At 41.4% G+C, this 143303-nt stretch overlaps 4 protein-coding genes across 9 annotated transcripts; 1 reads left to right on the top strand and 3 right to left on the bottom strand.

Moving 5' to 3' along the window:
• Positions 1 to 81743: 81743 nt before the first annotated feature.
• UTP18 (UTP18 small subunit processome component) lies at positions 81744 to 91113 on the bottom strand. The gene is made up of 14 exons (XM_086473472.1): positions 90802 to 91113; positions 90456 to 90583; positions 90262 to 90357; positions 89524 to 89603; positions 89193 to 89278; positions 88454 to 88579; positions 87416 to 87590; positions 86971 to 87071; positions 86065 to 86155; positions 85623 to 85746; positions 84577 to 84751; positions 83799 to 83941; positions 82525 to 82584; positions 81744 to 81874 (listed from the first exon to the last, which is right to left on the bottom strand). Exons 1-13 carry the CDS (start codon positions 91111 to 91113, stop codon positions 82560 to 82562), a joined length of 1662 nt encoding a protein of 553 aa, XP_086329598.1. The 3' UTR covers positions 81744 to 81874; positions 82525 to 82559.
• A 707-nt stretch (positions 91114 to 91820) lies between these two features.
• Positions 91821 to 131029, top strand: MBTD1 (mbt domain containing 1). Of its 6 annotated transcripts, XM_086473385.1 has the most exons (17): positions 91833 to 91866; positions 93985 to 94173; positions 99619 to 99820; positions 100938 to 101077; positions 101911 to 102025; positions 102119 to 102204; positions 107913 to 108030; positions 108695 to 108829; positions 109302 to 109390; positions 110660 to 110894; positions 112198 to 112253; positions 112530 to 112634; positions 113482 to 113629; positions 116220 to 116302; positions 116619 to 116853; positions 117523 to 117600; positions 127080 to 131029. In XM_086473385.1, the coding sequence occupies exons 3-17, from the start codon at positions 99667 to 99669 to the stop codon at positions 127196 to 127198; spliced, it is 1896 nt and encodes a 631-aa protein (XP_086329511.1). In that variant the 5' UTR covers positions 91833 to 91866; positions 93985 to 94173; positions 99619 to 99666; the 3' UTR covers positions 127199 to 131029. The 6 variants fall into 6 exon arrangements, with proteins under 6 accessions (XP_086329508.1, XP_086329506.1, XP_086329507.1 ...); XM_086473382.1 differs by lacking the exon at positions 93985 to 94173 and having other exon boundaries at positions 91821 to 91866; positions 100938 to 101071; positions 102122 to 102204; XM_086473380.1 differs by lacking the exon at positions 93985 to 94173 and having other exon boundaries at positions 91821 to 91866.
• A 606-nt stretch (positions 131030 to 131635) lies between these two features.
• On the bottom strand, positions 131636 to 134320 carry LOC104346322 (nucleoside diphosphate kinase). The gene is made up of 5 exons (XM_086473809.1): positions 134296 to 134320; positions 133782 to 133914; positions 133095 to 133196; positions 132287 to 132399; positions 131636 to 131881 (listed from the first exon to the last, which is right to left on the bottom strand). The coding sequence occupies exons 2-5, from the start codon at positions 133908 to 133910 to the stop codon at positions 131764 to 131766; spliced, it is 462 nt and encodes a 153-aa protein (XP_086329935.1). The 5' UTR covers positions 133911 to 133914; positions 134296 to 134320; the 3' UTR covers positions 131636 to 131763.
• Positions 134321 to 136677: 2357 nt separating this feature from the next.
• LOC104340184 (nucleoside diphosphate kinase) lies at positions 136678 to 138759 on the bottom strand. The gene is made up of 4 exons (XM_009954328.2): positions 138631 to 138759; positions 137988 to 138089; positions 137136 to 137248; positions 136678 to 136801 (listed from the first exon to the last, which is right to left on the bottom strand). The coding sequence occupies exons 1-4, from the start codon at positions 138757 to 138759 to the stop codon at positions 136684 to 136686; spliced, it is 462 nt and encodes a 153-aa protein (XP_009952630.1). The 3' UTR covers positions 136678 to 136683.
• Between the last annotated feature and the right edge of the window lie 4544 nt (positions 138760 to 143303).

Genomic DNA, 143303 nt, shown 5'->3' with positions numbered 1-143303 from the left:
AAAGCTATGTTAAGACAACATAGAAAGTCATAAGCATAACAGCAGAAAACAGAATTCAGGAGAATCCCAAGGGGAAAAGATGGATCTTTTCCCTCTGTCCTGAATTTCTCCCTTATGACAGAGGAATACAGCAGCAGGCTGATTTCAGCTTTCTGCCTTCTTTCATGCATAATTTAAAATTTGACAGCAATACAAATAATAGTGACATTTTCAGACGTTCGCGCCAAAGTTTTGCCATACTGGAGGCCTCGTTCACTAAACATTTATATCTGTGTTCTGTGAGCTGCAGAAAAATTTACAGAAATGGAGCTCCATTGACAAACATTTCACCCAGACGCTGTCTGTGTTCCTCCAACACAGATGGCCAGCTGAAATGCTTGCGTTAAAACTGAATCACTGAAATGCTGCCATACTGTAAGCAGCGGCAAGATGGATTGTTCCACGCGGCCTCTCCTTAAAGCATGTGAGCTAACTAAAGCAAAATCTCCTGTTGGGATCTTAAATCATCTAGGTCAAGTTACAGAGCAATAGGATTTGGCTCTTAAAACTCCTGGTGAATTGCAGCATAATTCCGCATACAAATGATGAAGTAGGTACAGAATCATTCGAGCCTTCCACTTTTGGGAATTGACTCTTCCCCCACCTTCTTACATGCCATTTGTCTTTCAAATAGAGAGAAATTCTTCACAGGGGACAGTTTCCTGTAAGCATGAGAAGTGCCAGAGGACACAGTTGTTACCCTAGGTAAGATTTCTGTAGGGACTGTAAACTATCTGAACAGAAACAGAGATGCAGCTCTGCCTTTGGTGGGCTGATAAAGCCAAGAAAATATTAAAAAAAAAAAGAAGTGGGTGAAACTCCCCTAGTCTTCTAATAAACAGTTTATTTCTACTGAAGACCTATCATTCAACTCTTTTTCATCACACCGTGCCAAGGAGGTAATGCTTGAGGCTTTTGATGGCACTTGAGGTACAGCTTCACTGCGGACGTACAGCCCTGGTACTGGCTTTCAGCTCAGAGCCCACCTGCCTCCCTCCTCCTGCATCATCTTTGCTCTGGCAGCTCAGCCAGCAATTTGGGTTTTTAGTGTGTCTTTCAGATTCTACTATTCCCATGTACTTCCCATGCACAGCAAGATAATTATACCCAGGGCGGGGATATATTTCCCCACCAAACATTTAGAGCCCTATTTTCTCATCCTCTGTTTAAAGACTAATTTGCCGTACCTTTTAAAAATAAGAATTCTGAACTAGACGAGAGGTTGGCTCATAAAGCGGTTGTAGCGCTGTCTGGATTTCCACTGCACTTGCTAACCGTGGCTGCCTTCATGCTCAGGGCAAATTGCAAGCTCAATTCTCAGAGCAAGGATTGATATCGTTCGAGGGCAAGCTACCAGCCGACCCCGGTGACCAGCATTCAGGAGTGTTATGCTTTCGTGTGAGTTACATCTCACAAGAGGCTCAGCTGCCCAGACCAGTGCCTGAGGCTGCAAGCCTGAAAGCAAGCGAGTCTCCAGCAGCCTGACTGCACGGCCCACAGAAACACATCAAAAAGCCGATATGTGCGTACGCTGGTGTGATCCACCGTGCTGCTGCACGACAAATCAAGCAAAACAGAGAGCACCGACTGGTATTATGAGGGCACAACGCTACGGCGTGCCTTTTGCTCCCTGCCTCCGTGCCTCGATACAGCCGTGCAAGTTTTCATCACACAAATTGCAGTATCAGCTAGATGGGAGAGCAAAATACCTAAGCTAGTTAGGACCAGCCTGTCCTACTGCCCACACCTAAAACTGAAATTAGGGACAAGCCAATTATCTCGCCCTTCCTTACCTCTGTCAGTGTTTATATGCACATACAAATCTCTGTTTCCAACGCAGAAGTGTCTCTGCAGAAGTACAGGCTACGTATTCTGTTGTGGTACGTGATTTGCATTCACAAGCAGTGCATACAACCACGGAAACAAAAGAAACAGGGAATCTGTGGGCTGGTTCAAGTTTGGAGAAGCTGGGCTCGGTAATAACAAAACTGGGCTCTGTTTACACCTACTGGATGCTGCACTGTGATCTGGAAAGGGCTGTGATCTTGCTACCCCCATAAAATGGGTGAGAAAGGGAACAACTACCTTAAAGGCAGGAATGAGGTTAGATTGTTTGGACTATAACAGTTTGAGGCTTTATTTGTTTGCAGGGCTACTGTGTCTTATTACCTCTTCAATTTTAGTATCTCGGAATAATAGTATCATGTTTTTCCTTATATTTGTTATTCATTTGCAGTTTTAATATAAAGTTTCAAGAGTTAATGAGAAGCTTGCGTGTTTGAGGCATTTAGGGGAAGAATGTCCTACAAAACTGATATTAAGGTTCCTCACAAAAAGGATTCTTCAAAGTTAGACTGTGCAGGAAGAAGCTAATGTATTTGCTCTCGTCTTCATGCTTCTCAAAGCAAAAAACACTGAAGGAGACAAACACAAAGAAACTTCCCCAAACTTTACAGCCTTAAAAATATTCTCTTTTAATAGAGTTTACCTTTATTTTATTTACAAAACAGGACAGGAATAGCGTTCTCCACAAGCAGCTCCATAAATATTGTGGAATAACTAACAAGAGACACATGGCTATGGAATCCAGTTGCTTTTAGTCTAGGATTTGTCACTGTGAATCAGAAGGTATTGTGAAAGGGTAAAGTTTGGTGAGTGATTATGACAGGCTGGAGCTGAGCAAGATAAGCAACACCTTCACATTTCAGGAGTGGGCATCTTACATGATGGGGAGAAGAAAAAAGATTGACTTCAAGATGTTTCTCTAAATGAAAGTTTTCATGGCAACAGCCATTTCAGTGCTAATGTCAACTTTTTTTTGGAAGAAATAGTACCTTGTAACATTCATTAGGGATGTCATAAGCATCCCACAACATATGGTGTCTCAAATCCAATTACTTTTCTATTCAAACCATGACCTTGAATAGGTTTTTAAAGGAAGAAAGAACACAGAAACAAAGCCCCTTTTGCTTATGTTATGGCTTAGTGGCATACTACTGAAACTCACAATTACACCAAGATGGCTTTTTGTTTGTTTTGGGGTTTTTTTCCAAGTTTTAAAAAATATAAAGGCTTATTTAAAAAAAAAACTGGTGGCAACATCTGCTTCCCGGGTCTATTTGCACATTAAATGCACAATGTACATAGAAAAGGGCACTGTTAAATACTTTAACCAGCCATTGGCTGGATTTAGTTTAAAAGTATCTCTATCGGGAAGGCTAACATTGAAGTTCTCTATATCCTTCATAGCCTGAAGCTCAAATTCCTCCTTATGTTGCGATAACCTCATTCCCAGATATAGAAGAGGCTCACACTGACCAGGTTTTCCTCACTGCAGCTACCTGCTTTGTATCATTTCTGAACATCAGTCTTTCCAGTTCAATCCATGCAAAAAGAGGACAAAAATTTACAAAAGTGTTTCTAGGGCTGTTAGTTCAGCCCTACACCTGGCTAATTCAACCAACAAAAGAAACCCTTTCCTCTGTGTTTCACCTTTCGGAAGCACTAACTTCACACAATTATCTGGCAATTCTCGTCTGTCACTCAGAGCTTTTCTTCTGTGAAGAGCTTCCCCTACATGATTTTAACAAAACCTCCGAGGGTATTTTGCTTATGTGAAGATCTACAAATCTGACCCGTTCCCCATCAAACATGTTATGCCTCCAGAAAATAAGGTTTTTATAAATACAAATGATATCTTACTGGAACATCTCTGCTTGCCACAAGAATAGGGATATCGCTGTGCTGCTACACAGATACGTACAGAAATAATACTAGTTATAGAAAGCTCACAATTACTTGCTATCTTTTTGCAAGTTCTTCCTAAAACAGATTATGTTGTTACAATATAAACATCCATGTCTTTAATGGTACAATTAAATCTGGAGCAATTAGTGTAGATAGTTGTCATAGTTCTTTACTGATCTTTGCTGAAATATCCCACATCATTATTGCATTTTAATGTATTAAAATATGTAATTATGTTTAGCATATGTCCATTTATTATGCACAGTCACTAGAAATCAAGTTCACTTCGAATATATTTTCTAATTGATATTTAGAAACACTGGCAGACAAAATAAGCTCCGGAACTGCATTAACGCACAGATAAATACACTAACAGAAATCTCTGTTACCCTTTTCAATGGCGAGGAGAACATTAATTCAAGACATTCACTCACGAAAATATCTGTAATTTTCTTCTTAACTTTAAAGTAACCTAAAGATACGAAAAGATCAAATACAATATTTTAGAAAAAAAGAAATATTCATGAAACAAAAACCCCAGGAAAAAAGGAGAACCCAGGGTATATGCCATGCAAAAAAAAAATGAACTGAAAGGGCTGACTTGTCCCAGCAGCCATCAGTATTATTCATGGGAACAGAGCCCAAGAAGAGAAGCCGTCTTGTAAAATATTCTGAATTTGTGGTGTTATTTATAGCGTGGGCTGCACACAACGGGAAGCTGGCAGCACTGCAATCGGAAATACGGTCGCTCAAGACAAGTAGTAATCAGCTTTCTGGGATCTCCGCACAGGCTGGGGCTTGCGGGATGTTTGTCCCGCCAGAGGCTGTACTTGCAGCCTGCGACAAATCACTGCTCCCCCTCACGTCCCTGTTCACGCCTAAAAAAATGCTACAAAACCTTAGCACGAGGGAAGGGTTGGTGTAAGAACCACCACGTAAACCATTCGGATACTGCAATAATGGAAGCCCTTATGAAGTTTTGGGTAGATTCACAGCCCAGACACTGCCAGAACAGTGCAGTATTTCCCATTACTTTTTTTTTTGACACCACCAGAGATATGGAGAGAGAAACCTAGTCCCCATCCAGTGCCATGAGAAATTGCTAGATTGGCCTGACCAGCAGAAATTCAGCTATCAAATACAGCCAGCAGTGTTTAAATAACAATATTTAATTAATTATAATTTAGGTAATTATATTAACTTTCCAGATGCCTTGAAAATGAAATATCATCGTTCATAAACAAGGTAACAGAGGTAGACTTCAGTGGCTAGTACAGGGCTACTCAAAAAAGTGATTCCATCCAAGCACCAAGTTGTGTGCCCAGGCTGCACATTCAAATAATTGTTTCGCATTTCCAGTCCATTTCACTGCTTGTATATTTTTCTCTGCATCTTCCCACCACCCATAGTGAGAATAAAAACAAGAACACTGAAAAGCTTGCTGAGCAGGATCAGATAGGGTAAAATAAATAAGAAAAAAAAAAAATCAAAGCACAAAGTCTGTTTCAAAGCTCAGAACAGGCTTTCATAAAAATCCAGAAACAGCAAGATAAACAAAATATTGTAAGAAAAGGAAAATGTTACTTTAAAAACAAAAGTGTAAGGTTAAGGATAAAAAGAAAGAGGATAGTAAAATGAAACAAATGTAACAAAAACAGTAATAAATATTCTTGTGTCATGTTGTTCCGAATAACTTGAGTAAGATGGTAACAAACACTTCTATCAACATTCAATACTGTCCTTTCAGGATGCAGTTTAAAAATCAGCAAAATATGGGGAGGACAGCGGAACTAGATGTCTGACAGCAAACAGAAAAAGTATGCAAATTCCGTGCTTAATGAGAAGAGCAGTACAAGTTACATGATGAGCTTAATTAGCAATACAAAAAGAAATATTCATGTCTACACAATTTTTAGAGGTGGGGGACACTTTCCCGAGGGGAATTGGAATAAAAACCACGTACAGAGGAATATCCTATGTTTTGTGAAACAAAGGATTCTCCTGTTCAGACCTCTGCATCAGCTTCCCCTGTGCTGAAGGGCCGTTGCCATGAGACAAATGGTGCCAAATTTTTTCATGTATTTGAAGGCCAAAGTTCAGCAACAATCGATTTTTGATGGTGACTTTGCAGAGACCAGACAATATCCAAGTGTAATAACACACAAATTACAGAACATACTCACTGAAGAGTGAAAAGTATGAAGTACCACACTCATTAAAATGCATCCCTGTCAACAATTGCTTAATTAACGCTCTACAGCATGTGCATAATGTTATTCTAAAACTGAGCTAACCTACTGCATATAGTAACAACCCCCAAATGCCTAAGCACTTTCTTATTTTGTTCGTTATTTATCACATCCTTCACCTGGATGAGGCCAAGAAGGCCTTCTGTCATGAACTGTCCTAACTGCTTTGGCTTTTATTTGCTGTCAGCAGCTGCACAATGACCCTTGCGGTTCCAGGATGAAATTCGTGTCCAAGCATTTTGCTTCCCCTCTTTATAGCAGCAGATGAAGTACTCCTTTCTCCCAGATGCATTTCAACACCCCAGAAATATCTACATTTGATTCCACTGAGAAAATCCTATGTAATTGGTAAACAATTTTGAGCTTCTAGAGCACAGAAGCTGACACAGAAGTGCAAGGTGTCAGGGCTGTGGGCGAACACTCGCAGCCCAGCTGGACATGGTACTGAGAAAAACTGGCACTGAGACCCCAGGCACTGCACACCAACATACTGCATACCTACAAGTGCGTGAGAAACAAGCAGCTAAGAGTAATGCATCTCACCACAGACACTGCTGTCACTCCTGTTCACAAAAGAACAACCACCCAGGACCTTATCACTAGCACTGACATACCTGGTATCACTGAAACCTTGCCAGCTGATATCCAGGGCACTGCAGTGCCCCCTCCCTTCCCTCACATACCCAGTACATTCACAGACATGGAAAAGGACACGGAAGAACTGCGCTCCTCTACTAACAAATACCGAACTCAAGGGACACAACTCAGGCAAGACCTTCATTCGAGTTCACTCATTGGACACTTGAAACTGGGGCCCAAGCCAGCCCATTGCTCTCATCCATTTGGAAAGTATCATGGACAGATTCCTGAAGGAGCTTGCTGAGTCTAGGAAGAAAATATAAAAAGCATGTTGAGCTAGGACTACCCAGTGTTCACAGTGACTGCGTTACAGGCAACAATGCCTCAAATCTGATGTCACTTTCTTCCCTTGGATTGTCATGGAATATCTGGGCTCTCATCCCTGTAAGACAGCCAAACCCTGGGCCTGGTCTTTCTGGAGCAAAGACATAACCTCATCATTTCCTTTCAGAGAGCACTGTCCAATTCCCACCTAAAGGGCACAGCAGTGATGCCGATTTAACCAGAGACTCATGAATCCCAATTCAAACTGCTGAAAGATGCAGTGTCATCTGCAGGGAGATGAAACCTGATGAAGCAGCATTGTATCCTCAACTCCTTATGGCCTGGGCATGAAGTAGGATCTCTGCAGTTCCCTGGCACTTTGTCATGGGAAGCAGATGACCAGAAGTTCAAGTTCTAAAGGCAGAAATCAAAAATAAAGAAAGATCAGATAGAAACACAGTCTGAGCTGAAGTTGCATCACCCAGTTTTGATAAGAACCTTTTTTCTCCACCTTCATTGCGTCAGCCAAAACTCATTTCAAGAAACTCTCCTGGATGACAATTCCCAGGCACCTACAAACTCTGCGGAATTTGTGTCAAGACTTCGAGACTTGGTGAAATAGAACATTCCCACATAAACCCACACAGTATTATGTAGTGTAGTACATAAACCAAACAGACCATTTTTTAAAACAGAGTCGGATCAGTGTCGTGCCCTTACTAAAAATCCCTCAAGCCAGCATATTTGAAGCTCAGCCAGGCACTCCAAGTTACACGTATTCATTTCTTCTCCTTGTGTGTTTCAATTTGTTTCTTAATCCTTTCAAACTAAAGCAAGTTCCTTTCCACAATTTCGCATAACATTCTAAAGTACAAGCTGAACATGTTTGTAAAAAGCTCATTAAATTATTTCCTTGTGCATTACAGTCTCACGCAAGTTAAAATTTTTTGTATGTACCTGTGTGCTCATTTGCTAAGGAACCAGTGTTAAGAAAGAGACACCAATTCTTCTCTCCCCTACTCCTCAAAACTTTAGAGCTTTTATTTACATATAGTGTTTTATACACAACACACAGAAAGTGCCATATATGTGGCAGTCACTGATTATTCTATAAAAGTTAGGGAGATTCATATATCACAACTCTGGCACACAGATGCTCTCATCTTCATCTCGTGTTTTCAGAGCCCTGAGGATTTTCATTTTTTAGGTTGATACCATAATTTCTCATGTTGCCAGTTCCAAACACGTGTATTGACAAAACTGTCAAGAAGTTGCCTTTTGTGCATTTATTTTCTCTCCCTCAGTTAATATAAAGCTTTACAAATTATGAGAAATAATTTATCCTTTAAGGTGTGAATCAATTCAGTGGAGACAATGCATTTAAACTTAGTTCTGTTTAGCACAATTAGCTGTTCCTTTCCAATTAAGCTTTATTTGTATATGGCCCATCGGTATTCAACCAATATCCAGCTTTTTGGTCCAGGACTTAAGATGAGAACTCAATGATTGATTTTATTAGATAGCTTTCTACGTAGTTCCACACTACAGCAAAGTTATAATTATCTATTATAAATACCGATCTTAGCACTGTAAGGTTACTACTCCCATTCATAAGTATCACCATAATGAAAAATACTATGGGTGAATTTCTAGAGAAAGAATTATGCATTTTTTCTTCCTTTCAACAATCAATTAACAGAAATTTATGGGATACTTCCCACCTCTTCAGCCTAAGAATCTCTACAACATATAACCAGAGTCTAAATACCAGATTCACAAGAGATGAAAAACACGTCAGTAGGACGCTCAGGCAGCAGCAGGAGGTGCTAGTGCAAGATGATCAGTTGAGGAGGCAGGCTAACCCTCAAGAATAACAGCAGTAATTCAATAGCAAAATAGCTTTTTATTGAAACCGAACTGGTCATCACTACAAAACACTCACAATTTGTTAATAATCTGAATGTCAAATCAAGTTGATTATTGAGTAATATTAAAAGTCTCACTTGAGATGACCTGTCACACACAGTGAAGTCCTCCCATTTTCATTTCATTTATTTACAAAGGGGTGTGGTAGAGTACATCCAGATATGAAGCCATTTCTATGGATTAGGCTTTTCTTAACCTGAGAATAAATCTACTAAAGAAAAGGTTTCTTGAAATTTTATTTTTATTTTTGGTGATCACATGAATAAATGGCAGCTCTAGAGAACATTCATCACTTCCTGGTGGCTTCATCACTGTTGTTCTGGTAAAAGGAAAATCTGTAAAGCTACTGTGGATCATCTCTGACCATTTAACAACCAGCCACTGTAGGCTTGTACTCACATGCAAGGCAGATTCTACCACAGATGGCTGTGTTTGTAATGAACAGCTGCTGATATTTATGAAGAGACTTCCAAGCCATCATAACCCAGTGGTGACAATGTTTTGTTGGGGGGTTTTTTGGTTGTTTTTCTTTCTTTTTATAAGAAAAGACAGTGAACACCTTCTTGTGAGTTCCTTTAGACTAAAAGCATTAAATTCAATGGGAATTATTCTGTTCACACACTGTCCCAGCCCAAAATTGAAATGCCATCTCTGGAAAACCCCTAAAGGCCTTATTTTTCAAGCTTGAAAAAAGTATTTTGTACTAGCATTACCTGAGAAAGGACTCCAAGTTGACTATATTACTGTTAATAACCCGGACAGCTTAAAGAGGATGTAGCAAGAACTAAAAAGGCTAGAGCTCCCCCAAAACATATGAAGCATAAGTTTTAATCAAAAGATGTTGAACACATTATTTAAAAACATTTCCTCAAGCAACAACAAAACTTCCTAAAGACCTCCATCTCGTGCCAGCTGCGACATACATGGGAACATGCTGTGGGCTGCATGAAGGTAAAGTAGCAGCAGCAGATCCCATTACAGAAGGGAAGAGGGCCCAGCCCGGGCAGCTCACTAGGATCGACATCTGCCTGAATCTGATTTTTGATTAAAACAATCCCTCAGTCTAAGCTAACCCAAATGTGTCTTTAAAAAATAAGTTTAAATATTCCTTTAAAGTTACAGATGTTGACATCTAAATCTCTCCTTTCTTGAAGACATTATGCATATCCGTGAGAAGGATTTCCATGCTCTCAGTGTAGAGAAAAGGACTGGTGTTTCAATTAAGGCTTTTAAATCTTACGTCTCCAGAAAAGTTCAAATCTCTGCTGCCAATAGCTTTTTCTTTGCATACTCTGAAAGCACGATCAGGCTGACCTTCAATCTTCTTTGCCTTCTGCACTTATCTCCTTTTTCTCTTTGTGATTCTGTACATACTCCCTTTCAGAATAGTTCATGTCCTTAATTCCCCCTACAGATTTGATGCCCATAACCTTTTTAGAGTTAAGGTTTGAGCCTCATGGGATGCAAACTTGATTACCTGGCAAAATCAAGAATAGCATTCCTCAGTTTCTCTCAAGATAAACATTTACTCTGGGTTGTTTTTTTTTTTTTTACAGAGTAGGTCATATAATTTCTTAGAAACAGAGTCTATCAATTAATTTCATATCACTGAACTACAGTCACTCCATTATAGGAACAAATACAACCACCACAAAAGCATAGAAGGCACTTGGAGAGTAAATGGGGGAGGGGGGAAATCACTGTAGAAGATTATTTTTATTACTGCTTTTAAGCACACCAACATGTTGTGGAACAATCATTTTTCACTTGCTTTTCTAACGAAGATTAAGTTTTCAGACATCAAGCAGCAGCTAATTGTGTTGCCTTAGTTCAGCAGCTACACAATTCCTGTCGCAGACTCATTTTAATGAACGCTAAAAGCCAGTGATTTAATCCAGCTAGTTTTGATATTTCGGTAAGTAAGGAAAGAAACCCGAACACTTTGGGTTCTATATTCCTACTCACCAAACAGATCAGCTGAGTACAGGTGGCACATTTAACCTGTGGGGTATTTTACAAATTGTAGAAGTACTTTTGTTACAGAAAAGGTAATAAGAGTGTCATGTCCTACCAAACCAATTCTAACGGTATTTACGTTACCAAAATTAACGATTAAGTATTAATGTCTGAACAACATAGGTTATACATAAGGTGTGAGGACTAGATACTAATGTTCATTTTCTGAATGCATGTCCTGTGATATAAGGATCTGAAGCATGCCATAACTTCAATGTATTTTTGATTAGTACAGTTAAGTGTATCCAACTGTATGATATACTGAAGTTATGCTTGAGATACTAGCAAGTATACACAGTAATACTCAATATCACAACCCTGAAGCCAACATTTCTTGGTCACTGAAGGATTTGGTAAATATAGCTGCAAAGTGAATCAAACAGTGTTGTAACAAAACTGACACCTTAAAAGCGTATTTCAAAAGCACTAAGTATTGCTACAAACGATTACTGCAGAAAATAAAACATAGTTTGCAAGGATCTAGTTCTTCTCTTCAAACAGACGATGATGAAAGAAGAGTTTAGGGTGCCTATGCACCCTTTTAGAATAACTCTTTAAGTCATAAAATAATGATGTGTCCAAAGAGGTAAGCCAGCAGATGAATCATAACTACCATGACCAAGGAACTGCCAGCTAAGTCACCAAGCTTACCCCACCTGTCCTCTCTTTCAAAGCAGAGCAACATGGCAAACGCTTTTCAGAAAAAACGCCCATGCTAGAGGAACGCAAACCTCCCTGTTCTGTCTCAAAGCACTGAGATATTTAAGCACAGGACCTCATGGCCTGCTCACCTGTATATAACCACAAATCTTTATTTCAAGGACAATGGCAAAGTCAGAGTCACAGAAGACGGAGCCAGCTATTTGGAACACCAGAGCTGTGGTGGCTATGGCTAGTTGACCAAGATCCCAACTCTGACTCATCAGAAGGCTAACCCCAAACCCTGGTGTTTCTGCTCATCCACTGTCACCCCAAATACACTTCAAAAACAAACCAAAAGTCTGATGGATCCTGGGTGTGGATGGGCTGAGGTTACACAAAGGCTGCATTTTCATTTGCCAGAATTCTAGATGAGTCATGTTCGTTCCAGTGTGTTTGGAAACTCAAAACAAGAACAGAAAAAATCTGCAAATAGGAGAATCAGGTGGCTGCTGAGTTACGAGCATAGATGACAGAGTGAAGAGAAAGACAAATGGACGTTCTTAAAAGCCTAAATCTTGTTCTTCACTTAGAGTATCGACAGTGGCTGCCTCTGCCTGAACCACTAAACTACTAAAAAACTTTATTCATAGCATAGCAAAGACCTTGGAATATGATCATTTGAATATTTGTGAGCTGAATGGACTTCCAGGTACATGTTACTTTCAAGTCACTGTTCAGTTTGTTGTCTAATTCAGTATTCGAAAGGGCACTATCACTTCTTATCTGCATTCAGCAAGGATAGCTTTTCAAGTTTAGTATCCAAATTCACTGCTCAGGTTAAAGCCACAGCAAATAACCCCAAAGCAAATAACAGACATCGTTACATCTTCACTGCAGCTGACGGCTTGTTTTCAGGTTGGTGGTGTTTTCTTTTTTGTTCACTCTTTTATGAAAAAAATCATATGGGTTTGAATGAGTCTACTTTGTATTCATGGTAAAGAAAACCTTTTACTATTCCCTTTTAATTAAAATAAAAGCCAGCTGGATTGTGAAGTAAGAGAAAAGCTGGGGAATTCCTACAGAGCAAGAAGTAAGTTCACAAATGTAGCCTTGTTCATTGTTCCCTCGCTGTAAGTACATGATGTTGGTGGTGTTTGTAATTATACATCTATCGGCAGCAGCACAAAGCATTTAATTATATTTCTGACACATTTATTTCCATACCCTCTGCTTCCCTCAAGTGCTAGATATAATCACCCTGCTGGACTCCAATCTGCTATAAATCACTTACTCAAACATGGTTTATCACTTCGTTTATATTTGCCAGAAAACCCAGTAAAGCTGGAAGTTCCAAGCCACCCCCTCAGCAGCTACTTTATGCCCCCCTGCATACACTCAGGCACACACCTCGATGACATTAAAGCACCAAACATCCTGCTGCCAACAGTGCTAACCCAGGGCTTCCTTAGGGCTCGCTCACTCAGATTAGAGCTGAGCAACTTCACTCTCCCTCAGCATAAAACAGATTACTTTCATGAGCATAGAGTTTGGGTTTTTTTTAAAGGGCTTGGAGCCGATGCAGCACCAAGAACTTGAAGTCTTCATTTCTTTGAACCAAAATAGGGGAGGCTGTGTCCTCAAAGTTTCCATTGAAGATAAAATCTTCACTTTGTTGTAAATAAAATGTAAATATTTATCAGTTACTTAAGGGAGAACGTAAGGGCAAAAATACACAGCAGTTCTTTTAATACTTAGGAGTCTAGGGAAAGACACTACTTTCACATAATGTTTAGATGAGCAGTGACCTAAGAGAGACAGATGGTGGCTGCTGTTTTAGGATCTGTATAAACAATGTCTACTGCGCAAACAATAGATATAAATATTTTTCCTACTGCAGTCAAAACAGAATGTTATCCAGTGACAGCTTTAACAATTCTGAATTTTTAAGAGATAACAGTAACCATAATTATGTCCAGTATGGCAGGGGCTTAAAAAACCTCATTAAAAACAGTAAGCTATACCCTTGAAGTACATGCCCAAAACACATCACACTGTTCCTAGAATCGTGGTATTGTGTTTTATTGATACATAATGAACAAATGAGTAACTGAACAAGTAAGTGATCTCAGAAATTTAAATGCTAAATGGTTCATCACTTCACACAGTCATTTTATAGAACTCATACTGGCCAGTGAGATCAAACTCAAGACATCCCAAGGGGAAAATAAACGTATCTAGCATTCAAAAGTAGTAATTGTAGGAGATACACTGTGATTCAAACTGTGCAATATTACTTAATTAGCTACTTCAGAAGGGATTTCTTCACAGCAAGAAACAACTAAACAGGAATGGAAAGCTTCCGATCCATAAACAAAAGGCAAACAGCTCTTAAATTCAGGCATACCTAGATGCTAACACAATAAATTTTACTTTTGAACCCCGCTTCATTTCAGTATTGTAATCTGTTTCACTTGACACTCAGAATGTGTCATACAGGGTTCTCAATCACCAAAATATGGGTGAATTAAGTCTCAACACCCTGCAACATTCTGTACCAAGAGGGGATTTGATACTGCTCCAGCATTTACAAAATGTACGTGAAGATATCAACATGTTTCATTAACTAAAGAGGCCAATGCAGTAACGTATTCTCTGGTTTGCTGAAAGGCAATAATGGCTTAGTACGTGTTAATCTGACATTCAGCTGTTCCAAAAGCTAATAAAGGACCTTTTGTACTAACTTCTATACCATCTCGTTATACATAGTTACTGGCACAAATGTGATTGTACCTAGAATTACAGGGGAATAGAAGAATGAAGACTTGGGTGTCCCATGATCTACTTAAAGCTTCTTTCAGCGGCACAAACCCAGCCTTCATGCAGGGTGTGATACCAGAGCCCGTGGTGTACCTTAAATGAACAGAGAGCACCGAGCAGTGCAACACAGCCGTATGCATAACTCACCGTACCAGGCTGGAGAGTGTACTGTACCCACATCTGTCTCGGCAGTGTCAGATTAGACTCCCCATGTGGAAATATGACATGTCTCAAACTAAACAAACGTAGATATTTTCTACAGCGTTTTTCTGTTTTTAAGTATCCAGCATGATCATTTTCTAGAAAATAAGTCTTGCAAACGGGTGTTATGGTCTGCTAGGATTTTTGATAGCCAGCTGGCTTCAAAACAATTGCACTGGTACAGAAAATTGATTGTCAAACTATTGTCTGTAATCATCATTTAAGGAACATATGCTTGTGCATTCCCAGCCTCGTTTTCAGTTCACCATGAACAGCCAGAGGTTATATTTAGCACATACAGGAAAAAAAAGCTGCAAAAAAACCCCACAAACACCACATCAATTTGATAGAGCTGTAGAAACGTATTCAAATGAACTACTGCACTGCTATGATCCAAACAGGTCCCACAAAAACCCATAGCTGCATTCATACTTGATGAGTTATCCACAGCATTTCTAAATCACTGTGCTTAGTGTTGTTTATGAGCAAAACCAGGTATAGGAGAACAACAAACTTATACAAATCTGCATACTTTAATAAGGCAATTAATTTATAAAGTAGTTGATACAACAAGGGAAGTAAAAATATATTGATGCAAAGGGGAATTTAAATGTTTTGGAATAATTCAAGTCTAGTTTTCTATTGTGTGCAATAAGAATTTTCAGAGGTGTTTTTTTACAAAGAATATGCAGATTAGATTTCGAGTCAGTATATGTAGGCATTGATTTGGGAGTTCAAGAAACTTTTCTTACCACAGCAAAAAAAGCTTTGAAGAAGGAGGAATTGCTCATGCTCCAGTGTCGGTCATTAAGGTATCCTTTTAAAGCTTTGCTTAGCTCCATGCATAGAGCACATTTAACTTTTCTTCTCCTTTTTTATCACTTAAAGCTTTTCACTCTGCTCCTGTACGCAAGTATCACTGTAGCTACAGGACAGACCTGGCCCGTTCCGGCTCCTCTGGTTTCAAGGCAATAATTTTGGAAACACCATAAACTGCATAAGCCAACAGCCACTTTGGACTGCTGCTAAGCATTTGGTTCTTCCTCAAGTATTCAGGCTGAACTAACAGTATAGTCTGCATTGACACGAACAAAATAAGGAAGGCTAAGCATTGTGATCTAAATAAAATACAGGATTATTAAGACCTGTAAGGAATCCCCAATGATAGAGTCTTTTAGATCAACAAATGCTAGGAAAAGGCAAAACACTTCTGTTAAGGTCTAATCTACTATATCCTTCAGAATAGTCATTACATTTCCTTCAGCAAATACTAAAGTTGCTTCAAGTGCCATTTCAGGGGCATTTTAGTGCTTCTTGGCACCCCAGTATCAGTGCTGAAACAAGCTGAAGCGACAGCGTCTTTTAAATAGTACATGATTCTTCCTTGACCCTTTTCCTTGCTAACCACAGACCACTGTCAAACTAGACTACACCTAGAACACCCTGGGGGACAGTGGAGGGGATGCAAGATAAGAAATAAAGAGAAAAGTCAAGAGACTTCTTGGAAAGTGTCAGAACTTCTGCAGAATTTCCCATTTTGCATGTTTGTCAATGCTGATGTGCTCAGAAACCCGCTGCGTCAAGTGCTTGTGTTTGCTGCACTGGGGAACTTCTTTAAGACAGGGAGAATACCATGCAGCTGTACCACAGCGGGGTTGTGAGATTTTCTTAATATCTGTCAGGTGCTCTGAGCTTCTCAAATCAAAGACTCCACATAAGTGTTAAGTCACTTATAGTCACTTGTTTTTTCTTGAGTTTACTACAAGAAATCATGACCTTTTGTAGCGCTTCAAAGCAGTGCTGAAGATGGAGCCGCATCTTTTCCAGCAAGAATTTAGTCGCTGCTCTGCGGTTAAAGATCTTTCCCTGCAATTGCAAATTTTTTTGCAATTTAAATAGCTTTGTGCCTAAGGTCTCTTTCTGTTGTGTCACCCACCTACAGCACATACCCAGTAACAGAACCACAGCAGAGAAGGATGTGCTGAACACGTTTAAGTTAAGGAGTACCAAGCTTATTTTGCTGCTATGTTCAGCCCATTTTAAGAGATATAAAGGCATGAGGAGTTACAGAAGGGCAGGAAAAACGTTACAGGCACAGAAAGATCTACAACATTAGACTCCAGTTGCCTTCCTACCCCACCACTCCCGCAGAGAAACTTAACACTTGAAAGCATGATCTTGTCTAAAATACTAAATGCTGGAATGTCTCTTCTGCCATGTGTTAGAATCACAGCAGTAAGATTAGTGCCCTCTTTCAAAGCCTTGTAGTATTTAAGAGCTAGATGAGGAGTTTCAGGAAATCACTGCAGTTTTCCATGTGAACTCTGAATTTGTGTTGAGAATTGAGTAGTGTTATTTTCTCAGGTTTTTGCTCTGTGGTTTCATTTGTGTGACTATATTTAGAACACACATAATCAGAACTTTACAAAACTCCCTGCACACAAGATATAGCAGGTATACATAGTTAGGTATGACCACACGTATCACCTAGAGAGTTCATCGAAAAATAGATTAATTTTATCACTTCATTTCCTATCATTTTCTCCCACCCCCCACAAGGGCACACACGTATTTTCATGGCAGAGATTTTGTTAGATGCTTCTGCATTATCAGCAGCAACACTGAAGGCACCTTCATCCTACAGTATAGAACCAGTAGATAAGTCTTGTACAATATACAAGTTGCATAACTGAAGGGAGACAGGGGAAGGGGAAGTTAGAGCCTATAGCTGGAAACGTGTACGTGCTCACAAGAAAAATGAGCACTGCTAGACAGAAAAGCAGTATTGGTGTGGTCACTAGAGGCTCTAAATACCAGTCTGGAAGAGCAGTGGCTGTATCATCACCTAGGAGAGAGAGTAGCAGTCCAAGCAAGACTTGAACACAGGGCTCTGAATTATCCTAAAAATAGTTAATTCCAAAAAATGATGAAAACCAACCTACCTCAAGCTCCCCAAAACACTCAGCTTCAATTCTGCAAGACTACTTCCACAGCCTTCCCCCAAGCAGTTCATCTTTTCAACGTGGGCCTCAAGCTGACCCTGTCTTACTTCTACTTATCACCTCTTTCTCTCCCCAAACCCTCGGATGATCCACAAGATCATGTCTCCATTTCCTCAGCCTCCCCAAATCCTGTCCTTATTTCCTAACCTTCCTTGGAAAAACCAGATCCCAGTACTGTTTCTGGGTCTTGCAGAGCACGCACTCAGCTAATCCACTGGCTCACAACCTTCCTGTGCACAGTGCAGATCATGTGAAATAGTGATCAGCTTGATAAATTACTATCAGTGAAGATCATTAGCACTATGTTCATTACACTATGGTGCTGCAGAAAACTATTTGTTCACAATTTGCTTTAAAAATAATCCATATGGTTATTGCTAGTGTTCAAGCATTATTTTTATAAGCTTCCTAGTTCTTTTAGGGTTTACATTAGATTAGAATCAGATTTAAGCACCCTATAAAAGAACCTGTCCTCCACAGGGAATTACCAAATCACAGACAAGAACTGTAATGCAGAGGATAAAGAAATTACCCTCTTACCATATAAATTGAATTAGATAATCACATATTTATCACGCAGTCACAGATGTATCTTAGAATTTTAAAAGACTGAGATTCTTCAAAGTCCACAGAAGACGACAGAATGGAAATACACTTTGTTTTTTTTGCTTTGTGTAATTCTCACCGATATCTTCATGTTGGTTCTCCCTTCAGCACTGAAACAATGTCTTAGTTTAAAAATACAGCCTCTACTTTCAAGTCCAGTCTCACCTAAATCCACCTGTCATATGTATTAGTTTTGCCTCAATGACTACACAGTTCCCAATTATCTAGTAGATGGCTCCATGCACAACAATGAATCAGCAGGGGAGACAATGCAACGATCTTTGATAAAGTTCCATGTAAATGCAAAAATGCACACAACATAAAGAGCTGTTCGGGTTTAAGTTCAATTTCTCCCTTGACTATACAATAGCACTTTTCCTCAGAAATTTTTTTTACTCTCTTCACTAATTTAAAAAAGAAAAACAATCCACACCCAAAACCCCCAAACCAACAAACAAAAAACCCCACCCACCAAAGCACACACACAGTTACATGGCAGTTAAAATTATCTCACTGAAAAATTTTGCTGAGTATTGTCTTGGTCTTATTTACCATAAGAAAAGCAGCTCATGAACTGCCTGGATGACAACTGGCAACTAACCAGACTCACACGTATGATTTACAGAGGAATTCAAGTGGATAAAATAAATACACAGCAGCAGCAAAGCCAGCCCTCCCACATACTCAAGTAAATAAGCAAATGTTTTAGTCTTGCAGTGGAGTGAACCGAGAATTTACCTTTTCACAAAACAAGGAAATACACTATAATGTTCCTGACTTCAGAGGAATTGCTTCTGTGAATGAGGAGCCAGGGCCATGAATAAAACCTGAACAATCTGAACCACTGAGCAAAATCTACTCGCCAGGTGCTACCAGTGAGCCAAACAACTACCCGGCTCAGCTCCATTTTTGTGATAGGTTTCCTTTCATTCACAAATTCAAGTGAGTCTCATTCATGCTGGCTCCACTAGGTCTGCCCAACAGGCAAGAACTGAAGCCAACAGCACACCAGACAAACTCAGCACAGTATATGCAAAGGTATCTTCAGAAAAAAATACCCAAGGAGAATGCAGCCCACTTGACAGTTTTCCTCATCTCAAATGATCAAAATGTCAAGATGGAAAACAAATCCAGTTCCCAATGTAAAAATGGTTCAATTAAAACTGGTAGTGTATTTTATTGTGAAGGAACCAAAAGCCACCCAAATACAAGAAAGGGGCTCTGCTGTTTCTGATACTGTTACAACAGACATTCTATTGTTGTTTTTGCCAGCTTGTACACTACATAATCTAAGCTCTAGGAGCATTTCTGATGGTTCAACATTCTTAAAATCAAATGACAAATTATAATAGGTACTTGAATTATAATTTAGCTGTAGAATAACATGGATACAGAAAGATAAGTTAGATTTCTAGGCTCAGGAAGAAATTCTCACTCTAACTGAAGTTTTGGTCAGCAAGCAACATGAAAGCCAGCCACAGAGCTTAAAATCTTAACCTTTCTCTATTCATAAGGCTTCCAAGATTCATATGTTTACTCACGGAAGATGTTTGAGCCTATCCCCCCACCCAAAAAAACCCACCCCCAGATTTAATTACTTCTTCAGAAATTTATGAAGGAAGCTTGAAAAATAATGAATGCTGCTGGTAATTGCCCCCAAAGTTCCAGGCAGGTGACTAAATTCAAAGCTGTTTGGAGCATCCCTAATTGCAACTAATACTTTGCAAAAAGGAGTGAACTAAAATAGACATTTGCTCATTCCGGTGAGGACTTCTCCTCTCTTTAACATTCTAGTCAGTTTTACAACTGTGAATAAAAACACAGGCGGGTCAGAGGACAAGTACTGCAACACCCAAATAAAACTAACTTCTAACATATTTACCATTTTACTTGGAAGTGATAGCAATACTAGTATTCTTCACACTGCTGAAGAGCCAGAAAGCATCTGCTTTAAGCTCCTTAACAAAAAAGCTCCTTATGAAGGGTGAGTTTTTCTCAATGCCGACAGTCTTCCCAGTGACAGGAAACAGAGACAGCATCGTGCCCATCTGTGCAAGCAGCACCCTTCAGCAGCACCCCTTGAGCCCTTCTGGCTCTGCACTGATTCATCGAAAACAGGTACAAGTTTAAAGTATTTGTCAAATCAGCCTTTGGCTGCTTGCAGGCTCTGCTAATTGTTCTGAGCTGTTCATAATTGACCTATACTTCTGCTTCGCCTGTGTACATACACAAACAGATAATCATCTTCACATTTGCTGTACATACAATAGTAATGTACAGTACTGGGACATTTTACGGTAAAATAGACTGTGAGCCTAATAAAGACTGCATTAACGAGAACAACAACAAAAACCTGTCTCAAAAACCTCACTTTGAACAGATAAGTTTCAGAAAAAGAAAAATCTTGCCAGGAGTACAGTACTCCTTTTGGCATTATTTTAAAGCCTTCCTCGTAGTCTTGTCTATACATGGTGACCACTGCATGATTTCAAATATTTTAGTTACCAAGGGCATTACAGAGTTGTTCAAGGTAGTTTATTTCCAGTCTGAATATTCCAGTGGTTCCAGTAAAAGTCAACTATTCCAATTCCAGCTGATTTACAGGCAGAACCAACTCTTCATACAGCAGTAGTCATAATTACAGAAAAAAGTAAAAAAAACCAACACCAGGAGAGCAGCTATATCACAAGCTTTTGGTTAGGCTGGTGATCTATTTTCCCCTAAAACCCAAATTTTAGGATGCAGAGATGAGGCCAGATGCAAACTGAAAAAAAATCATAAATAACAAAGCTTAATAACGTTACCTCTTTACCAATTCTTAGCAATTCTTATCAATTGTTTAAGGGCCCAGAACACATATTTAAGACTTGCTCCTAGTTTTAAGTGCCCTTTAAATCACTGAAGACACCCTTTAGGACTAGGATCTCACAGGCGGTTCTTCCTTCATCAATCAGATCCTATGGTATTTGACAGCTATTGAATAGTGCATATAGTGGTTCTCCAAGTCTGAAGAAAATAAATAAAGTGTGCTGAGTTCAACACCGTAGCAGCTAGAAAGACTATAGCACATAGAAACAAGCAAACCCTTCAGCACAAAATGATCTATTATTTTGCAGTAAGTTCAAGAAGAAAGTAAGAAATAAAATTTAAAAAAGAACCGACCCTGGGAAATTATGGAAGGCCTAAAATTATGTCCCTTTGATATTCTTCATTAAATGCTGTCAGTACCACATTGACAGATGATGTATTGGATGGTAAATCACATTGTAAATGGACTATAAAACCCACTTGTTTGTGCAGTTATGGAAACCATGTATTTTGGAAGCGTCTTATTCTACTCCAAGGCATACAGGCAAAGTACAATTAGTAAATTTAAAGTTATATTGTAGCTGTTTGAAAAGAAAAACAGCTCAACATTCAGAGTATGAACAGTTTGCATGAAGTATATGGTGAACGTTTTTCCTCTTTCTTACCTCCACAGAAATGATTCTGATTTTGTAAATTAAAGAAGAATTGTGGGGGGAAGATATAAGCACAGAACTGCTTTTTTAGCAGAAAGTGTTATTAGGTGGTGGCATGCTGTGGGTTTGGGGCAAGGGGAGTTGTTCGTTTTGTTTGTCTTCAACAGTTACATTCAATATCGAGAAACAGACTTTCAGGAAGTTGGGTTGAGCACCAAAGCTGGAAATCACTGCACACACATGTGTACATGCACATATATATGAGAAGGTGTGTGTATGTATATACAGGTGGATGGAATGTCACTACAGAACCATTTCACTTGCTATTTGCAAGTACCAGGGAGACAAAAAAGCCACTGCTGTTCCTATATGCACCTATAGCATTGGTCCACTTTCCCAGAAGTATTCGTTGCCCCTCCTTTTCCCCCCCTCCTTTTTAAATCTTTTTCCTCCACAGGCAGCTATTTACATACAGCTTCCAGTTTGTTGGAAAACCTTAAAACAAACGTGTGCACAGCCTGCAAATTGAGAACAACCTCAGTGAAATAGAAGAATATGGTCTGGATGTACAGGCTGTTTTTAAAGCAAGTAACAAGGTCAGAATCATTTACCAAAGTGGTCTGTTTAATCATTCTCTCAAAGCACTTAACATTTTGTTTAACTTACAGCAGGAAAAAAAATATATAACTCAGGCATAGAAAAAATACATTGTGTATTGACTTAGAAGTGACTGACTGAACAGGGTTGCTTTATACTCTCTAAATAGGAAATCTGACTTCAATTCTTTGAGCTAGACACAGAAACCAAAGAATTAAAAATTCTATCCATAACAGTGGATGAGAGGAAACACAAAAGAAATTCAAGTCTTTGCTTCAGTAGCATGTGAGAATATCTGTGTCCACTCAGCCCATTTCATACATCAGTAAGGCACATATTTCTGGTGAGTCAGCCGCTGAGTTAGGGGATGCCGCTTCCTGAGAATCACCTGAGCCTCATAAAACATCATTTTGTTATTGTAGGTGTAAATAATCTAGAATTATGTAGTAACAACCTGATCCAAAGGATTATTCATCAGTTGCACAGTGGCATAAAGCTTAGCAGAATGATTGATTACAGACAATGAATTCTTCCAACACTTCCAGATTCCCAAAGTTTCACAGTTTCCAGATGGTTCATCAACAAAAGACGTCACAGAACTACTCAGGCTTGTAGACAGACTAAGAGAACAGCAAGCAGAACAGGGCAGTGCAAGCAGGGTTTAAAGAAAGCAAACCTAGACCTTTCAATAGTCACCAATATTACTACTCCAGTGTTTTAGAGCTTCAAGCAAAAGCCAGAAACACCCAATGACACGACACGAAGTTAACTAAGTCGGTTTTGCACGCTGCTGACATTTGTGTCAGTAGCTGTTCATCAAGGAAGGATGATACTTTCTTGGATAGCACTTACTATTTATCTCCATCAAATATACGTCTTACATTTGCCCATGTGAGAACAGAACCACCTGTGAGGACAGAGCAGCCACAATGTGAAAAACACAGCTTTCCTCTAAGTGGTAGGTGGCTTTGATTCACTTCGTGTTGTTTGTCCCCACAGACAGAAAACCTAAACAGGCATGTACTCAAGGAGAGCAGCATCATGTCTAGAGTTAAAGCTGGTTCTTGTCTTTTTTCCCCTAAGACACAGAGGAGCCAATCCTTTAAAAGTAAAGCAAACTCACTGTACTAAGCCTTTGCACGACCAGGCTGAGAACAGGCTGCAGGCATCACCGGCCGGGTGCTGGCCTACAGCACTTCCCTCTTTCCAGAAGTGACAAGCCTGGGAGAAAAGCACTCTTAACGAAAACGCCGGCACAGCCTAGACTATAGCAGCCCCCAGATGTGCTACTTTAATGCAGGAAATTACAGCATGCAAAAAAACCCCAGTGCACTGGGGAACCGGTAAAGATGATAAGTGAAGCTTGGCATGGGAAGTTAAGGCAGACACCCTTTTGGAGGAATCTACTCATCAGCAGATTTATTGTGACACTGTAGCCGTGTGCAGGTGGCATTAATTACAGCCTTATCAGCCACAGCAATTATACCATGGTTCACCATGGTGACATCCTGACCATGATGTATCAACGCTGCTGTGATGTCTGTCACATCACCTGTAATACCAGTACAACTGAGACCTTTTCACGAGATACTAATGACAAAATTAGGCAATTTATGTAAGTCAAAGTCTTCACCCAGTATTTTCTGGATTTCTACGATATAAACCTGTATTATAAAAGTGATTTTGACTAAAGTCATCAGCAAAAGATTTAAGTTGATTGCCTCTGAATGTGAAAAGCTGTCAGTCTATCCATTTCATTTTACAGGTGAATGACAAAGCAGTGAATCTGGCTGCTGGTTACATTGAGAAAGACAAATACAATGCAGATTACACTTTAAAAAGCACAAGATGTTGGCAAAATCATAATATGCCATTAAACTGTATTGTTTATTTTAGTTACCAAACATGACAGAGAACATACTTCATATTTCAGTCATCTGCATTTTGATAGGTATTTTGTGGGACCACGGCACTTTTTCTTCAAAAATTGTGAGCAGTGATACTGAACAAAAACGCTCTCAAAACAAAAAACATTTCTCTTTATAAACTGTAGCAAGAGAAAAAAAAGCTTTTTTAAACACCAGATATCCCACCTTATATCTCACTTTCTCTCAAGCTAACTTAAATATAATCTTTTTTAATTTCCAGGAATGGAACAGACAATTACCTAATCATGCATGAGGTGCCTAGCTTGTTTTTGGGGTACATGACAGATACCTCAGTGTCATCAGTCTGAACCACCCAGGATGGGTGTCTGGGTGGTATGGCATTAGCCATCAAAAAACTCCTTGCTTTCTACAGGTCGCTCTGGCGTACACCCAGGTGCCTTCATAAGGCAGCTCAGTACCGCGGCTTCTCTGGCATGAAGGGACAGGGAACACACACCACCTCCTGCAAACCCTACTACTGCTTTTACCTGAAGACACGCCAGTCTGAGGCGTGTGTCTAACATCCACCCCAACTGTCAGCAGCCAGTGAACAAAGATACAATAACGCACCTAGTTCTTCTCTCAGAGATACCCAAGTACATGCAGGCATTCCCTATGAGGGTAAGCACGGATACCCTCTGTTCACACGTTAGTGTCTGACTGAATGACGTTACCGAGCAATCCTCAGGACACAAGGGGTTCTTGAAGTTGTCTTCAGGGATGAATTTCTAATTCATTCCCACCACACTCCAGTCTGGCAGAACAGCTCCTCAGGGTTACAACTCACAGGTGAAATTCTTACCCCACAGACAACCAGGAAATCTTTGCTACTGGCTTCAGTAAGGGGCATGACTCCACAGCTGATAAAGTAGGATGTTCTTCCCTAAACTTCCTTAACCCACTGTGTGATTGTTTAGCTAGTTGCTTATACCATCCTCATGGATTTTCTGACTTCACTCCCCACCATTTGGGTTATTCACTGTATAGCTGCGTCAAGGAAACAACATATTTCTCTATCACACATTTTGAGATACATTGTGCTTAAAACCAAAAAAATAAAGAAAATTCAAAACAACAAAATCAGAAATTGAAAGGCTACCATATTGTGGGAAGCATTGGAAACCATCCATGCCATCCAGGACAAGATGCTGAATGTCTGAATAATGAGGAAGCACTGATATTGTCATAGATATTCCTGCCAATAAGAAAATACTGTCTTCCAGAACATTGTCCAAAAAATTATTCCATTCTTATAAGCCAACAAAACAACAATCAGCTACTCAGGCCACATTTTTAAGAAAAAGCATTTAGTTTCTTTGGACAAAGCATTTTATAAATCATGTTCTTGAAAAAGTCTTTCCTTAATCAAGTTGTACATCTAATCAAACGATTAATTGCTTTGAGACTGTTAAACAAAAATTAGTCCTTGTTACACACATGTAAATTTGGAACATCATAAACTACAGAAGTTTTAAATTAAAGAAAAAAACAAACCAAACAAAAAAACAAACCAACCAACCTACACTACTCCATTTACTTCAGGCAGCCAGACTGAAACAAACATTAAGACAAAGCAGGAAATTGCTCTAAGGACTCCACATAACTAAGTTCATAGGAAACCAAAGCAGGGGACAGGATTTGTCAGTTAAGCTTTATATTCAACTGATTTTTTTACAAGACTGATTAACATTGCCTTTTCAGATATAAACATAAAGCTCTGAACAGCAGGATACAGTGCCAATTCAAGAAATCCTTGCCAGCTGTATTTTTCCAGAATAAGTACTGAAGGACTCATTTCCTGGGAAATTAGTTTATGAAAAGCATAAACTCTTTCATACTCTAAACAAATATTAAAATTAAACAGTGACTTAGTGACTTGGTAATTTCTGTCCTGAAGGTTTATTTCTGTTTTCACAGAATGGTTTGGGTTGGAAGGACCTTAAAGATCATCCAGTTCCCACCCCCTGCCATGGGCAGGGACACCTCCCACCAGACCAGGTCGCTCCCAGCCCCATCCAGCCTGGCCTTGAGCCCTGCCAGGGAGGGGGCAGCCACAGCTGCTCTGGGCAACCTGTGCCAGTGTCTCAGCCTCACAGTGAATAATTTCTTCCCAATATCTAATCTCCATCTCCCCTCTTTCAGTTTGAAACCATTACCCCTCATCATACCACCACACTCCCTGATCAAAAGTCCCCCCCTGCAGCCCCCTTTCAGCACTGGAAGCCGCTGTAAGGTCTCCCTGGAGCCTTCCCTTCTCCAGGCTGAACAACCCCAATTCTCCCAGCCTGTCCTCACAGGGGAGGTGCTCCAGCCTCCTGAGCATCTTCACAGCCTCCTCTGGACCCACTCCAGCAGGTCTGTGTGTCTTGTGCTGGGGGTCTCAGAGCTGGATGCAGCACTGCAGGTGGGTTTTGAAGCTTAAAAAAATCATGAACTAAAAACCTAAAAGAATTAATCTGACAGCTATTGGTGCAAACACATCACGGATTATATTAAACAACACAACTTAGCATCTGCTAGTGTCTCTCTCTCTCTCTATATATATGTACTTTTGAAAGACTGATATAGCATACTGAATCGTTTCAGCAGCAATAGAATAGCCTCCTTTAGGGTTTGCTCTTACATTCATTGAAGTAAATGGCTAAGTCCCCATTGACTTAATCTGCAGCATCAGGAATTTAGAAAATAAACTATTGTAGCTCGTTCATTTTAGATTTCTGGATGCACTATTCACCACAAACATTAAAGACAGTTTAAAAGTGAGAAAAAAAAAGAAAAGATAAACTAGTAATCTGTTCTGTGGCAACACATTTCAATGAAGAACTTCGAGCCCTATCTGTTTTCACAGCTGTAAGTTGCTGGGGAAGCCCCAGTATGATCTGTCCTTAGCATCTCCACTCAGCTGCAAAGGGATTATTTTTGGAACGTACTGCTGCAGAAGCAGCTAATTAAAATAGAGTTCTGGTTAGGCGTTTTTGGCATAGATTAGAAAAACGCGATCAGAACACGATGCAGAATAGATTTTCCCATAAAACTCACTGATAGACCCATGACACAGAGATACAGACGTGTCTAATTCTGTAATGTCCATGGCCTCCAACCTTTTACCAAAAGGCAACTTTCTTGTCTTTATATTAAACTTCACCTCCTTCCCCCCACTCCCCACTAACTCTCATCATAACTGCAACTCGCATGCATTTTTTTTTCTTTTCACATCCTTCATTTTTGGGTCACTTACATAATCGTATGTACTGTCTTGTTTGCAATATTTTATTGAAATCCGTGTGCAACAACAGCAACAATGCTAGGCAAAACGTTAATCTGCTGTGGCTGGGCGTTTAGACAGGTGTGTAGGATTTTAAGTCAGCACTTTCACTAACACCCTATTGAATAGCAAGTGTTTGTCAAATATTTCTGAAAAACAAATCACAGCTTCTATCACATTAAGCTTAAAAAGAAAGTTGGTTGTGATTTTTGATTTCTGATAATTGCAGTGATTGACAAGAGTCTGAGAAACAAGAAGGAAGCTATGGCAGTTTATAATGCACTGACATTTACAGGCAAGGATGACTGTCACAATTGTCACAACTTTAATGAATGTTAACTTTCCAACTCCTGCAATAATAAGATCGCATCTACTCTGATATTTTGTTATCAAAACTCCATTATCTGTCCTTGCCAGCCCAACATGAAATAAAACATTCACAATGAGTCCCCTTTTTAAATGTGATCAAAAAAATCTGACATTTAAGACCTGACTCTAAGGTGGGCTGAGCACCAGAAATGCTTATTGAAGGGAATTCTCAAAAGCTTCAGACCTTCAATTCTGCCCCACTCTTCACAGGCGCATACATCCTGTGCCAGATCAGCAGGAATTCTGCGTGTAATAAAGCAGCACTTTCTTCTGCAAATCTAGGTTTGAATTTCCCCGAAGTTTGATCTATTTTTTGTTTTGGTCATCCCTCACTTACAATTAAAAGCCAGGAAATAAATCAGAAGCTTACAGGATCCCTAAAGTAGTTACTCTTTTCCAAGAACAAAGCAGGCAGCGCAGCACTCCAGAGGGCACTTTCCAGTTATAAACTGCTTTACATACAGCCGAGATAAGCTTAACTCTTCTCTCTACCTTCACACAAAACTGAGCCCTCCAAAGTTTAGTAGGTCTAACTCAACAGTTGTCAAAGACTGCAAAGTTATAAACACAGAAGTAAACAAGTTTCTACTCACGGACACACACAAGAGGGCCTGTAAAGTAGATGTAGTGACAGAACACAAAGAGTGTCTTGGTTTGAAAGACAGGTGTCTGCGGAGGAAGGCAGGAGCCTCCCTTGAAATGGAAAATGCAACCCCCTTCCCTCCAAATTATTATAATTTTGAAATTAACGGACCTTCAGGCAAAGATATGGGGAATAGGAATAACAGTTCTTTACTTATATATATATATAAATAGCACAAGGCAGGAAAAAAACCCCAACCCCCTGGTTTACACTGCCAGAGTCAGAAATACAACCTGACACCCTGTTAGGGGGGCAGTAGCAGTCTGATAAGATGCTGGCTGCAGTCCTCCTGAAGCGATGGATGTAGTTCTGTGGAAGCAGCAATCAGGTAAAAGAGTCTGGTCTTCCTCCGAAGGTCCAGTGGTAGGTAGGTAGCTCTTGTCCTCTGGAACTCCAGTGGGGAAAACACTCCTCTGGGAATCCAGTGGAAGCAGCCTGCTAGGGTGTTCAAAATCTCCGTTTTTATTTGGCATGGACTGCTTGGCTCCTTCCCCCCGGGCGGAGCATCTCACACTGGGATGGGGAGTCGTGAGGCAGTTCCTTGATGGGCCATTAACAGGAGATAGCCCAGGAGCGAGTTATCGATGGGTCAGGCGATAAGGCCTTGTTGTGCCCATTGACAGGAGATGGTCCAGAGGGGGGAGGCAGGGAGCACCGCCCCACCTGGTCTCAACAGCTCCTGAAGATGGAAATAGGATATTTTTTTTCCTTTTTTGGGCACATTTTACACTGTAACCTAGGACAAAGAGTCACTAGGAAGCTTTCAATTGAAGAGTGAGGATATCTGATGGAGAAAGAACTGAAGTGGGTACATGCCTTTTCAGAGCAACTTCCAGCTAGACCAGTTCTTCAAATCTGAAGGAAGAGGTGAACAGTCTAGAAGGCACAGTCGCACATCATAGCTTTGCACCTCGGCCAATTTAGCATAGAACTGTAAAACAAGACTACCCAAAGCAAGCTCCCACAACATACTAGCCACCAAGGATTAATTTGCAATAAACTAGATCATCTCTAAAACAATAGGAACGTTTTAGCTTTACAGATCATGCTACAAAAGAGGAAACGTTTGACACCAGCCAAGATCAAGGAGACCACAGCTTGCAAATCAAATGTGAAAGAATGTTTTTATGCAAGTTATGACTGCTGGTCATGCAGGACAACTAAAAGAGTGCAGCTGAAGTAGTGAGAAAACAGAAGTACTTCATGCACCCCCTGTTACACAAAGGGTCAACAAAAGAGTCTTCCCACCAGCTATTTCTTCTCATGCGTCAGAAAATACTGGGGTCTGGGACCTTGGGAGAAGGACTATTATGGTACCCTAGCACAATTTGGCCCTTGAAAGGCCTTGAGGTGTGTCACTGAGCTCACTATATGAATTTTCCCTTTGGCATCCAAATAAGATAATTTGGAAGTCATTCTTACTGAAACATCCAGGGAAACAACTTCAGAGAAACATTTTTAATTCCCCTCAAAAGGAAGAAAAAACCCCAGGTTTTAGAGTGTACATAAGTGAACAGAAGGGGAAGGTGCAAAGTCCAAGAGGCCATATAGGCTTTCCCTTGCCAAAACATCATCGTTCCTCTACTTAATGTAATAGACACATAAAATTTAAAACCAGAACCTGACCAGAGTGCGCAAATAAGATTTGAAGATTCAGGCAGGGGCTCAGGTTGCTGCTGCCTTGAGAATTGCTGTATTCACGCCATTGGGGAGTTTTGTTTTGCTTCAGGGTTTTTTGTGTTCTGGTTTGGGTTTTTTTATGAAAAATTCAGCATCAAATCAGTTTGCAAATATTTTTGATTCCCACTTCAGTATAAAAGAAAATGAAAGACAGAAGCACAGAACTTGCGTTAAGGAGGAAAAAAAGCATTTTGAAAAACAGTGCCCAGTATTTCTGGCGGGAAATGGGATTTGCATAAACTCTATTATGTTTTTAATATGTGGGGGGTTTATTTTGATTAACAACCTTCACAGGTATATAAATTAAATTACAGATTTGCTGTGTGTTATTAAACAGAAGTCTGGAGTGTGCTTGGAACTGAGCTACAGCGTTACCTGATGAGATTAAGGAAAAATACAGCATAATTCCTAAAACAGCAGGGTATGAGGCAGCTCACATAAGAATGACATTCCTATTTCCTTTCAAGGGGCAATTCCTTCCCATAAGCCCAAAGAGAACATTCATTTTCCTGAAGTCCCAGTAAGTGCAATGTTGTGCCAAGATGTTACAAAAGGCATTGGTTATCCTAGTGAGCTTTTGTCTACAGCATGGAGAGGAAGGAAAACCAAGGGGTCTCTCAAGGCAGTCAGAATTGCTTTTGCAGGTCGTGTGAGCCGCCAGGTATTCAGAGCTTAATGCAAAACATTCACCCAACCTTAACTCTTGACTACTTATTATCATTCCTAAGGTATCACAGTTTACAACTTGCCTCCCCCAATAATAATTTAAATCTAAATAAAAGCTGTAATTTAAATTATATTGAGGTCTCATCTATTTAAGAGCAAGTCTCATGAAGCCAATAAGAATATTAATTAGCTGTAAGCATATAGCATCACAACTTCATTGTTCAAGCACATTATACAGATATAACAATACACATTACCCAGGTTCCTTGTCTTTTAAATTGTCATTAAACATCAAACAATTTCTGTAATTAAGAAAATTACTTTGCTCACAAAACCAGTGCTGAGACATCACTAACCATACAAACAGTATAACAATAATTTAACTGGTTTGTTGGGTTTTTTCCCCCCAGTTGTCATAGGCCACATTCACTCATTTCTGAAATGCAGTTCTGTAGCAAGATAGAAGTCCTAGCAAAATCAGATATATTAGATCCTCCATTCATGAGACACTTGTATAAAACCAGTACATCTCCATAGCCCTTCGGTACATTTGTAAAGCACTACATCGCCCTAACATGCAGTATTAGTGACAACTTTTCGATCCTATATACTTGTGAATTTATGTTTTTACATGCAACAAACTTTCAGAACGTTCCACTAGCAAACAGTAGAACTTCCCTTGAAACAGCATCTACAGAGGTACCATTTCTGTAAAGTCTTCCTTTCAAAAGTTGAAAGGATGACAAAAGTCAGCAGGTTCTTGCAGTATTCTCTCATAAGCATCACTCAGTCTCAAAGCTCCTTTATGCTTTTATGTCAAGACTGTTATCTTCATGATGGCATAGCGAAAGGTCTTGCAGAACTAGGAATAATATGTCTTAACTTGCAAAAATTAAGAGACACGCGTAGTCATATTTTTAAATTCCAGATTAGATTGAGAATGTATTCTTCTGTGCTTAAAGCCTTGATCCTTCTGCCTCTAGCTCCAAGTATCTCAAAAGTGTAAGTCCCACTGGCCTAATTTCACCTTACCAGCTCATCTGTGCCTGTTAACAAGACAATTTTCCCAAGCATTTTTCAAGTGTATTCATTTAATAGCACTATCATTGTCTTGGAAATGTAGTAATGGACTCCACAAAAATAGACCTTTGTAATGAGCATGCCCGCTCTCACCTCAGTTTCTAAACTCTTTGAAGAATTAGTTTCTTAAATCTGAAGAGCAATTCATGCATCGAAGTTCTGCTACCATCGAGCTCAAGAGTCCTGATGGCCACAAGAGCCATCCAATGTAATCAAGAACCACGTTATAGCCAAAATTTGTGCTTTGTACTGCAATACATTTCTCATCTAATGAACATACAGCCTTCCGCCTGCTCAATGCACAATCCTCTGTGTGTTTGCATTCCACCAGTACAATATACCCTGACAGACCTCCCTGACTTACTCATTTACCACAACCCCTCCTTAAAAGTCAAGAGGGAAATATATGCTCTCTTGCCTGCTTGCTGCTTCTAAATCAATCCCTCAGATTGCAATTTATCTATTTGGGTATTTCATCAAAGCACAAAAGGAAATAAGTTACTGGCTACTCATGACTTATGATGCATCCTCAGATAAAGCAATCATACTGAATATTTCATCCAATTATAGTTCACATACTTCAGTGATTTGTACTAAACAGCAGATGGGGATAGACTTCGTCTTTTAATGAAATGTCTGAATATTTGATACACAGTGTACTGCAACATCAAAACACATAATCAAATAGATATTGTACTGAACAGGCAGACTTATGGTTTCATGAAATCAATGCAATTGACCAAGACAGGATTTAACACGAAAGACCCAAATCACGTGGTGTTTGTAGTCCGATACTGAAGACATTTCCCTCAAATTAATGAGCATGACCTGTGTCTGCAGCTTGTTCTATACAGCGTCAGGACTAGAACATGGATTTCCCACATAAGGAAAGCAGTAGGATGGCCATGCTTAGAAATATTGCAAGTATTGTGGAACGCAAAATCCCTTTCCCTCCAAATTACAGGCATTATGTCTTGGTAGGTGGTGATACAACAGTAATGAAAGAGTTTGCAAGTACCCACATCTTGAACACAGAGTTACTGTAACATCTTACATTTACCAAATCAAATAATTTATTAGACTTACAGCCTTCCTGAATACCACCAACAGATGATGAAAAGCTCTAACAGCAGCAAGAAAAAAAAATTAGGGGGAAACAGATTCAGTCTACTCATCTTCCAGGTGTTCTTGAAGAAAAACAAAAAGAGGTCACCAAATTTATCACTATACCACTCAGCCAGCAGAAAGGCATTCTCCACACCGAGCTCCCATTGCTATCACTTCCTCTCCTAATGATCTGCCACAGCTGGTCCCAGCTGAACAGGACATTTCAGTCTAAGCTTCCCCCCACACCCCCCAAAACCTTGCCCAGAGCAAAGACTGTATTTTCACACAAGTTTTTTATGCAGCGCAAAAAACCCCTACATTTAAGCACCTGAAAAATAACAGCATGCCAAGGAGGGGTGGTTCTGACAAGAACAAAGTTTCTACTAATTATGGACTGTAGGGCTGGACTCACACCAGTATAGGGCAGCAGGATAAGGAGACCAGTGAAAGTAAATTCTTGGGAGACAGCAAAGGAAATCTCAAGTGCAGAAAGGTCTAACTGTAAAAGTCTTAATGAGAGAGCTATGATCCTTGTCATGGAAGTTTTCTCTATTTTCCTGGATTTTTCTTCCACTTCAGTAAACACACCATCCCACCTAGTCTGAAGAGACTAACGCACAGTTGGAAAGGACTCATTAACTGATAGCACCCAGATGCTTGACAGCATTACACAGAGTACTCAATAATGCATATTGTTGAGAGAAGGATGAAATTTAACAGCAATTCAGACCTTAAATAAAATTTTTCTATGCAGTTAGATGTTTTTCCTCGCTGAATTATGTCCAAAGATATTTTTAGCGAGCCCAGCTGCAAAGGCTGCTGCAAAATATCAATACAATCTGTAAAGCCAAATCTCCGCATGTCAACGGGTGCCCGACAGAAGGGGCTGCCCCCTCCATCAAGGCATGTTTTTTCATGAAAGGAAGAGAGCTTGCAAAGCAGAATTTTGTTTCCTTTAGAGAAAAGAAATAATGAGCACTTTCTACAGGACACTGGGGACCAGAATATGTACCAAGGTCTTTAAAAGCCCCGTCCACAGGGTCTGCATAGAGGAATTCTCCCAACAGCCACAGCAGGCCCAGCATGAGGGGGCTGCCATTGCTCAGAAACACCACACACACACAGCACCCCCCCCGAAGTTCCTCACAGCCTCCACCTGAGCTTCCCCAGTTGCCAGGCAGCCGCCACATGGGCATTTTCCCCACATAAAAAAAAATTATCAGAAAAATTAAGTGTAGTTATGTCGGTATGTAACTAGAGACAGATATACATACAGCTTCCAGCCACGGACAAGCAGGGAGCTGGCCCAGAGGAGGCAAGAGGAACTTGCAGTCTCTACCTCACCCCACAGCCCTGGAAACCTCTCTCTTCAAAAATAATTTTTTGGTGAAGGGCCACACCTTCCTGACAGGCCTCCCCTCCTTCTAGACCATCTTTTGGGGAAGGTGGAGGGTGGCTTTCGCTCTGCCATGAGGGTTCAAACCCTTCTTGGCCCAGGTAGCTCTGGAGCTGACAGGACACCGTGTGGATGCTGCCACAGGCGCTTTATGGCAGCAAAGAGGGTCAGTCCAACGGTCCCATAAGCGACTTCTTTGAACAGAGGTTGACAGTGTGGGAAGCACCAGAAAATATTTTAAAAACCCCAAACCAAAACCTGTCTTCCTATCCTAAACATACTGAGGTTTAGGCTGCTGTTTCAAAGCTAAACAGAGGCAGGCTACTCATGTCCCCTTTCTCTCCTTCTCCAGCCAGTCTGAGCTGGTGTGGGACCATTTCACCCACATGCCACAGGGGAGCGAGTTTTATGAATTCTTCATGAAAAGTGGACTGTAGAGCAATGTTACTCTGCAGTTATCACCATCTAGTTGTTGGGTAAACACACAGTTCTTTCAGTGATATGGAGAGGTTATGTGCCTGCACCAAAATCGCATAATTTCTTTCACATAATTTCCTCATAACAAGGAAGATAACACCCTTAATCAACGTCTGAAAATAAATTTGTGTGAAACCTGCAAACTTCTGCTGTGGACAAGTCCACCAGAATATAAGCCCTCAAACGATTTCAATATTTTGTTTGAAACAACATGCAATGTACTATATGACCTGCAGAGGAGAAAAAAAAGAGCCAGAAAAATCTCCCACACTTTTCTTGGCATTTCCTGCTGTAACAGGCCACAACACAACCAACAGGCTCGAACACAAGGAGCCCACTGAAGAGGCAACATCAGGGAGGGAAGCGCGAGTGCGGACCAGCTGCTAGGGCTGCGCTGGAGGCTCGCTGCCAGCACCACGGCCGGGTGGGCTACAGCTCCTGGTGGCACTGAGGGAACTCACCAGGCGAACACCGCCGCCTGAAACAAAGCGGGGTTTTGCTCAGAAAACAACATGGGCTTCTGTAATCGAGTATCCTGAACACGCATATAAATCAGCCTAAGAGTCACAGCTATTGCATTTGCAGCACGGGACAGAGGATGAACTTGTACTTTACTGGCAGTTCTCATCAACAGGATTTAATTTTTGTCTTAAAATCACATCCTTGGGAAACTTCCAAATACTTTATACTTGCTGTACCTCTGTTACTTTAAAGGTATTATTCTATTCTATCCACAATACACTTTCAAATGTGACGTTTAATGACATGTTGCCTCTTTTTGTTTTGGTGTCAGATATTTTCCTCATTTGTTTAAGATAAATAAGTGTACACAGGGAACCAAAGGCAGAAAATACCTGAAACCAAGAGATACCCATGCCGGGAGATCGCGGCATTGATGAAGAACTGACATGGGATTTTAAAATACTTTGAATTTTAGGGGAAAAAATTGCTCATACTGTCATTCAGGGACAATGAGGGAACATCAAGAGTCTAATAAGAGTTAAATACACCTATACCACAATTCAACAACCCTTTACGATGCTTTTTTATTATTGGTCATCTTGTTGAAGGGTAAGAAAATCTGATTGTTTGTTTTCAAAGGCCTCAAGTACCCACTTAATCGGTTATTTTCTTGCATTAAGAGACCATAAACAACAAAAACCAGCCTGGACACAAAACAAATCTGTAGGTTGATACCGCCGCTGTTGAAGAAATTCACATGTCTTTCACCTTGTTTAGGCACATCTACACAATTTCAGCCTCAAGCAAACCAGAAGCAGGAATACTAAAATATTTTCATAGTGTTTCCAACTCACTCAATAGGAAGGATTACTGAAAACTTTGGAAAAGTGGGCTGCAAATCTTTCAGCTTATTTATCATAGCTGGTTCAGAAGAAAAATTCTGGCTGAAACCCCCTTCCCTGTCACTCCACCCACTCATAAGATTTAGAAGAAGATTTTGCTAAGGCAGCCACAGAAAAAGGAAACTTTAAATAAGAGGGTTTCTAAACTTGGTCAGCTTTCTTTAAACATTTCTTTAAAATCTGTATTCCTATTTCAGCTGTCATTTCCGGCATTTACATAACAACGCTCATTAAAATACCATCAACTACATTTCCAGTGCAACAACAGATAGTTTAGTTTGTATAGAAGCACACTGCTAATTTCAGTTACTTCATTCATACCCACTCTAGAATTTGAATAAAATAACTTCATTAAGTGGAGCTTTGTGGCGTTGACAAGTCATTCCAAAAGAAAGCAAAGGTGCAAAGCAATGACAAGATGTTTTTTACATTCAGTAATATGTAAAGCTTGAATGAGAAATGCTCTAAAACTACACTACATCTGTATTTCCATAATTTCAATATAAGTATTTTGACAAGCATAGTGCTTAACTATTACCTTTTATTAGTAACAGAGATGAAGGAGGAGAAGCAGACTGCAGATACTGATCTGTGAAAACAATTAATTATGTACAGTTGCTAAATATTTCTGCCTTCTGGAGGTTTATCATACTATTATGTGAAACTTTCCCACAAAGGAGGAGGTACAGTGCAAGCCTGAACATCTGTGGGAAGTTCCAAGGTACCTGCCTCTATATTGCTTTTAATGAGAAACACAGCAGAACAGCTCAGGCTCAGAATATTGCATCTTCTGTTGCCCATAAATTCTGTGTATTTATTTAGGCTAGGAAGTACAAAGATAATAGGGTTGGTTAGAAACATATGCATTTTACCATTATGGGCTGAGGAGAGGACAGTCACCGACACATGCAATTTGTTTCTAATGGGCCTTGTGAAAAACAGAACTACAGCTCTGCAAGTCTCACCAGTCAGAGGTTTCTCCATTCTATTTTTGACCCAATTTACTAATGAAATGAGGCTTAAACAATTACTGGACCTCTGTGTCTATCAGTCCTTGTAATAACACCTTAACCTGTTGGCTAGCCTGAGTAAAGTCAGCAAAGTTCCCAGCAGTTTAATGAAATAATGGATAACTCCAGTTACAAGTCTGTTCTTCCCTTGCAAATCCTTCCAGGTATTTCAACAGAAGATGAGATGTAGTTTTACTTAGTTAGCAGCATTTATTTCCCTGCCTGAATAGAGTTACTGCATCAAAGCTGTCTGCAGAGGTGCTTGTTACTACTTCTTAGTTACAATCGACTAAAGGCGTATAAATTCCAGTCTTTTAACAGTGGCCTTGCCAGATGAATAACTACAGAGCATCAGCCTTAATAGCCATTGGGAGGGGCTTTGTGTGTACGGGTTTAGTTTTGGGAGGGGGTTTTCCACATTTGCTGAACTAGTCTTCATTTTTCAGCATTGTTTGAACTGGTATGTAAATTTTTAACAAATGTTTTTTAGAAGTGGTTTGTCCTCTTGGACAGCGTTATAGCAAGAAATTAAAGATGAAACCTTTTGACTCTGCAACTATGTGATAGTTTTGAAACAGTAAGTGTTCAAGGAGCACATAGTCCCTAGGCCACATTATTTTTGAGCTAAAGGCTGCAGAAAAATCAGACCTTTAGAAAACATAACGTACCTATAAACATTTTAGCTAGGACTAGACTGAGTGAGGGGAAGGTCAGGGGTATCCACCACTCCACTTCTGTCCTCTGATCTTTGTTAAATCACCTTTTAGTACTTCAAATATTTTTCAGTTACACGCTTCAAATCCAACTTTAGGTAGCTCATGCAACTCAACAACCCTATGTGGTCTACTCATTTAAAGTGCACACAAGGCTAATCTAGCTAGATAATCTACATGCTAGAATTCTTTAAGAGAAAAAAGTCAAGGACAGTGACATATACTAGCAAGTATTATTATTCAAAAGATTAACTGGGAATAGGAAAGAAGCAGTTTAGTGCTGCTAAGCAAGGAAACAAGAAGTTTCTCAGCCTGATATACCATGACTAGCAAAAAACGCACACATTTTGCATCATTTTTCTGATATTAAGTCTCCAGAGTCATCTGTACATGACATCTAAAATTGCTGTAACCATACAAGGCTGCTGGACCCCGACCAGAGCCAACCTAGCCCTAGCATTTTCTCCTAAATCTGTCTTCCCCTCAGACTTACTGTGCGCAGTTGAACTGACAGTTAATCCAAATTTGGGCAGGAAGCATTTGGCAGATTGCTTCTGCAGTGAGAGGCAAAACAAATTAACTCCATTTTCATAAGATCAAAGGTTTATATGTCGAAGGGAGACACGGGCACCTTGCTAACATGAAGAAGCAATGAAACATGAATTATTACTGTGACATATTTTGCTCTAGAACATTATATGATAGTTTGGGACTTCACAAGTTGCAACTCATGAATAGTGAACTGATTGATTTGTTTTCCCCACATAGCTTCAAATCATGATCATGTTATGAGCTCAAAGACTGCTTTTAACACAGTAAAAAACTGCACAGTGATTTCCCAAAGTAACATGGAATAGGAAATCCAGTACACTGCCGATATGCTGCTAATTATGCGATTAACATAAACATCCTTCTTAAATTATTGTGCTTTTTATAGGAGGTCTCTCTTAGTTTTTGATGTTAAACCTCACTTTCACTCCAATCATCAAAAAGGGCACTGTCCCCACTTCCTTTTTTGTACACCATCCACATCTGCAGGTACAGATTTTACTCACTATTATGAAAAGCAAAGCGGTAGAAGATGGTATCTCATCCTAGAGCAGTTAACAGTCCCATGCATTGCACAAGAGAGCCAGGACACCCAAGCCAGGGAGGCAGACCCCAGGCAGAGGGAGAAGGACGCCTAAACATTGGATATTACTGTGGAACATCCACTTTGTGTGACCTGATCTTGGTGATTTGCTTAAGGAAATCTGAGATCTGTGGCCCAGCAGAAGTCAAATTTGGCTATTTCAGACACTGCACTAGTGTGTGTAAGACAGCGGGCTCTCTTTCCTTAAGTACTGTGACAGTTATGAAAAGAAAGGAATATACATAGATGTAGTTATAAAAGAAAAGAACAAAGTCACAACAAAAATTCCTCACTGGAAAAGGCAAATAGTTTAAAAATCTCTTTATAAAGGAAACCTTATTCTTGAGCAGGCCTGAATTGTGAGAAAACACACTAGTCTGTGTGGGGTGACAGCTATCATCCCATTTGCAGATAAGAGATAGTGATAAATTCTTTTTTCTCATCAACATACAGTAACTCAGGAGTATCAAAGTATTTGCATCTCTCCTGCAGGAGTCCTATACAGGAGTTCTGAACTCTTAAGGAAGCACAATCATCTTTAAAGAGTATCTTTGCTTTTTTGTGCACACACACACACACCCCTCCTGCTTCTTCCAATCCCAAACAGCTTTGGATTTCTAATACTTCATTCACTATGCCAGTTAGAGAGTTATCATCCTGGATAGCTATTTACAGCTTTATCTGTGGTACTAACACTGCCTATTAGTTTTGTCTATGTTTGCTCGCACCATAGTTTGTCCTGCATGCCATATGCTGCAACTACAGTTTAACGGTAACTATTAGTTAGGTCTTCAACTATTCACCCTCTTGCTCTTCAACAGGATCTGAGCAAGGCTGGAACGAATCCATGAGTCTCTACAGTGGAACTGGGAGTGCTGCTCTGTCCTATTGCCTTTGAGGAGGTGACCTGCCATCATACAATCATGATGTGGACTAGGGAATGATGGTGTGCTCTATTTCTACACAAAGTCCAAAAAGTTTATTTTCCATGAGCATGGAGGTGGACAAAACCAACCTGCTGAGTACTTTGACAAAATAAAAGTTCTCCATGCGAAGGGGTTTAATCCAGAGAATGTGCTTGGGGGTTCTATTTCAGCCTCTCCCAGGGAAGGGTTATGAATTTTTTGTCTGTGGAAAAGTTTGACTTCAAACTGCAGAAGTTATGAAAATACAGCCTAAGAAACCAAAGTATTCAGTTTTTGCAACTATGAGGTTTGTCACTCAAATATAAAGCAAGCATATAAGGGGAGTTCAACATAGTACCCAGTGGAAAAACATAACGTTTTGGGGGCTAGCAGTGCTAGCACAGGAATGCTAAACCACTCAGTTCTCATCCTCTTTTACAAAAATCTTTCTGTGGCCTTAGTAAACAAGGATAAGTCACACGAAGATTTGTTCAGCATCTGCCAACAGCTTTAAGTACTCAGTATTTAAAAAAAAATAAATCAGACTCCGTCTACAAAGAGAGATCTGTTTAAGTGTCATTAATCTGGTGGTTGTTCTAACCTACTCTGCGAGGACTCGACAATAATAAACCAAGAAATGTCATAAGAAAGGGAAATACATGGTTATATAAACTCTCTCCCTCACTCCAAATGTGAAATGATACTGGAAAACACTCAGTTGTCACCCACCGCCCCTATAAACTGAGTGTTTTAATGGATTCATGCAAGAAATTAATGGAATTCTATCCACCATAAACAGCTCTTCCTGTTCTATCAAAGACTATTTCAACATCAAGCAGCACAGCCACCTCCCCTGGTGAATCCAATTTTGTATCTGCAATCACTGCTCCCAGATGGTGGATATTATCAGTCAAGAATCTGTTTTTAATAACAACTTGTTTGATCTGTACAGCCTATTGCAAAGAGCAGATCCCTCTGGCACAAAGTCCTTTTCACTAATATTTTGCAATTATCATAAGAGGGGACTGTGTAACCCCCGTCTTGAAAAGATTCTTCACAAGTTTTATTTTAAAAGAGCAGAAAACAAAACCAGATGCTAGATGAGGACCAGAAGAATTGAATTCCTTCCAAATCTTTTTAGCAACAGTTTAAGGGGGGTAAATCATATATCCACAAGTATATGCACACAACCCAAGCTATCTAAATTTTTGCCCTTCAGTTTTCTGACTATAGTGGGTTTTATCTACAGTCAGAAGAGCTGTAGTCCATTTTACAGTCTCTTGTTCAGAGTCAGGACTTGAAAGTCAGATAAATTTTTAACATCAGGTAAAAAAATTTACAGCACAAAATGCCATTAGCCTGAGCATGAAGAAATTCGTGATTCACTCTAGAGGAGTTTTACACACTTCTGCCAGAAGAGATGTGGTATGAACTTTTCCCACACACCGAAAAGTTTAAATAGCACAGAATCTCCTGTTCCGGCCAACCCACTCAGGAAAATACATGTAATAAGTAAAAGCAAACAGAACTTTGCTGCTTAAGACCTCATGGATTTATGGAAGAAAAAACTTTGTCTTTCTTCCTGTTTATTAGCAGCACCTCTTGAAGTACACAAGTCTATTAAAGCTTTTTTCCTGCAACATCACTATCCTTGTACACATTAAGTTTCAAATGGAAAACAAAGAGGAAAACTAAAATGCAATAAGACACAAATATAAATGAATGAAATTAACATTTATATATCTTCAACCACATTTTCACCAAGATAGAAACCACAATTTTTAAAACACGTTTGGTGTGTGGTCAGCATTTACAAATAAGCACAGTAACTTTTGCAGCAGCAAGAAACAGAATGAGTGTCAATGTTATTTCATATTTTCCAATATTTGGTCAATACATGGGGTCTTTTAAACTTTTTTTTGCAATATACCGTTTAATAGTAGAAACAGATTCAGATTAAATCTCTTCCTGTGACATGTCTGAAGGCATTCAGAAAAAATTATTATAGAAGAATAATAGAAAATTATGTTCAAGGTTTGAAGCTAGTCTGGCTCTTGGATTTACAGCTGGGTGGTAACACTACTTCATCAACACCGCTGACAAACGTTGAATTCTGGACGTCTGGATTTCCAGCCAACATATCGCCTGAACCTCTTTTTACCTGAAATGGGATAACTTTTTGTGCTAGCATCAATTCAGAGCACATTTGCAGCTATCAGGAGAAGGAGGGCTCCACTACTAGTCATAATCAGTCACACCTACAACTGAAATCTGCATATTTCTCAAACTCTAAAACTATAAAGACACTCCAAATTAAAAAAAAAAAAATCGGTTGGTCCTTGTTTGTCTCCAGGTTTATGATTCTGTATGAACACAAGTCTTATTCTATTGGGAGCAGTGTAAATGAATGCATCTTCATACACCAAACTGCATTGTGATGTTTAGGTTTTGTATTTGTATATATGCATATATTTTATATGTTCATTTATACATAAATAAAATCAAAGCCGGTTCCCAATTTTATGTCTAAAAGCAAGCAGTCTGGGATCGGCACACTGAATTTCAATAAATCCCTTCAGGGCAATTGCAGGTTATGAATACAGAAGACAAGTTCTGTGCACACATTTCCAGGCCTATATTCCTATTTAAGCATCCTTTATTTCCTGCCCTTCAATTTAAGCATAAAAAGTCTTTCTGCTCTCATTTTAGATCAAACTCTTGATCAAAAACCAATGACCAGTAAAACAATGCAAACATATTTTACCCTGCTATGAATCAACTGCCTATATTAAAGCATATCATGTCAATACACAGTAATGTCTAGTGCAAAACAGATAGCATGATAAGAATTGAAAGAAATCAAGTTTCAAAAACATCTCACGAAAAGCAGTGTTCACAGGCCAGGTGTTTCTGGACTGTTGTTACCAACCTAAAGGGAAAGGTGTGTGGGGAGTGACAAGAAAGAAATTTAAAGTACCTTCTTAATACCAAGAATTGTCAGCTAAAAGCTTGTAAGCAGGATTTTTAAAAGAAAAAAAAGTTCCAAGAGTCAAGGGGTTGTGATTTAGCCAGCAACCATGAAAAACAGTGCCCCTAGGATACACACAACTTCACAGAGCAGTGTGGGGTAGGTGAAAGGCCTAATTGTAGAGAAGAAAAAAGTCTACTCAATGTTATATACCTTCCCCATGGTGACATACATCAATGTGTTTTATTTGTGAGCCCTGGGTGGACACTTCAGAACCCTGTCATGATGGGTTCGGACAGCAAGACGTGTGCATTACAAGGTCCATATTTCTGCCTTGATAATACAGGGCATTGCACAGAGCTCAGCAATCATCATCCCGTGCAGTTTCCTCATGTTCTTCTGTACCCATGCTACAGTAAAAATTAAGTACTTGCAAATGCAGAACACATGGATTCTGCATCACTACCAATAAATTTGGAACAGAAAAGAGAACCAGGTTTTGGGATACACAGCTTCATTACCAGTTACCTTTGCTAGTTCCAAGGGACACCATTTCCTCCACTTTGCAAAGACATGCAGTTTGTGGGACGAACAGGGAACTTGCGCAACTTTCCATCACACAGCCCTGCTGACCAGCTCCCTCAGTCACCCCTACCCTGGGAAAGGCACTTAGGAAAGCAAGAAAGCTGCTTTACCGAGGACTTCCCAGCGGCCATAGCATTGGGTAATCCTAATGTTCAAATGGTAACACCACTCATCTTTCCAGGAGCTTATCAATGCATGTGAATCCTTGAAATAATGTTGTGTTTCTATTACAGACTTCTAACGAAAGACCTTTAGGTGAAATCCAGCCAACTCATTTCCCAGTACTATAAAAGCTTATGAAATGCTCAGTTTTTATTATGTGATACCTTTTATAAAAGCTTAGCAAAACAACAGTAACCACTAAAAAAGCCCCTTAAGAGAGGCTCAAATCTGTGCCTAGCAAAAGGGCTTATAATTATTGCCATATTCATCAAAACCAATCAATTAAGCGAATGGATTACAAGCACAGAAGGTTCAGCTCTTATGGAGTTTTTCTTCACAGTTAGCCTGGCAGTGGCAGAATTGGACACATTAAAACTCTTCCAAACAGTGATGGATAAATTCCTCTCATGAATGAAGTCATGCAGACAATTCTCAGCTGGATAGTTTCCATTTCTCATATTGATATTTGTTGTGCTCGCGGGACATTAGCAGCACAGCATGCAACGACGGAAAAAAGCTGAGATCACCACCACTAATAGTCCAACTGCTTTAAAAAAACTGGATGCAGGTCATGTGTATATATATTATTTATATATGTGTATATAGAATAAATAACAAGATGGCTTTGGGTGATCCCTATTTGTTAAAGGGGAGGGGAGGTGCAAGGACTCACAGATGCCACAGCATACAAGGAAGATGAGGAACTATGCTCCTAAAGCTCAGTAGAAGCCTTTGCTGCAGAACTTGCTCGCACGTAAATTATCTGACCAGCCTCGTCCACAATTTATTAAGGAGAACAAACTGACCCACAAGGAGAAAGATTCTGAGACACAGTAAGAGAGAAGAGAGTTTCACTGCCTCCTCCAGCATGTGTATTTATTCAGGGAAAATTAAACACCACCACCCACCCCCCACCCCCCCATTAAAAGCTTACTGGGTTCAGATTTCATGTACCATTCTCCTTTTAAATTTCTTGAACAAGTGGTCACAATAAGAAGCCAAGAAATAAGAATAAGAAATTGATAAAGTGGCCCTTGATTGCAGGTAAGAAAAATATTTCTCCAATACTTTCATTTAAAGAACTGAGCAGCAACACCGAAACAAGCATAAAGGGAGCTGCAGATCTCTGTGCTTACAGGTTTCTGGAGTTATTTCTGCAACTCAAACACTCAAATGTGGTCTTTGGATTAGAGGACAGAAATGGGATCAAGAACTGGAGAGTCATTTTCATGGCTCAGTGAATTTGCTGTGCACGACTGGTCAAATCTCTTAATCACTTTGGGCCTCACTTACTTGTATAATGGGGTTGACAACACTCCATAACCCTTACTACAATGGGGGTAAAGTATAATTAAGGCACTTGAAAAATCCCCATAGTAAGGCACTCATAGGAAATGCAAGCTATAGGATTACTTGCCTAATGGCATTGTAGTCCTCGGCATTTACTGTCATTATCCATGGCTGTTAAGAATGTAACCCCTCAGACGTAGGTTTTCAGAGCTCTAAAGTCACCTAGACACGGTGACAGGTTTCATAGTGGTGACTTGCCCGATCTCAGCAATGAAGCAGTAAATTTTTGGTGCAGAGCAACAGAAATTAGTTACAGGTCACCATCATAGGATTTGGGTCTAATTCTCTAGCTGAAAACATACCACAGCTGTCCTGTATCAGCAGAGTCCCGATGCTTTACTGGGCACAACACAACTCAAGGTAACTTTGACAAAGCCTTGCACAATGCACACTTTCAATCAAATTCTATTTCTTTGTTTTAAATAGAACAGTCTGAGTCAACATGCTTCAAAGTCTTATAAGCCTCTTCAGAAAAGTCACAATTATGAACCCAAAAGACAAACTTCCAAATGTGTTATTGCACTGTAACAGGTACCTAAAAAAGCATAAGAGGACTCCTGTACTAGTTGAGCTTAAAAATTGCTGGTAAGTTGGCAAAAGAAAGCTAAATATGAAAACAATAATTTCTCTCAATGTATAGTGACACAGTTCTGACCTTGATAAAGCAGCAGGAAGAGTAGAAATACTGGGACCCTTTTGGACCGATATCACCTGGTTGATCTGCAAGCTGTACTTGGATTTTTTTAGTTGCTATCATGGACGAAACATTCAGTAGTTTTGTTGTGCCTCCTATAAAAAAATACTCAAAAAAATACCGCCAGAGAGAGCATGCCAGATCAATAAACTCAGCAACTATTAAATCTCAAGTAGCAGCTGACCATTCGTTTCTTACAATATCACTTTTCTGTTTGGTGAGAAAGAACAAATAATTCCGGTATAAAGACACAAACACCTAAACGTTATCTTTGGGGGGTGGGGGGCAGGGACAGGAGCTGTGCAGTCTGATGCTGTGGCATGTTTGTTTTCCAACATACAAGATTGGTTAGTTCCGAGTTTTCTCCAAAATTCAAGGGTATTCAGACTTCACAAAGTTTGACTTCTACCTCCACAAAACAATGAAGAGGACTACGAGCTGGTGTAGGTCAGAAGCATTTCCCAGCCTGCCATCATCCCTTCCCTGATCAACCAGCCTGTCCTAGGATTGCTACCAACCAAGCATCTGAAGGACAGCAGACCTAGAGCACTCCTGGAGTAGGTTCATTCTCCATCACAGGTGTCTGAGCAACTAAGCTATTTTCCCTTCTTCAAAAAAATACCAGTTCTTCTCAGCTGACAGCACAAAGAAAGGCTGCCTACATTTTTCTGACAGTTTTTAAGAAGGAATTCACAGTTTAGGGTCCCAAAATAACTTTAATCCCATGCACATTAAAAAAAATCCCAATGCTATGACAACACAGCAGAGTTCACAACAGATAAGCAAATTTTGTTTAATACAGTTTCACGAGGGCACATTTCTACACCAAATTCAATATAGCCAGCTCCACACATTTATAAACCATGAGTGAAGTCATGAAGATTAGATTATTTTTTCCCCTTTTATTTAAAACAGAGATTCCCATGGTTCCAGGAGCTTGGATTTTCGTAAAAAACAGCAAGCACTGCTAGACTCCCACCACTGCAATCAGCTTAACTGCCAAGGAACGTAAAGCAATGCAGTCCCGGACTCCTTCCCCTCTGTTCAGTTAAGTTCATTTCTGTGACTGCCTGCTGCCCCTTTTTTTTTTTTTTAAGTTGAGTTATTGCACCAAGTCCTGAGCTGGCTCCCTGCTATCAGTGTAAAAATAGCAATCGTGTTTCCTAGGTACTGACAGTTATAACCCAACACTCATTTCTTCGAGAAAAGAAAGCGTTATGCCCATTTGCAGGAGACCAGGTAATGCACCACTAGTTTAAATAACACCTTCAAGGTCACCTAAAGAAATTAGCAAGTCAGTTTGAATCTACTACTTCTGTGACCCAGCCCAGTGCTTCTATTAGATGATCATCTCTGCTCTGCTGACACTGGTGTCTCAGTTAGAACTTGTATCAATTTGGCTGTATGCTTTCTCTAACCGCTGTTTTGACTATTATTTTGAAATACATGTAGTTATAAAAATATCTAAAACAAGAAAACATGCAGCATTAAAATTCATTGCTTTAGACCAGAAGCATCAATACCCATTTTACTGCAGTGGTGATCCCACTAGATCCCACATAATAGTCATTGTCACTGACTGCCATTTTAAATCCCTTTTGCTAGCAGAGCCCATCAGTTTAGCCGTTGATGTATGGCTGGTGGAGATTATTTGACATTCACTGCTTCAACCTTGGCTCCTTAAATAAAACAATAATTCTTTTAATACCACTGAGATGATTCCTCCACATAGTACAGGAATAGGTAAAGCTATCTAAATCAGATCATGCCAAGACTGAAGAATGTCTTTAACCACATTTGCTCAAAAGAAGAAATAAAAGAAAAGAAATAAATTACAAGGCTGATTCCTTAGCCAGGAAAACACACGTTGATTTATTTTATGACTGTAGGCTAAAGTCATACTAATTTTTTTTCAAATTGTAGTATATGCTGGTACTGGAAAGAATTACTGCAAAAGGTTCAAATCCTAGAAATCAAACACTGCTTCTAATGAGGTCATTGGTGAGAGGAGGAAATGCTATGAAGATGTGTAACCCTGACTGATACTCACACATAACAGAAGAGGGTTGGACCTGCACCAGCATGGCAGAGGTGACCAGTACTAAATTGCCTGCAACAATGTCATTGTCAACTAATATTTCTCAGGTTTTAAAGCAGAGCATGCTGAAACTTCACAATTTTTCACATTTCATGAGCTGCACTGAAGTCTTTGTTCGCTGTAATGAATTCTGTTCATAGTGTCAAGTCTGACCTTCTGTTCCTCTTCCATCTCTTTTTGTATACGTTATGTCATTATTCTCTAAAACAGCACCTACACTCCACATCTGTTATTTAACATCACTACAATTTTGCAGAGCACTTAGTTTCATCATCCCAGCATCACTGAAATTTTCAACTGCTCGAAGACCTTTTGATTTAGTAATATTAATTTTTCAGTCACAGTTGAGATATTACATTGAAGAGTTAGATTTTTTTTTTCCTCCCAGAAACCCACAGGAACACTCTGAATTTACAATATTACAGCAAAGCCTAAACAAACAAATACACAACCCCAAACCCATTTACTTTCAGGGCAAGTTTGACAGTTTCATATATCCAGAATTCAAGACTAAGATAACCACAACAGCTTCATTTACTGTATGCTAGATGACAATCAAGTAGACCATGCTTCTCAAACTGAAATCAGTCTTTACTAGAAGGACTCCTAGATGCGCCACAGTCTCAACAGCTCACTCAATCCATACCTACACAGATTGACATCCTAGGGACTACATAGCCTGATGCATCGGGTCAGTCTGAATTGTTGAGTTCACTGGAAAACATTTTACTCTGAAACAACCACACAGTAAGTATCTACTGAGACTGTCCAATCAGCCCTTAAACTTACTTTTATTTCAAAGTGAGAGACATTTGGAATTTTACATGAAGAAAAAAAAATAGAAATCGCTCCTCTGAACTCAATTTCTGGCTATGCTGAGACAATAAGACATCTCTGGTCTCAAGAGGTAGCTCAATATCTACAGAGAGCTAAGACCACCAACTAAAGACTTTCATACATTGCTACAAAACATATAAAGGTACTTTCTGGAGTCTGAGATTTGGTTGATCTGTCCAGGCAGACATAACTAATGTTTCATGGAATACAGTTGTCTTCAATTTTAGAGTTATAAAGACTGATTTTAAAAAAATTGTACTGACATCAGTAGAGTATCACATTTCAGCTCTGTGTACCTGAGGATCCTCCCTGTGATTTATTGAATCCAAGATCAAAGTTGTTATCCTCCAGCAAGGAAAGGAAGTGAAATAGATAATATGTAAGAATTTCCTAGTGTTGTACCAAAGACCTTTATTTCAGTAAAGAGAGTTTTGAAGTCTTCTGAAGTTTCTGAAGGAAACATAAGCAACATCTCACCAGACAAAGTCCACGTTGTCATCAGTATTACACAAACTAATAGCATCCTGCTACTCTTTTCCACTTAATTCATAAAGTTGCTACAGTGAAGTACAACATTATTTAAAATTAGACTCTTGATATCCTGTTCCCAATTTTAAGATTTCAGAGTTGAAAATGCTCTTGAAGACATTTTTTATTGGGTAGATGAAAATGTGTTGTTCGGGGTTAATAAGGACAATAAACCCCGGCTGCCTGGACACTTTTTACGGCCATCTTCCCTACTAATGAACAGGGGCAAGAAATTTAAATCTTAAGTAATTACATTTACACAAACAAAAGCATCCTGAGCTACAAAAAACAAAGTTTGACCTAAGTACAAGTCTCTTTCTGAGAAAGATTTCTTTCGGAAAAATTCAGAAATTACTTCTGCGGCTGGTGAAGGTGGTTTTTTTGACCAATGAAGTAATTGTAAGTCCATGAGGGAAAAGGCAGGCACAGCCAACATTGCCAGGTTGCCAAACTTCAGTGAAGTGGTTGAAAAACTCTGTTTTGTGGTCTTCTGGGGATCAGTTTCTCACATGGAAGGACTAATGTCTTCTGAAGAGAGCTCCAATTTCCTTCAACTTCACTCTATGTACAAGTAAAAGCCACTTGGCCAGAGTGTGGTCCAGACCCCAGGACACAGTCCATCCACTGCTGGAGGGCATCATATGGAGCATAACGTTTTGGAAGCAAGCCAGATCTTCTCTGAAGTTATCCACTACAGAAATTTAGTTTGATTGTCTTTCAGTGGAGATTTGCATCTTATTTAGCTCCAGACTAAAACTCTATTCTTGACACTAAATAATAGTTCAAAACGTAGTTGCTTTTCTAGAAGCAATACACAGCTGTATGCTGTTAGCTCTGGGGAGTAAAACACATGAAATTCAGGAAGCTGTGCTCAGCTTAGCCTCAGATGAACTTAGATTGTATGTTGGACAATAAGAGAAGATGGCTAAGCTAACGCAGAAGGACAGGTGCAGTATCCAAAGCAACCTCAAATAATTTGGGCCAATTTTCATACTTAAAAAAAAGCTTTTTAAGGACTCTCAAGAGAACTCTAATTGCTATTGCAAATGTAAGTCCTTATGGTGAAGGAACAAATTCCAACAGACCTCTCAGACAACATTTAACATTTGTATTTCAAATGGACGTGCTGCAGAATAGGTAAAGTCCTTAATGGCACCTAAACAGCAGTACTGGCAGAAGACTGAGGAAACACTCAAAATGTTTTCAGGGCAGGGAAAAAAGTGTGGCTGCTCATTTAAAAATCACTTTTATAGCTACATTTATTGCCATTCTTACTGTAATGTCTAAGCTTGCTCTACTGCATGAGCCTCAGGCCTCTCTTCCCATCAACTTCAAACAGGGAATTTATTACAGAAATAAGTATGGCTTTGGCCGAAAAAAGCACACACAGAACACAGCTAACTGCAAGCAGCCCTGAATAAAAAATACTCACAGTCTAGCCCTTTAAAAAGCCAACCCAACCCAACAGAGCTACTAAGCAACCATGTTCATTGTTGAAAACACTTAACAGTATATTTCTTCTTTACAAAGCTGCAGGTTGTTTTCAAATCACCAATGTCAGAATGTGGCAAAAACAATCTGATAGTCCAACAGAGGTCAGATGTTTTGCTGGTGTAAACAGGTCCTTAACCCTTTCTATGCATCTGGTAGAGCCCTTAGTAGGAGATGGAATGGACTTTGAGTCCACAGGATCAGAAAGACAAACAGGAACAAATGATAGAGCGTGTCTAGGGATCAGGCTTCCTTTCAAGCCAGTGACAGATGAAGCAGGCTGGCTTTAGTATCTTAAAGGGTCAGGGATAAAATGAGCCCTTAGCAGCTGGAGAAGAGTCCCGGCGCAGATGATGTTTTTAACCTCTGCTGTAAGCTTCCAATAGAATAAAGCAGGAGATGATAAAAATGTGTGTGACGAGCCACCAGGCCTTGATGGCTCAAGATAGACTTGACACTGCCAGGACAGCCATATCAGCCTGAAATTGTGCCAGCTCTATTAGGGACCACAAGCCATATTACATTCAATGTCAAAAAGGAAACAAAACAGAGATGTGCTCTGGGTAGCCGCTATGAGCAGAGATGGGAGACAGGGAGTGTTCTGTGTTCAGCTTTAAATCTGAGCTTTTCACTTTTCCTAGCTTGGTTACAATTTGTAACACAAAACTGAGATGATTTAATGCAATATCTTATTCCTATAATTCCTTTTAATCAAAGCAGTGAAACATAACACTAGTTCTCTAAAAAACCTGATCTTTTCATACCTGCCATATTCCAATCAAGAGAAAATTATTTCTTAAAGATCTTCATGTCTGCTATGCCTTGACCTCTATTCTACAGGACTAAACTCAAGACATCTACTAAATAAGATGGAGATACTAGCACTATTACTGCTCATATTTAGGCTTTGCAGAGTTCAGAGTTTGTTTACTGAGAAAAAAAGAAAAGCCCAGTATTTAGAACTGACACTTACTTGGGCTGCTGATCTTTATTGTCTATTACTAACTTACTGTTAGATTCAACTTCTCCCCAGTGTCCATTGGTGCTTCTTTGTCATCCCACCCTATCATCCTACCTCTTGAGATCTGGTTTCTCCCTCTAACTCTCTTTATTACACTCCTGCCTTGCCAGAAGATCACCTCTACCTCTGTACTCCACTACATAATCTTTCTGGCTGCTCTCCGTACACACCTGGACCAGACCCTCCAACAAAACTGGCTGGGTCTAGTGAAAGAAAGCAGAAGGCAGCGCTGCAAGTTTCTAGCTGCAGAGGAGAGGCTGAAACCAGATGAAAGGGAGATACCTACACAGGGAATAAAAAGCCAGCAAGCACATCAATAGATTCTTTTCTCCAGTTATTGATTAAACTATGCGTATATTTAGCCTACCAATATCACACAAGCTCCACATACAACCAGAAAATGTCATTTTCTGATTTCAGTCTGGCACAAGTTTCAACTCATGCAAATTAATCACCCCAGAAATAACAATACCATGACAGCAGTTAAAGGAGAGTAGTCAGAAGCCCTCTGTATGGTGTTCCACCACAGCACAAGCTCAAAACCAATGGAAATACCAGAAAAACAAGTTGGGCTTCCTCCTGCTGTTGTTTATTTGTATAATTAACTGTTTTCCCAGACTCACACAATTATGGACATATTTACAAACACAGTGCTTGAGAGCAGAGAACCCTCCCGCCCTGCTTGGATTCTGGGCCCAGTTTACAGCTGCCTGAAGTACACCTGCTGCAGCAGCAGCTAATTCGTGCACACTCAGTCATGTCCTCACTATCCTGCCATGCCAGCTTGCATCAGACACACAGACTAGCCACCTTATTAGATGCTTTGTGTTTTAATAGTGTCATAGGTAACTCGGGCTATTCTCCAAGTTTTAGAAGTCACCCAATAAAATCCCCTTGTCAGTACATTAGAAGGGAGCAACGAGCTGCGCTGTTAAACATTTAGAGTTACATCAGGACTCCCAGGGATCTCTCCTGGTACTCCATCTATTGAAGTTACTTTTTATATCGTTATCTTCCCTCAGGACATGATAGGAGGAAAGTACAGCCTGTTGCCCCTGTGCTCCTTGGGCTTTCTCAAACTTCGTTTGCAACCGTTTCTTCTAGTAGGTGACACAGGGCAACCACTGAGTGTCAGGTGCTCCATTCATCTCCATTCAGAGGACACATGTGTCTTCTACGGGAAGTGAAGCTGAGTTACATAAGGTGCTTACGGAAGACTGAATCCCATCTTTAGAGGGCAACAAGCCTGTGGGCAGGCACAGCATCATCCAACAAGACGGGCACAAGCATGGGCAGCCAAGAGGCTCCGTCTGTACATCAAGTCTGACGGCTGCAAGCAGGATTTCCAGCCAAGCTCAACAGTAAGGCTGCCCTCTCCGAAGCGGCATGCCTCTGCTTCTGAGGGTATTGTGCTCTGTAACATATCCTTAATGTCATTCCTGCAGCCACGTGAAGCAACGCCTGACCTTTGCCAAGTAAGAGAAGCAGTCTCAGATAGAGAGAGGTGTTTTAATGCAGCTATCACACCGTGTGGGCTCTCTGCTCAAATCCCTACAGAAGAGGCTAACACTAACTGTTGTTTCTGTAATAGTTTCATCAAAAGCAGCACACAGCACCGCAGCCAACTTCGGTAACACTTCCATGTGTATTCACACAGCAAGAAAAATGAGGAGAAAGGAGAGGAGCTATTTTGCAGGATGTGAAAATGGAGCCTATAGCAGTGACGTACTGTAGAACTTGTTATTTGCTCTGTGGAAATATTTCACATCATGCCTCTGACCCGTGAAAATAGTTTAACAGGGAACATTCCAAGCAGATTTTTACAGTGATCTTTTCCCCCCTCAGGGCTGAAGTATGAAAGTAACCAGACAATTTGTGCAGCTTCTGGTAAAAGAGCTGAAATAAAAAGGCCACTATTAAACAGCTTCATAGTAACTACAGTATGTTGGAGTCGTCATACATATATTAGTAAAAACCTGCTGCCTTCCACTTGCCCCAATTCTAAAGTAATGGCAATAAACTGGAAGAATTTACTCCAGCAACTGCTTGAGTCAAACAAACAGTATATCTGCATATGCCACCATGCATTTGTGGGGTTTAGTGAAGAAATATCATTTAAACCAGCACATACATACATTGCACAGTACGTTTTTCTACCTGCTGTATCATTTTTATTCTACAGGTATCTTTGCAGTGCAAGAAGCACAGTGTTAGTACGTGATCCATCCTGCAGAAAAGCGTCAGTTGGAAGTTTGTTCTGTGATTGCCATCTTGTGGCCACAGAAACCTGTCTTCCTCGGTGTCTACCACTCCAAAACAAATCCATCTTGGAAAAGGTAACCTTTTTGCTATTCCTTGAGCTGCAAGGGATAATTTAGGGCTTTGGCTGTCAAAACGCAGGTTGTGGTGTCCTAGTGAACAGCTCAACCAAAGCTCCCAGCCCTGTGCACCTTAAGAGTGACAAGAAAGGATTCAAGTGAGCTATTCTCAAGCTTCAGCACACAGGCAGCAGGGGCAGGAGCTTACTCTGCTTTCCCAAGGACATGGGAGCTGCCTCCAGTTATCATCAGTGATACCATGAAAGTCATCCTTTGACGACACATGAAATACAGCTCAGGTCACATGGCAAGTCACTAAGACAAGAATTTAGCAATTCTGACAATAAGACCCTTTAACCTTATTTCAACCTGCCCAGGAAAACACACATATTGTTTTAAGTGGCATTTAGCATCTGTTGATTGATAAACACACTAAATACTCACCATGTTTGATGAACATGTTTATTGTTTTTTAAAATATGTATCTCCAAATATATACATTTCAGGATATATTGACTGGGATCCACACACTGCTACACAGCATAACCACAAAAATATATATATTTTTATTAAAATTACTACCCACAGAATGTCTTGCCATGAGTTTAGGGTCTTTCATATAGTGACACACCACAAATTTGAAACCAAATGAGACTTTTGTGCTGTGGTTATAAAATTCATCATACAAAAAATCATTTTAGCTATGCCACCGAGTGTTTTGATCCCTGCTCTCAGACTTATTGTGTAGTTTAGCAGATCTCCAGCATGAAATATGAATATATTGCAATTCTGACAACCACAAAACCCAGAGGCAGAAGCTTGGAAGGATTCCCAGTAAGATCTACGAGGGAAAGAAATCACCCGAACTCTTTAATGTTCATTAAAGGGACAAGAGTAATTCAGTCTTAAGTTTCACTAACAGGTTTCAACAGAAAGGAAGCCTTAAGGCCTCCTATAGAAGAGTTGAAAGGTTAAACAAACAAAAAAACCCCACAAACCCAGCAACAACTTCTCCCTTAGAAATCGCCCTTTAGATCGGTATCCAGAATGGTGTCCAAAGTTTGCAAATCCCTTTTATGGAGTTCTGGTCTTTTCTGAAAGCATCCACCTTACCCACCCACAAGAGATTATTTATTTTAAGAGCACCCGTGCTGCCAGGTGCTATACAGAAAGAATAGTTAACAAAGCAACACATCTACATCTTAATGACTCATTATATGAAGAGGCCCCCACACAGATAACATGCCTGTTATCTTTCTTCCTCAGCTCTCCTAAGATCTGCTCTTACACAGTTCTTGTATTCTCTGATTTTGTCCAACTATGCTACTTCTTGTAAAAAGCTACAGCACTTACATGTCTTACCCAGTCTATGTCCTTATACCACTATGGCTATAGTGAAACACTTCAAGACACTTCTCATTTCATTCTCATCCTGGGGCCTTCCAGACAGCCTTTTTTAGCTTCTTTGGAAAAGAAGTTACTGGAGAAGGAGAAACATCTTTCAATGGTAACAAACCCTTTCAACCAGGGAACGGCATTTGCAATCTCACAGCACAGATCAATATACAAGTGCTTTCAGAAAGAAAAACACCCAATTACTCCATCCAAGGCTCACATACAAAGAACAGACTCATTGGTTTAATTATTTTGGGGAAGACCAGTTATTATAAAAAAAAAAACAAACCTCCACACATTAGGTAGAGCTTCTTCTCCTGAGATCAGCACTAATCCACCAAGTACAAGCCAGGAGGGCATTCGTTCTCCAGGCTCACCCTGCTTTATCTGCTTCATAACTGTTGATTTTGTTCCCTCCTGGTTAAGTCTATTGCAAAGTGCAAACAGAGCAAGGACTCCATACGCACACACAAAACCACACACACTTTTCCTTTCAGGAACTGCCTCACTGTCTCTCAGCCTCCCCTTCCCAAACAATCCTGTTCTCACTACTGAGATGAGCAGAGGACATGGAGACTGCAGGTTCCCTCCTCTTTCTCAGCACACATCCAGAAAACAGCAGTCAATACAAAGTTCACAAAGGAGAAACACAAAGCTTCAGTCTGACAGTATTTCCCATCTTTTTCTAAAGCTCCTGTGTAAGTGATGAGAACACCTAGCTTGGTTTCCAATGCAAGCTGGTCTGTATTCATCTTCCTTATGACTTTTATATCTTCAACGCCCAGCCAAACCCACCCAATTAGTACATCTTTTTCCTACAGCACAAACACTCTGTAACTTCCAGATCAGACTAAATTTGTTTGCAGACTAAAGACAGCAGAACATTACGTGTTAATTTGGCTCATTGTGAATAAAGGAACTTCAACTGTAATAAAAATATAAAAGCTTTGCAGTACATTAGAGAAACATGAAGAAAAGCTGTGTTAAGAAAGGCAGCTAGTGACAGATGTCATCAGAAAAGCCTGCCACAACTCTACACCAGATCCATCTACAGCTGTGTCTCAGAAATACAGAGGCAAAGCGGCAAAGGATAGGGGGGTGACCAGGGCTGTCCCCATTCTCCAGTTCCCTGCACTCCCTCAACCCCCAGCTCTGCACAAGCAGCCAGCAGCTGCTCTCTCTGCTGCTGTAATTCCTCAAAAAACAATGTGGGGTGTTGTTTTCACCTTTAAAGCTTTCTTTTAAGTGACCTAAAACAAAGAACTTCTTACGGTAGTCAGAACTCTGATCCACCAGCTGCCAAGAGAATGAAATTAAAAGGGGTCTGTAAACACCCCCCACACACTTGCATCCTTGCACCACAGGCTCTTTCCTCCAGCCTTGGACATTTCCAGAGCCCCTCCTCAGCTATTCTAGTTCTTCAGAAGAAAAACCCAACTTCTTTCAGTCCCCTAAGAGGATAAGCAGCACCCTACCCCTCCCAGCATCAGGGGTCCCTACAGAGTCCCTTTCCCTCCCCAGGAAGGCAGCAGCTCCCAAGGATCAGGCTGCTCCCACTCCCCTCTGGCACAACCAGGGGAAGGCCAAGAATATCTTCCCCTCTGCTGCCCAGTCACTCCCTTCTGAAGGAAAATAAACACACCAACTGCAAAGCAAATAAAGCAGGTATCTTCCATCAAAGCCTTATTCAGAAAGGTCACCTCAGTTCAAGAAAACTGAGGGCTCCAAGTAGAAAGTCTTAATTAAAATGTAAAGTCAAACTTTGGAGGCTGTGGACAGCTGGAACCAGAGCAAACACCACCCTCCAGCCTCACATCCACTTTATCCCCAAGGAACAGAGGTCTTGCAGTTATATCTCAGCCTTTTAGCAACAGAGCATCAAGGGTCCAGGAACAGAGCAGTGCGACAGAGCAGCACTTTGGTGAATCCCTAGCCCAAATTCCAGTCGTGACAATACAGCATTGAAGGATTTATCCTGATGAACACAATAACGATTCAAGCAACGGGCATTGTTTAAACAAGATAAGACTAAGGTTTCCCTCTGGGGGCCTACATAAATCATAAGCTGCCTTTCTCAAGGACACTCAAAATGTAATAATATAACTTCTATCAAAGTTAAACACTAAAATAGGAATAGCAATGTCCAGTACTCTGACACATGATGTGTTCCGAAACCAATGCAAGCAGCAGGAACAGTAAAAGTAGTCCTGAATACGGTTATAAATACGAATTTTCCTTGTAATTTCAAGAGGTCCAGAAACAGAAGAAATTAGTCTTTTCACCTAGATCTCCCCTTCCAAGTGTGACCTCAGAGACATATTAGAAAGAAGTTAATGGGGTACATTTTGTGTATGGTTTCCTTGGAAGTTTTATTCCTCTCTTGCAAGAGTCAGAACAGCAGCTCCGCACAGGTTTTCAGCAGTTACTGGGATCCAGAGCAAAGACTGTTCACAAACATCTTGCACAGCCAATCGCCCAGACTGTCATTTAGCATCTGCTGCTTGCAGGGAGCACACTTCCATCCCCAGCTGTGCAGACACAAGCAAAGCTGCACGTGGTGAAGTCTCAGTGACCTGGTCATGTACATTTAATGTAATTCTAGTAAACACAGTGAACCCTCACACGTAAAAATTTACAAGAGATTTCACTGAAGATGCAATTAAATTGTCCTGTAGGCACCTCAATGGCATCCTTTAAGCCAGATTTGCCAGCTAGCCAAACTGACTAGTCCTAGTGCAGTTACTCAGATAGAGGAGGACAGCTCAAATGGGGTTGGTTCAGATAAAGACACTCAGGCTACACAATCCAGCAGCTAAGGTAGATAAAACGAATTGCCCTCTACAGCTGTCAGTATCTCTATTGAATGCAGAAGCAGTCTAGGCAGCTGCCTTGCACTAGACACCTAAAGTTGGGTTAGATGAATCTCAGCTTACGTGCCTCAGTATAATTGAAAATCTTCAAGGAAAAAAAGCACCAAATTATTTACTATTAGTTTGGTTTGAAGGGGAAAACAGAAACTAAACATCTTCATAATGATCTTCAAGTATTCTGTCGGTGCTGTTACTACTAGCAACACATACCATCAAACATAGCATTTTTCAACTGGCTTTTTGTGTGTGACCAGTTTGTTTCTGCAGGTCTTTGATACATCAACATAAGACAAAAACTGCAATGCTTGAAAGCCAGGTGCTTGCCATTGTAAGTCACCAAAAGTGACAAAGAGTCTTCTTGAAATCACTTAAATGACTTTTTTCTGATCCCAGCATCCCTAATACCACCTGTTAAGGTTCTCTTCCATCAGCTTTTTGACTGCCACCACTTCATCTTAGTTCAAATTCAGAATTGGTGTAGGATCAGGGTCTATGCTGAGTTTGGCTGGCCAGTTTAAGTTCGAACTACCTTGTCATGACTACACTGAATTTCAAAGACTGAGCTGTTACTGGTTTCACTTACATAGCCCTGCAGTAACTAAAACATTTTTCCTCTCAGGTATAAGCTTCTTTATAAACAGTAAATGCCATTCTTAGACCCAAATTAACACAGCTAAAGCTTACATATTCTTGGAGATACGGCTAATCCATCGATGTCTAATGTGGTGAAAGTGAACCACCACATGCACTTCCTACAAGAGTTAAATATTCAGAATTGAAAACCATGAAAGCAGATAGTATGATGCAGCAGACAAAATGGGAAAGAGCAAACAATGCAATCACAAACACCAGCAGAAATGAGAAAAAGTGAAATGAAAAAAGAAATCAAAGGAAAATAATTAACTGTCTCTTATCAGGCTCAATTTACAGCCTGACTCTCTTCCTTACACTGTCTGCAGGATTCATGTTTAGGGGCACCATGTTACTTATATCATATTTGACAATGTCTCAAACATTATTTGCTATTAAATTGTTATCAACATGTAAAGGAGTCTGGACAGTTTTCTCATTATGAAATTACTTTGGGAGCACAATACTATCTCAAATACTCCAAGCAGCCATAAAAGGACCATTATTTGTTCCAAAAAAAGAACTTAACCAAAATTTCTCTAAAACAGCAGAATAGCTTCCACTTTTATTTTTAGGGGCAGGGGAGAAGTGGGACACAATACCAAGAGGGACATGACAACACAGTATGTTGGAAGGGACCTCTGGAGATCACCTAGTCCAACCCCCTGCTAAAGCAGGTTCACCTACAGCAGGTTGCCCCAGACTGCATCCAGGCAGGGTTTTGATTTCTCCAGAGGAGACCACAGCCTTCCTGGGCAGCCTCTTCCAGTGCTCTGACACCCTTAAAGCAAAGAATTTTTTTCCTCATGTTCAGGTTGAACTTCTTGCATTCTAATTCATCTCTGTGGACCATTCATGGGGAGAATTAGTAGTCCATGCTCAAATAGAAATAGTGCTTCACTGGACAGCGGTGCACTACTGAAGGGGGGTGAGGGAAGACAACTGAAGGGCATCACAAGACCATTCCCACACAACATAAGGGGAAGCTGCCTTAGAGCAGACTCCACGTTTCTGATGGGAGAGGTCCATCAAGGGCGGTGCCTCAAAAACACATTACTAGAAATTAATGCAGAAAATACCATATGGGGGGGAATAGCAAAATGCACCAGGGTCTTGTCAGTTATTATATCCCAGGACAGCTCAACCCTGAAGGAGGTGATGCTGCCTCCTGTTTAATGACTATCAACGAGGAGAGTTATAGGGTCAGGTGGGCTCTTCACAGGATTAAGGTATGCCTCACTAGAGAGAAGTAGCTTCCATCAGTGCTATGCACACACTAATGACTAGTTTATAGGTACTTATTAACCTCAAAATCTACCAAAACGAGAATCTTTTTGTTTAATGAATAGCCATTTCTTAACAGCTGACAACACCCACGGCCCCTTATATCCTATTTCTTAAAGAAAAAAAAGTCAAAGGAAGAATGTCTGCCAGTTCAAAATTTAACATCTTGGCCCTGTTTGTGTTCATGTTCAATAAACTCCTTCAGCCCCACCCAGGCACACGCATAGCAGGAGGAGACTATGGCACCATGGCAATGGGAGATTTCATTCTTTTTCTCCCAAGCGGGTCCGTGTCCTCTGCCTCGAGCAGCATCACCCCTGCAGGAGCTACAGACACATCCAGAGTTGTGCAAAGGTCTTGATTGGAGAAATGCATCTAAGCTGAAAAGAAACATGCAGGTTTTTCCTGCAGCATTAGAGATGGATGCACTATAAATACAGACTCCGAGTACTCGCTTCAACATTAGCAAGAAACCAGGAGTGCTGCCCACAGGCTAAACTGGGAATGAACCTCCAAGTTGCTTTTGTAGGCCGTGTGTGGCATTTTCAAGGAAGATTACTCCACATAAACAGAAGAAACAGGGATTTACAATTCCTAGTTCTATTTCTGCCTGTGATAGAATTACTTTAAATGAGCCTCCCCAACTCCCCTCTGCTTTTATTTGTCAAGCTGAAAAATGCTGAATGCAAAGTGTTACAGAACTGTAGTGTAGCACCACTCTATCACCGGCTTCAGAATATTTCATTTTAACATGCAATTTTTTTCCTGAAGATTTTTATCCAGAGATAATCCAGCAACTGTGCTGAATGGGTGCCTCTTTAGACACTAGAAAGCCTCACTCGGTTATGTGCATAACTACGAGCAATTCAAACTTTGAAGAGACTTAAAATGAGGAAAATATAGCATCAAATAAAAGTAAAGGAAAAAAAACATTTCAAATTTATTTTCTTTTAGGTTTTTTCCCATCCACTGCTCAACAGGCTTTGTATTCCTATTGAAACCCCTCCTGTGACAGTAAACCACAGCATAATTATCCCTTTTCTAAACCACCGAGATTAATCATAAAACCGGTTAAGATTTCTTCCTTCCGCCTCTCCAACAGGAAGGTCATTTCAAACTTCATTGCATCGACTATTACGAGTGTCCGTCTTCTTCCATTGTAAATTTGTCTATAAACAGTGACACAGATAAATACCTCTTTCTTCGCACCACTGTTGTCCCTCTGTTTGGATACCGTGTTTCCAAGAGCATTTTACAACAGGGTGCCCAGGACAGCACCAGTCCATCTAGATGTCGCGATACCAGAGGTCCCCTGCAATCCTTTATGGACACGAGCCACTTGGGCTCCATTTCCTTGCCCAAATTCTCAACCTTAATACATAGATATTGCTGGGTAGTCACTTTTCCCTGACCTTCACCAGAACATAGCCAGATTATGCACTGTACTCTTACTGAATCTGTAGCCTAACAATTTATTCTTTTTAGTGGTTTAAGCACCTACTCTTCACTCACAACTCTATTGCTACCCACCAGAAGAGTACTGAAGGCAGTACTACTGGTGCAGTCAAATTACATTCATGGTATCCATTTCTGGAAGTACCTATCGATGCTAGTTTGGAATGGCACTGTTCTCTTCTCTCTCTCCCTGAAGAGGAGAGCTGCTCAACAGCCACCAAAGATTAGGGAACCTCTTTCATTATTGAATTACCATCCCATAAAGACACAAAACTGAAAGACTCTCCCAAGGCAGTAAGGTATCGTACATAAGAGCGTAAAAAATGGATACAGGTATATGGAGCAGAAGTCTGCAACAGTAACAAACACATAGTGATTGATCGATTTTCTAGGCAGATGATATTTGGAGCAATTAAAATTAACTGCAAGAAACAAGAAAAGGTGCTAATTGAAAGCATTAAAATATTGTTCACCTGTTTACTTTCATGATCTATTTTTCCATTATCTAAAAAGAAACTGATACATTTCATTTACAGCTTCCAATTTATACACTAATAATGTCAACACGTACACAGATTGCCAGAAATCTTTGCTTCTTTCCAGACTGCCAAGCAAGCTCTGAATCCCAGCTCACAAAACAAGGCTGACCTCAGCACCCAGCTCGATCAGCTCTTTAACATTCAGCAATGTGAGTCCCCATAACTCAAAGCTGAAAGCTTTGAAAGAGCATGTTCGTTGTAGAGCACACACAGCCCAAAGTCTCCACGGCGTCCAACAGGCTACAAGCCATTTGCAACCTGCGAGGACAACCTGTCTGCTCTAGAGCACAGGCTCTTTCACACCCACATCATCCCCCAGAGACAGGTTTCAGTATATGCTCCTCCCGCAGCAGCCGCCCGTATCTGGGTACCGAGGGGGTCGATATGAGAAGTCTGGGAACTACCTGTGCAGATGTGTTTGATGCTGTGTGTGCACAAGCCTGATGAAGCACTGGGCAACATTATGAGCATGCACAGAGCAACTCTGGGATTCTCTTCTGGGTGGATATTTCTTGTGCTGAATTAATAAAATCCTCCTCCCCTTTTCTAAGCTTTACTGGTTTGGGGGTTTTTTTAGTTGTTTGCAATATTAGTGTACTGTGTGTATAAACAGTGTATGAAGAGAATAATTAGTCCTATTTCTATGTGTGTGAAAACACATTTCTAGAACTTTAAGCCAGATTGCATTTGATATGGCATCTCAGGCATTAGCCAGCTTTTATTTACAAGCACAAACCCATAATTAGATTTTTCTAAATGCATTTTTGCCTATCTTTAAAGGGCTTACGTACAACATTGCAAAAACCAGACTCGATTTTATCTATGTCATTCAAAACGAAGAGGCTGGTGTGAAGACTTTCGATGGGAGTTTTGTTTTGGAAAAGACTGGAAGAACAAAACAAACAGCTTTTACTAGTGAAAGATGCTGCTATTTCAAAACAGAAGCCTCATGGAAAAAAGTAGACTGCAGAAATAGCAGCACGCTGCCCAGTGTTTGAAGATACTTGTAGGGATAACTAAATAATGTCATTAATTTTGTTTTACTAACCTGTATTTATGCTGGTGCTGAAAGTGCCAGTGTTTTCCCAGATGTGCTGCCCTTTTCAAAGGCTCTATCATTATTAGCTTGTTACACCCCAGTGATTTCAAAGCCTTAACTTTTTGTTCCTGTCATATTTTCTATTTTATAATCTTTAAAAGAAAAAGGAAAGAAAGTCTATAGAAGCCTATAAAAATATTATTTACTCAAAAGGTGGATGGTTTCTTTCAAGCAGCCACTACCCATCTTCCATATAGATGGAAGTGACAAAGTATAAGAAACCTTCACACAATTCTTCTGGAAAAGGCAGCATTTCTGTGAACAATAACTACCTCCAATGTCACTTTTCTTATTCCCATAAAAACTTTGATTACCTTTTTTCTTTCTCCAAGAAGATGGGAGAGCGCATGTGCCAGTGGCTGTGCACTGTGTATCGGTACAAGAATATGATACAGCACCAAAGCCCGTACACTTAATTTCAGACTTAACCAACTGTGACACAAAACAACAAATAAAACCAACAAATGACGCTGAGGATAAAAAAAAATAAAGGTGAAAGACAGAGACCCCAATCCTACAGGTAATGGGCTAGCACACAAGAAAGAGGAAAGATCGCATAGCATCTTTTCCCATCCATACAAAAACATACTTAGCACTAGTCACAAAAAATACAGCAAATAAGACGCTATCTAGACAGCATTTTCCTGTGAGGTTTGGTCTGGAGCACAGGGGTACAGACAGTATCTGCAGACATCCTGCAATAAAATATACAGGGGAGTTACTCCTGCCCCGTACTCCTGCAACCCCCACCATCCCTACGCACTCTGCGCTATGGGGAGGTGAGGAGCTCCAGGCACCAGCCTGTGGCAGCCGAGTCCTGTCCTTAGGCAAGTCTGCGTCGCCGGCAAGCTGGGCCGCTAGAACCCTGACAGTGTTTCTGTGGCCACACGCCCCACTCTTCTGAACTCGGTCACAACCAAGACGACTTTGGATACTGGAGTTATGAAGCTGATCTTTGTCCCATTACTCAAACATTCATTGTTTTGTATCAGTCACACAGCTCTTCACACAGATGCAGATACAAACATCTCCTGTTTACATACAGTCCCTATGTCCTGCCCACCACTGCAAACTAAGTTCAACCCAGAACTCTCTCAACAGCTTTTTTTTTTAATGGCAGTTAATGCTCTCAGGTTAACTGGGGCAAGGTAAAGCACCCAATTTCAGCCTCATTATGTGTGAAAAAGGAGCAACCAGACAGGTAATGAGGCACAACTACATACAGGAGAGATACAATAGGTGAAAAAAAAACATCTTCTGGTACAGTTATGTACGCTTTCATATCTTGTTCCTTTGGAGTCCTTAAGCCTTTTCCCCAACAGGGGCCACTCAGCTTTGCTGAATTTAACCACCTTACTCCAGTAGAGGAATTCTCTAACACACTGATGAGTTACTACTTTTTCCTCAACAAGTATACACCAGACCCACTAAGGATACCAGTTTATCAAAATACTTAGTTCAACCACTGGCTTCTCTGTATTAAGTTTGAGATACAAGCTCTAGGAAGTCTCCATCTCAACAATAAACATCAACCAGAATACAAGCAAACAACTTGCAGCAATATCTGACAGCCAGATGTAACGTGGAGAATCCCTTACCCCCTGGATAACACAACACGTGATCACTGGATGCTCAGTGTGGCTTTAATATTACACACAAATACCAGCAAAACTTTTAAGTTCTGGCCATCCTAAAAAAAAAAACCACCACAAACTAAACAAACTTAAAGGAGCAACTGAACATAAGAGCAGCCACAGCACAGGCAGCCCTTTTTCACACAGCATAGACAAAGACAGGCCACATTTAAGGAAGGAAAGCTGGGATGAGGGGCACCTTAAGGAGGTACGAGCATGCTGTGCTGCCACCTGCCAGCCATGTGCAGCGCCCTTCAGAAGAGCTTGGTACTTTCATTCATAACTGCAAAACACTGACATCTACAGCTGGAAGGTTCAAAACAGTATTACTCTATTAGTAATAAATTAGAAGTCAAACACTTGCCAGGTCTGGGGCTTTAGATGAGGAACATTAAGTTATTTTATCAAACTAATTTCTTTCTTCAATGAATGAAGATTCCTAAGTTCTGTGCGTTTGGAATCATGCTCTTACAGTTTTATCTTTAAGAAGTAAAAAAGATGATTGCAATGGGCTAAAGTAGGTTTACTTTCCCGGTGTTCTTCAGAATGGATATCTTGCATGATTGAGCAGAGCTTTGTTCAATTCTCAAAGCAATTTACTAGAATTGAGAAAAGAACGTTTGGTAGAGCAAGTTGTTCAGTCCTGGATGATTACTTCTTATTCCAAAACAATTACAATAAAGGGAAAATGGGTTATGTTCCTGTAAAAATATGACTCTTCCCAAATAGCAGCAGAGAAACACATGGATACACAATTGCAGCCACAGAACCCACTAAAGAAAAGAGAGTAAGTCCATATTACACCAAGAAATACCTAATTAAAGCTCACTGAGTTCTTAATTTTTTATATTTTTCAGAGCTATATACAGTAGGATATATGCCCTATGGCAGTAGGAAATGCACTTTCTCCCATTCTGTATTATTAGCTCCAGCTCCATACAGGTTAGAAGCAGCTGGTGCAGTGCTGAACCGTGATACAAGCAGTGCAAGGGTACTGCCTGGGACTACACCTCTGGTAAGTTATTGGATCAAAGAAAATGAAAAGCCATTGCTTTTCACCGCACTTGTTCCATTGACAGAGGACTTCCCCCAGCTCTGCAAACAGGGACTTTTAATTGAGAAGTTCTTCATACCACTGCTTACTATTCGCTCTCCAGAACTGCAAACGGGGGAAGGAAATAGTTTTCAGAGGTTTCTGAAACTGTAAATGAAGCCTATTTAGAAAATTAAGACCTCATCAACTTCTGCCTGAGGAAGAAAAGCAAGGGATAAATTCATTTCAGTCTGCGATAAGGTTATCACATAAACCGAGATACAATAAAAATCATTAAGCAGCCAGAGAAAATGTAAAGAGAGACAGAGATGTTTGAACTCAAGATTTTCATTCAGCCAGTCAAATAGTCAGCAGAGTTTTAATCTTTACAAAAATAGCTTGCTTCCGAAAATTTACTAAGCCAACAGAACATCTGTAATGGGCCTGCCTGAGCTGCAGCCCTCACCGGGCTGCGCAGTGGCAGCTGGATAACACACCAGTGTTCTGACTAGTGCTGAGCAAGGCTCACCCAGCACCAAGGCTGTTTCCCCAACCTTTCCCCAGTAGGCTGGGAGTGGGTAAAAACTTGGGAGGGGCTGTAGCCAGGAGAGCTGCCCCAGACTGACCAGAGGGATATTCCATCCCACATGGCATCTGCTCAGCAATATAAACTGCGGAAAACAGGAAGAAGGGGGGACTTGGATTTTGCGTTTGTCTTCTGGAGCAACCGCTACACACACTGCAGCCCTACTTCCCAGAAAGGGGCTGGACATCACCTGCTGATGGGGAGTAGAGAATAAGATCTTTTGTTTTGCTTCTGCTTCCGCGCATGGCTTTTGCTTCGTTACACTGTCTTTACCTGACCTACCTGCCTGTTCTGTTTTCCCTCCCCTGTCCAGCTGAGGGGGTGAGAGTGATAGAGTGGCTTTGGTGGGCATCTGGCCAGGGCCAAACCACCACAACATCATATATACGTGATGAAGTCACACGACCAACACACCAAGACCGAAATCCTGTTCTGCACCACAGGGACTTGGTACAACTCCTGAAGCCCACAGAGCCCTGTGTTTCCCCAACACACTCGCCTGGAGAATCCGTATCTACATGGAGCACTTGTAACAGCATAGGGAAAGCAAGATTTGAAAAAACAGTTTGCAATACTTACAGATTTATAAGGATCAAGGAGAACTAGAGATTTACCTGTGTATGGATCTGTCATTGAATGCCACAGATGGATTCCAACACTCAGGTGTCTGCCAACACCAGATTACTTCAACAGAAGGTGTTCATACACCGCAGCAGGATTACAAACAAGCTTGTGGAGGGATACATTGAATTTGCCCCTTTTCACAAAGGTCTTCTGCATAACAGTCTCTTCAACAGAAGTCAACAGAGCCTTCAGAAATCATCCACACCTGTGGCTTCAGCCCAAAGACACCTCACCTGCAAGCAATTGACCCAAGAGCATTTTGGCCCACTGGGCACTACCTGTTCTCAAGGCTCCATAAAAATACTGAATGTTTGCAAAAAAAAAAAAAAAAAATCACTTCACTGAAAGACAAATGGCCACGTTCTTTAACCTTCACAGTGCACAGACATAAATGACAGAGTACAAAAGAAAGTACCTCAAAGAACAAGACAGACAGAAAAGGAGCAAACTCTGAGGATAAATGGATATTTTAACATCTGTGTTCCCTCACATTTACATCTCTGGGCAAAGACTGCCAGCAAGGCAGCTAATTAGTGCTAAATCTGGTGAGCGTTTTCCAGATGAGTATACCCATCTACTAAAGAACAAAACGAGACCAACAGCTTATGTTGCAAACTGGAATGAGCAGCCATCAGGTGGTGATTGGTTTCTAGTTAGTAGACAGGCAATATCTTCGAGAATTAAAAATACTTGGAGTCCATGCCTTCCCTCTTCAGCCAGTTTTGGACTGCCTGCCCTTCCTTGGCATGTCTAGTCCAGCAATAAACTCACACTTTACAAGTCAGGAAAAGTTGCAGACCAGTACTTGTAGAAACATTCCAGCTTTACAGTGGCTTTCTCTCTTGAATAGATATATCTACATATAAATTAATTAGGTGCCATTGAAATGCTGCTAGTTGAATATTAAACTAAAACATCTGCTTTCACTGCCCATTTGTACTGAGGAGCACGTTGTAATGTCAGGTTATCGTAGTTTATATGCTAGCCATGTACAAAAACAATTACTTTCAGATGAAGCTGACATCATTTGCCCTCCTGTACTGGAGCTGTTCATCAGATGTCTTACCTCTGCCATGTATCACTTGATTCTCTCTGAATTAATCTGCTGGGTCGCAAAACCTGCTTATTTTAAATTTTTAGAAGATTGATACATTTTTTTAACCCTCTTCCATACTCTTCAAATGACTTTCGAGTCTTACTCACGGCTAAACAGCAGAATAGATTAATTTACCACCTCAGAATGAAAAACAAAGTTGGAGAAACTGGATTTACTTTTGCAAAAACATAACCTTGCAAGCCTTTTTGAGGCAAACAACATCCTTTTGCTTTGTGCTTGCCTACTGCCTACAGCGAAAGGACTCTGGTCTATGGCTGGACTTGAAGATGCCATTTTAACACACAGTAAAAATATAAAAGGGAAATGAATTCAGGCTTTACTTCGGGGAAGCTGAAAATGGATTTAGGTATGTGTGCAGACAAACAAGATAAGCCCCATGTAAAACAGAAGGCAGAACAAAAGAGAAAAGGGAGAAATCCAGCCACATAACAAGTCCCTTGAACGCCCTCCCTTTCCCAGCCTCACCAAGCGGTCATTCTGAGGTCTCCCACCCCTTCCTCAAAGCATCCATCACTCCTGCTCTCCCCCACCTACATCACCATTGCAAGATTAAATTTTGCTTGAACACTGGAAAAGTCTGGAGACAGCCCTAGTACATATATGCATTCCTGAGACTACTTTTAGCATCTAGAAAAAATCCAACTTTTGTGCCATCACTAAAACTGCTGCAGAGACATTACAGTGATATGTTTAAGGGAAGAGACTGTTCAGTCTTTTTCCTTTCCAGCAGCAGCGCATGAGGTTATTAAAGATTTACTTCTTCAAGCTCCAGTCCCAGGTTGCAATTAACATCCTGAGCCATAGGAGCTTTTCAAAAGCTGTACTTTACCTTGGGTGCACCCACTTACTCTTCGCCTTCATCCCACTTCAGCTAGTTATATTAAAAAGAAATTAGGTCGGAATGCAAAGACATGGGGGGGTGGGGGGGCGGGCAGGGAATACAATTTATCACTATGATATATATCTAGCCCTGCAAATGAGTTTTCCCCAGCAGTTATCAGAAGCAGGAATGGCAGAGCCAGCACCCCTCAGTAGAGCTACTAGACCAGGGAAGCCCAACAGCACAACCCTACAGGGAGCTGTAGACCAGAACAGTATGTACGATCATAACCTCACATGACAGCGGGGATGGTACGTCAAAGGAGAGCCCCATGCAGCCTCGCCAGCTGTTTCACCCCTGCATGTTCTCACACTGATCAAAAGAGCTGCACCATGGCAAAAATTCTGACACATGGACTAAAAACTACTTCCCCCCCGCCTTTTTTTTTTTAATTCATTTTTTCATTCAGTTGGAGAAAGATTTACCAGAATAAGAACCCTTCTGCCTGAGCAGAGAAATAGAGGGGGACAGGACCAACCCCACACTCGTATCAGGGCTGTGTGTTTTTACATACTATTAGACAAACAGAACATATGAAAGACTTAAATTCTGATTTGAACTTTAAAGAACATCCTGTTCTCTTGGGTAGCAGAGTTCAGCCAAGGGAACATTCATCCACACTAACTACTCTGCATCTGGCTCTTCTGAGTAAGAGCACCAGAAGGCTCTTTTATAAAAAAGCTTGATGTCTTTTTTTTCTCCCCTGAAGTTTTCCAAGACATTTACACATAAAAACATGAAGTTTCTCTGCAGAGCTAGTACAAGTTTTTTTCCAACCAAATCAGAGGCCTTTTTTCACACTTATAAATCATCCGTTGCACTTTTAGCTTTAGAAGGAACATATCAGTAAAATGCTGCCAAACAGCTTACCCAGAAGTGCACCCAGCAGCTCATTGTCACCTTTGTAAGGGACATACCCCCAATCAGCCTGCTCCTCCTCAAACTGGTGACGGGAGGTGCTAAGCACCAGTAGGCACCTTTGTCAGCATAACTCATGGAGATGCATCTAACACAGTTAAGAACCACTACACAGCGAGACCTTGTGGTAGCTTTACACACACCGAGAGCGATTGAATGGCTTTATACACAGAAAGCAAGTTACAATAACCTGTGGGAAGGGGGCACAGGGGATGCACCTCTGCTCCAACACAAGTTTCTGCAGCAGCACTGCCTCCCTCCTCACCCCTGCTGATTTTAAAGGGTCACACAGCAGGCACAACAGGGCTAACACCAAGCTGCAGGTCCTCCAGGTTAACTGGCTACCTGCAGTGTCACCAGATTTAACACATTTAACATGATAAAAGTCCCTGCACAGGTGGACTCCAAGTAGGACTAGTCGGGATACTCATTTCAGGGATGCTCACCACTAAAAGCTGAGGATCTCTGAACTTCCCAGTCACAGAAATACATTAACATTCTTTCATTTGTTCTTTTTTTTACTTTTATAAGTGCAGATCATCAATGAGCAGACAGATATTTCAGCAGATGACACTGTGGAAAGCTAATCCGAGCAGAGGGGAGGGGATGAAGAAGCACAGCAGCTGCTCCCTCCTCTGCAAACTGGCAATCCACAGTGCTCTGGGGACAGCAGGCAGACCCAAAACCATCAGTGAGAAGCTGGGAAATAGGGAAGAGACCGAGAAAGAAGTAAGCAGTCTCCTGCCCTAAAAGTAATTCCTTTTGGCTGCAACCCCACAGCATTCCTGCTACAAATCTGTGAATGCAAACAGATCCCTCAGGAAAGGGATCCTGCCTCAATCCATCCCTGAGCAAACAGTTTCCATGATGATATTAGTAATATCGCACTCCAGATATCTCACCATGTTTAGATTAACTGGTCTCTCTCTAGGGCTTTCAAGAGAGCCCTTTAAATTCCCTCAGGGAACACCCTTCACCAGAACTCAATTATTGTCAAAATAACAAAACTAAATCTTCTAGAGAAACAACTGGTCAGAGCCGTTCTCTGGAACTTCAGCTCCGAGCTGCACCAAAGGACCTTACCAGTATTGCAGAAGTACACCAACAGGCAAAACTTTGACCTCTAGGACAAGAACCCAGACAAAACTTTATATTTTAGAGAAACCTCTTACCTGCTTTCCCCAATTCAGCCACATCTCAACCCAAGGTGAATTTGTCCACACAGGAGCCTCGAGCTCTGGTCTGACCCTGCTCAAATAGAGCTTCCTGCTACATAGCTGCCCCATCACACACCAGTAACCACAGGCTTGTCCATTTAACCTGATAATGTGCTAGCATTAACAAGTTCAACCTGTTGTTGTTCTTGGCACAAATCCATTTGGGTAGCCCTTTCTAAAACACCTCGAATGGCCACAGCTCTTAGTGATGAGTAAGAGATGAGTTTTTGCCCAGTATGGTGAAAAATCTGGTGCTGTAGTTAAAAAATAGCCTAAAATGAAGAAATATGTACTTGCTTCTTCTGAATTCTGTGGGAACAAGACTCAGCCTCGTAATTTTGAAGGTTTTTTTCCTTTTTTTGAAAGGGCTTGCTGAATCTATGCTCCATTTTCAAGGCTTGGAGGTGAATAATTAATATTAAGCAGGGCTTAAGTGTTTAACCCCACGACTGCTCCACTCAGTGAGTGCAGGAAGAGAAGGAATGAACCCCAGGCCCTCTGTAACACCACATGATGAAAGTTCCTCCTACTGACTCCAGCCAGAGCACGGCTGGTCAGCATTTCAAAAATCAAGGGTTTCTGCAGTCAGAGACCAGGACCCGATAAACCTTCATCCAGCCAGCAACACCTGAGTTACCCAGCTGATATTTTGCTGGGTAAAAACTTCAGAATAAGGTGTAAGTACAAATGATTAATAAAATGCAGAACTCCTTGAAATATTTTTTTAAATCCCACACATTTATGAAATTGTTTGACAGAAGGTAAACATACATGCCTGAATTCTTTAGGGTGATCTCTCTTCTGCTACAACACACGTGTGCAAGCGTATGCTCTAGCAATTAATGATGCTTATAAATGATACGATAGCACTCTGTGCAGGTACTAGCATTTGATGTTTATGAAGTCTTAAGTAATTTTGCCTAATGAATTTAATGAATCATACATTAGTAGTTGGAGTATAACAAACTCTTTGCTTTTATCACCACTGTACATATGTATATAAAATCATTGCCATAAACATCTACTAACTCACTTAATTTTTGCAAGTTTTCTTCCCTAACCCTCCTCACTATGCTGATCTCTGGAAGTGGCATGGCCCTTTCCATAGTAAAATGCACTGGTGTGGTATTGCCACCGCACAGAAACATGTGCTCTGGCTATGTCCTTGAAAGCAAAGGATCATTTGCTATCAAAATGCAGGAAAAATATGAAGGGAGAAAACTAATGAAGCAACGACATACTCATCAGGAACATAATCTAACTGCGAAGTAGCCCCATTAAAAATACTGGCTAACTTTGCACAGGCTTAAAACAGCTACGAGTGTTAACAGCAATTACGTGCCTCATATTTCTCGATTAAGAGTGCTGGCTGAGCTACCCACATACTGCAGTCTTTTTTTCTAGGGTCTCCTCTCGGGCTGCCTGAAAGCAAGAAAGACGTTCCCAGAGGATAGATTAGGGAAAAGGCAGAAAAGCTCAGAAGAAAAAGAGCAGCTTGAGAATTTTGGGGCTCCCTAAAGCGTTGGACTAGGGCAGCAATAGGCCTCACTGTTTTTACTGAAGTAGTAACCTGGACCTGTACCCAGAAGCACACCAGACCTGTAATATCAGCTTTCTATCACTCATTAGCCAGATGGCTAAAATCTAATTACTAGAGACTCCTAGTGCCTGGAAATCTTGTGACCTATAAGCAGTAGAAGAAAAATGGGGTTTCCCCTCCCCTTGAGCATCTTCCCCAAACTGAGCTTCTGCCTTGAGGTACAAGGCGTCAATGGCCAAGCATTAACCTTCTCCGTGTCTCACCAGTCCCTCACTAGACCTTCTGGGGCCTCATTGCAGCAAAAAGTCTCCAAATAACATCCCCTTCCATCCAACCAGGATAACAGAAGCTCTTTCACGGCGAGAGCGAAGGCTGCTTGTACTTGTTGAGCCGCGTGAGGAGCGCTTGGCTGGGCCACCAGGGACCGCCTGCCAGGCAGCCGTGCCCCACATTGGGCCCGGAGGGCAGGGGGGCCTGGGGCAGGGGTTCAACTTCTCGAGGAGACTTGCAGCAGAAACATGTTAATTACTATAGTTAAAAGTTAGTGAAATCTTCCAGAGCTGGGAAAGTGGGATAGCAGAGACCTGACCTGTTCATTAATTTACAATATGTGCTTCACCTTCATTTGTTCTTGGCAATGTTTTGCATAAGCACACACAGGTTTCTGAGCCGAAAACATGCCTGAAAATGTTGGATTTACTCTATGCAACTAAAATACCAAATCAGCTAAGCCAGTTTCAGAGATTCATATTCTTACAGAGCTCAAACGCTCACTCGTTTATTATTCTATTTGGAAAATCTTACATGGTACTCGGATTTTCTCCCTCTGGGGGAAATCAGCATATGGTAAAGGCGGGAATGAAGCATTAAACGCATTCAAGTGAAGTTCTGTTCCACTGTTTTAATTGCTCTGAGGTGAAGACATGATTTGCTGCAGGATATATTCAAATAAATCAGTGAATTACTATGGCTGTTACATTTAAAGGTATGCCCCCAAAAAAGCAGTTTCCAGAGGTCTCTCTCAACTTCTTTCTGGAGGGAGGTAGGAGTACACGAATGTACTGCACGATTCTGTATGTACTGTAATGAGACATTTGTTTACTAAGATGCCCTGAGTTTAGATAACCAATATCGCACTAATTAATTACTTCAGCAATAGATACAATGCTGACTGCATGTTACCGAACACTTTTTTCAGTTTCTCATTTGAGTCTCATGCAGTGCACCAGTGCAGCCTGTAGAAGTCATCACAGATTAAACCTCCCATAGATGGTTCCCTCTAAACTTTTTGCTAACTGGTGGGTAATCTTTCTACTGTTAAGTATGTCATGGCCCCTAAATATCAGACCTACCCCTAACATCACTGGAATTTACTTTACTGACAAGAAACCAGACAGCTGATATAAAAGGTAGCCTCCTTCAGGCTTTGTGTAAGAATTTTCTTCTCAGGGATCTGGGGATGGGGTTTATTCCATCTCTCTTAAAGGCTTTATTTAGTGTCTCTCATACAGAGTGAAGACAGATGGCGACACAAAAAGTTTAGGACCTTAGACAAAATTCACAGTGGAAAAGCAGCTCTGGCATTATTAGCCGTGCAGGCAGCAGGATATTTATGTAAGTTTATAATAAACATAGTTATTTTTACATGGCCCTGACCACAGCCAGCTTTATTGCATCTATTTTTTTCCACAAGCCTCCCTTCCTTCCACATTGCTGGACTGCATCTTCATATGTATCCAAAAGAGCCACAGGAACCCATGAACTTTTCTGCAAGGTTGAATTTCCTGCAACAATCTGAACCTTTCTAAGGCGAGTATCTTTGCAGAAACCTGCCAAAGCTGACAGCTTAGTTAGAAATACTGATACGAATGTCAGTTCCCACAGAACCAGTATTGTTCACAAAAATCTAAATACCATATTCATCAGCAGAGTCACTTTAAAGTGTCTGGGGAAGGAGAACAGATTGGAGAATGAATGAAACACCTGAAGTATCATTCAAGAACTGCAAGCCAGTAAAAAGGGAAATAGCAGGCGTGAATGCAAGAACAGAACAAGACAGAATCTTCAATGAGAGGAACTAACCTAGTGTTGGGGGGGGGGGGGGGGGGGGGGGGGGGGAAGTGACAGGAAACCAAGAAACTAAGCTAAAATTCCCAGTTGTGACTCAGCATGTAATTCATTCCATCTCTGTACCTCTTTCCCCCACCCATGAGATGAGCCTAATATTTTACTGGCTATGCATGGTTCCTTGCCTTAATAAAGCCCTTCTGGATCTTCAACTTGCAGAGGCTGCAGGTACAGAGGGTTGCACTCAGAGTACATCAACGTTTTTCCATGACTTTGCCCTGCTGGGCTTCAGGACATTGATGGGAGTTACACGGTGTCTTCACTAAGACTGTCAAGTGGACATTGTCCCCGCAGTAAGTACAAATTGCTGTTACGTTAAGCACAACAGGATGAGTTTCAAGCAGAACACTTGTTTCTTTTCTGACCGCAGCAATCTGCGCCTTTGCTCGTCTGTGCCTATCATGTCTTTTATTCAAACACCTTGAGGAACGTTAGAAACAAATTCAGCTTCACAACAGTCCTTGGGGATAAGCATGAAGCTGCCGCACTTCTTCAAAAGCTAGAAGACAGACACCTAATCCCCACCCTACAATGGGAAAGGGTATTGCTTGTAGTCCTGAAATTCAAAAAGGCTTTCAAATCTCCCACAGCTTGGACTTAACCCAAAGTTACACAGGTCTGTTTGGGAAGTTTAACCATGCCATTTAAAACTTTTGATTGACCCCATTATTATCTGTGTGTTACTGAATTCCTCGGTATCTTCAGCGCAAGCCATTTGCTATCAGAGCTGATGTCACACATCACTTAAACCAGAAATAAGTCACCAAAAAAAAAAAAAAAAGATTTTTCCACTCAACTGGAAACAGCATTCAACCTTGGCTTTTTCTGTAACTGAAACCTGCACACTTGAGGGATCCCAAGTGCAGCCTCTATTCGTTTCCACAATTACGCTAGAATAAGTCATTACATCCAGTTACGGTAGGTCAAGACAAATTCAAGGATACAAAATCAGCATTGTTCAGTCGATCTTTCTTCAAGAAAGAAAACTTTAATTGGAGATTTGCTCAATTTTGGTCAGGTATCTCTCCATAATACTCAGTCTTTTACAGTAATCAATCTTAATTGGCACACATCACTTTATTCTACAGCTTCACCTCAGTGTGTGGTATAATACATAGCTGAAATACTCCAGCACAAAGTGGCTTGAGAACTGACAGCCCATCAATTCCTCTGTAGTTATTACAAGCAGCTTGGGGGCCTGACTTTGCTGGATAAATTTATGCAGATGAAAGACTAGTTTGTGTCAATATAGACATAAGTATTTTTACAAGCAATAATGGCTGTTACGTACAAAATTAACTTACACAAATTTGTCTCTTATTCATGAATCCCATGTCATTTTCCTGTTGTATTTACCCAACCACTTCTTGGATGTCCTCAATTAAATGTAACCTTGAATTTCCTATTATCAAAGACCTTTCCATTCATTTCCAAACTACAATTGCTTCATCCCACCGTACAGTGATCTTCCCTCTAGCTTACCCTTACTGCACTCAAGCATACTGCAGTGGGACAGAGTGGTAAAAACCATCCCACAACATAACAGATACTTGTAGACTGTTAAGAATGACCTTAGCAGTACAAATTCAACACCCTGCAGAATTCACACAAGGAATCGGTGCAAAGTGTTAGCGATCATGGGGCACGTATTTTTCTTCTGTAATCTAGTTTGTATCTTCCAACCTACAAAGAAACTTCTCCTTCAGCAAGCTGAGCTGTTATCTCCAGAGGCTAATGCCTGTGTGCAGAAAAAGGTAGTTCGCATGGTCTCCCAGACCCACTGAAGCCTGTTAGAGCACACGTAGGCACGGCTGTGACTGCAGTCACGTGTAACACGTTTGTTCAAATGAAGGACAACATTCTCCAAGGAAGGACAATGCAGCTACGGAGCACAGTGAGGCTCAGAACAAGCTGTTGCTGCTGCAATGCATCCAGCAGAGAAGCTACAGGGGAAGAAAAAAAGAAAAGGCTTAATTATTCCTTTCTTAATGCAATATCTCCCAGTAGATCAGGGCTAATTGTTTCAGTTACTTGGTGAAAAACTATCTCATGAACAGCAGGATGGTGGGGTTCTGAGTGTCTACACAAGTTTTTGACCAATTGTCTTTGAATTGTAAATAATCAAACCCCCTTTTCTCTTCCTTTTCTCTTCCAGTAACTGAAAAATCCGCATCCAAAGCTTAAAACAAAGATGAAAGAGGAATAAAGAAGCTTTGTGTTTAAGCATGTTTATTTCAGCATGTGCCAGAGCCTTAGCTAAACACTACAGTGCAGCAGGATTTACAGACAGCAGCTACTCAGTCTTCATAAAATGGATGCGTCTTCAAAGATCCTGAATTGAAGCTGAACTCCCCCCAGTTCCCAGACATGTAAATCAGTTAGCAGTATCTCGCTAGGCTTAATTTCTTGTCAGTCTCAATTCAGTAGAAAGTGACTGAAAACACAATAGAACACATATTGAACACAGGGTAAATACAGATCCCTGATCTTCTGACAAGGCAGAAGACTAGCAATGGGTAGCAATGATGTGTGAGGGCTCCAGCGTCACGTTCCCAAACTCCCCTTCGCTTCAACTCTTCCTCCCATCTGTTCAAGCATAATAAAACATTCAATATTGCACACACAAAATGCAAGTCTCATATGGCAGGCAATCTTATCTGCAAAATATAACACTATGAAGACTGAGATCTCAGGCACACTTCACAATATCTATCATGAAAACCAAATCATATTGCAGCCATTTCAAAGCGTCTGATCAGCTTACAGGATTTCCTTCAGGTTAAGGGGTCCCAAAGTAATTTAATAAGATGTATAACTCGCATAGTTTTAATCATTGGAAGAAGATACACAGGTGCCGACCGCCTCTATGAAAGTGTCCCAAAACAGGTTAGACTATATTGCCATCTCACCGTGACGCCAACGTGGGACAACAACATCCGAGTACCCGAGAGATGTTTCGTTGCAGGAAAAAACATTCCTTGTTCCATAGTTCCAACGAAGAAACTCAAACGATGACAGTCACGTGCCATTCAGCGCCCAGCACGTTGCTGCTGCTAGTTGTCCAAAAGGAAACGCAGCATAAATACAGCGAAGAGTAAGTGCTGGTGTGGTGCAGTGGATACCAGCCGGACTCCTGCAGGTACCGGACACCACTAACTGGGGATTTTACCCTGTATAGACTTATTTCAGGTGCCCTGCAGAGGAGCTCTGTATCCTCCCCGTAGATCTTACAAATTGTAGAAAAAAAAAAGAAAAAAGGGATTTAGAGAATCACCAGCGGCCTTGAAACACTTTGAGAAACATCCTTAGGTGAGAAACCAGCTTCTGCTCAAGGTGTGCTATGACTGCCACATCCACTAGATGGGTTCAGCACTACAGCCAAAGAGAATCCAATCTGCTGTCAGATCACCGAGCATTTGGAAAAATCATGTAGCAGTTGAAACAGTTCCACATGGAAGAGATTTACAGAACTGTAAGTTTCCAAATAAATTTGAGAGCCGCAATCCTGGATATCGCATGAGACACAGGAGAAAAAAAAATCATTCAGTCCTTTAAGAATTTGGTAAACTACCTGCACCACAAACACAGCTCTCAAACAGGAGCATGTTCAAACAGCAGATTCAAGGCAGACTTAGTAGCAAACCCAATAATCTTCTAAATAACCAGTGTTACTTCAACATCTAGTCAGGTTTTTTTTTCCTTTGGAGGTTTCCTTCCTAAGCACTAACCAGACTAATTCTCTTTAGCTTGCAAAATCAGACAAGATCACAGCCTGAAGGGGAAAGGCTGCGGTGATAAATATTTAATGGACTACATCAATAAAATTTATTTTGCCAAGGAGAATGGAAGGAGAGGAAAAGCAGAGAAATAATTCATTAAAAGAACTTCATCTTAGCAATGCCAGAAAAAAAAAAAAAGCCACGCTAGGAAAAAAGGAATTAAACACAAAGAGGTTTTAAATAGGTCAGAAGCTTAAGTACTCTTAACACATGGCAAACTGAGATGAGTTTTCTGAGTGACAGTACAGCAGTCTGTACACTTTACAGTAATTCACAGCATTCCAAATAAATATCCCTGGACACACGAGTGACAGTCTCAGCTCCTCGCAGCAGTCCAGTCCAAGAGAGACAGGGAACTACTGGAGAGTCCAGCGGAGGGCCATGAAGATGAGGCGGAGATGAGGAAAGCCTGAGACCTGGGGCTCTTTAGCCTGGAGAAGGCTGAGAGGGGACCTCACCAATGCTTATACCTAAAGGACGAGTGCCAAGAGGTCGGGGCCGGGCTCTTTTCAGTGGTGCCCAGTGACAGGGCAAGGGGCAACGGGCACAAACTGGAGCACAGGGAGTTCCACCTGAACATGAGGAAAAACCTCTTTACTTTTAGGGGGACTGGAACAGGCTGCCCAGGGAGGCTGTGGAGTCTCCTTCCCCAGAGATATCCAGAACCTGCCTGGACATGGTCCTGGGCAACCTGCTGTAGGTGAACCTGCTTCAGCAGGGCGTTGGACTAGATGATCTCCAGAGGTCCCTTCCAACCCCCACCGTCCTGCGATTCATCTCATTCAACCTTTACGACCTGTTTAGTACATGAAAGCGTCTCTGCTCAAAACCCATTAAGAAATGCAACAAGCACCTTGAGGTTTCCTTTATTTCTCAAGGCAAAAAGTCTTCCCCATTTTGTACTGGATGAGGCAGTAAGTTCTGTTTTCCAGAAGACAAAAATGCAACAGGAAGAATTAAGGTATTTAGCATAAGGCTTAAACCTTCTTGTACTGCAGTGCTCCCCATAACTCAGTGCAGAGCTGCTTATTTGCAACGCACATCACAGAATTTGCAAAACAAAATGTTTAAACTCTCCTTCCTGCCGCTATCCGAAATCAGTTGCGGTGATACAGGAGTACACAGCACCTCAGAATGTCTCGTAACACCTTTTCCATTCACGCTCCTGCTCCTTCCAATCTGGACCTCTTACAAGCAGAAGTCAGCAGGGGATGGGCAAGGAAGAACACCAGAAACTGTGGTGTTCATGCCAACGAAACAAGTCGAGCAACCTATTAATCCTCAAGTTCTAATTCTGGATCTGCTAATGACTAATATGGCTTTCAATCATGGGATTTGGGATATTTATTTTTTTTAAGGCTAAAGTGGAAAACCACATACTGTGCAAAGAGGGGCACAGTCTTAGGACAAGCGGATTAAACGGTATTAAAATACTTCACAGCTACTTCAGTGAGATTTGGCAAAAGACTTAATATATTTAAAAACCTACCTTTTTAGTAGTCTTTGATTTAAAATGATTTAACAGTTTTGTGGATGAAATCACACTACTTAACACCTTCCTAATAGCGGAATGCAGAGATGATTAAGAAAAGGCAAATTGTGTCGATAACCATGACCAAAACCTCACTGATCAGCAGTGCTGTCACAGGACAAACTGTTCAGCAACGTGTTTCCAAACAGTGATTAAGTGCTGCCCTCTAGTGAGGTCATAAACCAGTTTCAGCATCTAGATTTCTGTAATGTAACAAAATCTCAGTCCCAGATTTTAGCTAGATTCGTTCGTAAGAGAAGCAGCCTACAGCAAGCACCTTAATAAAGTGTGCTTATGACTTAATTTTACCCTTTCATACTAGGGCCTTCAGTCCAGGTTTAGCACCGCAATAAGGTAGTCAATTTAACACCTCCAGAGCATATTCTGCTTTTTTTTGTGACATCAAGTTCTCACCTCACAATGAATCACTGGCAAAGCCATTTTAAAAACCCATTCCATCAGGAAACACAGGATTAAACCAGTAATTAAACACAAAACCAGTATGACAAGAATTTAACAACAGGCTCATAGCACTGAATCAGGGTGAGATGGAGTTAATTTTCCCCCTAACAGCCCCCATCCTGCTGCGCTTTGTATCAGCAGTTAGAAAGGTGCTGGTCGCACCCGTTTTGGCCACTGCCGAGCAGGGCTCACGCAGCATCACGGCCGTCCCTCCAACACCTCCCCCTGCTCACCCGCAGGCTGGGGGTGGGCAAGACCTCGTGAGGGGCCACAGCCAGGACAAGCCGACCTCCACCGACCAAAGGGATACTCCATCCCACGGGACATCTGCCCAGCAGTATAAACCAGGCGCAAAGAGGAGGAAGGGGGCGGGGGGATTCGGTTTTACGTCTGTTTTCCAGAGCAACCGCTACACACACTGAAGTCCCGCTTCCCGGGAAGTGGCTGGGCATCACCTGCTGATGGGAAGTAGAGAACAAAATCTTTTGGTTTCCTTTGCTTCCGCCCACAGCCTGTGCTTTATTAACCTGTCCCTATCTTGAAAGCATGAGACTCTTAATCTCAGGGTCATGGGGTCGTGCTCCACGTTGGGTGCCCAAAAGGACTGCGGTGGGTTGACCCTGGCTGGACACCACATGCCCAAAGCTGCTCTATCAACTCTTCCTTCTCAGCTGCACAGGGGAGAGAAAATCGAACAGGCAGCACGTGTGTCTTGAAGTTGGGCTGAACTGAACACCTGCATCAACGTGCTCCTCCAGGCAGCAAAATGCCATTTCCAACTCAGCTTCCAATGAACCTGGCTGATGGAAAAGCTCAAGCTAAACACACGGAGCAGAGGTTACAGTTCACGCAAAAGTAGTTTTCTGTTTCAGCCCTGGAATACTTCGTATATTACCAATACTTAGTGCTCGGAATAACTAAAGACACTTAAGCATTTCTTGAAGACACGAGCTCGAATCCCAACCATCGAAATCTACTTAGTCACTCGCTTACACAAAGCATTGGAAAGAGTTGAAACAACTTGTCTAGAAACTTATCAGGTACATTTATTAAGGAACAACACGAAGAACACAGATGTCATTAGTATTTTTGAATTTCCATATAAAACAAAAAAAACTTGTTTGATTTTGTCAGCAAACTTGTACCTGCAGGTTACACCACCTGGGGAAAGATCAGTACAGAGAATTTTGTTAGTATCTTCCAAACACTTAGCTATCACAAAACTTTATGCGAGCTTAACATGCAGGAAACCTATTTGCCGCCAGTCTGAACGAGTTCTGCTTCCAATCATTACATATTCTGGGTCAAACAGAACTACCGTATTACTGTCAAGGCTACAGGTCGTTCCAGTTTTCCCTGAAGAGGCTGAAGCGTACAATAAAATCATATCTGCACACAAGCTATGCTTCAAACCAGTAATTTACATAACCTGAATCTGAAATCACGCAGACTCGTGTGGGCTCACTTACATGACTTCATAACAGGACCAAGCCAAGTATCTGCCAGCCTACAGCTGTTTTTAACAACACTGCCTATGAGTTTCATTTAAATATATTCCGATTTTTAAAACTGCTGTCAACAGGGCTAAGCAGAAGTCTCTTTGAACTACCAGCTCCCTGTTAGAGTATTATTAGAGAAGCTGAGATGGACAAGACAAGCCTGACTCTTGCCCATCACGCAGAGCCTACAGCACGAGTGACCCAAACACAAGAGTTTCGGATTACTGAGTTAAGAACTTCTTATTGCCATCTATAAAGAGGCAGCAAAATGAAAATAAGACAACGATGTCAACAGTCCTAGTAATATTTTACCTCAGCTACTGGTCCATTTTCTGCTGCATCTTCTTTTAAAAATCTGAATAATGTTTCAGCCTGAAGAAAAAAAAAAGTTGAGACCGATTTAAAACTTTTCAGCAATCTGTTGAGTGAACAGCATAAAGAAGCAACTATTGAGTAGTGTGACTTCCAGTATTCTCAGGTAATCTGAAACACAGGTGTAGCAAAGGACAGCAACCATCCACATGCTAGACCTATCTGAAGTGTCACTATAATTTGTAGCTCAATTTCAAATAAAGGACAAGTCATAAGATTTATTCACATTTTCGCAGACTTGCTTGGGAGTCTTTTTGTAAATCCTCCCTGTCTGCCCTTGAATTCATTGAAATCTCACATTAAAAATACAGTTTTTCAAGTATCACCTGAAGTTACTTAGTTTAAAAAAAGAGAAATATTCCTGCTCTGAGCTATTACCCTGACTATCCCTGACCACACCAGCACAAGAAACCCCAACAAAACCCACCAACACAGCACTTCTCCCTTCTCACAAAAAGGCTGGTTAAGCTTATCCTAGTCAGACACTGACTACCGAGTTACAGTTCCACATTAAAACCAGGATTTTAGAATCTAACTGCAAGCTGGCAAGGGAACGCATCTCTTCCTGTGTCCCCACACCAAACCTTGAAGCCTTGCCCCACGCGCTGCCCAGCCTGCGCAGCAAGCCTCCGAACTCCACTGAGCCTGAGCGCTGCCACAGGATCACGGCAGGGCTGAGGCTGGAAGGGATCTCTGGAGGTCACCTGGTCCAACCCCCCTGCTCAAAGCAGGGCCCCCCAGAGCCAGCTGCCCCAGACCACATCCCCACGGCTTCTGAGTCTCTCCAAGGCCGGAGCCTCCCCAACCCACGTCGGTGCTCACCCACTCTCCCTCCAAAGACCCTGTTCACCCTGCCCTTGCAGCTAGACCAAACCCACGGCAGGCAGGGGTGTCAACGCTGAAGCGCGGATCTTTTAATTCTCTGAACTACTACTTGAACGGGCAGAGCATCCAGCATCTGGCCTTTCACATCCTAGTTATTTCCGAAAAGGCCAATGACAGTTTCGACAGGGATGTCTGCAGCAAAGTCTACTTTATAATCAGACAACAAACAAGGCTCACTCTCCAGAAGGGAAAGCCGGCCATGCACTTCTTGAAGTCATCAGGTGAAATTCAGAATACAAAGTCAAACCTTACCACGAACCAGTCATCTGCCCTGTCTTACAGAATAAAAACATGTTATCTGGGATTAATGAACCTAATTTTGTACATACCTAAATAACAAAGCTTTGCCTTTGTTATTTCCTACGGAGAAAAAACCACTTCTGGGAGAAAAGTCCATAGACTGAGCAAGATAAATCTGTTTTCGTCTGAACACCGGGAAGTTCGAGAATACAGTATATGAAGGAATGTGCACCTATTGAGAAATACATTCATTATAAAAATTAGGAAAAAGCTATTAAAATCCAAATTAAAGTACAAATTTAAAATGGAAGATCAATGTTAAGTTCAAATGTCTAGTTATATTCCCGTCCTACACCACTCTATATATAGAATTCTGCTGGAGAAAAGGTGCAGGGAACACACTACAAAGCCACTTCTTGCAACTCATTTTTAAGTAATCACATCTAAGCAGTAAAAATAGGCTTCCAAACCCTCAGATCAATTCAGTGGTTCAACTGTTGGCCACAATTTGACAAGGCTGGCAAAATTTTGAATGAGCTAGGAAAAAGATCACATTATAAGAATGTCACAGTTAACAGCTGCTGAAAATTCACATTTGTTGCTGAATTATATTCAGAGTAGTGACATAAGGTCATTTTAAATAGGGAAAAACAAAAGGTAAACTAGACTGTAAGACGTTATTGTCAGAACAACTTCCCTGAAGAAAGAAATATTTCCTTAGAAATGTACAGTATGTTGTACATGTCCTGATCTGCTCAGTCTAGAAAATTTTGCAGTATATGTACCTGCTCACTATCAGTTTTATTATGTCACCAGGAACATTTTCGATGAAGACAAAAACGCTTAGTACTAAGAAGCTGAACGTACCAATTTGACAGCTTCATCGGTTTCACGGGAAGCCACTGCCAAAATTTCCGTGGTGGGATTGAAGGCCACACATGTAGCAGATGTAACGAGGTTCATTATGGCTTTAACTGGTTTAGGACGGTTTTCTTTGAGACAGACATCAGTAGTATATAAATTTACAACTCCAGAAGCTGAACTAAAAAAAGAAATTACAAAGACTAGACCAAGAAGTAACATTTACAGAACATATTACCTTGTCATCCATAGCCACCATTCAACTAAAAATGTAGTTTCCAATTATTTACTAGGGTCTGTAACGACACTTTGTTCAAAGCTTGATTTTGCTTTGGAGTTTAGAACAGTATTTAGTGGAGGAGTTTGTTTAGGGTTTTTTTATTTATATATAGAGACACACTTAACCGTGGAGAGCTTTGATAAGCCATCTCTTACATAGGATGGATTCAAAGCAATGAGAGCTTGGTATCAAAAGATTCTGAAGTAGTTTCAAGCTTTTTGATGTTTTTTTATACCCTGTAGAGTAAGACCACTTCAAAATCCTCTTCTACAGTGAGCTAAGAAAATGCATGCTGTACGTCAGGACTTGCTAGTCTCACTTAAGAGAGCTGACGGGCTCGCTGAAGCTGCATCTCACAAGTACATCTGGAGAAACACTTTCAAGCTTGTGGCTTTGAGTTGAAGCATCTTTTCAAACACTAGCCTGCTACCTCGCAGGAGCCAAATTAGGAGTGTAGGGAAGAGAACTAGAAAAGGGGAAAGACCCTGAATTGGCATTTGTACAAGAGAATTTCTGATTTCAGTCAGTATGATTTCATGCATGGCAACAGTAATACATCAGGAGTGATACCAGTATTAAGCATGTTACAGTATTTTAGATTTGCATGGAACAAACTAAATTATCACCATAAAACAGGCAATATGCATCTATTCACCTCTACTCGAAGCTTATTAAAACCAAACTTATTCCATGGTCCTGCACTCTCACCAGCAAGTTTACTGAAGAGCTTCAAAACGAGATAGGAAGAAGTTGCCAAATCCAAGTCACTTACCCACATGCCACATACTGGTTATTTTTTGAAACAGCGATGCACTTCCCTTCCAAAGAACCTTCATCTTCAAATTTGTGCAGACACTTTCTGCTTCTCACATCCCAAATGAAAACTTCGCCTTCCTCTGGTTGCAGTATAAAGCAGAAGATTTATAGAAACATTATATACAAAACATACTGTTTGTCTATTTTTTAAAAATAAATGTCATCAGATGACAACTATTAAGTCATTTACCACTATCAAATACAGGGTACTAAAAAACCCAAACAACTAAAGGCATACCAAAATAGTTAACTTCATTCTTTAATGATTGATCACTTGGCTGCATTTCTAGGCCACACACTGGCATAAAGTCTTTTAATCATCTCTGTAAAATAATCGGCTTGTAAAATCATGCAATTTAAATGGAATTATGATTAGTGCTGCTAAAGAGAACACTTACTTGAATAGCTATATATTTTACTGCTGTCTGGAGTGAAAGCAGATGCTGTACATCTTCCATTTACTTTCATAGTGCTAACCAGCTCCTTTGTCTACAGATGAAGAACAAAAATGGCAACAATGATTCTACCAAAAATCTGTAGGAAAGTTGTTTCCATGTTCCTGTCCCACAAAAACCTTAAGTTGGCTACACTGACATTAAAACAGCATCAACATTTTCAGTGCCTACAAACCAGAGCACAAGCCAACGCTCCTAAGTCCACGATCAATTTATTATTGCACAACTACAGCTCGTTCAAAAAAAGCTCATTTGCTCCCTCGCTGAAGGGTCTTCCTTGTATAACAGAACTGAACTTGCTTTTTTAGAAGTATTTTTCCTAGTAAAAGTTTAAAACAAACCCAGCTGCCATCATATGACATTTTAAAATGTAACTGAACAAATTCTACATGCATTATGAATCACAGGAGACGGCATGATTCATGAACACGGCACGCCAGCAGGCACTAGCGCTATTCCCAGAAAAGCAGTCCTGTATTTCTTCCGCCCTCGGAGGCCTGTTGCCATGCTGAGGCCATTCCTTTTGCCAGCACAGGATTCCTGCAGCCAGCTGAAATACGACATTGATGGGCAACTTTTTCCAGTGACAGCTTAAAAACCCGTAAAACTCTGGCCTTAGCTCCAGCAGCCCCAAAGAGAAAAAAATTCTCATGCACCTCACAGAAAATAGTTTTCTAAAGCTACAGCTAGTTATTCAGCAGCTCATTTTTGAAGGCTGTCACAGCATGTGTCATACTTCTGTTTTAACTGAAAGCTGGACTGCTTTTTGGATTAAATATAAGCAAGCATATTCAAAAGGAAAAAGGTACCAAGAAGGTGAAGCTACATGAACCATGAAGAGAAAACTACCTTCATTGACAACAAGTGAAGGTAACCTGAAGTTCCAGTTAGAAGCATAAGTGATCCATCTGGAGAGAGTTCAAAATCTCTGAGAAATCTTTCCTCCACACCTTTAAAGAGAGATTCAGAACTTGAAATTGGCAGCATTTATTCTTTTTCCTCAACATTCAGAGGTATGATGAACATGAATAAGACAGTGAGTCTACTTCAGCTTGTAATTTCTGTAATAGTGTCGCAGTAAAGCCACATCTCAACCTTGTTTCTGTGTGACAATTAACTTTTCATATCCCAGCCAAACTCAAGCTAAAGGTAGTCCAGTACAGACCCTTGAAGACTACTTAAAAGTACGACCTCCAACAATTCACTGCACCTCCTTTTAAAGCAAGTTCCTATGCCGTCTCTATTCAGGACAGCTTCAACTACGCCCAGACACTTACAGCACAATAAAACATACCTCTTACTTTCTGTATAGGAATAATACTTCCACTCATCATGTCATACACAAAGAACATTTTATGGTGAGTACCAGTCGCTATAACTTGTTCTCCATCAACACTGAAACGAGCCTTGTAAATTGGAAAGCTCTCTAAATAGATGCTCTGTATTCTGGGATTCCTTATACCATCAACCTTCAAAAAAAACCAGATTATCATATTAAGGAACATACCAAATACTTTTACACAGAAAATTCCTAGCAACTAACCAGCACAAGAGACTTAGGCAGTAAGAGGTACCCCAGGTTGAAGCATTAATCTCTTCCTCTCTTCTCAATCTACAAATACCTTGGCTCTTGGCTCCCCACCCTATGCATCAGGCACTCCCAGCCTTCCCAGATGTACCTCACACCTCTTACCCTTCCCTGGCTTGCCCATACTTCCTTCAAATCATCACTTCTACTGCGCTTTTCTAAATGGAAACGTTCACTTCGCATCGTTCCTTCCCGCAGCGCTGCGGGAGCGTCAAATTCAACTTGAGTCTTTGACCATTTCACTGATACTGGGCGATGGTGAAAGTTCCTAAACAGAGCAATGATCTCTAGTTTTCAGAGGAGCAGGGCAGGAGTGTCCCAGGATGAGCAGCTTTCTGTGCAGGACAGTATCTCCACACCCAAAATGATTTTGCAGCAATATTACAGTTTTAAATGGAAGTGGACTGCTCCCCACGCTGCAGGCTTTACAAATGACTTAAAAAAAAAGTCTCATTTATCCTCATCACTGCAAACTTTAAAAGCAAGTATTTTTAAAAACAAACCTTCAACTAAAAACTCTGATACAACTAAGCTTGCCTATACCCTGTAAGTGGTTGGTATAAAGTCACAGATGGAAATTTCTTCCAACAAAATGCCTTCAAGCAAGCAAATCCCATTGCAACCACAGACACTACAACCCCTGTTGCAATGCACACCATCACAGGCAGAGAGGAAAGGAAGTCTATCATTCCAGGTTATCTCAGGTATGCTTATAACAGAAGATTCCTGAGGGAAATTCTTTACCTGAAAGAGTGACACAGATCGATCATGTCCAGCAGTCATGACCACTTGAGCAGACGGGTGAAACTGCACAGTTACCAGTTTTCCATCAGCAAAACGTTCCTGATTAGCAGGCACACAGGTCCTCAGCTAGAACAGATTAAGCAGTTTAAAGAAATCCTTTTGCTTATGCTGATGAACAGTCAATTTAATTGCTCTCTACAAGAGCAAGATCTCAAACCCTACGATGAACTTTCAGACAGTATGACATAAGCAGAACACAGTGAGTGTGCTAAGTTGCTTCAATGCAGCAGTGTAGATGTTAAGATAGAACAGGTAGCATCTCTGCTGACTTCTAAATGAACAGTCTATGTAAAACTAGTTGCATTCTGACTCATCTGAAATAGCTGTAGAAGACAATGTACGCTCATTTAAGGCTGTCTCTTCTCAAAGATCATTTCAGTAGCCGGAAAATTGTAGGAGAATTCCATCCTTCCTATGCAGAAATTAAAATCCTACTACAAGAGGCTACTTTAGAGCACATAAAATAATGCTTACATCAAACAATACATCTCAATTTATTGTTTCATGCTTTCACAATGTGAACTACCCAATTTGTCCAATTGTTTACTCTTCAGAGCTTCCACTTAGAGAAACAAAGAAGAAATTCATCCGCTCACAGATTTTACTGCCTGAACAGCAACAAAGAAGTCAAAGTGTGCATGTGGGTCAAACTGAGGCGGAAAGTTAGCCTTGCTGTTACCTTCAAAATACCTCTTGGTAAGGTCTCTGAGTTTGAGACGAAATTGCCAGTCCTGCATAGCAGATCATCATCTTCATCACTGTCACCTAATTTGGACAAAGCACATTGAAAAGCCTAATTCTACAAACACTCCCACAGTGAAACCTACAAATCCCTTACAGAAACAAATTAATTAAAACAAAGCACACGCAAGGGAGTGAGGGAGCAAGCTGACTTATCCAGCTTATTATCATAGTACCGAAACTAAGAAAATATGAAAACCCATTATTTTCTAAAAGACTGAACAGGTAAACACAGAAACACCTATTAGAATAGTAGTGGATTTACTTACTATCACTTGCAGTCCTTTTGGATTTTTTCCTGTTTTCTAAATCAGCCCAGGCAGGAACACCTCCCATGGCTCGCTGAAACCTAGCAAGAGAAGGGGGGGGGGGCAGGGAGAGAGGGGTTAAAAAACAAGTTTTTTGAGAAATTTCCTTCTGTGCATTAAGTACTTACAAGACATACAGACACAGTTTTGCAAGACTACTTGCACTTCGAACGCTACGTAAGTTTTTTAAAATTTCACTCAGCTTTCTGTGTTTTGTTGACCTCCTGAACGTGAAACCAAAGCAAAATTGATACCAAACGCTAAAGCCCTGTTCTTTGGAGCAATACATGCTACAGCAAGACAACCCAAACACATCCAAAGCTCTGCTTTGCTATTTGACTACATTCACATTTGAGCTCACTCTTCTATACCATACTAAGTTACATCTTCCAACATCTGTTTACAGAGCAATGTATCACCATAAGAGTATTCTGGTCTAACTCCCTAGATTACAAATTAGTTTGTGCACCTCTACTAAAACAAGTAGGAAACAAATTAGTCTAGACAATGCACATGTTAATTACTCAAGGCACCTTTTGTTTACTATTCTTAGTATCATTTTGGATTCGAAAATACTGCAAATGCTGTAAGAAGCACTAGTTTTAACAGGTCACATGAATACAGTGGGTAAAGGGGAAAGTGACTGAGTATCACACAAGCGTATCTCAAGTTAGCCACAAAAACATTAATGAAACTCACTCTTCTTCAAGTCTTCTTTTTAGCTTTTTCTTAGTAAGCACCTTCTCAGCATCACTTTTCATGAAATCTTTCCTATACCTATGGGTCATATCAACACTGGAAGGAAAAACACACAGCAAGTGAGGATCGTTCAAACTGACACCACTGACAGTCAAAGTGCAAGACATAACTCCTACATACAAACTTGAACTTACTTTTCCTCAGCTTCATCATCTTCGTCCACCCAAGCTGGCTTTTTAGACAATAATGTACCTTTTGCTTCATTTTCTACTTCCGAATCACTGGAGTCTTTCTGGAGGCTTCTCCTCTCTGCAGCACCGAGCTGAAAACAACCAAACAGCCCATTTTAGCCCAGCCGCGGATCGGTGCGGGGAGATGACAGACACGGCGGCGGGGAACAGGTAGAGCCGAGGAGCCGAGGCAAGCACCAGCCCCTGCTCGGGACGGCAGAAGGCGCCACCTCCCCGCGCTCCCTGCCGGCGGGGCCCGGCCTCAGGCCAGGCCGCGGGCCGGAGCTGCCCGCCAGGCCCCGAGCCCTACCCGCGGGGGACCGCCCAGGCGCTGCAGCAGCTCGTCCTCCTCCACGTTGAGGCTGTCGCCGAACACCAGCTCCTCCAGCTCCTGCTCGGCGCCCGACATGTGGCCCAGCGCCTCCAAGTGCCGGGCGCGGCGAGCCGCCTCAGCCGCCGCCTGCTCCGCCGCCGCCCGCTCAGCCGCCGCTGCTGCTGCCGCCGCCCCCGCGAGCGGCTGGAGCCGCTTCACCGTTTTCTTATTTTTCTGCATTTTCTTCGTTTTCTTCATTTTCTTCGTCGCCGTCGGGCCCGGGCGAGGCGCCCCCACCGCCGGCTGCATCGCTCCTCACGGGGCCGCTGCGCGCCGGAACCGGAACGCGTCCTCACGAGCCACGTGACCCTCCCCTACTTATTACGCCTTCCTGGACCCGCCCCCCCCGGGCGTGATAGGCTCGTGCCGCCGCCGCTCCTCAGCCCACGTGACGCAGCCACTTTCCCCGGCCTCAAGTCGCTGTCACGTGACCTCCTTTCTTTGCCTTCCTTCTCCCCCCCGCTCCCTCCCCCCCACCCCGCGTTCCACGTGACGCGGCCCACGGCCGGGCCGCTCCATTGCGCGCCCAGAGGGGTCCTCCACCCCGTGTGACAACAGCCGCCCCTCACCGGCGGCCTAGCGGCTGCCACGTGCGTGCCACCTTCCACCGGAAAACAAAACGAGCCCCGGCGGGGCTGCTTTTATCCCCCAGCCTCTGCCCGGGCGCTGAACCCCCCCGTTTCCGAATGGTTTCTCCCAGAGGGGGTACGGCGAGCGAGGAAGCCCCAAACAGCTGGGAGCCCAATGAGAGCACGCGGTGGGCCGGGCGCCGCGCCTGCGCAGAAGCGTTTATGCTAATGTTGTTGATATTCCGGCGCAGGGAGTTGGGCTCCTTTCTCCGGCTGAGGGAGAGGCTGAACTTTCCAGGCCGCCTCCTGCCCCGCCGGGCCCGGCCCCTCGCAGGGGGAGGCGGCAGGCGGAGGGGGCCGAGCCGAGGGGAGGGGGCAGAGGCAGCGGGCGTCTCCTGCCCATGAGGGCCTGATGGAAAACACAAAGGACCTGGTGAGTCCGGCAGCCCCGGGGAGGCGGCAGCCGCGGCGGGGGCTGCCCCGCTGAGGGGGGGGGGGGGGGCAAGCGCGGGACCCCCGGTGCCTGAGGGGAGCGGTGAGGCGCCCGCGGCGGGGGGGTGGGTGGTGGGGTTGGGGGGGCTGAGCCACCCCCCTCGGTGCCTGTGTCGGGGGAGGCCGGGCGCCGCACCTGTGTGGGAGGGGAACAGCCCCAGTGCCCTGCGGCTTTTGGGGGGGCGGGGCGGCTTTGCGAGGGGGGGGGGGGGGGGGGGGGGGTGTGCCAGCCCGGGGCAAGGGGGGCTCCGCCGTACCGGCCCCCCGCGGGGTGTGGAGCGGGGCTACCTTCGGGCCGGCTTTCTGCTGCCGCGAAAAGTTTCTTGCGGGCAGCCCCGCGGAGCCGAGCCGTCCCTTGGAGCGGGGGCAGCCCGAGGCGGGGGATCCCCCCGGGACCGGGGGTGGGGGGGGGCGGGGGGAGCCGCGGGGGGGTGCTGGCAGCGCTGCAGAGCCTGTCACCGGGGGAGCTGCGGGCACGTGGAGGCGGACAGCGGCGACTCCCCCTTTGTTGTGATCCCGGGGGCTGGCGGGACACCGCGCTCTCCCCCGGCCTTCTCGGGCTGGGCTGGGGTTCGCTCTTTTGGGTTTGGTTGGGTTTTGTTTGGGGTCTTTTTTGTTGTTGTTGTTCCTCCCCTTCTTTCTGCCGGCAGTCAGGGTCGGTAGTAAAAAGTTTCAGATTATCTCGTACTGAGCGATACAGGCGTGCTCGGGTACGCTTCTCTCAATGGTCCACTGAGGCGCTGGTTTTTCAGCAACTTCCTTTTGTAGTTAAAGCCTTTAAGGTTTAGTTTTCCAGTCGTGCTCACTTTAAGGGCTGTGGAGTATTCTTTAAAATTAGCACTTCAGAAGTTCTGGATTCTTTGCATCCAGTTCCCCCCTCTATGTAATTTTTATGACTGTTTATTTTGTGACTTTGTTCTTGATGTGAGGAGCAATAAACCCGTGAAACCAGTTTCACTTTCAGGTTGTTGCTGGAAATGTTTTAAAGTGTAGCAATTTCTGTCCAGTGTGCCTTTAAAAAAAAAAAATCCTACTACAAAGCATATGGTGATTATGGTAAAAACTACTGCGTGTGAAAAAGTAATTCATTTTAAAATAACGATTTAAAATGTGGGTGGCAGCCCTTGTGATAGTTCACATCTAAAACCAGTTAAAACTGAAAGCTGCAGGGCAGGCTTCTGTATTTTAAATTGAAATCATTTTGCAGGTTTGGGAACCTGCATTTACTTACTTGTTTGTTGTATTTGTTTATAACAGTCCGATTTTGACTTGTAAGAAATTAAGTAAAAAGGCTGTGAGAAGGTCTAACCTGGAACATTAAATGGGAACTAAACTGATATTTTCCTTTTTAAAAAGCAATCAAACTTTGTAGGCTAGTAGTTGTTACTCGTTGCTTCTGCCTAGGGATCGTTTTGAGGAAGTGTGTAATGTAAGCTATAGGGAAACATAGCAGAGGTATATCCTTTCCTATGTGGAAGTTACTGTTTATGCCACAAGAGTAGTTTTAGGTGTTGTTCCTGAGAGCGTGTAGGCTTGTGCATGTTCAAAAGGGTTGTAGGCTGAAAATAAGAATTCTCTTCATTCTTGTTCCCTAAAGAGCCAAGTGACTGTGCCAGTGATGATAATGTATACAAAAGTTCCCTCTCATTTGCTTTCATTTTTCTTACCTTCTAAAATTTGATTTAATTTTGCAAGGCTTTTGATACCTTCTGCAAACTACTACTGCATACCTTCATTTCTCAGGTAAGTCGGCACATTCTGGGCATGTGTGATGTTTTGCTGAATCTGGCTCTGAGCACATGGAATGAATTCAGGTGTTGAAGACTTTGGTTTTGGGTTGGTTTTGGTTGGGTTTTTTTTAATTTATTTTTTTTTAACGGTAACACAGTGTTTAAAATGAAGCGTTTGCCTCTTCCAGATACTGCTGTAAGGGCTTTGTAGAAACGTAATGCAGTTTGTAACAGATTTTCAGTTTTCGTAAAACTCAGATATTTCACGTATTAATCATCACACCCCCCTCCAAAATTGCCTGCTAATTTGATATATTTTTTTGTGAAAGAGTCTCCCCTCTTGTGTGAAACCCCCTGGGGAAGAGGCTATGGACAAAACCATTGGCAAACAGCAGAAACTGGCTTCAGACAAAATGCTGTCATACATAGCAAATGAAGAGACAGGAAAAAACATTTCTGTAATTTTCCAGCAGAGATTTTACTTATAATAAGAGTGGAAGGCACATTTCCAGATAGAGGTGAGTTGCTTATATAAAAAAGTAAGTTTGGTTGGTTGTGATTTCCAGGAATCCCAAGATGTTTAGCTTTGGGTTTTTTTGTTTGTTTGTTTGTTTTTAATGAAAGCTGAAGTATGTTTTCTTTAAATTGGTACCATGTTTGAATTTTCTTTTTCTTTGGTCATGCTATGAGGCACAATTAGACTTCAGTTCCACAGGGGGCAAGTTAGTATTGCTACAGTAAGTGATTTTGGCCAGCTTACATTCAGAAGAGTTTTAATAAATTAGTCCCATCGTCTGGTTTCCTTAGTGCTAACATTCAGAGCTAAAACTAAGCTTGTAGTATAAAGCATTAGTCAACTTTTGAAAACAAAAGCTGTGCATCAAATTTAATACCAACTTGGGAATACGCTATGGGAAATCCACGATCTGTTAAGGATATGTGATTAAAGTAAATGTGTCTCATCAGACCCGTGGCTTGAAGGTTGTGGTGACCTCCTTGTTGACCTTGGCCTCAAATACCATCTGTCCGTACTTCTGTCATGTTTCTGGGGATTAGATCTGAATTTAGAAAGTGATGCCTATCTGTATAGGTGCTGGTAGGCCTTTGTTAAGCTACAGCCCTTGTACTCAAAGCTCTAAATTCTGCCTTTCTGCATTCAAGCACCAAATTGATTCAGTAGTAACAGCCACCGTTTTGAGACCTTTCTGTGACTTTGGATCATCCTCCTTTGGCCAGGATGCACTTACTTTGGGGCAAGAAGTTTGGTTACTTAATAATGTGGTATTTCTTATAGCAAGTTTTCACCTTCAAAACACTTTCTCATAAATTTTGCCTATTCTTGAGCTTAGTCTTCATCAAGACACCAAAGCCATTTCCTGAGTAAGTATTTGATGTCTAATAAACGTTAAATGGTTTTATTTTGTGTTTTGGCCATGCATTGCACGCCCTTTGTGACCGATTTTTTTTATGCAGTGGTTATTATGCTCAAAGAATGTATGCTGTAATGTGCTGACCAAATTCAACTGTGTGTGTATATATATATAAAAGACTGTATGTTAAGAGAGTGAGAAACTAGTTGTTTTTCGTATTTGTTTAGAACTGCTTTCCTGCTTTTAGGGAAACCGGTTTCTTTAACTATATTCTTTTATCGTACCATTTGCCTTGTGTAATGGTTAATTAGGAGTATTTCTTAAAAATACATTGTTGCCAAGTATTCACAGGGAGGAGAGGAAGAACAGGAAAATGGGAAGTTGGGCAGAATATGAAAGCAGTTCTTAAGAGTTCCTTTCTCCACCCATCCCTTCAATAAAGAAAAGTATGCAAGAAAACCCCCAAGCAAATAGTCGTACAGGCTTTTTTGCCAGTCCCACTTGCCCTAAACTTTGTATTGCTCTGTCTAATAATCTTCTCTGTTGAGGAACTGGTAATCTCATTAGGAAAATAAGCCTTAGCCAGTATGCCTAAAAGTTTGTCTTGTTCTCTTGTGCGTTGCTTCTGCTTAATGTATTGGTAGACTTGCTGTTAGTGCTGGAATTATTTAAGCCACTGCTCTTCTGGTATTAACCAGCTACTAGGTTCTGTGTTTTAGAGTAAGCCAGACTCCTGCTCAAAGCACGTTCTGCAGATAGGCAGGATGGTATTCCCTCATTTATTAAAGGTGAAGAACACTATCTGGTTCAGTTTTGAGGAAAAGACAACCTCCTCAGCATGATTTTTAGTGCTAAATCCAGCTTCTAAGAGTAGGAATTTTTTTTACTTGTATGCCTATATTATGAAACATGGCTTGATCTTACTATGGTTGTAATAGTTAGATTAGGTTACTACTACTGTTAGTCTCTGGTAGCTTTTTTGAGTGAAGGACTGCATTCTCACGGACAGCATCTCAAAACTCAGTGTGAACACCTTGCAGTGTAATAAGCTGTTCTTTGAGGCTTCTGTTCGTAGAGGTCCTGTAGCTGCCATGGTTAGGTGCTGCTTTGTCAGGTATTGCTAGTCAGCTGGTAAGACAGGCTGCAAGAACTCAGCAGGAATTGCAGGCTGCTGCTCTTACTGCAGAGGCTGCGTTCTCAGTTGTCCCTCCGTTTGAGGCGTGTGTTGCCCTTTTTGTAAGGATGCCACTTTTGACCTTTGAGTTCAGAGTTGTGCCCCAACTCCTTTCTGTTTCAGATGCTGGAGGTTCTGTTCATTTGCAAACTCCATCCAAGTTCTGCAGGGAGGGTTGTCAGAGATACCACGTGTTGCTCCCTTGTTTCTACAAACGCTGTGTTTCAGCATGGGTTAAAAAGAACCTTAGTGGTGTTAATCGAAATAGAAATGTTTTGATCGGCTTTAGCAGAATTCCAGCATAGGTATTTGCATATCAGTGTCCCTAATTTCCACCTACTTCTGTGCACAAAGTACTTTGTATTTTTTGTTGCAAAACTGTACCTTTTCCAAGTCTTAACGTATTTTGAGTAGTTTCCCCAGAATTACAATCCAGATAATAAATATAAATTAGCATTAAGAGTATCCTACTTAAATTATCTGGCAAATGTGATCGTCTTCTGGCAAAAGCCTGGATAAAAATGTTTTATAAAAACTACAGTATTATTTTAAAACAATAAGCAAAGCTGCTGTTTTAAATCGCTCAACTTGAACTGGGACAATTTGGCCAAATACAAAATAAATGGAAGGGTGATATGAGACTCGTTCTGACAGTGTAGTTAAACTCAACAGACTTGATGATTGCTACTTAAGAACTTGTACGATGCTGAAGATTGATCTTCTTAGTAGAGGGCCCAACTTGCCGTATGCAAAACACTTTTACTTTCTCATCTGTGGATATTTTGGCAAAGAGGGCTTGGCAGTAACATTGAGGTTCTAAATATGCGTGATGGGAAAGAACCACCAAAAAAACCAAGAGGCAACTGTGCTGTTATGGTATCTGTGATTGTAATCTTGCACCGTGCTTCAACTTGCCTAGAGCAGCCCGTCTTCCCTTCTGTGCCGCTGGTCCTTCATCTCGCCACAATTTCCCATTTCTTCTTTCACCCTTCCTTGCAGTGGAGCCGTGCTGGCTGTAGAGTTTCTCTGCTGTAGCACTGGGAGTTGGAAGGACTGGGAATGGGCTGCACTTCTCTTCCTTCTGAGCTGCTACAGCATTTCAGCCCTCAAAGTACTGGGCAAAGCAGACTTGCCCTGTGAATCCAGAGTTCTTCAGTCTGGAATGGAAAAGGGATGTCCCCAGCCCACCTTGTGCTGCAGCCGCCACTAAAGGGTTGAAGTCCTTTATGTGGGATGAGGCCCTAATCTCTTAGTGAAATCAGATCAGCTGACTTAGGGAGGATGAGTGAGTGAGGAAGATCATCTGCCCGTGGGCTCAACCACCACTAGTGTCTATCCACCCTGCTAGAGAGCATCCCGGTGTTCTGGCGTTCCTGTTGTGGACGGTTGATGTGGGACTGTGTTACATTGCTTAGCAGAGAGCGGGGTCGAGGAAAGTAAAGTATTGTGAGACATTAAGGAGTTTATGAAATCTTGAGGTGGATGACTAGTTGTCATGTTCTGATCCATAAATTGCTGGCACTGTTCACAGAACACTGTATCCATGGCAACGTGGTGCTCAACTTCTGCCTTAATCTGCGTGCACGTGCACACACAAACAAATAACTGATCTTGCGTCTTGTTGGCTAATAGCATCAGTGCTAGTGTGCAGGTCAGACCTGGTACCAGTGCAGGTCAGCACTAGGCTTTGTTCTGCCATCGCTCAGTGTTTCCTCGAATGATTGTGGCTGTTACCCTGGCTACTTCAGGCAGATGTCAGTTCCTTCAAGGAGTTGTCAAGTTACGCCCTATCTTAAGTTTTGGTTGCTTTTAATATAATTTTGAATTGTTGGTTGAGGAATGTGTGCGTGATTATCATGACACTGATGGGTTTTTGTTGTTTTGTTTCAGAGCTGCTTTAAGTGTTTGAAATTTGTTTACCTTATTGCATAAGCTTTTGTGCTTACTGGATTTTGTTTGTTGTGGGTTTTTTTTTTAAATTGGATGCTAGGATTGGGTCAGTGTGGAAACCGGTTTTCCCTTTTAACTGTAAGGAAATCCTTCAGTAATAGGATTTAGTCAGATTGCAAAGGAGAATAGAGAATATTATAATAAAGGGATAGCATGGCAGAAGAAGGCTCGGATGGGATCCAACAATAAAGATGTTCAGGCATATACTCTCTAGGAAAGGGATTTGGGGGATTACTGTGATGAAATCTTAAAGCTATGACTCCAAATGCAATTTAAGAAGGAAAAGTCCAATCACATGTTGTTATTTTTTCAGTCTACAATGACTTCAAATAAAATTATCTCTTGGAAAAGGAAGTAGAGGCAAAGGCGTTCTTAATATTTTTTCTTTTCTATTGGCTGTGTTTCATTCTCCTAACTCATGCTTCTATTGTGGAATTTTTCTTTGTCTTCTCTTTATCTGTTATTTCTTCTCAAACTTAGTAGGTACTGTTAAGGATAATGGAAATACTTCGAAATTTTTTTTTTAGCTTAATGAGAGCAGCTGATATAGCAGTAGCCTTGTTTCAGTAGAGCTCTGAGATATTAATAAAGTGAAATTATCACTATTAAAATGCACGTGTTGGATCTGCATCAGAAAAAAAATCAGTTAATCTGTTGTTTATACTTCTTTAATGTCTTTGGAAATTGCTTAACTGTTATGCATTCTTCAAAATTGTGGGTTTTTTCTTGACCTGAGATTTTTTTGGTTATAGGAAAACTATTATGTAACAAGTTTTCATATGTGACAGTGGCAAATTAGTCACCTTTCTATCTTTTAGCATTTATACAGACCCTATTGCCATAGTAACTGAGCTCTTCGTAATTGTTAATGTATTAATCCTCAGAACATCCCTGTGAGGTAGAGGTATTCCTGTTTCATGTGAGAAACTGAATCAGAGGGAAGCAGGGATTTATCGATAGCCCCACAAGCCAATGAGAGCAGAGACATACTCACATTTCTGTTCCTCTGGTATAAGCGCCCTCTTGGTTGAACTGGCTTTTCTCTGCCCAGCTTTCTCAAATGAATGAATTTTAGAGAAATTGGCTGCAGCCATCTGGAATGTGCTCATTTGCATATAAGATCTGCGTGGCTGTCATTATTCAGCACGTCAGGTTTAATGAACTCTGAAGATACAAGAAAAAGAAATGTACGGACTGCAACTGTGTATTCTCAGTGGATTGTGAGAGATTTTTTTTTTTCTTCCTGTATATCACAATACCAAAAATTGGCTACTTTTGAGTATACCAGTACTAATTTAATTGACAATATATGGCTCTTGTCTCTGCTGACAGAGCATTTTGTTAGTACATCTACTTTTGAAGGCTGACTTTGACCTTTGAAACTTTTCAAGCTTGACTTTGAAATATTTGCATTGAGAATGCTCTGCTATTTGGGTTTTTTGTTGTTTGGGGTTTTTTTTTATTTTTAGACAGAACATACTTCACAAGCAGAAAGGAAAAGACGTGATTCATTCGGGATGTTTGACGGTTATGATAGTTGTAGTGAGGACACCAGCAGCAGCTCCAGTTCAGATGAGAGTGAAGAGGAGGTTGCTCCTTTGCCGTCCAGTCTCCCAATTATAAAGAACAATGGACAGGTCTATACTTACCCAGATGGCAAATCTGGCATGGGTAAGTATCTGGTACATGAGTGCAAAGAGTTCGATACTTATGTTTTACAGCCCGTGCTGTGAGTTGTGAGGGCCCAGTCCCAAATATTTGATCCCAGAGGGAGCAAAGCAGCTGAAGGGTTGGGGTTGGTTTGTTCTGGGAGGGGGGAATGGTTTGGCTTTTGCTAAACTGAAAAGATAGGTTTTGATCCCTGCTGTCAGGAAAGAAATAGTACAGGAACGTCTGCGCTCCCATCACCGTGTGTTGTGTATACGTGCACATGTGTGTTTTCGTGTACGTTGCTTTTATTCTTCAAGCTTTGAGGAAAAAGTCAGTGTGTTTTCTCTACGCCTGGGTGTATATTCTCTCTACCCTTTGTTATATGCACAATACATTAAAATACACTACTTCCTATACTAAGAAAACTTCATTACTGCTACTGTGTAAAGTATTAGTGTATACCTGTTTGTTACCCACTAGCTGTCAGCTAGAGTATGTTGGAAAAAATTTTTAAAAGGGAATATTGCGTTTATTTGGGGGGGGGGGTGTATTTTAGTGATTAGAGAGCTCTATCTGGGTAGAATCTTGGTATTGTCTATTGGCATACGTTGGTCACAAACTCTTAACTCATCATGGAACAAGTCTGTGGATGATGCCATCAACCTCTGAAGCAAATGATTCCAACTAGGAGAGAATATTGGTGGGCTGGTGTACTTAGGGTATACTAATTTATGATTCAAAAGAGAGATGTGGTTTTATTTCTGGTCGGAAGTATTAAATATTTAGAGGAAATCAAGATTGGCAGGCCCAGATTCAAAACAGATGTTTCCTTGAGAACCGTGAAAACACAGAAATCTACTTTAGCTGATTAAGCAGAGTCATTCACTTCTACCACTGGTAGGATTCTTGGGGAGCAGAAAGGAGGCACGCTTTCACCAATGAACTTGAGGTTCGCAGTGTTTCACTGACATTTGTGGTGGTATTCTTATTTCAAGTTGTTTTTCTGTGCTATTCCCTTCAGGGTCAAACCCTAAGAAGCTGTTTGGTGATGCCACCTACAGGACCTTCCTCATGTCATCTTTGTTCTGAGTTTTTACTTTACGCTTTTAACATTTGGCTCTTTCTCTCCTCTGGTTAGCTACATGTGAGATGTGTGGAATGGTTGGTGTCCGTGACGCTTTTTACTCTAAAACAAAACGTTTCTGCAGTGTGTCATGCTCTAGAAGCTATTCATCGAACTCCAAGAAGGCCAGCATTCTGGCCAGGCTTCAGGTAGCGGTACAGACACCATTTTCCTTATATACTTACTATAGTCTGTGTTTATAAAACTTGCATGATGTTTTAAGACAAATAAAAGTTTCTTAACACATTAGAATTTTCACAGAAGTGATTTTGTAAGCCAGAACTCAAAACTGTATTGGTAATGACTAAATTACTTTGCTCAGTGGAGCAAATTACGGAGAGTACTGCGTCCTAATTGCAGTTGTGCTGTAGTGGCCCTTCTGCAGGAAAAAGATTGGGAAAAATCTTCAGTCTACATATGTAGTGACTTGAATTTCCATGTATCTCATACCCAAGATACTCTCTGGCTTTAGCAAGCATAGAAGTTGATTTAGAATTGGGTTTTGGAGGCTTTCTTAACTATATAGATTTGCAAAATGGGTTTTGGTTTGTTCACTTAAATATTAATCAAAAAATCATGAAGGTATATTTGTCACGTGCGAGAAAAGAGGTAGAAATGTCAAGAAATATTATATCCTATTTCAAATTCATTGCAACAAATGCCAAGAAATTGCGTTGGTATAAATAAGATTAAAACTTCTTTCTTTTGACCTGCTTTTAAAAGATATCTTTTTTTCAGGTAAACAACAATGAATCTGTAATGCTGTTCAAGTTGGAGTACTAGTACAAAAGTCATCTTTTGGACATGCTTTGCTACTGGTTTTTAAATTTATTTAATACTACATGTAGCTTTGTGAAACTTGGTCAACTTCCATTCTGTGGTGTTGTTCTAATTTTAGTTAAATGTACCAGAGATATGCAACAGACCTAGGGAAATTTCCTGATGGGAGTTTGGAAAGACTTTATTGATTTAGCTTTTTTCGTTTTAGGGTAAACCTCCAACGAAGAAGGCTAAAGTTCTACAAAAACAACCCCTAGTGGCTAAATTAGCAGCCTATGCTCAGTACCAAGCAACTTTACAAAACCAGGCAAAGACTAAAGCAGGTAATGGCCTATAAACGGAGCTGAAACAAATTCTTGGTAATACAAGATTTGTGCCTCGTTAGCAGCTTCCTAAATAAAATAACTTTCTCTTAGCAGCTGTCCCTGTGGAAGGTTTCAGCTGGGGTAACTACATCAATAGCAATAGCTTTACAGCAGCTCCCGTTACCTGTTTTAAACATGTAAGTATTTTTCAATATGTGCTGTCCTTCCGTGTGCGTGCGTGGGAGCGCGAGGGGGCGGGCCGTGTTAATTCTTGAATGCGTTTTTGCAAAACATTCATATCCGAATATGTTTTGTGGCCTTGGACTATGAAACTTGCGTTGTAAGCTGTGTTAGTGTGACTGCTTTTAGGTGTGTTTGGTTTTTGTCTGTGCTTTAAAGCCACTCCGAACGCTATCGGTTACTCTCATCGTACGTGCTTTCTTTGTCGTAAACAAAGAAAGAAGTAAAAGGAGGACCCTTCAACCCCTGTGGAGTTGTGCCTTTCTCACATTCAAGGTGCAATATCACCGAATGTACCGCGGAGTATCAGACCAACCAGGTCAGGCAATATTAGAAAAAGTTACAGAAGGCTTTATAGATTGAACTTTATTATGTTGAACTGATCTTTTGGTTACATATTTGATTTGGGTTTTTTTGTTTTCTTAGTTTTTAGTCAGACTCTCCCTGTCAGTTGTGCTGGCAGGTAGCGTAGAAATAAAGGAAAAGGAAGGCTTTTTATAAATCTGAAATTGAAGATGTTTGCTTTCTTTCTATCAGAGTTACAAAAATTCCAAACAAAAAGTCTTCAGTCATTACAGAAGGTAATTGGGGGATGAGAAGAATATTTAGCAGCATCTGTCTTCAATGTGTTTGTTAACTTCCGGTTCTTAGATCTTGTTTAAAATAGTCAGTGCTTTCTGACTCTTAAGTAAAAACTTTCTGATGGAAAGTGCTTTCTCAGCATACTTTTCTTTTTATTTAGGAAGTCGAAGTGTTCCTCCATCTTGCAAAAATTTTATTTTGCTCAAAATTATCTGATGAGAATTGGAATCAAAACAAACATTTTGTTTCGTGGAAGTTGTCCATAGGGGAGGAAAGAGACATATTTTCTGTCCAGTTCTGTAATTCATGCTGAGCCCTGTCAAGTCATAAATCGGTAGGAGCCGAGGGCTCTTGGCAGTTGGCGCTTTCTGAATAGCACCCTTTATGCTTAGAGGCCTTAACTATCGCCCAGAACAGAGGCTTGCCTTAGTGTAGCTTCGTGAATTTGTGTCGAGTTCCACGTGCTTAAGGCAGCGTGGTTGCCCTTCCCTTTCACAGTTATGAACTGCTGTAATAAGTAATTCCATCAGTACCTATCAAAAGGTATTGCTTGATAACGTGGGCTGTGCTGTTACAACAAATGCTTCATGATGTGTGGCGTCCTTAATGAGGAAACAGCTGCAATAGTTACATTGCTTGCAAGTTATGCATTAACGTTCCACGTTTAAAGGAGTTACACCTTCCTTTTTTACTGCTTCCTTCGTTACGTTGGCTGGCACACCGATAATGTGAACAGATACAACACTGATGTTCATACTTTACCTTGAATATTTTCACAAGCTACATGGCAACAGTTCTGCTAAGCCTGAGTATTGTTTCTTTTCTGTCCCCATTTTCCTTTTATATACAAGTAAAATGCTACTCCTGCAATCTCCTTCGGAGATTTCTACTTCTTTGGTGGACAATAGTAAGTGTTACAAGGGTGTGATTTGCATTTACTTTTACAGTAATTATTTCTTTGAAAAATAGATTTAAACCAGTCAGAATCTGGAAACACATTAGGACAGCCCTGTTAGATCCTTCTCGCTCTCTCCCACTCAGTTGGTAAACAACACTTTTTGTCTCTCCAGACAGGTTATTGCTGGGTCTTGTGTGTGCTATATTGCTTTGATTGTAACAGTTTGTATTAGATGATGTTTGTTTACCATCCATGTTATGGATTCCATGCACATGTGTGTGTCCATGAGATTGAATATAAAAAGTTTATTCTGTTTAAAACTGAAATTTTGAATTGACAGTAAAAGCATGACACATCTGCCCTCATATTTATTAGATAAAATATGTACCTGGTTATCCCGGGTGTATCTGTATGGATATTTGATAGGAAACTTTGGGATCAATATTAAAGAAAATTTAAGGGTATTACAAGACATGGGATTTAGCTTATTATTTTTTTTTAGTAACCTGACATACTTCAGTGTTTCAGGTTTGATGTAACTTTTCCAGATCATTTTTTGGGGTGTGGTTTTTTTGTTTTGGTTTGGTTTTTTTGCTTGTTTGGTTGGTTTTGGATTTTTTGTTGGGTTATTTTGTGCCTGTGGAGTTATTTCCTCTTCAGTTTAAAGCGGTTACGTTTCAGAATGAAAACAATTAAATCTTGGAAAACATTTAAATCTTGAGGTTCTCTCTTTCTCTGTATGAGAAGAGTTAATTTCAAAGTCTTTTGATGCCCTTAATGTGGCTTTTGTACTTCCCCGTTACCTTCATTCCAGACTTCAGTGTTGAGTGACACTAACGAAATTCGCTAGCAATACTGCAACTCTGGCCACTTTATAGTTCAGTTTATACGCTGGAGGGAGAAGCTGCTTTGGTTTGTCGTATGGGAAGCCTGTGATAAAGCCAGAGTGATGGTTTGTGCACCTTGCAGCATTTTTTGGAAAATTGCATGAATCAGACACAGCCGTAGCTGATGCCAGGAGGAAAACTTGTAATGTTTTTAATATTGTTATAGCTGAGTAACGTACAGTGTGCTTGTTGCCAACCTGCATTCCAATTTTAATTTCTTCTAAACAATTTTTACTTTTTCTATATTTACCTTTATTAGCTCAAACTGTTCCTAAAACCGGAACAACTACAGTGCTTTGAGTCATTTGTCAGTACTACTTAATGTACAACTTGGTGTCAATTAAGAGTAATTATTCTTTTCCTGTTGCTAGTGAGATGCACATTTCCTGAAGTTAAGAATTTTTCAATCTGTCCTCCAGTTGAATTTTATTTTGAGCTGAAATATTCTTGTTCTCTTGGTTTCATTTATTATTAAAAGTTTGCTCTAATGGAGCATTTCCAGGATTCCACACTAGGTGTCAGTGCTTTGCTTTGAACTTTTTATTTTAGACCCTTTTGCACATTGTCTCCTCTGGCATTACCTGTTGTGGGGGGTGCTGTTTGCACACAAGGTTTCAGCATAGTATCCTTCAGGAACTGGTAGCTTAGCTTTGCCGTTAAAATCCTGATTCAAGTTTCACATCTGAAATCAAGGCCATGTCGGTGCCATCCAAAACCTTTAGGAGCCAGTTGTTTAACCCAGGAGACCTTTGTTCAGGTAGGCATGTGGGGGTGCTTCCCTTAGGCGCTCCTGTCAAACGGGACCTTCCTGATTGCAACTTACCTTGCAGAGAAGGCAGCTGCTGCTCACAGATGAACCCTCCCAGGTCATCTCCTGGAGCAGGAAGCGATGAACCAGATCTTCCTTATTTGGGAGTGTCATGAAGTGGATCTCTTCGTCTTGAGTCTGAAAGGTAAATTTGTTCTTACCTGTAAATTATGGTTCTGCTAGTTCGCACTATGCCAATCCAGACTTCAGAGTTACCCTTCTAGCCAGCAGGTGAATAATACTTAACCCTTACAGAGTGCTTTGTGAGTTCTTCAAAGCGCTGTGCAAGCATTGATTGATTAATCAGATGAAGACAGAGAAGACATGAAGGAAGGTGGCTGTTATAGCCCTGGTTTATCCAGTCTTCCTCCCTTAAGAATATTCGTAATAAGTGAAAAAGGAAAAGATGATGCAGTATACCAGGTGTACTGTAAACCATCACTTCAGGACAGTAACGTTATCTGGCATTTCAGTAGCGATGCTACACAGGATGGCTTCCTTCTTCTAAAGGCTGAGCCGTATGGATTGGTGTAGGAGAACTAGCAGAACCAATATTTTCACAGACAAGGACAAATTTAACTTTCTGCTATTTCCCTCTATACCAATCCACATTCTTGAAGCAAAAACTTGTGACGTTTCCATTACTGGTTGATGTGAGGAGAAGTGTTTCAATGTACTTCTCTCTCTGAATCGACTGATAGTTGAGCAGGCAGTAAAATATATTTCAGTCAAGTGCAGCTGGATTATGAAATTATTCAGCACTGCTATTTTTGATTATTTGGCCTCATCTGTAGCTCTATACAAGGCAACAGGATTTACTAAAATATGCAGTTTGAAAAGTTTATTTCCCTGATTGAGTTCAAAAAGCTACACATATCAATTTAGAGATGATAGTGAATACATAATAGGACTTGGTTAAGAAGCGGTATCTACAGATTTTGTGTGTGAAAATAAGCCATCATCTTTTGAGTTGGTGTTGTTTTTTCTCTGCCAGATGGCAGAAAAGAGCTCTGCAGTCTAGACTGGTGTAGATGGGACATAGCAGAACATGAAGAGACCAGGCTTCAAGAATAAGTAACTGGCATACTGCAATAACTTTTTTCCTTTAATAGTTAAAACTAGTTATAAGTTTTGCATGCCTAGCCTCAAATATTTCTGCTAGTGAAGTGTACTCCTTTTTAAGATAAGTTTGGCTTTTAGTGCTGCTAGTTGGCTATTGCGGATTGCCAGCAGAATTCCAGTATCGTGATTTTCAGTCGTTCAGGATGAATCCACGTTTCTTCACTTGTGGCTCACAGCCAAAATCCTGTGAAGCTGGAGGCTGTTCCCACTGAGCAGTTGAGTTCTCGATGTTTGCAAAGAGCTTTGTAACTGAGACACAGCCTTGGAATACTGTCTGCCCGCTGTGGTACAGAACCAGCGGATCCCTTCAGTTGTCCCTGTGATGTCTGGATATTCCTTGAACTGATAAGAATTCGTTTTTCTCAGGACTTCTTAGAATTGATATGACTGTTCTAAAAAACCCCAAATCTGAATCTTTCCCTTTTTGGTGACGACAAGTTTAATGTAGACAGTCATTTTCTATTTTCTTACGAATGTGACTTCAACTGAGTAACTTTTAAGGTTTTAGATTCTTCAGCACTGTGCATTTCTGATATCTCTACAGTACCATCTTTGACTATCTTTTCGTGGTGGTCTGTTCAACAAGATGTTCTTCTTGAGATAGCGAACTAAACGTAACTTTTACCTCCAGTTTCCACAAATCCCTAATAGTTCACCAAGCTTGTATTTCTTTTTGCTACTAACACATGAGTCTAAGCCTTCAGGACAGTGTGTGAGGAAGCTGTGCATTTCCTTTTGGCATTCATTAAAAAACTTCCCCTCGGCCTTCTTTTTGCTTTGCTTGCTTGATGGAATGATCACTTGCCGGTGATATGAAAGCCTGTTCCTCTGGGAGGATGTGAACCAGTGGGTGATAAATCCCACCATAATAAATCATCAGAATAGATTCGAGAAATAACTTAGGCATTTTTTCAGGAACATTTCTGATTTACAAAATTTAAAGATTTTGTTGTCTGTGGTACAGGTATAAATTTAAAGTACCATAGTTTTCTTGCAAGTAGAATTGCAGAGGAACTACACCGTTCTCGCTAAAATCACTGGCTTGCCCCTAGTTGAAACACAGTAGAATAAAGCTGACCTGTGAGTATATGCAGTTTGTGCTTGTGCTTTACAGATTTTTAAACTTGGAATCCTATAGTTTTGGCAGGAAATACACAGTAATAATTGTATGTAATTACAATAATACACATAAGCTTCAAATCAAAACCAAACTAGGTATTCATAGAGTGTTTTCTAAACATGCTTATGTCTTATTATGTGTGTTGATCGTTTTGTCTTTTTAAGTCACTTGTAAAACACTGATAGAACAAAAAAATAACTATTTTCATGCGGTGAACTGGTGACTTTCTCCCCTACCTTAAATGATAGGCACCTATGGGGACATGCTGGGGTGATATCTCAGAAGGAGTGCGAGTGGAGGTTCCAAACACTGACTGCAGCCTACCTACCAAAGTCTTCTGGATAGCTGGGATTGTAAAATTAGCAGGTAAATACATGAAATTATTAATACTTATTAATAAATAATGAAATTATTGAAATCATCAGAGTAACTGTGAAGAGAGCTATCAGTCGGTGGTCTCCTGGTTAGTGTGATGTTGACACTGGTTAGGTTGTCAGAGCTGCATCAATAGGTTATGTGTTTTAGCACTGTCACTATGTTTTACTGGTTTCAGTAGCTTCAGCGGTGCTTGAGAATGCCTGGTTTGGTTTGGATTTTTTAATACTGCCTCAGAGTACAGTAAGAGTAGCCCAGAATGGGGAGATAGGAAATTATAGAATAGCCAGCAAGTAAGCCTCATTGTGTGAATCACTTGGTTCAAAGTTAAAAATTCAAGGTCATAGAGCTAAGATGAAAAAGCAGACCCTGTGGGTAACTAATTTTGTTCTCCTGTGTATAACTTCTAAAGTTTTATAGCTCAAGGATTTTAATTTTAATTTAAATTTGACTTACATGATAGCACGTGTATATTTATCCAAGTAATCCATTCTGTGCATCAGTGACATGGAGGAATGTGCTGTAAGAATAACGTTCTATAAAAAGTCATAGTCTAGAAAATCCAATGTAATACACGATTGGTAAAGGAATATTAATAGATATTTTATAATCTTCTTAATTTTTGTCCTTTTTTAATGGGATTGTTTTCTTTCAGGCTACAACGCTCTGCTAAGATACGAAGGCTTTGAAAACGATTCAAGTCTTGACTTCTGGTGCAACGTTTGTGGGTCTGACATCCACCCAGTTGGTTGGTGTGCAACCAGTGGGAAGCCCCTAGTCCCTCCTCGAAGTACGTAAATCAGCCTTACTGATTGATATAAAAGTCTTTATTAAGCTAAATTTGCTCATGGTCCAGATATCAAAGTATTTTTTTGCCATAGTGACTCTTCCAACAGTTATGAATAAATCATTTTAACTTTTGGAAAAGTAAGGACTTGACTGATGCTGAAAGTGTTTCTTGGAGTAGCCCATCTGATGCGACTTCAAGTTTTTAAGATCAAGGTGGAAGCAGTTAGCTCATCAGTGATGTGAACATGCACTGATTTTATTTATATTTTGTTATTAAATTCTTTGCCCTGACATACCCATAAACTTAATCTTGGGTAGCATTCATTTTCTAAAGAGGTTTTTGTCATTATTGTCATCCAGGCTTTTTAACAGTCATCTGGGATTTCTTCTTTACATATTCCAGACTCTAATACTGTCTCTAACGGACACAATTAAAAATCAGTGGCTTATTTTTTCCCCTTCATTTGCAACAGCCATCCAACACAAATACACAAACTGGAAAGCTTTTCTAGTGAAACGACTTACTGGTGCCAAAACACTTCCTCCTGACTTTTCTCAGAAGGTAAGGCTGATGCAATATCAATGATGTACTGTAAACGAAATTGCAGCACTGTGAAGAACTGAAGTATTTTGCAATGGCACATTAGCTCCTTTTATAGAAGGTGATACAGTAGTTTCCTCCCTTAAATTCAGTTTTCCTCGGAAATCTCTGTTCTCCATCTATATTCACACTTGTCAGTGTGTATTTGGAAAACTGTTTTCTCTAGCAGAAAGTAAATTTCTTTTAGAAACTAGTTAGTCTATTTTAACTTTGAAATATCCCAATTTAAAAAAAAGTGCTGATAAGCTACCCGGTGATACGGAAGAAGAAATGATTTTTCTAATTCAGGAATGATTTTTGTCATGCACTATTTCAAGAAACTGAACTCAATGTGTTAGTATAGCACATATCTAGATGGAATCAAGTACATACTTTTAAATGTTTTTCATCAGCTCTGGACTAGATTTTTTTTTTTCTGTCTGTCCTGTCTTTAAGTGTGGCAGCTGCCTGTATAGCATGCTGTAAGTTTACTTACTAGTACTGTGAGAGGAATGAGACTTGTTATCTTGCATTGCATCTTAATATTAAAGAAAAAAACATTCTGCAGTTGTTTATTGCTATTTAAAAATTGGCTCAGTTGAAAGCCAAATTAAACTGGCAAGATCTGGGCTCTTTGGGGAGCTCATAATGGACACGGCAAGTGACAGATACTGATTTTTAAACAGTGTATTGTCACAATGCAGGTTAATGTCTATTTCCATGCTCTTCCTTTCTTTTTGGTATAGTATAAAAAAATGGTTGTGAGTGGTCAGCTCAATGTTGAAGGTTTGTTTTTTATGCCTTTATTATGAAGTATTGTAATCCTGTTTTTCAAGTGTTGTATTTTGGGTGGATGACAAAGCACAAAAAAAAAAAGAAAACTAAAAACCAAGCATCTTGGGTGGTTGGTTGTTTTTGTTAAAATTGTTTCTCAAGTAATTTTATCCATTGTTAACAACTGAACAACCTTTCAGTTAGTCAACGGAAAATTCCTGAAACCTGTGTGAGAATTGTATTAGGGGCTGTGCTTGATACAATTGAAGCATTTTAGGATCTATACTTACTTTTGGGAAACATTTCATTTTTCCCACCTACAATGTGATACGACAGAAACTATTTGGTGTTTTTGCAGGTTAACAAGTACTTGAATGACATGAAAAGTGCATTGGTGCTGTGCTTTGATAGCAGATGACAGATGACTAAGGAAAACCCGAGTATATTCTTACAGAATTTTTTTCCTGTCACTTTAAGGTGTCTGAGAGTATGCAGTATCCATTCAAAACTTCCATGAGAGTAGAAGTTGTTGACAAAACGCACCTTTGTCGAACAAGGGTAGCAGTTGTAGAAAGTGTCATTGGGGGACGGTTAAGATTGGTCTATGAAGAAAGTGAAGACAAAACTGATGACTTCTGGTGCCATATGTACAGTCCACTCATTCATCATATTGGTTGGTCTCGAAGTATAGGACACAGATTCAAAAGATCTGGTAAGCTGCTTGTAGTTTAGATGTGTCTTTGTGGGCAGTATTGTCTTGGAGAAGTCTGACTTAAGCAGTACTGTCACTTTATACAAGTAATAAAACTAGCTTAAATAATGATCTTTAAAAATTTATCTGTTGTGGCCCAGGGGTTTTACCAATTGTATTACATTCGGGAGTTTCAGTTAAAAGTGTAGTTAGTGTATTTTGCAGCATTGGAAAAGCCAAAATAAATTTTAGGTTGATTTGTAGTGTGTTGATATCTAGAAAGATTCCACAATACACAGTGGTTAACCAACTGTCTAGGCAGGAAAACCTTGAACTGCAATATTCAAGCATGGTGAACCTAATTTTTTCGTGCTGATACCTGGAATTACACAGTCCTGCTCCGCAAACTCCTAGTTTCCTCATGTTTGTCTCTCTTGTACGATACAACATGGACAAGTGTCCTGTTAGATACAGATTTTTTTTTTTACTTGCAAGTTTAAGGACTAATATTTTTATATTGCAAGATTTATGTGTTTTAGAGGGCGTTAGGAGATGGGCAGAGAAGATGAAGTGACAGTCTAATAGATGGTATGTGGTTAAGGTCCTTGTTATCTAAAATACAAAAATACTTGTAATTTGAAATATTTAAGGTTTCTAACACAAAAAAAAAGTCTTTTTTAATGTTTCTCTGCTCCATTGAGCTTATAGTCCTTGTCAGAAACAGCATTTCTGTAAAACACGCCACAGGGCATCTGTTTAGGAAAACCTTCAGTTTTCCTAGTGCTTAAACTTTCACTGAAACCATTTATAAGTAAGAGTAGTTACAGAAATCAAGAACAGTTCTACTTCACGGAAATAACGCGTCTCAGACTTCCAGAGATTCCCCTTGGAAAGCAGTATTCAACAGTTGGCTAAAACCAGCTATATATGCATGTATTTAAAATGATTAGGTATAATTATGTAAAAATATACGTAAAATATAGTTTTCTGTCATAACATGGTGCAAAGTAGTTTACTTGCCTTTTTTTCTGAAAGCTTCTATGTATATTTGTATCAATTTTGTGACATATTTAAGTGGTCCTGTAAATATTGGATTTTTTTTTCCATAAGTGAAATTTGTGTTACAGAGGTATTTCAGGTAGTTATTTCAGAAGTCAGTAAGAAAAACAGATGGATTGTGTCCTCCAGATTTTTGTGGTGGTAGTCTCAAACTGTGGGCCTCCCACGCTGCTGATTGCATTGTATTAGTTAACATACTCAGAAGAACGTGCTGTCTGCTCTAGTAACAAAACTTTTGAATAATATGTACTATTATTGCTTGTAGATATTACAAAGAAACAGGATGGACATTTCGATGCCCCCCCCCATTTATTTATGAAGGTGAGTTTCCTAGCAAGAACACTTGTTTTCCCAGAGCTGATCGAGGACCTTTAGTTCCTGGTGTGTGTAAAGCAGACCTGAAACTCTGCTTAAGTCCTGGAAATATTCCTAGCACAAGCTTTGCTTTTAGTCAAGCACTTGCCTAATTTGGCTTCTTTGACATGCGCAGAGGTGACAGAGCCGGTATTTCAGCCTGTGGCTTTGGCAGTGTGGGGTTATATTTTGTTCCAGGTTTATTTGATTCTTAGCTTCTGGTGCTGTTATGTGATTCTTTAGGTAAAAGAGGTTGATGCAGCTGGAGAATGGTTTAAAGAAGGAATGAAATTGGAAGCTATAGACCCCTTAAACCTTTCGGCAATATGTGTGGCAACTATTAGAAAGGTAAGAAAACAAAAGTGTATTTTGGGAAGGTAGATAGGAATCCTTTTTTAACTCGCCTTCATTCAGGTTTGAAACAAAACTCAGAAACAAAATAAATGCAGTTCGTTCTCACAGTGAATGTTTATGGAATGTGTCCATTCATTGTTTATATACAACTGCTATGAAAAAGAATATACTCCTGTAAATTCTTTGTATTTTGACTTTAATATCTGGAAATTCAGCCTTACCTTTAGTTAGAAAATAGTATGTTTGTGAGGTGAGTTTGCAGGTCCATCTTCTGCTAATTACACCAAGTGTTTTGCAACTGTTCCAAAAGAAACCTCATCTTGCTTACTTGCAGAAGTCTATGAAGACATTTTAAGGATGTACTTCTTTCCTAGCTTGATTGAAAGGGAGCCCATCCATGTGAAATCTCTTTTAAAAGAGGAAGTAAATGTAAAGAGTAGCTTAGCAGAGTTGCATAACTTTACCAATGAGGAATGTGGTTATGACTTGGAGTCTCTTCTCTTGTTAACGGTGTGCAGAATAACCTTGCAAGCTAAAGAGTAGACGGAATTACAAAGCTTTAGATGTAGAAAATGAGAAAAATAAGGTAGAGATCAGGAAAAGGAAATGTTCCCCTCTCCTAACTTTGTAGTTAACAAAGGTACATTTGAGAATAGCACACACCATCTTGGAGACAGGTATGAGTTGGGGGTTTTTTGTTTTGTTATAATTGAATGTCCTTCTAAGTGTGCTTTCGTTATTATTGAGTTACCTTTCACTCTTGAAACATGGCATGCTTGCTTTCTAGCCTTATCACACAGTTAAAGGTATTTAATGTAAAATTTTGTTTTTCTTTACAAAGGTTTTAGCAGATGGCTATCTTATGATTGGGATTGATGGCTCAGAAGCAGCAGATGGGTCTGATTGGTTTTGTTACCATGCCACTTCCCCTTCTATTTTCCCTGTTGGTTTCTGTGAAATTAACATGATTGAACTAACTCCACCCAGAGGTACATATAGCATTCTGACCACATTTTATTTTGAATATTTTTCAGTGATATTGTATGTGCCATATGCTTTGTTTCTTAACTCAGTCTACGAAATTCATGTCACTTTTTAGGACTTTCTCAAGTCTGAAACAAACACAACAGCATAACTTCAAAGTAATCCAGAACGGAGATGGACTTTTCATTTAGAAAAAGTAAAATTGAACATCTGACTGATTCTCTTGCTAAAATAATTCACTTTTGCTGTCAGAAATTGAGGATAGCCACTGGTTGAATAATATCTCCATTAAGTGAAAGGGAAGTATGCAAGGACTGTTCAGAATATGACATTGCTTGGGAAGTCCTGGCTACCGAAATGATTAAGGAACATTGTAAAGAATCTCAGACTTAGGCTAATTCTCAACAATACCAATTAATTATTTTGAAGAATATACACAAATGTAAGCTTCGAGGAAGTAGCCATTAGAGCTGTATGCTGGGTAACCCCTTCTGTGAGAAAAAGCTGCCTGACCCCTAGCACATATGCCTACAGAAGACTTGCATTGCCTTCATTTTTCCATTTTATGATCATGGTCTAGTGATTTATAGAGGATTGTAACTAGCTGTGTAACAGCAGATGTTAATGGTTTTCTATGGATTTTTTTTCTCCATTCTCATTGCAGGCTTCTACACTTTTATTCATGGAATGGTTTTTCTAGGTAATAACTACCAAGGCAGTGTAATGCAACATGAAGAAAATAATTTCATATCGTTTTCGTTATTGCACGCTAATGAATCTGTCATCTTTGAGTATGTGGAAAATGCAGTTGGACAGATTGACCGTTATTTTTAGTCAGCTCATTTAGTGAACTTGTGGCCTAGAAATCCATGGGCAAATTCATGGGCATAATTACACCTCAGAAATGTGTTGTGCAAGAGGCTCTAGCAATAGGAAAATCTTTGTGGGTGGAAAAAGTATGCATATCAATATACATCAATCAATTTAGAAATAAATACGTTAATTTGATGATACAGAATAGGAAAAAAACCCTCTCTTTATGATGAAACTTTCCCTCTTTACTCTTCAAACACTACTTACACGATAGTATGTGCATTTTGTAGTTTGATACTCGTGTTTGTTGTGTCGTGGCAGCCTTATTCTTTATCTATGTGTGTATTTCCCTTTTATTGCGGTTTTCCATAACAGTCCTGTATCATACACTAAATGGCGATTATAAATCGCACATGCAATAATCTAAAAGTCATTTGAAAGAGGAATTAACAGGAGTAAAATACAGAACATAATGCGCATTAACATATTTAATAGGATCAAAGTGATCAAAGCTTCTTAGCTCGAGGTGTACTTCGCTTTCCAAATTGTGGGTTTGAAAATGGCCAGTTTCTTAATTCTGACAGCTCTAACCTGCACCACGTGCACAGCTCTCTGTCTGTGTGATGAGAAGTTAACCAAAGGACTCGCGTACAAATACGTTGGTCTGCCCAGAGGAACTGTGCATTGAGAAAAGCATTAATATGCCGAACTGATTCGTTATTACCCTTGTCAGTCGTTCGCCATCCAGCTACCTCTGTTCATGCAGATGCGACATCCCTTACGTGAACACTCTTCTCCAAAGCACACTTAGCAGTGTGGATAACTTGTAAGTTGCTGTGAAATCATTGGACTTCACAATTACAAGCTTATTCCTTCCAAATGTCTTCATCTCTCGCTGAAATCGGTAGAAGATGAAGATGCTTAAATGCTTTCGAGAGTGCGTTATGGGCTGTGAATGTTAGCTGCCTGATGGGTCTGGCTCTGCAGTACTGAGCTGTGACTCAGTGGGAGCCCACCCCTCATTAGATGAGATCCAGCTCTTTCCCATAGCTCCCCCTGCCATGCCCACTACGCTGCACTCTTCTCAGAATGTCTGATGCTGCATATTACTACCAAGAAATCTTTCAAGCTGTTGTTGCTGCAGCTAGAATTTCAGGACTGTTGATTTAAGCAGTTGTAGAAGTTGACCAAAGTAAAAAAAAGTCCTGGGTGTTTTATGCATATTCAGTAGATGAACAAAAGCTAAATATATTTGAGAGATTTCCTTCCCTTTATAATAGCTTTTAAAATTGAAAAAAAAAAAAAAATCCTGCAGTTTTCCATACTATTGCTATTTTTGGCCTTATTTAAGTTTTAAAATATCCATGCTTGTTCTTACCACTCTGTTCCTAACAATTCAAGTGTTTCAGTAGCGGAGCTCTTTCCCCACAGGAAAGACACTGGATGTGTTTAATTACATGACCTGGGTCGTTTGTGTGGGGCATTGTAGAGATCAAGGATCTACGTGGACAGAAAGCTTCAAGTATGAATGATTAATCTCAACACTAAATGACACTTTCTGTATTATCCAGAGGTTCATTCATCTTGTTTGTTGCGAATGGGCAACATCCAGGTGACTGTATTGTCCCTTAGCCCAAAGCTCAGAGAGTGGAAGTTTCTGATGTTAATGTTTTGCTTCTTTGATGTCTTTTTAGCCATAACACAGTGCCAGTATACTGGTTTTGTTGTTCTTACGCATGAAGTTTGCAGCTGGTGTATGAAAATGTTGTTTAAAATTCACAGGTTATGCAAAACTCCCTTTTAAATGGTTTGACTACCTCAGGGAAACTGACTCAATAGCAGCACCTGTAAAGCTCTTCAATAAGGTAATAAACGTTATATGTGTATATTTAAACTGTAATTAGTACTTATATTAAATTTGTCTTCGTAGTCCATGGGATTGACCCATTTCATTAAATACAGTTTTGAAAAAGAAAGGCAATAAAGACTTGGAAGTAAGAACCGTTTGCATAATTAAGCCTAAATATTTCTGAATTGTTAAATAAATACAGGGGTACATGAAACTTGATAAATGATACTTGGTATTTTTGTACATCAAGTTGACAGAAACGTTCGTTTCAACACTGTGCTTAGGCCATGTCTGTCTGCTGAGGTTTGCCTTGTTTGTGTTTGCTTTCCCAGGAAGTTCCAAACCACGGGTTTCATGTTGGAATGAAACTGGAGGCCGTTGATCTGATGGAACCTCGTCTGGTATGTGTGGCCACAGTAACTCGCATTATCCATCGTCTTTTGAGGATACACTTTGATGGGTGGGAAGATGAATATGATCAGTGGGTGGATTGCGAGTCCCCAGACCTCTATCCAGTGGGATGGTGTCAGCTAACTGGATATCAGCTACAGCCTCCAGCACCACAATGTAAGTTCCCTTTTGTAAATAACGTCACGGTTCATTACTGGTCCTTGTTCGTGGGCGATGACTTTCCTAACTTCATCCTTTTCAAGTTAGGTCACCAGCCATTACCAAAATAGAACAAATTCTTGCTAATGCTTAGAAGTACAGAGTTCTAATGTTTCCCACCTTGACTTTTAAAGTACTTCTGGGTGGTTTTGTGGCTACCTACTGGTTTTTAATGCAAGAAGATGCTTATTTGATCCAGGGAAAAAGCCTGTTGCTCGTCAGTTCTGGATAATATCACTGAGAATTGATATGGCTTTAAGATTGCAAATACACGTGCTTTACATACAGAGTTTGAAGGACCTGGGCATGTGCATAGCTATTCACGTGCAGGAGTATTTATGTGAGAAGACTCTATTTTATTTAGCGCATTCAGACTTGTCCCATCAGGTCAATTTAGACAGTAATAATTGATAACTGTATTCCAGGAACTGCTAGTTGTTTAATTGAGAGGGCAATAGTAGTTACTGTCAGTAATTTAACGGGAGGCTTTTCCCACAATAAAGGTATTCTGCCCTCGTTCAGTCACTAAGGAGAAATTCTGTAACTGTGCAGCAGTTTTGACACATTCTGAGGTGGGTTTTTTTGCGGAATACTAAACTTTACTTTTGAATTCTTAATTTTTTGCAGCATCAAGAGACAGCCAGTCCAGTTCATCAAAACAGAAGAAAAAAGCTAAATCGCAACAGTACAAAGGACATAAGAAAAGTGGGTGACAATGTAGTGTTTGCACTTTTCCTCTTGTTTAAAATGTTTGTGGTCTCTCCTGAAGTCCCTATTCTATTTCGAAATGTTTGTGTGTAAACGGGTGTTATGCTTAAAGGTGCAGTATGCCATAAAAGGAGCTTTTTCATTGGGAATAACTGGTTTTTATAACTTGCAACAGGGTTGATATTGCTAATAACGATCTATATGAATTGTAGGTGGACAACTGTTACGGTATTTTTGGTATTCGCACGTCACTGTAGTTAAATAATACATTGACTGCGTAGGTATACTGCCTTATACAAAATACTCAGGTATCAATTAATAGTTTTAATTCTGCTCTTTGTAGCACAGATGTAGGAATAAGAACCAAGTTACTTGCATCAGAAAGATGTAGAAAAATTAAATTACCATCTGCTGGTTCCTTTTTAAAACAAAGTAATTTATTTGCTAGTTTTTTAGATGAGATCTCTGCAGGAAGCTGTATGTAAATAAAAATTTATATGATTATTTTCATATACAGCATTGCTGTATGTGACTGTTCTTGTCACAGTAAAACATAGTAATGACATTTTTAAGAATCTGAGGTATTCAGGTTCTTTCCATAGTAATTGTTTCCCTCTGGATCAAGTTATCCTCAAAATTCACAACTAGTTTGAATTTGCACAAATGCACGTTTTGCGTTCCTCCATATTTTTATTTTCATGACTGTTGGTTTAAACTGAAATTCTGTTTTGTGTGAGTAAATAAGGGGAGTAGAGGCAGCCAGTCGTAAGAGAACCTTGGGCCTTCTCCCGTCATTCTTCTCTGGAAATCAGATCCATCTGTATTCTCTCCTCTAAGCAATATTGTAGCTCCATATGGCAGTTTTGTTTGAAAGGTTCTCAAGCCATTTTTCTATGAAAGGCAGCTACCTCTTGAGTCCAGAGCAGCAGCAACGTGACAGCCATTGTACAAGAAATGCATGTGCAAGAGATGACGTGGTAAATAAGAACATAGGGTAAGCCTATAGTCTTGTTAAATGCTACACAATTTTTAATGATCGTTAACTCAAGATTTTACAGTATCTTTTTTTGAAAAGAGCTAATTACAATGGGGGAGGGGGGTGGTTCTGCCACAAAAGAAGGAGGAATAGTTTGTCTTGATAAAAGTAGATGGCCTAGTTCCAGGCAGCCGATGTATATAACGTTTGGAGCATCAAGTCGCTATACTGACTCGTTCTCTTGGTGTTTTCTTGGGGACGCTAGAGAGTTGGGAAGAACGTGCGGTATTTTACACTGCAGACATACAGGCAGACCAGCTACGGAAAAGGGTCTGCTATCGGTCATCTTGAATTGGCCCTGCTTCTTTGTCAAGGTATTTTCTAATAGGACAGCCTAGCAGACAATTCAGTTTTGTTCATGTTGGAAGTTTTTACCTGCAGGTCGGCAAACTTGGCTAACAATCTTTAACAGTCCTTAATGTGACGTTAGGAGAGGTTTTATTATGTGAAATACTCCTCTAAGCGACAACATTAAGCCTTTCTTACAATTAGGATATGTATCAACTTGACTTATTTGGACTTGTTTCCAGAGAGTTTTGTTGCTGTGAGACTTGAGTTCATCCAAGTATAAAGCGAGAATTTTAAGGCGCGTTCCCTGAAAGACAGGCGAACAGTGTTCCCTCGTCCCTTAAAAACTCACTCTGAAATATAAAGGCTGTTGGAATCCAAACTATGCTGTTCTGCGTATGTGAGGTGTAGCTGCTTTGTGGCTGATGACTTCAGTATTAATGCTATTGATCACTTCCAAAAGGAGATGTGGATTTCTAAGGACTATCGTCTGCCTTTGGCCACTCGTCCTAGATAAGGGAATAGATACGGGAGGAAAGTATTGGCAAGGTGAAGGATTTCATAAAGTTAAAGCTTTAAACAGGATGAGGGAAAAGAACTCTAGATAAGGCTGACGCTCATTGTAATGTCTTACTAAATGGACCAATTTCTAGGTGGAATTGTGCCATGTGAACTAACAGCCCCTAAGAAAACTTGCTCGTAAAACCTGGAGCAGGGGTCTGTAGGCAAACGCTGATCTTTATTTTACAGTAATTCCGTTTCAACCATAATAAGTATCAGGTTTTTTTCATGGAATTAATCAGCTAATCTTGAGGTAATTGGGGGAAAAAAAAAATCAGACAGGTTTGTGTGAGCTAAAAAAACCCAACAAAACTGTCATCGGGTTCCCTTATTTCAGATCTTTGAATGGTGGTTTGTTGTACTGAAATAAGATGCATCCACTATTTTCTGTTCTGTCGTGGATCTAGCTGTCAGGGAAGGGCCCATCGATCAGTGGTAGGAAAAAAGGTATCTTCGTTCTGAGTAAGACCTGCAGCTAAACTGAGTTAGGTCTACCCTAGCTTCCTGCAGTGGTTTTGAGAACCATTTCAAATGCGATTAAAACTTTGTTTTTATCTGGGACTTGCCCTGTGATGCAGAAAAATCGATCTAAATGAAGGTGCTGTGCTGCAGTTGTATAGAACTGATGTGAGGAATTAAAACCCATGTCTGCCTGATGAATTGGTGAACAGCTCTATTAAGGCAAACTGGAACCTTCTTCACTGGTCGTTGCAGAAAGCAGCCTTTGCTATTTTTATCTTCAGACATAAAAAGGAGCTGTCGAGGGAGTGTCACAGACAGAGCCACGTGTCTGGGAAGTTCTTACGACCTCTTGTTAAGTGCCTCAGACATTGCACTGTTTCTGCTTTCTGCTGTTTGAGGAAATAAGCAGTAAAATCCAGAACTGTTCAGGGTCTTGCAGCAGTATTTTTGTTTTAAAGAGAACTGAAGTACAGAAAAACTGCTGGTTTGAGAATATCTAGAGGAAGTTGTGACTACTGTTGCCTTAAGCTGGGGAAAGATGGCTAGATCTTTAATTACCTTTGTGTGGGATCTGTTCTTGGATAATTCTGGACTGTCTGAGCAGATTTTGTTCAGTGAGCAGAACATCCTGCTTCTTACCTCGTCGCTCTCCTTCCACATAATACCTCTGCAAAAGTTTCTTGATATCTCTTACAGTAAGTGTGACACAAACACTGGAAAAGAAATTCCCCTTGTCTAGTACTATAGGAAGGAGATTTGTTCTAGTGGAATTTGTTCTTCATTTCTCACTATCCTGAAGTAACTGTGGGCTACAGAAACAAGGAAGAACTTCTGATGGGTTTCTTTTATGGAACTCAATGCTAAGAAATCTACTTAACCATCAAAAGGACATGAGAGAACAAGGTCATGAAAAGTTGTAGCTGGCTGCCTCCTACATGTTTACTCTTGGTAGGTTATGGCAACAGAAGTGCTGAGTCGCAGGAAATAATAATAAGAAAGTGTTTTCTATAGCCTTTTATTGTTCAGCACTTGTAAATAAAAATAAATAGAAATTCTGACTTTGAAAAGTATTTGTCATAAAACTGTATGATGCAGTAGTTGCTATGCAAGCAGTTTGTCACGTTGACAGTGAACACATTCAGTAGTGTTTGGATTGTAAAGATGTGCTTGTTTTACCCTTTTTAGTTTTTTCCTTTTTAATTAGAACGTTTTATAACTAACATTCTGCGTACGTGCAAAATACCAGGTGGGCTCTTTGAACTAAGCCTTAGGCTTTCTGCTTCGTCACTGTATTCTCAGCCAGCAGCACGTCCCTCATTGCTGCTTGCTTTTTATTCAAAGAAGGGAAGATCGAGTTGTGTGTAGTTTATGTGTTTGCTGGATGGTTACTGTGTTAAAAATTTCTGATTGCAAGCATAAGTTTTGTGAACACTTTGGTAAATATTTGGGAATCACTTCCAGTTTTGTTTCCGACAGTGTTTATTTCAAGTGGGTAGGGTTTTGTACTATGTGCCTACTGGTCAGAAGGCTGTGCAGGGGAATACTTGAAGGATAACTTAGCAGTTTGCCCAGACAGTTCATTAATAATGTAGTGTGCAGTATCTGCTTGTAGTGTCTGCTTTTTAGCAGGTGTATATGTTGAAATAAGGTTATTGAAAAGGTAATTTGACCTCAAGTTTTTAAAAGCTGGGATTCTGTAGACAACCTTCTGCCTAATTATGGTGTTACCTCTTTAAAAGGCTCATCCTGAAGTTGTCTTGTAAAAAGAATATTTAGGCATGGCAATATCTGTAGCATAATCTAGTTACCTTTTCTCTTCAGGGCCAGGCTTTTGTTTGTCATGTTGTCTTTATCTGACAGTGCTGAGAATACTTAAGCGTTAGTTGCTTAAGCAATTCAAGCATCTTGAATGCTGGGTGCAGTTTTGGGCCCCTCACTGCAAGAAGGACATTGAGGTGCTGGAGCGTGTCCAGAGAGGGGCAATGAAGTTGGTGAAGGGTCTGGAGGACAAGTTCAATGGAGAGGGCTGGGGGAACTGGAGTTGATCAGCCTGGAGGAGGCTGAGGGGAGACCTTGTCGCTCTCCGCAACTAACTGCACGGAGGTTCTAGTGAAGTGGGTGTTGGTGTCTTCTCCCAAGTAACAAGTGATGGGACAAGAGGAAGTGGCCTCAGGTTGCACCAGGAAAGGTTTAGATTGGACATCAGGAAGAGTTTCTTCACCAAAAGGGTTGCCAAGCCCGGGAACAGGCTGCCCAGGGAAGCGGTGGAGTCACCGTCCCTGGAGGTATTTAAAAGCCTTGTAGATGTGGTGCTTGGGGACATGGTTCAGTGGTGGAATTGGCAGTGCTGGCTTAACGGTTAGACTTGATGATCTTAAAGGTCTTTTCCAATCTAAAAGATTTCATGGTTCTGTGATTAGCAACCATAGTTCTGATATAGCTGAAAGCAATGGAGAAGTTGTATTATAGTGCTTGCATCTCTGATACTACAGAGGAGTTTGCTTGGGCACAGAATCAGAGCATCTTAGTGATAAAGGAGGAACATGTTAATTTGCATGGGAAATGTTTTCATAACATTTTTTCATTAATGCAATGTTTGATAATTTGAGAAGATATTTTTTCTGAACACCGAAGTGCTCATTGATGTGTGTAAGGCACTGTAAAAATGGGAAGCACCGTTCTAAAGTAATTAAGAGTTTGTATTTTTAAACTCTTGGTTTTGGAAGTGATAAACTTTCTCTGGACTAGGTTATTTCCTCAGAACCATCCTTTCTGTCTCGGTTAGGCTCACACACTGAAACAACTTGAGCCCATGTGTCTTGGGTGTCCAGTCAGAGGATTATATATCGACTGTGCAGCGCAGCTGCAGCAGAAGCAATTTACAGCATTTGTATTTCATTGATAGAGTCCGAAATAAGTGGGTCATGTTTATAAGCAATGCACTTAGTCCTACCAGCCAGTTTCTAGCATTCAGTAACTGAAGTGTGGTGGTTGAGAACAATATTCCCAATAATAACTGAATGGCACCGTGATACAGGCTCTTGTTTTCCAGAGTTGGTGAATATGAAGCGGGGCCATTTCTCAGTGAACAGTCTGAGTTACCTAATGCACTTTAACCCAAGCGTTTATTTTAGTTTGACTTGATGTTTAGAGAGGAAGATACCAGTTGGGAAGAAACCTGTCAGTTTGTCCAGCCCACCCATGACAGGTGAGGTGCGGAGGAGCTTCTCTGGTGATGGCGAGTTTACTCCTCCTCCATATCGAGCCCTTCCAGCACAGACAGCCCCGGAGGCCTTCCAGCCTCCCAGGACTAGCCGAGAGTTCAGTCCCAGCCTCAAAACAGGTAACTAGCCACATGAGTCTGTGTTACTGCGGAGGGAAATGACGGACAGGGTGGGGATCTAAGCATGGTCTAGCATGTAATGTGCTGACTCATCCAATCTCTTTTTTTTTTCTCTCTTTTTTTCTTTTTTCTTCAAGTTTTGGTTGGTTTTATTTTTCTGTTAGAGAGCTTTTCATTCTCACTGATGCACCACATCACTGAATTAATCATAGGAAAGGTTTGTAGCTGTTAGAACTTCATAGGGGGCCGTACTGTAGGTTACTGAGGTACAAAGGCACAGAGGAGCTCTGCAGAGTTTTAAAATGCAAAAATGCGCTCTGTAAAACAGAGTGGCACCGTGGGTTTGGGAATATTTGATGTAAGCAGGAAGCTAGTGTGGATTATCGTTTGCAGAGAAAGTAACTGTACACATAAATAAGGCGTGATTTTTGCCTTTGTGTCAGAAAAAGGCAGCTATCTGAGAAGGTCTTCAGAATGTAAGCGTTATTTGAAATTTTGTGGGTTACTAATATTAAAAATATATTTGAAAATAGTTTGTTCTTTTAGAGTTTGATCTTTTCCCTATTTTTGCTACGAACCCTGCGTTTGGTTTAAGTATCAAGAATATAATTATGCATCAGTATGAGTGAGCAGGGGAAAACTCTTAAGAATTCTTTTATCAGTAATACTGAGCGAGTAGATTAAAATTTTGAGCTTGTTTAAGAATAGTTTATATAATGTAGTTAGTCTTCAATTATAGAAGCCCACTGCAAGGATCTGTAGCTCTTTCTCTTCCCTTTTCCTGATATGTACGGCAATACAGTCTGCAGGTAAACAAATTCCTTCTAGCGCATATGCTGCAGCGATGTGATCTGTCAGACAGATGGGACTGTGCTTTCCCTGCAGGACGGTTGCCAGGCTGATAGCTTTAGCTTCGGAGTTGTTCAATGTACACTCCCTTAAATTTGCTTTAGTCCGAGTAGGCTGCCATGTTGGCCCTTCTCATTGACTGTGGAAGGGGTCCAGAACAGTTGTTCTTGTCCACGTGTTATCCATCAACAGACTGGGACAGGGTAACCTGCTTGGTGCCTCTGGACCCTGAGGACAGATCTTGACTCTTGTGCACAGCTCTTGATGCTTCTCAAGAGCTCCTTTATTTTTACTTCAGCTTGCGACTTGGGTGTATGTGCCTGTCTTATCACAGTCTTTGATGGGAAGGAGAAGCCTTGCTTAGGAGAGAGTGTCTTGGAGCGTTTGTTTCTGCACAGCTTTTCTTCTTCTCTTGCTGCCAATCTACACCTAAATTGCAGTTATGTAGTGCACAGACATCAGTTTTCTCTGTGAATAGATCTCTGCGTTCCCACGGAACACCTGTATTCTTTGGTTTCTGACACTCGAGGCTTTCTATGATCATTTTGGGGGTACTTTTCTAAATTCTGAGTTTTGGAGAGGCTGGACAACATTCGTTTTATTTGGAATGTAGCCTTGTCATTGTCCAAAGGTGTTTAAATTTAAATTGAAACGGCAAGAACACACCCTTTAAGTCAGGGGAAGAGGAGGGCATAACCCTGATACCATATAATAAGTTAAGAACACATCTGAGATCGGTGGAGCTTACTAACTGCATGCATATTCCTCAGCATCATACACTGCCTCGGGCTTGAGTAGCCGTAGCCAGGATGTAGGCACGTCGCAGGAGACGCGTATATGGCTTTAAATGGAAGTAGTGTGAGATTAGTGACGAGACAGGCATCTCTGCCCTAAAATTTCTTGTCTATCGGCCATCTCAGCAAGGCTCATTAAACTATCTCCCCTTTTGTCCTGCCAGAAGCACAAGAGAAGGTTTCAGTACTTCATCTGGCATAGTATGAAGTGGTTTTGCTCTCTGGCAAAGTCATGGCGCTGCTTTAGCACGGGCAAGTTTTGTGCATCTTTTGAGTCGCATGAAATGATCTTTTAAGCACTGAAATGCAACTGTTGGACAGCTTCACTTTCAAAAAGAGCCTACAGCCTGCCTGTCAGGGGAGGACACCGTCGTGAGACTCGCTCTGCTTCTGCACGTGTTCTGGACCACGTGGCTCCATGCTGTACTGATGTTTTGGGGGCTTGAATGACACTGCGTCAGACACGGCCTTTCTCGGTCCCCAGGCAAATCACGAGACTGGTTAAAAAGGGAGGACCTTGTGTGTCTGCATCCGTCTTACCTCCAAGACAGTCAGTCAGATGACTTCCATTAGCCTTTTTTACTCTTCTTTCAAGTCACTTCTGCTGCATAGCTATAGCTACACTTTTCTTATGGAGGATGGTAGATAAAAGCTGTATAATAGGGACAAACAAAGCAAAGTATCACTAAATATCTAAATGTAAGGATATCGGCGCAAATCAGCCAGAGGCAAGGCAAACTATGGAGACTGCTGTTAATCTTGTACCTGCCAAAGCATTCTACAAAAGCTGGGGGGAGGGAAGAAAAAGAATGTGCCTGGTGGGTTTTGGATTGTCCCCGACCGTTGTGTAGCCTTTGCTTAAGGTGTTAGCAGCACACGCACGTAACCTGTTACGTGTCTTGCCATTTAGACAGCACTCTTGTCCTCCACAGGTGGAGGTTCTTCATCCCAGTTGGGCATGATGCAGGGAACAGTATTTAGGGAAAAAAAGCAGCAAGGGGCTGTGGGCTGTGTAGGTGGGAGGAGCCATCTATGAAAGGAAGGAGTGAGGAGAGCTTGCGTTCTGCTGCAACTTTTTGACATGTTTTAATATCCTAATGTTCAAATTTTGTTATTGTTTAGCACAAGCGTTTGTTTCAACATGGCAGATGACATAGAAAAATAAAATAATCAAATGGCTTGTAAGTTATTGCAGGGCTACTAGTAGCAACAGGCTATGGGGTTGGGCTTTTTTGCTTTCACTACATATTCCTGCATTTCAAGATACATTGACAATGCATATAAACTTTATATTCAGCAGGTATAAGCATTAATACACTTCTCATTCATTTGGTCATAGAGAACCATTTATTTTTGTATAATCGACCCTTTACTGTGGGTACTGCACCTTTAATGAAAGTCTTGACACGTTTTGTTTTCAGTGTTCTTTTCATCGTGCTCATATTTCGATAATTACCACTATTCATTAATGAAACTGCAAAAGTAATTGTGACATTGCTGTTCATGACATCTTTTTTTGTCTTGGATCTCATTCCTATTTTCTTTTTACAAAAGAAAGAAGAGAAGATTAAAACTACAAGGATGTTTTGCTTGAATTGAACTTATCTTTGGGGATCTGAAAATTTGAATGATGTATTGAGAAATCTTTGTCAATGCTTTTTCTTGTCTCACATAGACTGTTTACAGTAATTGGGCTAAGTAATGTGATTTGTAGATTGTAAATGGCCAGCAGTCAATCTTGGTTTTACTTGCGTAAATCTAAATAGGAAGTAAAGAGCAAACAACAGAGCAAACAGTGAAATAAGCTTATTCCAAGCAACAGTCATTATTCCTATGAGCATGTTCAGTTACCTTCTTAAACCAGTGTTTCAAAGTGCTAAATTCTTGAGAAAACCCTGTAAAGAATGTATTATTGTAAGTAACTTGTTCAAATATGTTACTAGAGCATAACTTAAGGTTCAATTTACAGTCAGAAAACATCTGCTTTCTGTGGGATACTGAGTGTTAAAAGAAAAAACACTAAAATGCAGCATGTAAGAAAATGGGAACTCTGGGGTCTGTTCACGATTTAAATAAGTACGTTTAAGGAAAGAAGTTGTACTTTGAATTTTATGGATCTTTAATGTTCATCTTGCGTTTTTAGTGACTTCATTGCAGCTGAAGGAGGAGTTGCTAGATGGAGAAGAGTATAGCTTCCTTCAAGGAGCGTCTGATCAGGAAAGCAACGGATCTGCCAGTTACTACATCAAACAAGAACCGTAAGGCACCTCAGAAAAGCGAGGGGCAGAGTATTGGTGATAGGAACAGAGCCTTTCTCCAAGACTGACTGATTTTGTTCCCACTTCGATGGTACAGTTCAGGTGACTGTACCTGGGGCACTTTGCTAACTGTAGATGAGTTAGACTCAGTTCAGAATTTTTTGGAAGGGCGGGGAAACTATTTTAGTGAAAAAGATTTTTCAATTTATTAAAAACAAAAATGGACACTTTTGTGTTGTATTTGAAGCTTTTGAAAGAATTTTGTAATATTTTCAAGTTCAGATTTATTGTGCATTGTTAACAAGAACTGAAATTCTAATTTTTTGGTAAGATTAAAGTTTAATTAGCATGATTGTGGGAAGTGGTTGGAGGAAGATATAGTTGCAAATACAAATGAACTGTCATAACAAATGAACCTTTTTGGTACAAGTTGGGAGACTTTTAGACTCTTGTGAACTGCACTGGTCACGCCTCTGTTGTTTATGTTTTGATTTTTTTATTGTGAAAATAAGGCATTTAGGCCCTAATTTAGAGGCATAAATTGTATGTTGAAGATAGTCCTGTAAAGCTCTACTCAGTGAGTAGCCCCAATTGCAATGGAGCCGTCGCCTGAGGAAGATTTTAACTTTTCAAGATGTTTTTTAGTTTAAAATACTTTTTTTATATAAGGTTTTTTTTTAAAAAAGAAAAAAAAAATGTTCCTTAGGGTCTTATTCAGTGCCCATTAATATCAGTAGCCTTGTTTCCATTGACTGCAGTGGGTGGTCAATGGAGACAATAAAGCTCTTCTCTGTACATGAGTGTCTGTAGTCTTGGAATGCTTCAGCAAATGTTTAGAGCCCTATGCCAAACTGGAACTTCAGGAAATTCCCTCATCTGGAAGGTTAGTTTTAGCTCTGAATTTAGACTAAAGAAGAAATTTAGACGGACGGTAATTCAGGCCTCCCTTGGTAGTGGGAGGGAACTTCGGAGTATTCTTCTGTTTGTCTCCTTTCCATTCAGAAAGACCTCGATGTTTCCTTACTATCTTAAATACGTCTTTGTGAACATTCAAAACCAATGTTCCACGTGGTTTCAGGTGAGCTAAAAGGAGCCGTACGCTGTGGGTTAAAGAAGTAAGTTCAGTTCTGCACAGCCTGCAATATTGCTTTCTTGCTGCAATAGTAATATGGAAGTTGAGACTCGAGAACAGTATCTAAACCATATGTGTCTGGTATGTACTTGATAAGCTGGATTTGTTTATTGCCTGGAGTCCTGGTATCTCACTTCAAGTATCCCGTTAGCTGTACCTGCTGGACGTCTTAAAGGCAAAAGTCACGTAAAGGGGTGCAAGTGACTACCAGTAAAATCAAAGTATTTCAGCATGAGCTCTTAATTTGGGTTTTCTTTCCATATTTTTAAACTTTGTACATTGTTGTAAACTGTCTCGTTCATGGAGTTGATTAGTGAAATGGGTGATCAGCCCTGCAGAGCTGTGACTGGAAACATGTGCATCAAGAGCTTTAGCTTTTACCAGTAAGGTTCATTAACTAAACTCTCAGGAATTAACTGCATATGTTCTATAAGTGCTTCTGGGTCTTAGCAGGTCCCCTTCAGAGCCGTACAATGATCGTCTGACTCTTGACCGTAAATTAGGGCTTAAAAACAATTAATCAATGATTAACATCCGTGTTCCAACAGCCTAAGAAACGCTTTAAGAATATCAACCACAGAGCCCCAGGAGACCAGTTTTGTGTATTGTTGCTTGAGCTTAAAAAAAAAAAAAAAGTGCATAGAAAGTTGAAAACCAGCAATTTGATTATTTTCTAAAATATTGCTCTAACTTTGGGTACATAGTATTGGTAATATGCACAGGTTTACCTCATTCTATGCAAGAGGGGTTAATTATGTAAAGTTTTGTATTTACTACTGGAAGTAAAAAATGTCCTGTATAGTGTAGGAATGTCTGGAATTCTTTTCTCCCATACTGGTAAAATTTCTTTAATGACCCCTTTTTAACAAGAGTTTCTTATATTGACAGAATCTGGTTATCAGATTATAATTATCTGTAACTTCAGGTGGTAAGACATTTTAGCTCTCTAAAATAGCCATAACAAGGACTTTGTCAGGCTTGGTAGACTTCAAACACATCCTGTCAGATTCTGACCCACTGATGATGTTTCTTTTGAACAGCCTGGATTGGAGAAGTAGGATTAGAGACCGTTGTAATGACACTTTGAGCCTTGATTATTTTTTTTTTCCTGTATTCTCAATTTAACCTGCTGTAAAATCCAGCTCTGCAAGCATTGGTTTGGTTTGGTAAGTATATTGTTTGTTGTTTTGGGTTTTTTTTTTTTTAGTGCAGCAGTTTGCAGGTTGTCCCAGTCAGCTGGAACAAGGTTGGCACAATCTTGCTTTCTCCTCTCACAGTAGCTTCTGACTTCAGTAGAAAACGTGTTGCGTTAATTTGTGTGTCATAATGTGAAAGCTTGGGCTAGTAATGAGCAAAATTACTAATTGCCAAGTCCCTAAACCTTAGGCTTCTGTTTATTGCCCAGGCTCATACCTGATTTCTGAGTTAGTCTTCAAATGTCAAGAGGGAAAATTCGTGCTTGAGTTGAACACGCTTCCTGTCTTGGAGAGGTGTAAGATTCGGATTTGGAGTCTGTCAGTCTTTATCATGTTCTTTAAGAAGAGGTATTTTATTCACTAAACACTAAGTAGGTGAGTTGGATGCGTTCTCGGATACCCATGTGACTTCAGTAGGAGTTGGGTGAAATTTCTTTTGTGTTTCTGAATTCAAAATATGTCTAAATCGTGTAATTGTCAAGTACAGTGAAATCTGTCCATCGGGAACTACTTGAAGCCACTTTCTTGGGAGAGGTTTAAGGACAACCGGAGCAAAAAATCTGCCGGGGGTTGGGAGCGGTTTGTGGCCGGGGTGTCCGTAGGACAGGCTTCGCTGCGCTGCGGAGCGTTCCTTACTGACAGGGCTGCAGGTGTGTTCCTCTTCGCTCTACTCTGCGCCGTGTTCCTTGGCTAAACGAGCAGCAGAGCGTTGGACATCTGAAATCTTCAGTGGGGTCAGACTCGTGTCAGGGTTTGGCACGGAAGGTTTTTATAACCGTAAGATAGCGCGAGTACGTCCCTTTGCAGCTACCCTTCTGGTCTTGCTCAGTCTTTCTGCTGGTCTTTGATTTTTATGTTATTTTACAAACAACTCTTTAACCTTTTCCTTGCTGCATCTGAGGAAAGCTAAAGCAGTTATCAATTCCTTGTTCTACGGATACTAACACGGGTTTCAGTGTTTGTTTGTTTTTTTATTGTTGTTTTATGTGATGTGAATACCCTCTCCTGTCAATATTTGTACAATGGTGCTAATATATTTGGTAACAATCCTTTATTGGGAAGGGATTTTGAAAAACTGTGATTTAAACTGAATTTTTCTTCCTTTTAATTTTCATATTTAAAACAAAAAGCCACAGCCATTTATACAAAAAAAGGCATCAGCTTTGGCCCCTGGGAAAACGTTGGGGCGGGAATCAAGATTCAACAAATAGGGTTTTTACATCATTTCTGTATGTATTTGATATATAGATCAATATCTGTACAAATTTAATCTTTTATTTTCTTGGTAATTTGTGTGGTCAATGAGAGAGAGTATTTAAAGCTTTCTCATGCAATGTACATTAACAGTGAAAAATGCTTTTGGAGAAATTAATGTTACTTTCATTTTTACGAGACTGCAGATTTTCAGCATGGATGTGAAAAGCATTAAAATTATAACTTTGTGTACAAGATGAAAATAATTCACTAAATTTGCCTTTTTTACACAAAATAAAAATGATAAAAAGTCTTTTCCTGAACAGTGATTGTTTTGTTTAAAAGGCACTCCTTGGCACATACATGAATGCATTCCAGCGCGTTTCTCTCCTAAGAGAACGCAATTACAGATTGGGGGCATGTTTTTTTTAAAAGCATGAATGTTTTAAGTCACTGGGTGTTACTGGGAGCACAAATACAGCACAAGAGGCTCCGAGCACAAGGTGGGGGTTTTAAGATGAGGAGATGGTGGCATTAGATGAGCATTTAATAGAGAGCAAGCTTTGCACTTGGTCTCGTATTTGTGTTAACAGTGGCGTAGGGAGGGAGATTTTGTCCTGGGGTAGTGCCACGTTTTTCTTGTAGTTCAGGTCTACGATGTTGGAAGTAGCTCGAGCGCCCCTTCAGCTCTCCCTCTGCACGGTGGCTTGGCACTGTCAGGTATTTCAGTGGCCTTCACAGCAGCTTTGCAAAGAAGGAGTCACTGAATTTTTATTCTGACATGTATCCTGCACATGGATGTTTGTGTTTAACTCTTCCTTCTACAGGAGGGGAGATATTGAACAACTGAGTAAAAGGATTTGTGTGAATATTTGAGCGCACGCAGCTGTCTGCTTCACAGTGACTGCACCACAAGGAATTAGTTCATATCCGTTTATTTGACAGGGCTGAAAATGACTAAGATAACTGTGGTGAGAATTGCTCCCAGGTCAATGGCTGGAATGAGATGACGGGTTGAGAAGGCACAATTCCTTGTGGAAACTCGTTTCACTCATAGATCCAGTCGTGTGCGCAAGGTTTGAAGTCAATGAGCTCTGCAGGCTTGAACCACAGGTTGATCTCCTTCTGCGCGCTCTCCACGGAGTCACTGCCGTGGATGATGTTCCTGGGGAAGGAGACAAACACATCGCTTGTACAAAACTGCACTTCCAGCAACCTTGTCCTTCTCCATATGCAAAAACCTGGATGAAGCACCTAGAGCTGCACGACTGCTCTTTGAGGTACAGCACGCAAATATCCCCACTACAGAAGCCAGCTCAACCTAGCAGGGTGACTAGGGCTATATTACTACCACTGCCGCTGCCAGGTCTTACATGAAGCTCTGCTGAGAAGCTGTATTTCAAAACAAGTCAGTTTGGACCGAGCCATTTTCTTACGTAGCAGTTATGGATTGTGACCTGCAAACAGAATACCATCAGCCTAGGGTATCTACCAGCCTTTTGGTCTTCTAGAATAAAACACGACCAACATTGAGTTTTTCATCTCAATTAGCAACACGCTGAGCACAAACCTTCCCACTTGAATGCAGAAGTCACCACGGATGGTTCCAGGCTTAGAGTCTGCAGGGTTTGTCTCCCCGAGCATTACTCTCCCGGTTTTAACCACGTTGAGTCCTTCCCATACCTAAAGGAAAAAAGGACACATTCCCCTTTATCTGTGCTTGTACAAAATGGCAAAGATTAATCTTTGCTAAGAACGTACTTTGCAAAGAAACAAGAGCTCTGCCACCGAAAAAAAAATTCATCTAGCCTGGCTTCTCTCAGGCCGGTGAAGACAACTAGGGCAGAAACAGCTGAACTGACAGTGATTATAGAAAGGGCTCTGAACACTGGCACTCCAGTAAAGGAGATACCTGCCAGGCCTCTGAGTTAACGGATGGACAAGGCCAGCTTCAAAACCCTTCTGTTGTGACAGGGTGTGGACAAGAGCTGGAGGCGCTCGTAGTTAGCTACGGAGTCAGAAGAGATGCTACCGGGGCAATCGTATCGTTTCGGGGGAGTACAAAACAGAATGGCAAAGAAGATGAGTTTCTTCTTTGCCTCAACCAAGAGAGTCTTTGGTGCAGAAGACTGGCTTTCAGGAATCTTCCTTGATACATACTGAGCACTTTAATACACATTTTATACAGGCACACTTTCCTCCTTGATAATAAACAGTAACTTCTTGATTGTCTTTAATTTTGGTTTTCTTTTGCCATTATCAGAAGTGTAGTTTTGAGAAAGTGTTTCTGCAATAGTACATCTGAATATTTTACAATAATTTAAAAAGACAAAATATTCAAAAAAGTAGGTTTTTTTAACTAGAATTAAGCTGCTTACCATGGCCACAACAGGTCCAGAGCTCATGTATTTAACCAAACCAGGGTAGAACGGACGGTCTTTGAGGTCAATATAATGTTGTTTGAGAAGGTCTTCAGAGGCCTTTAAAAGGACAATGTAACATTAAATACCACTTTCAAAATACCCCAGCACAAAAGGTGTTACTAGTCTAAGACTACAGCAGCAGTGACTGGATTCACCAGTTAATTTTACTGACAGCTGCTGCAATGCAGTTATGGGTTTTCAGTGGAAGTTCCTAATGTACAAAGGAAGGAGTGGAGGATGCACCATCTTTTTTTTGTAGCAGCGTCAGTGCTGTGAGTTGCCAAAATCATTTCTTTGCACGGCAGTACTCCTCAGCAATCAGCCGAGCACAAGATGTCTGGATGCCATTACCCTACACCACCTTTTGGTCAAGGTCATTTCAGCGCCGCTCTGTTGCATCAAGCCATCCCAGGAAATTTCGTTTCCTTGGGAAACGGGGAGAGATCAAACGTTTGTGCTTGACACAAAGCTTGGCCCGAGCTGTGCTCCAGGACTTCCAGCTGTTGTGCAAATTCAGCCCCAATTCCCTTTCTGACGCAGGGAAAAGCCGGGCGGGAAGGGCCGTGTGCTGAAGTACCTCCTCGGGCAGGTGAGGGACAGCGTTTAGGGCAGAGGGGGCGACTCCGGGACGCGGAGACTTACGTGGACGAGTTTCATGGCCACCAGCCGGAAGCCTTTCTGCTCGAACCGCTTGATGATCTTTCCCACCAGCCCCCGCTGGACCCCATCGGGCTTGACGGCGATGAAGGTGCGCTCGCAGTTGGCAGCCATCGCGCTGCGGGGCGGAGGGACACGCACGGCTGAGGCCCGCCGCCCCCCGCCGCCCCCCGCCGCCGCCGCCTCCTCAAGGTCGACGGGAGCCGCCGCCCGCCCCACCATGGCGGCGCCCGCCCCGCCCGGGCCCACGTGGCGCCGGGCTCGCGTTGTGCCTTCCCCCGGGCCCGGCCGCGCTCAGCCCGCGGGGCCCCGGCCCCGCTCCCGCCCCTTGCCCTCCGCCGCCCGCTGAGGCGAGGCCCGCAGGCCGCCCGCCGCGCCCGGGGCTGAGGCAGGCCCGCCCGCCATGAGCCGCCCGCCGCGGGCGCGACCCGCACTCCCTCGGCTTCCCCTCACGGCGCGGACCGCAGCGCTGCGGGGGAAGGCCCGGCCCTCGCCTCACCTCGTCGCAGCTCCCGCAGCCGCCGCCGCCCGCACCGCAGCCGCCGGAGAAAGAGAAGGAGGAGGAGGCGGGCGGTCGCCGGATCCCCCGCCCTGCGGAGAGGAGGAGCCGCCCGGCTTGCGGCGCTTGGGGGCGGGCCTGGCGGGGCTGGGGGCTCGCTTCGGCGCCAGCCCGCGGGGCCGGGGGTGAGAGCCGGGCCGGGGGAGCCGGCAGGACGCTCCTGCTGGGCCCGGCGGCGGCCGCTGCGCTCCCTCGGGGCCCGGCCCAGCTGCCGCCGAGCCCCCGCCGCGCCTGGCAGCCGGCCGGGCCGGGGCAGCTGCGGGCCGGGCTGTGCCGAGCGGCCGCACCTGCCGCCTGCCCCTCCCGGGAGCCGCCTCGGAGGGTTGTTCGCGTTCCGTTGCAGCAACGGGGCCGTGAGCCTTTTCCGCGGTGAGAAGATCGGTACCCAATCCCTTTTTACCGAGAAATGCTCTCCCGGCTGTTTCCAGAGAGATTCCCGCGGGCTGCTCGTGGTTGCTGCTGCCAGCCTGGCTCAACCGCAGCAGCACGCCTTTACAGCTGCTTGGAACTGCGTTGTGCCGTGACGAGAGTCGAGAAGAGTGCTGTTCCTTTTTATGGTGTTTACTGCTTGGCCCTTGACTAATGCACAGAACACCGTTTCTCTTCGGGAGCTCGTCAGGACCGCACACCATCGCTGCACGGGCAGCGTTCGTGACCTGCCGTTGCATTTCTCTGAGAGATGGCTGACCTCCACCTCCTCTCAGTCTCCACACATTAGAAATACTAATCAGTAGCTTTCTGGCAAACCCCCGCGTCTCCAGATAAGCCAAATTTCTCTGTTTTGTAGTATGCAAATTAAGAAACTTCAAATAATCCTTCAAGCAAAAATGAAACTGGAGACTACTGTTCCCATGGACAGGATTGTCACATGTTCCCTTTTCTCTAACACCCTTTAACTTAATTATTTATCGACTGTGACACTGAGTATTTTCAGAAGAGAAGCTAACAACCTCACCTACAGTTTGGTAGTTAGGGAATGTATTCCCTCCCCTTATACTCATTAATTAGACCTAAAACAATACAATGAAAATCCCCTTTTATTTCGCCTAAGAAACTGCAAATGTTTTATTTTGTACTATCTCTTTTTAGGAATTAGGTATCTTCATCAAGTATCACAAGCACTGAAGTCAACATCTGTTGCACAGTTTAGTATTTGAAACAAGAAGTCACTGTAGGAAAAAAATGTAGGAGTTTGAACAACTAATTTCATTAAACTCTTGCTTTTAATGAATCCAGTGTTGCAGGTAAACAAATACATAATATTGACCCCAACGCATTTCTTGGTCCTCGTCCAGTACAGCTAGTGATTATTTGTTGTCCAGATTTCCGCAGGAGGCTCAGTTTTCTCTGATAAAGCAGATATTTCTACTAAAATACATTTAGCGTTATTATGACTGTATTTCTTTATATGGTTAAATAAATTTTAAAAATAACACTGAAGTCGCTTCTGAAATACCTTACCCAAGAACAGCTGGCTTTGGAGTTCCAGCTGTTAAGGAAAGAACACAAATAAGGTCACAGCTAAACTCTCAGCTGTTCAGCCAGTAAAGCAAACATCACTCCGTGGCTGCCCTGCGCAAGGGCAGAGGACTGCTACAGTGAAGTGCCTGAAGGTGGATCTCCATCGTCCATCCTCCCATTAATCTTCTTTTCACATAAAAGGGCATTTCAGAAAGCCTGGCCTATTAATCCTTCCTTAAAATGCTACGTAAATCCTGTGCAGGGGGAAAAAAAAAAGCAAGTTGAAACGGTGTCAGCCGGGAGGAAAGTTCTGGTTTAACCAGAGCTCTGCCACGTGTCCAGGCACAGCGCGCTCCGGAGAGAGGAACAAAGGTGCTTTTCCTCTGCAGCCATTCTGGGCATGGGGATTCGCTTGATCTCGAGTTCAGTCCTCCACATTTGGGCACACTATCAATATATTTACCTACCACCAGTTGTCCCCTGACATTTTAACGAAATTAACTTTGACACTCAGCCATTTGCATAATTATTTACCAAATAAATTTTTACCATTTTTTCCTTCTATTTACCAAAATACCCTCTTTGACTACAGCGTGTTTCAGGAAAATCTATGTGTTGTATTCTCTGTGTTTTAATCTCCTATCTCTCATCCCAGAAGCGGCTTTTTAAAAATACAATTCCAGCTGTAACTGGACAGCTTTTTAACCAAAGCAGCCGCAAACACTGACTATATTTAATATTCACAACAGAACAATCTCACAGATTTCTGGGACAGGTTTCTACCAGTTTCTCTGAAGGGCTCTGAAACAGCTAGAGGCTAGCGGCTGTCTACAGGCAGTCAGGGTATCAGAAGGTATCGGTTCGGGTTTAGTCGTAGATCCATTCATGAGCACAGCTTCTATAATCAACCAGCTCTTCAGGAGCGAACCACAAATTGATCTCCGTCTCAGCGCTTTCCACAGAATCACTTCCATGAATGATGTTCCTAGGAAAAGAAAAGGTGGATGTAAAAGGAATATAATCTTCAAACTCGAAGCTGCTTTTTAGTTTTGAAGTGGTCTCCTTTATGGAGAGAAGTTTTAAGGAACTGTAAAGCAGTAACCGGCAGGGGGTACGTAGTCCCAGCTTTGCTCATCGTTTCGGTCCATGGGGAAGAGTGCAACTGGATTTGCATCTTGAGACCATGACATGACGTGGGCACAGGGAATGGCAGCTCCGTGCACGAGACAGAGGAGGCTGGAGCACAGTTCCTACAGAGACCATGACATACCACGGGACATTTTGTGTCTTTAGGTGGTATCAATAGTTTCAAAAGATACCTTCCAACTTGAACGCAGAGGTCACCACGAATAGTGCCAGGCTTTGAATCGAATGGATTCGTTTCCCCCAGCATCACTCTTCCAGTCTTAACCACATTAAGACCTTCCCACACCTTAAAAAAAAAAACAAAACCCATTGAGATTATTAAACCTCAGCAGTAGATAAAGTAGCAAGAGTCACTCACACCTTCCAGGATTACGCAATGCCGTCCGTCATGGCACAAATCACCACCTGAATACTCGTAAGAGCGAGACTTTTTTTTTTTTTCTGTCAGATTCTTGAAGTGTCTGCTGAAGTTCTCCCCTTCTGCACAACAGCTCTCCTCACCAAGGATGGGAAGAGAACCATTTTTAAATCTCAATATGGCAAACAGCCTTAGAAAGCTGTCTGCTCACTGAAGATCTACACCTCCCGCCAGCTCAACTATTTTACAAACACACCATCAAGGAAAAAAAAAAAGAGAAAATCCCTTCTAATGAAGTTAGGCTTAAAAAGATTTTCAAAGTTACTATAGCTTAGGAGTATAGTAAAAATATCCCACTGTCATTTTTCGGTTTGCTTAATAGATGACATTTCATAGTGGGGTTTTCGTGCAGGTTTACTGTTTCTCAAGGTTCCCCCCTTTACCCCTGCCCTCTTCCTCAACATACTGACTCAAAGGAGAGAAATATTATGAAAGAAGATGAAAGCAAAAGGAGTTACAGCACATCTTCCTAATGACAGTATTTGAATCTAGGTTTTAAAGTCCTTTTAGAAGTAAAGTGGAATTCAGTAGGTAACACAACCGCATTGGAGGTGAGACAATTAAACAGTGTATTTTTCTCAGCTGAACTTCATTCTGAAGAACTCACCATAGCTACAACAGGCCCAGAGTGCATGTAGTGCACCAGACCATCATAGAACGGCCGGTCTTTTAGGTCAATGTAGTGTTCTCTCAGAAGGTCTTCAGAGGCCTGCATTAAAAACCAACCAGCCAAACAAAAAAAGCTTACAGTAAGAACTTAAGAGCATACTGAAATCACACAGATTAACCACAGAGCACTATTAATCCTAGAACTTGCACGCACTCGAAAATTCAGCATTTCTAGCATCTTCGTAGAAGTACTTTTGGTCGTTATGAATTTGAACTGTTTGCTTTAACCACGGCTGAGCTTAGAAAAGTATCTTTTGCCCGTATGGACAGCTGACGTGACCTGGCATTTGTTGAAGATATTCAGAGATATTTATTAGGTATATGAACCACCTAACATAATATTCTCTTCAGACTAAGGACATCAGGTTACTAAAATTAGCGTGCTTAGCATGTCTAAAGCATTTAGCCAGAGCTGGGAATTGGAACTTTTCCAAAAATATCCAAAATATTCAAAGGCTTCCCAAGAATTTCAGGTTTAATTGTTCTGAAGACTACATTTATCATTCCAGCATGCTGCTCTATTCTAAGGCTGCCGTTTCTACGAAAAAAAAAAGGAGACATCCAAATGAAGGGAAGCTTACGTGTATTAACTTCATGGCCACCAGTTTGAATCCTTTCTGTTCGAACCGCTTGATGATTTCTCCCACCAGTCCCCGCTGGACTCCGTCAGGCTTGATGGCGATGAAGGTGCGCTCGGCGATAGCAGCCATCGTCCTGATGAGGAAGGGAATCAAAGTCACGGCTCCGGGAGCAGGAGGCGAGGGCGGTGGCAGCCCCGGGCGGCGTGTGCTGCCCCCCCCCCCCCCCCCGCAGCCCCGCTGCTGGAGCTGCAGCAGCTGCGCCCGGGGGTCGGCAGCCCACGGTCGGCACCGACCCCACAGACCAGACACCGCACACGGGTTTTCACAAGTGCTACGCAAGTTTAGAAGCGAGTTTAAACCGCTGACAGCTCGCGGAGACAGAGGCAAGCGATCGGGAACCCGCCAAGCGAGAGACGGAGCGGAGAGCGAGGGCCGTCACGGGTACGGCCCCGAGTGCTGCGCGGGAAGCCCGCGATCCAGGGCAGAGCAGGTCGAATCGATCCACAGGCACCGTTTTCACCCGTAAACCAGCGCGGCCGGTCGGTCTGGAACGGCGGTTTGCGGCCGGCGTGGGCGCGCCGCCTCCGGGTGCCGGCCTTTACCCCCTGCGCCCCGCCGGACCGGCGCTGACCCGCTCCCCGCCCCCGCTCCCTCTCGCCGCCCGCCTCACCCGCTGCCGGCCCCGCTGGCTCTGCCGGCCGCTGGCGGCCCCGCCGCCCGCCAAGCCGCGGCTTAGCCCTAAGCCGGCCCCGTGGGCCGCCACCTCGGGGCGGCCGGTTGCCGTGGCAACGGCGCGGCCTCCCGCCCGCAGGGGGCGCTGGGCGGCGGGACGGGCCCCGCCGGGGGCGCCGCGCAGCCCCCCCGGGACGCCCCTCGGCCCGCCGGGGACCCCCGCCGCCCCGTCCGCCGCCTCTCCGCCCCCCCCGGGGCCGCTCGGCCGGTGCCAGCCCGCGCCTTTGCTCCGAAGGCGCTACCGGGGGCTGGGCCCGCGTTCCCTCCGCGCCGCCCGCGGCCTGTTCACCCGCCCCGCGGCGGGGCGGGGCTGCGCTGCGGCCGGGTCGTGCCGTCCCCTGCCGGCCCGCTCGGTTCCGCGGGGCCGCCCGGCAGATCCCCGCGTCCAGCACCCGAGTCTCAGCTGCTGAAGCTCATTTGTTATTCCACAAGAGGCACGCCACGTTATTTCAGCAGAAACCTCATGATCATCCGGCTCTTTCTCCAAGTTTCCTCTTTAAAGAAGGCGATTTTCTTTTCTTTTCTTTTTTTATTCTCGTCATATCGTATTAGATCTCCGAGGCAAAACACCCTTCCACAATTTACCACTCAACAGCTTTGCCTTCAGCCTTTGTTTCCCTTCGAGAGACCCAAGGGTAGAACACCTGGACACCCAAGTTCTGGCGCTCTCGGCGTGTCCCGCCGGGAGGAAAGCCGTGCCTGTCCTGGGTTTGTGTCTCAAACTGGGATGAACTTCCCCGGCTCTGCTCCCTGGCTCTTGAAAACAAAATAATGTGTATTTCACTTCCCGCTGGGCAGGACTTAGCTGCTGCTTAACAGAGATACGTTCAGCTTGTTGATTTTCTCTTCGCCACAATCCGTCACACACCCATGTCTGTCTTTTAGCTCTGGTGGGAGAATCTGTTTACTGTATTTCCTAGTATTACCTCTTTACTAGTATTCAGGGTTTTTTTTTTCCCCCAAGTATGATCATACTATGATGTACGTATTTCTCAAAGGTCTCTGATTTAATGGAAGAGGTTTAAAACCCCACAGCATTGTACATTCTAGCAAGTCGCCCTTGAAGTTAGTTTGGAGTCAGAATTTCTGAGTATTGTCCCGCTCGTGCCAACCCGTGATATTCTGTTGTTTCGATACACATTTATTTAAGACACTGCATGCTGCTAAAACAAACTCTAATGCTGTAATCCTCACTAGCCAAAATAATATTTAAAAATAGAAAAAAAGGTCTCTAGAAGCAGGGGGTTTAGGAAACTGATAGGACAATTAGCACCAGGGCATCTATTTACAGCCTTGTTCAAACTATGTCATTTAATGATTAACGCCCAGGACTTGCCGTGAGGTGGGCAAGCACTATTTGCAGCTTCACCATAGGTCTGCTCCGTGATCTTTGCCAAGTCTTTTAACCTCATTAAATAAGGGTCATCTTTGTCACTTTTGAGATTAATCCACGATTAGCAGAGCGTGTTGTGCACTGTACAGGGTACAAACCACCAGACAAGGATGCTGCCTTGGGATTTTTACTGTATAAATGAGCAGCTTTTTTGCCGGTCGAAAATTCTACCAAAATTACTAAATTACACTGAAAATTACGTGTTTATCTAAAATACAAAGAACTGGACAAGTAATTTCCCGAAACGGACTCATCATGGGAAGAGAGAGTAAAGACCTTCAAGGTCTTCAGTGAGCGAATAATTCCTGAGCTCAACCCTTCACACATTACTTAAAACCAGCAGAGATTTTTTAAAACAGGCCCGAGGTAAAAGACTTACCGTGAATGTCTCCAAACTTCAGGAGAATTTAAAGAGAGCTCCTAGGTTTGCTGGTTTGGCCCCGGCTTTGTAATGGTCCTGGCCAGTGGCCGCTATCTGTACCTCCCAGACCATCTGGGGAACTCTGGACTCACACTTAGTGCTGTGCACCTCTTGCTCCTCACAACCAGACTCGCGAGTCTGGCAGGTTTTGTGGCTCGTGGCTGTGCTACTCTGCATTTAGCGGAGTGTTTCTATCATTCAGCTGTTCCCAGCTTGATTTCTGTTGGCAGAAAGCGCCACACCACTAAGCTTTTACAAAAATGTCTTCCTCTGGGCAAAGTCCCCCAGACTCTGCTCACCCCCTACCGCTTCAAGGGCTCATCTTCTTCCCTGGGAAACTGCAAATCAATTTACTTTCAAATAAACTGTTATTTCTAGGGATAGGGAGTATATTTTTTCTTATTATCCAGAAAACTAATTCCTTTATCAGGCAGTTCTTTCCCCAAGAGTGCGCACTGCATTTTACTCTAGTCGTTACCACAGCCAGCCAGGACTTTCATGCTACAAAGACAATTCTATCAGGCTGCTTTGTGCTGCTCCACATGCTTGATTAGTTTAGTAAGCTGACAGGTCACCAAGGTCCCTTCATCTCCTGGCAAGCAACTAGGATATAATTCCATAACTTATTCTGGTTTGAATCCATTCCCGAATTTCTGATCTCACGCCGACTGCGAGGTGCACATGGTCAGATGTGATCGCAGTGTAAGACTGTCAGTAAGACACATTTTTACTCCGCTTCATCGTGGCTCCCAGGTAATTTTCCTGCACGTTAGAAAACCCCCGGGTGACTGGAAATAAACAGGAGCACAAGCAGCTCTTCTGCCTGTACTCGCCCGTCTGACTGCAACTCTGGTGGCAACAGCCTGCCTGTTCAGTGATGGCCTCACTGAAAGAAAACCGCAGCTATCCGTTTCGCTAATAGAAACAGGATAAAACCAGCATTTCCTCGGAGACCCTTCCCTTCAAAGCTGTCAGCAGACACCTTGACCCATTTCTGCCGCGTGGCAGAACGCACATCTTTTGAGCTGATGCGTTTTGTGCAATTTTCCAGGTACGATGGCAACAGCTCCAAAACTCTCCACGGAGGAAAGGATCTCTGCTGCAATTACAGCTGGTGTTTTCATCTCCACAACGCCCCGCGGTTGTTCGGGGCTGCCCTCGGGTCACGCAGCGTCACGCACAAACCCTGTGGAGAGGTCTCGATTAAGAGGCCACTGCAACTCGATGTGGCCTGACGGCCTCGTCCTGAGAGCAGGACTTGGGCTGTTGCAGGCTGCCTGCGAGGTTTGTTCAGGCTCAGAAAACCCCCGCAAATCAGCAACCCCCACCCCAAAGGCTCCCCGTGTTTGCTGCAGTACAACCGGCCGAGGCAAACGGGAAGCTCTGTACGACCTGATGGGAGAGAGGAGCGATGAAAACCAGCTTCCCTCCGCGCTCCTGCCTCAAGTGAAGACTTTAATCTGTGGCAGGCAGCAGGCAAACACCGAGCAGTTGCAGTTTTTCTCAGCGGACAACTGCTAAAGAGAAATATGAAAAAACGAGTCTTTTAATAGGGATCGTTTCCAAGAATTTAAATGAAAATTTCACTTGAAGAGATGTGAGTAGGAAAGCACACATTCTGTCTTTTTTAAAATGACTTTTTAGCTAAAATAATGTATTTTTTGGGTGGTAACTGAAAAGCCAACAGCTTTTCTTTCCTTTTGCTGTGCTTACAAATGTATTCGTACTTGAACTGCCTATGCCCTGGCCGCACCGTGTTAAATACCGGCTTAGGAGGATGATGTCTAAACAGGACTCACAAGAAATCCAACATACGGGCCTGAAGTCTTTGTCATTCCTGCGCAGACCCACTGGCTTAGCACGTAAAAAGCCAAGGCAGCATATGCATTTCCAGTAGTCACTGTCTTAGGATCAGCCCAAATGTGAGAAAATAAGAGCGCACGCTGCTGCTGCTCTCCAGTGGAAACGAAGGCATCGCTGCAGTTACAGTTCCACCACGCCTCAAGCTTCTGCATTTTGTAAAACACTCATTTCTTTGTTCCCGTATTGCTGCTGGGCCACTGGGTTCCTTAGCTCGTGAAATACTTCATGAAAAACAGTGATTTCCCCAAATGTGAATTGTTTGAT

The sequence above is a fragment of the Leptosomus discolor genome, chromosome 15 (assembly GCF_034619465.1).
Source record: "Leptosomus discolor isolate bLepDis1 chromosome 15, bLepDis1.hap2, whole genome shotgun sequence".
Classification (NCBI taxonomy): Eukaryota; Metazoa; Chordata; class Aves; order Leptosomiformes; family Leptosomidae; genus Leptosomus; species Leptosomus discolor.
Note: the sequence above shows the minus strand (reverse complement) of the source record. Positions and strands in the feature narration are given on the sequence as shown.

Coding starts and splice junctions, on each gene's coding strand:
- UTP18 (XM_086473472.1), bottom strand. CDS start 91,113: ATGCAGCCGGCGGTGGGGGCGCCTCGCCCGGGCCCGACGGCGACGAAG. Junction 87,591..88,453: donor GATCTGTGTCACTCTTTCAG/GTAAAGAATTTC, acceptor TTTTTTTTGAAG/GTTGATGGTATAAGGAATCC. Junction 85,747..86,064: donor TAAAATATATAGCTATTCAA/GTAAGTGTTCTC, acceptor TACTGCAACCAG/AGGAAGGCGAAGTTTTCATT.
- MBTD1 (XM_086473381.1), top strand. CDS start 91,846: ATGGAAAACACAAAGGACCTG. Junction 110,895..112,197: donor ACACAGATTCAAAAGATCTG/GTAAGCTGCTTG, acceptor TATTGCTTGTAG/ATATTACAAAGAAACAGGAT. Junction 112,254..112,529: donor CCCCCCATTTATTTATGAAG/GTGAGTTTCCTA, acceptor GTGATTCTTTAG/GTAAAAGAGGTTGATGCAGC.
- LOC104346322 (XM_086473809.1), bottom strand. CDS start 133,910: ATGGCTGCCAACTGCGAGCGCACCTTCATCGCCGTCAAGCCCGATGGG. Junction 133,197..133,781: donor TGGCCATGAAACTCGTCCAC/GTAAGTCTCCGC, acceptor GTCCTTTTAAAG/GCCTCTGAAGACCTTCTCAA. Junction 132,400..133,094: donor CTGGACCTGTTGTGGCCATG/GTAAGCAGCTTA, acceptor TTTTTCCTTTAG/GTATGGGAAGGACTCAACGT.
- LOC104340184 (XM_009954328.2), bottom strand. CDS start 138,759: ATGGCTGCTATCGCCGAGCGCACCTTCATCGCCATCAAGCCTGACGGA. Junction 138,090..138,630: donor TGGCCATGAAGTTAATACAC/GTAAGCTTCCCT, acceptor TTTTTAATGCAG/GCCTCTGAAGACCTTCTGAG. Junction 137,249..137,987: donor CTGGGCCTGTTGTAGCTATG/GTGAGTTCTTCA, acceptor TTTTTTTTTAAG/GTGTGGGAAGGTCTTAATGT.